The sequence below is a fragment of the Pipistrellus hanaki genome (genome assembly GCF_964339955.1).
Source record: "Pipistrellus hanaki genome assembly, chromosome: 8".
NCBI classification, from domain to species: domain Eukaryota; kingdom Metazoa; phylum Chordata; class Mammalia; order Chiroptera; family Vespertilionidae; genus Pipistrellus; species Pipistrellus hanaki.
This window is the reverse complement of record NC_140510.1, coordinates 59,304,993-59,439,973: the sequence shown is the minus strand read 5'-3', so window position 1 is coordinate 59,439,973 and position 134,981 is coordinate 59,304,993. Positions and strand designations below refer to the sequence as shown.

At 47.0% G+C, this 134,981-nt stretch overlaps 4 protein-coding genes, 1 long non-coding RNA gene and 1 pseudogene across 18 annotated transcripts; 2 read left to right on the top strand and 4 right to left on the bottom strand.

Moving 5' to 3' along the window:
• Positions 1-26,088: 26,088 nt before the first annotated feature.
• Positions 26,089-30,446, bottom strand: LOC311626469 (large ribosomal subunit protein eL28-like; annotated as a pseudogene). Its single transcript, XR_014797065.1, has 2 exons — positions 30,033-30,446; positions 26,089-28,284 (listed from the first exon to the last, which is right to left on the bottom strand). The product of XR_014797065.1 is annotated as a large ribosomal subunit protein eL28-like (transcript).
• LOC311626472 lies at positions 28,280-29,638 on the top strand. Its single transcript, XR_014795688.1, has 2 exons — positions 28,280-29,358; positions 29,399-29,638. It is a non-coding gene; the product is annotated as an uncharacterized lncRNA (long non-coding RNA).
• LOC311626416 (protein FAM200C-like) lies at positions 30,015-42,622 on the bottom strand (the record flags this gene model as incomplete). 3 transcript variants are annotated; one of them, XM_084891770.1, is made up of 9 exons in its annotated part: positions 42,398-42,622; positions 41,203-41,313; positions 36,005-36,368; positions 35,504-35,620; positions 35,310-35,396; positions 34,975-35,116; positions 34,274-34,398; positions 32,598-33,179; positions 30,015-30,490 (listed from the first exon to the last, which is right to left on the bottom strand). In XM_084891770.1, exons 1-9 carry the CDS (start codon positions 42,413-42,415, stop codon positions 30,483-30,485), a joined length of 1,554 nt encoding a protein of 517 aa, XP_084747896.1. In that variant the 5' UTR covers positions 42,416-42,622. The 3 variants fall into 3 exon arrangements, with proteins under 3 accessions (XP_084747896.1, XP_084747895.1, XP_084747894.1); XM_084891769.1 differs by having other exon boundaries at positions 35,504-35,632; positions 42,398-42,564; XM_084891768.1 differs by lacking the exon at positions 30,015-30,490 and having other exon boundaries at positions 31,282-33,179; positions 35,504-35,632; positions 42,398-42,571.
• Positions 42,623-57,048: 14,426 nt separating this feature from the next.
• Positions 57,049-77,524, bottom strand: LOC311626415 (general transcription factor II-I repeat domain-containing protein 2B-like). 11 transcript variants are annotated; one of them, XM_084891760.1, is made up of 10 exons: positions 77,194-77,522; positions 75,836-75,945; positions 73,131-73,434; positions 72,573-72,761; positions 70,039-70,125; positions 69,116-69,254; positions 67,598-67,722; positions 66,822-66,945; positions 59,951-60,108; positions 57,049-58,949 (listed from the first exon to the last, which is right to left on the bottom strand). In XM_084891760.1, the coding sequence occupies exons 2-10, from the start codon at positions 75,917-75,919 to the stop codon at positions 57,277-57,279; spliced, it is 2,883 nt and encodes a 960-aa protein (XP_084747886.1). In that variant the 5' UTR covers positions 75,920-75,945; positions 77,194-77,522; the 3' UTR covers positions 57,049-57,276. The 11 variants fall into 11 exon arrangements, with proteins under 11 accessions (XP_084747886.1, XP_084747883.1, XP_084747889.1 ...); XM_084891757.1 differs by having other exon boundaries at positions 77,210-77,521; XM_084891763.1 differs by having other exon boundaries at positions 72,573-72,740; positions 77,210-77,521.
• A 2,732-nt stretch (positions 77,525-80,256) lies between these two features.
• NMUR1 (neuromedin U receptor 1) lies at positions 80,257-115,835 on the bottom strand (the record flags this gene model as incomplete). Its single annotated transcript, XM_084893122.1, has 4 exons — positions 80,257-81,430; positions 84,077-84,941; positions 104,005-104,126; positions 115,823-115,835. The coding sequence occupies 4 exons, from the start codon at positions 115,833-115,835 to the stop codon at positions 80,907-80,909; spliced, it is 1,524 nt and encodes a 507-aa protein (XP_084749248.1). The 3' UTR covers positions 80,257-80,906.
• Positions 96,107-96,450, top strand: LOC311626310 (ATP synthase membrane subunit K, mitochondrial-like). Its single transcript, XM_084891410.1, has one exon. The coding sequence runs from the start codon at positions 96,153-96,155 to the stop codon at positions 96,327-96,329; it is 177 nt and encodes a 58-aa protein (XP_084747536.1). The 5' UTR covers positions 96,107-96,152; the 3' UTR covers positions 96,330-96,450.
• Positions 115,836-134,981: the final 19,146 nt, after the last annotated feature.

Here is a 134,981-nt window from a genome sequence, read left to right as displayed (position 1 = left end):
TGCCCTCATAATGTGGGTGGGCCTTATCCAATCAGGTGAAGGCTTTAAGAGCAAAACCTGAGTTCCTTCCAGAGCAGAACTTCTGCTCAAGACACATCATCAACTCCTACCTGAGTCCAGCCTGCCAGCCTGCCCTATAGATTTCAGATTTGCCAGCCTCTACAAACACAGATTCCTTAACATAAAATATAGATGTATTTATAGGTAGATAAATAAGATAGAGATAGAGAGATCGAGATAGAGATAGAGATAGAGATATTGATTTATCTATTGATTCAGTTTTTCTGGAGAGCCTTGACGGATGGACCTACCCTCAGTGGAAGGCAGGCCTAAGAAGTGCTGAGTAGCACGAGTGTCCCTCTCAGGGAAGACATTCCTCGAAGTCACAGAGAAACATGTGGGATAATTGCCATGGATCCTGCTGTTGGTTCAACTGAAATGGCCAGACATCCAAGAATAACCTTCATAAAGCTATCCCAATGCTGTAAACAGAAAATTGCAGAAACCGCTCAAAGGACTCATGAAGCACAGTTCTCATAGTCAGCTCCCATATAAATCAGACCAGGTCATGCCACTGCCCTGCCAAACCACCCCCCCCCCCAAGGCTCTTGGAATAATCCCAATTTTGTTTCAAATTTAAATTCTTTATTGTTCAAAGTATTACATGAGTCTCCTTTCCCCCCCATTGATTTCTTCCTGGGGTTGCGCCTCAAGAAGAATGTGCCACTGAACTAAGGGAACTGACCTGAGCCCTGAAGGACGGAGAAAGAGGATTCCAGGGGCAGGAACAGCAAGGGGAAGGCCTGGAAGGGGGGGGAGGGCATCTCCAGGAACTGGTTAGAAGCCAGAGCACCTCCCTCTATGAGCCAGGAGGAGGGTGGCATGAGCTGAGGGCAGAAAGGGGGACAGGGCCCAAGAGCAGACTCTGAGATCCATGGAAGGGTCTTCAGCTGGGAAATGACAGGGTCTGGTTCATACACTGAAAATTCAGAGATTGTTTCTGGCTGAGGAAGTGGGGAGCAGGCACAGTGGGGAGGCTTATTTTTTACTGTAGAATCAGCTACACTGCTAGCATTTTTTTTTAAAAAAAATTATGTACATGTATTGCCTTACAATTTATTTTTTTAATATATTTTACTGATTTTTCACAGAGAGGAAAGGAGAGGGACAGAGAGCTAGAAACATCGATGAGAAAGAAACCTCTACCAGCTGCCTCCTGCACACTCCCTATGTGCCCGTAACCAAGGCACATGCCCTTGACAGGAATCGAACCTGGGAACCCTGAGTCCGCAGACCGATGCTCTATCCTCCGAGCCAAACCGGTTTCAGCTGTTGCCTTAAAATTTAAACAAGTAATCCTCTGGATGCTGAGCAGAGCCTGGACTATAAGAGACTGGAGGGAATTTCGGTTGGTTCCCAGGACAGAGACTGCAGGCTGAGCACCTACCCTGTTTCTCCGAAAAATAAGACAGTGTCTTATATTAATTTTTGCTCCCAAAGAAGTGCTAGGTCTTATTTTCAGGGGATGTCATTTTTCCATGAAGAAGAATACGGTACACATTTATTGGAAATTTATTACCTGTATACGGTAAGGTAAATTAATTTTCATTCTGAGACAGAGCCTGGGGGGGGCCTTATTTTCAGGGGGATGCCTTATATTTCACTCAGAAGGAAACCTGTAAGTAGGTCTTATTTTCGGAGGATGTCTTATTTTTGGGAAAACATGGTAGTGACCATTCTCCTCTCTCCCTTTTTCCTCACTGACAGATCCTAGTTTCTGTGTTATCCCAAGTGACCATTTATACAGCACGTACCCAGCCAAATGGTGTTTCCCAACCTGGGGGTGCTGTTGAGTAGAAGATGTTGAGGGGAGTTATGAGAAAATTCTTGAAAAGAGAAACAGAGAACTGACAAGGGCCATTTTTACCCTCTTCTCAGCCTCTCCCGCCCATTTCCTTTCTGGGATACAGCTGTGAGGTCTGGAGCTCCAGCAGCCATCATGAACCCTGAAGTAAACTATAAGCTGCAAGTCACCACATATGAAGAGCAGAGCTGAAAGGCAGAGGAAGGGTAAGTCTCTAGTGATGTTATGGAACTTCTAGACCAGCCCTGCACACAACTGAAGTTCATTACTCTCTCAGTTTACATTTTTTGTCACAGGTTTCTATAGAGCGGTAAGAGGAGTCTTCTCACGAGTCATTCATGGACTGATGCTGATGGAGTAACCATCTTCTTAACCATCACTCTGTCAGAGTTCTGGAGAGCATCTGGCAATTATTTTTTTTTTCCTTAAAATTGATATAAATGCCGTAGAACCAGTGAGAGTTCTTGTTGATGAAAAGACATTGCATCCTAATACAGCCTAAGGGCCAGGCTCTCTTTCCCTTTCTTGAGCATATATTTTAGCACTGGCAGCTCAGAACTTGCCCTGCAAGGGATTTTTTCAAATCAAGAGGTTATGTTGAAGTGACAAGTCTAAGTGTATAGGCCTTTTAAGTCCCCTTTGAGTTTCATAGTGGTGGCATCTGGCAATTAAATATTTAGCCTAGAGGTCACTCAAAATCACTCTACTCATTGGCTAAAACTAGTCACATGGCCCCATCAAGTCAGTTATAAGGAGGCCAGGAAATGGGATTCTGCCAAGTGCCCAGAAGGCAGGGAGCCAGAAACAGATAGAGGAATCATCCCTAAGATATCAGATAGAGGTCAAGATTTGGAGGACATGTGTGTGCATGGTGACAGCTGGGTGGGGAGGACTGTGGAAGGCAGGGGGAGGGGGGGGGGCGGGAGAGAGTCATAATTCTGGCTCCACAGGAATGGCTTTAAAAGGCAGCCATGAGAACAAAATGAAATGAGTGAGGATACTCTACAGAGATAGACACTGCTGCCAAATGGGACGGCATGACCTGAACAAACAGCTGAAGTCTAGGTTGGATGAAGTCTGGACCATCACCCTCAGGCTCTGCCATCCTGATTTTGCCCTCCTCCCCTGCCCCCGAGTAACCCAGTCCCTCCATAGCTTCCCTGGGCCCCCATGTTGGAGGGGCCTTGACTTCCAGCAAGCAGGGCCTTCATCGTCTCCAGGGAACACAGACCCAACAGGGGCCTCCAGCAGACATCCGAGCCCCCACGTACAGGTGTCCAGGAGCACCTACCTGGCTTCGGGCGGGGACGAGTAGGGAAGTCACCCACCTGCTGTGTTTCCAGGATATTGCACTGTCCTGGGTGTCCCACCTGCAGAGAAGATGTGTTGCCAGGCAGATTTGCCAACACAACTGTTTACCCCGAAGCAAAGAGGAAGGCTGGAAGCAAGCAGGAACGTCAGCCCTTGGCAGGGAGCTTGTAGAACCCTCTGCCACGATAACAGCAATGCTCACTCACACTCGCACTCAGCCACCGGCCAGGCCCTGCTCCACGCACATGACTCATTAACGCCCGTAATCCTCACAACAGCCCAGTGCAGTAGGTGCTGTCATTGTCACTTTACAGATGAGGAAACTGAGGCACGGGGATAAAAGTAACACAGCTAGTTCGAGGCAGAGCCAGGATTCAAGGTGGCCTGGGCCCCGCGGCCATACTCCGTACAACTCTCCCAGCTTTCACACATGTCCTGCAGGATCCCCCAACTCTCGGCTGACCCTGGCTCCAGAGGAGGCGTGAGGCCCGGCTGGGTATCCCGTTCCCCTGGCCTCAGGGCTTGGTTCGGGAGAGAGCATGGGAGCCAAGCCCGGCCCTGTGGACCTCCCCCAGGACTCTCCTGCCAGGCCAGTGGGAACAAGGGCCTCTCTTTCCAAGAAGGTGGCTGAGCCCCTGAGAATGGAGCCGGCGCACACTGGGGAGGGGCTGGAGCTGGAAAGATAGAACCCTGAGGACAAGGCTGAACCCTGGGCCTGGCCACACCCACACTTGGCAGTTGTGCTGGTCAGCTAATCCCTTCACCTGGTCAGGGCTGGTTTCTGTCCCTTCTGAACTGTTGGTTACTTTGAAGTTCAGTGTCTAGTAGTAGCTGGCACTCAGTGGCATTTACCTGGTTCAGAGTTTTTTATGACAGCCTCTGGGTCTATGCTGGCAGCTTTATCACCCATTCTCTGCTCTGGCTCAGCCCAGGTTGAACTGCTGAACTACCCTCCCCACCAAGTACCCATCACATCCGCATCAGCTTTCCTCCCTTTGGCCTCTGCCGGGGACCCCACCTCTCCTCTCTTTCTAGGTCTCATTCAATTGCTTGTCCAAGGGGCCTTGATCACTGGGAGCTGAACTGACAGCCTCCTTCCTCTGAACCTTTGCTTTCACTGCATGGAGACAGTTCGCGGCTCACCTTCAGCAAGTGGCAGCTGCTCGAGGAAAAAGGTAGACACACCTGCTTCACCTGGTGCCCCTCCCCTTGGGGCTTGGTATTGGGTTTCCTCGAGAGCCTTCTGCAGGGTAGGGGAGGCAAATACGCACCTCTGGGGGCCGGCAGGTGACACTAGTCACTGATGCAGGCCAGGTAGGTCTCTCTTAAAGCAGCAGCTCAACTGCCAGTTGCTCTGAAGTAATAAGGCCCTAGGTTTTTTACGAGAAGCAGAAATTTACATGTTTATATAAGCATTCTGGGTTTTTTAATGTCAGCAGTTAATTCACTATTTGAGAGACACTGTGTAGGGCAAACACATTTGGAGATGCTGCTAGAAGTGAGGAGGGAAGGACCACGTCCAGGGCTGCAGCATGAGCGTGTGTGGGTGTGACCTGCGTAAGGCACCGGGCAAGGGCAGGAGTGGGGCTCATTGCCAGAAGGAGCTTCATTCACCAAGTCACGTGACCAGTGTGATACTGTATCCAGCCAGAGGACTGGTGTATTTCCAAACCATATGCAGTGCCCAAGGCAGGCACATTTGGGGGGACTGTGCTTCAGCACCTGGGGCAGGTGGGTCTAAGTCTTGCTCCCTGTCTGGGACACCCGCTGTTTGTTGAGTCTCTTCCTTCACCAGGGAGTCGCTTTGGGAAATCTGAAGACTCCGGATCCTTCTCGAATCTCGCACCGGCCCAGCCCACACTAGGTTCTGGAGACTCAGGGATGTTTGCAGGGCATCCGGGGCCGGGGGCCAGCTGGGCCGTGGCCTCCTTGGGCTCCTGCCTGTGCCCTGCATCAGCTTCATCTTCACGCTGGTTCTCCTGCCCACAAGCTGCGTGGCCTAGGAGGCGGCTGGGTGATGGGGGCCGGATCCACATCCTGCTGTTGAGGGGATGCTGCACTGCCAGCCGCTGGGCCACCTGCAGGAGGAAGACCTGACTTTGGGATCCACTGCAGGGCTGTGTGAAGACCTGCTGTCACTATGCGTGGGGGTGCCGGCCTCTCCCCAGGGGACAGTGGCCATCCAGGCCCTCTGTTACTTGTGCTGCTGAGGGAGTAGTGATGGCCCTGCTGGGTGAGCTGTCCAGGTGGTGAGGTCACGGGGACTGTGAGCCTCCGGCGATATCACACCCACCAGCAGAGCAAAGGTAGATGCTTTTAGTGGGCTCAGGCCCAGGACTGTTTATAGCCAAATCTGCCAGTGCATAGGAGAGAAAGACAAATACATTAGAAGAAGGTGGAGGTGTGTATGCGGTGCTGGTGCCACAAGGAATGAAGAGGGCTGTGACTCTGATGAAAGAGAATGGGATGCAGTTGCTCACTTATAATAAACTAGAGGCCGAGCAGGCGATTGAAATCGCGCGAGGAGGCACCCCGAGGGGGACTGGGACGCACACCTGACTCATCCAGCACTGGCTGCTACAGGAGTCAGGCCAGATCGGCACGGGGTGGGGGTGAGGGACAGACTGGTGCCACAGGGGGCCAGGTGCCACACCTGACTGAAGTGTGCCCTGGCCCCCCTGCCTGTGTCTGCTCCGGGGCCATGGGAGCCACCAGCTGGCGTGGGCCGGCCCCCTGACTCTGTCTCTGCTCCAGGCCTCCCCTGGGTGCACAACCTCTGGTAATGACCTTTATGGAGTCCAGGCCTAATTTGCATACTACCTCCTTATAATGTAGATCTTATAAGGGACCACTCCCAGCATCTGCCCAAGAAGATGTAGTCCTCTGCTCCTGTAACGGTCACATCTTGTTGGACCTCTAGTTTTTTGTTTTGTTTTTTTGTTTTTTGTTTTTTTTAATATATTTTATTGATTTTTTTACAGAGAGGAAGAGAGACGGATAGAGAGTTAGAAACATCTATCAGCTGCCTCCTGCACACCCCCCACCGGGGATGTGCCCGCAACCACAGTACATGCCCTTGACAGGAATCAAACCCAGGACCTTTCGAAAGTCTGCAGGCCTATGCTCTATCCACTGAGCCAAACCGGTTTCGGCTTGTTGGGCCTCTTGTGACCAGAAGGGACCTGGCCTGAGGAAAAGCCCCACGTAGAGGATGGTGGAGCCAGGGGGATTGCACAAAAGTAGGGCAAAGCCTTGATCAAACTGCACCTGCGGCCCCCAGCCCCCGGGCCCCAGACTTCCTGTGGTGGCAGGAGATTTACTTCCAAATTGCTTTAGCACGTTGAGCCAGGGCTGTTGTGACTAGCAGTCACAGGCAGCTTAAGGGACAACATCTAAAGTCATCCAGGGAACCTGAGTAGGGAGACCCCACCGTCCTGTCTCCCTGAACACCCTGCTCCTCTGGCCACGAGGGTGGTTGCTCTCCTGTCCCTCTCTCCTGCCTTGGCTTCAGACCTCTCCCCCAGGACCTCTGTCCACACTGGTCCAGAGATCCCCCCACAGAGTCCCTCCCACCCCCTTCCTTGGATTGGTCCTCGGCACTGGCGCTCAGCTAACGCAGCTGAAGCTGTCTCCGCAGACTGAGCACTCAGGGCTCACCACTGAAGCAGCAAAGATTGTCATCCCCCCCCCCCCCCCCCCAGTCTACACTAATGAGCAGAGCTACAAACCAATCTAGTCAATTGGCCCCTGGGCTCCCCAGTCTTTGGCTGGCTGCTCCTCAGGATGCTCCATCTCTGCTCTGGGCTCCCAGGGCAGCCTCTCTGCATATCAGCTCTGTAAGAGGGTCTGCAGGGTCTCCATCTTCCCAGAACCCCGCTTCCTGCATGTTCAAGGCACAAGGAGAGAGAGTAACTGGGTGCCATTAGCAGATGGTATGAGAATTCCACCCAGAGCATCACTGGGTTTGTTTGCCAGAAACAGGATAATCAGCCCCAGGGGGTGGGGCTGAGACCCCAAAGGCATTCTCAAGTGACAAGGAAGTTGCTACCCAGCTTTCTAAGGAGGAGGATGCCATTAGCCCGAGGGCCTTTGTGCGGAAAGAGCTGGGTTTGGGCCAGGGGCTGGGGAGGGGCAGGGTTCTGGGAGATGAAGGCCCGGTTAGAGGGGAGCAGCAGGGCAGCTGTGCTGAGAGGGAGGGCCAGGCTTCCCTGGGGATGCAGCAGGGGAGGCTTGGGGAGGATAGAAATATCAGAGGGAATTTTTAAGTTGTTTGTGTTGAGGTCTCCAGGGTACACCCCTTACCTTCTCCGCACATCGGAAATCATACCTTGTTTGCTAGTGCTTTTGGGTAAGTGGACAACAGGGTGTGTGTGTGTGTGTGTGTGTGTGTGTGTATCTCCTAGACACTGGCTTGGAGCAGACGACTGTCTTTGGGGACACAGATACAGAGACAGTGGAGAGCTGAGTTACAAAATGGTGCTGGGACAATTGGTTAAGTATTTGGAAAAACACTAAGTTAATTTCTAACTTTTACTTTCAGTTTTTAAAGAGGTAAATGCAGAGAAAGGATCAAAGGCAAAATGGGGGGGCGGGGATTTTGATTTTGTGAAGAAGTGCTTTCTAAGCTTTAAAGCCAGTTAAAAAATTCTGAAGGGGAAAATAGAAATAAAAAAAATGCTCTAAAAATTTTAAGAGCAAACCACAAACTGGGAAAAATATATTTGCTACAAATATGACTGAGTTAATACTACATACATACCGAAAGGTTTGCGACGCAGAAGCAAGACAGAGTCCAGGCGATTAAAGAGGGGGTAGGTTTTAATCTTGCACTCCAGGGGGAAACTCGCTAGTCTGAGGGTGGGCCAGGGAAGTTCGTGCCAAAAGGGGGCATAGGTACTTATTTTATACAGCTGTTTAGGGAGGGGAGGGTGGAGGGCATGAGAGGGGTGGAATTCCTGCCTGGGGCCAGGGGTCTAGGAAGGCATCAGCTATCTTTGTCACCATCCACCTTGCAGATGCCTGCATCAGCTCTGGGCTTCCCCCCACCCCCGCTTGGCCCCTCCCACCAGGGCCCCTGGGCTCCTGTCTGCCAGCAGCCCTGCTCCTGCTCCCACCTCTGCTGCTCTCACGTGCTGTGGAGCCAGCCCCACTTACATCTGCTGATGGTGTGAAGTGATTGGGGCACCAGCAGTGGGTGAGAGCAGGGCCAGCACTGGCAGTGGGCGTGAGCAGTGGCTCTAGTGCTGGCAGTGGGTATGAGTGCTGGTTGGGACCATAGCACACAGGAGCAAAGAGTTTTCATTAACCACCAGAGGCTCACCCCCATGACAGCGACTGGCACCCTGCCTTGGTCTGGTGCCCCCGCTTATCTGCTCCACCATCCTGCTGCAGCCAATGCCCAACATGTTCTGCACACGCCCCCTGGTGGTCTTCACACATCATAGTGACCGGTTATTCCTTTGTTCCACTGTTTGGGTCTATTTGCATATTAATATATATATTTTCCCCAAGAAGATGGACCAGACACCATTAGATACCCAGTAACAAACACAATATGCAAAAGATGAGAAAAGACCATTCATCCAAGACATCTAAATAACTAATAAACAAAGGAAAATATTCAAATGTATTAGCAATCAAAGAAATATATGATTAAAAAATAAACTATCTGTAGGTCGTGGTATTATAAGTGACTTAAAATTGTTCTCTTCGGCAAACTGCATTTTCTAGTTAACTGTTTTACAGTAACATTTATTGCTTGCATTAAGAGAAGATCCTAAAAGGTAAAAGCACAGGATGCCATTACATAACGAGCAGCCAAAGTCAGAGGTTTCTAGTTGTGGTGGATCACGGGCAAGTTTTTTCTTTCAACTATGAGTAAGTATTACTTTAAGAATTAGAACTAATTTGCAAGTTAAAATAAATTCCTTCCTTCTAACCTCCCAGAAGCCTGTGCTCTGCATGCAAATAGGATTCCTGGGGCCATCCAAACGCCCACTCCACAGTGGGAAGGCAATTGAACTGAGAGACCACCCCTCCCACATCCCCTCCTAAAACAAAGGGTGCTTCAGCCCTCCCCACACCATACACACACCCAAGGCGGCCCAGCCCTTGGACATCCCCATCTCCAGGGCCACCTAGTTTCTCTTGCCCTTAGGTTTGGCTTGCCAACTTCCAGAGGGGACTCAGGGCCAGAGTGGGACTGCCTGAAGGCCCAGGAGGACGGGCGGGCCACCCCAGGCCCCTGGGAGGCCTGGCTGGTGGCTGTGCAGTGGCCTGAGGGGCTCTGAGGGGCTCTGGTGCCCACCAGCCTCCAGAGGGCGGAAGTCAAACCATGATCCCTCTGCCTGCAGCATGTCCCTCCACCCATCCTTCTCATTTCCTCCTGGCGTCTGAAGTGTGTCCCCTTAAAAGGCACGTGTGGGAGTCCTAATCCCCAGTATCTCAGAATGTGACGGATTTGGAGATTGGGCCTTTAAATTCTAATGGAGTTAGAATGAGGCCATTGGTGTGGGCCCCCATGCAGTGTGACTGGGGTCCTTTTAAGAAGAGGCAGTTTGGACACAAACACACATAAATGTCTGTGAGCCGAGGGGAGAGGCCAGGAACAGCTCCTTCGCTCACAGCCCTCAGAAGGAACGAACCCCTCCAACGCCGTGATTTCTGCCTCCTGCCTCCGGAACTGTGGGAAGATACAGTTCTGTGTTTCAGCCCTCAGTCTGGGGTACTTGTAATGGCAACCCTGGCAGACGGATGCAGTGCTCCTGAGCTGGATTGGGCCTCAAATAGAATTTTAAAGAAGTTAAAGATAGGTATCTGCTGGGGGGAAAAATTTATTATCCAATTTGAGAGACAGGTCCTCCCTCAGTCTGCTGTGACAACACAGCCCAGTGGGGCAGATGCACAATCCCAGCAGTGTGCAGGGCAAGATCCAGGATGCTGCTACACTTACCCATAGGGCCAGCCGGGAGCCAAGCCACGGGTACCGGGAGCTCACAGGGTTTTGCCTCAGGCTCCCCAGCTCGCTCCCTGGGCTCTGCTGGTCACCTACAGGGGGCAGTGGGGTGGGTGGGGTGCTGTGACTGCATGGAGCCAGCCTTGTCCCATCCCTGGGCATCCTGTGGACGGTGACTGAAATGCCTGTGCCTCCCAGGATTGGGGCCTCAGCTCAGAAGGAGTGGGAAGAGGGGTTCCCTGGGGTTCCTGCTCTAAGGGAGAGTTACTCACTGAGCCATGGTCCTAAACTAGTGGCTTCAGCCTCTGTAAGTCAGGAAGAACCGTTTGGAGAGGATGAAGGATATGACCCCTCCCCAGAAAAAGTGCACACACACGCACTCCCTGAGCCCCACCTCTAAGGTCGGAGCCATCTCTGGTTATTTGCATTCCAGGGACCTGCAGATCCCTGACACCCACCTGCCGGGTGGCTTGTAGGCAAGCAGAGTGCGGAGCGGTGGTAGGGGTGGGTGAGCAGGGATGCAGTCAGGTGGAAGACACCAGAGAAGCAAGAAGTGCCAATAGTTCCTAGCTGGTTTGCTCAATGGATAGAGCATTGGCCTGCAAACTGAAGGGCCCCAGGTTCATTTCTGGTCAAGGGCACATGCCAGGGTTGTGGGCTCCATCCCCATTAGGGGGCATGAAGGAGGCAGCTGATCAATGATTCTCTATTATCATTGATGTTTTTATTTCTCCCTCTCCTTTCCTCTCTGAAATCAATAAAAAGACATATTTTTTTAAAAAGTGCCAACAGCATATAAGTACAACCAATGGACACAAAACTCTGGGAAGGGAGGGTATGTATGGGAGGGGGGAGGGCAATGGTAAGATATGTACACAGATAATAATTTAATTTAAAAAAAAAAGTGCCAACAGTAAGAACACTCAGGCTGGTCCTGGAGGGCTGACCCTGCAGGGGGGAGGTCTCACTTCCTCCTGGGGGCTGAGAGGGTGGGGCAGTGTTCTGGGCAGGAGAGAGGCCCGAGGAAGGAGGAAGCAGAGCTTCGAGAAGACTTGGGGAGGAAGCCTCTAGAAGCACAGCCCTGTAAGAGCCTTCCTACCCCGTTGCTACAATGGCTGAGCATCAGTTTTTATTACTGTTTCCAGGAATTCAGGCCTTATCTTCCAGGACAGAGCAGAAAGAACAGTTCAGGTTTTGAATGAGTAGCACAGTAAGTCCTGACCTGCTCCAAACAGGGATGTGATCCTGGGGGCTGGTCAGCAGGGAGTTCAGGAAGGGAGGGTTTGTGGATCCAGCATTGCTGACAGGAGAGTGCTCTTCCGAGTGTGTCCCTTGGAGGGGATGGGCCCTGAGCTTGCACACACCTAGAGGAGTCCCACTCACCCTGCTCTGTGTCCACACTCAGTCAGCCCCTGGGTGTCCTTTGGCTTCTGTAGTGAATGCAGTCATGGTCCCCAAAGACATGTCAACCTGCAACCTTAGGACGTGACCTATTTGGAACAAGGGTCTTTGCAGGTGTCATAGAGTTAAGGATGTCAGATGAGATCAGCTTGTAGGGTGGGCCTTGAATCTGATGACTGGGGTCCTAATAAGAGAAAGAGGAGGGGGTTGAGAATGAGACACGAAAGGGAAGGTCCTGTGAAGATGGAGGCAGAGGTGGGAATCAGTGATGCATCCACAAGCCCAGGACACCATGGGTTGTCGGCAACCACCAGAGGAGAGGAAGGAGGCACGGAGGTCCTCCCTCAGAGCTCCAGAGGAGCCAATCCGGCCACCATCCTGGTTTCTGACGTCTGGTCTCCAGACTGTGAGACAATAAGGCCATCAGTTTGGCTTTTTCTTACATCAGGACTAGAAATGAGAAGAGCTTCTGATGGTGATCAGAGGTGCTGGCAAAGGACCTCATATTGGAATAAAATTGGGAAACACTGTGTTAAACTATAGGTTTCTTTGTTCAAGAACTTTTCAGAGTCTTTTTTTTATCCTCACCTGAGGGTATATTTTTTTTTTCTTTTTGTGTGTGTGTGTGTGTGTGTGTGTGTTTATTTTGAGGATATTTCCCCATTGATTTTTCAGAGAGAGTGGAATGGAGAGGCAGAGACAGAGAGAGAAACATCGATGTTGTGTGGCTCCTGCATGCACCCCGATCAGGGCTGGGAGCCTGCAATCGAGGTACGTGCCCTTCACCGGAATTGAACCTGGGACCCTTCAGTCCACAGGCTGACGCTCTATACACTGAGCCAAACCTGCTATGGCTCTCAGAGTCTTTAATAGGCCACAGAGTTTTATGAATTTCCAAGGGTGGAGGATCAGCATTGAACATGCATTTCCCGAACTTCTTTAACCAAGAATCCCTTTTGTATTAGTCAGCCTGGGCTGCCATGATAGAATATCACAGACTGAGTGGTACAACAGACATTTCCCACAGTTCTAGGGGCTGCAAGGCTGGGATCAGGTATTGGCAGGATTGATGTCTGGTGAGACTTCTTTTACTGGCTGCAGATACCCACCTTCTCATTGTGTTTTCACATGGCCTTTACTCTGTGCATAGCTGGAGGGGGGGTGATGGGAGGGAACTATGCAACTCTGATATCTCTTCATCTTCTTATAAGATTATGGATTTTGCCAAAACCGGTTTGGCTCAGTGGATAGAGTGTAGGCCTGCGGACTCAAGGGACACAGGTTTGATTCCGGTCAAGGGCATGTACTCTGGTTGCGAGCACATCCCTGGTAGGGGGTGTGCAAAAGGCGGCTGATCCATGTTTCTCTCTCATCGATGTTTCTGACTTTCTATCCCTCTCCTTTCCTCTCTGTAAAAAATCAGTAAAATATATATTTTTAAAAAAGATTATGGATTTTATTGGATTAGGGTCCTATAAATCTGGCTTCATTTAATCTGATTGTCTCCTTAAAAGCCTATCTCAAGCCCTGACTGGTTTGGCTTAGTGGATAGAGCATCGGCCTGCGGACTAAAGGGTCCTAGGTTTGATTCCTATTCAGAGCATGTGCCTTGGTTGCAGGTACATCCCCAGTAGGAGGTGTGCAGGAGGCAGCTGATCGATGTTTCTCTCTCATCGATGTTTCTAACTCCCTCTCCCTTCCTCTCTGTAAAAAATCAATAAAAAAATATATAAAATAAAATAATCAATAGCTGATGGCAATGTGGAAGGCTAGGAGCCCTGGGAAGGCAGCAGGGTTCAGGGACCCAGTAAGTCCTTGTGGGGGATGGTCTCCTTATACCAGGCATCCCAGACACAGGCATAAACCTAGCAGCTAAGGTTCTAAGAGGATATCTGTGACTTAAAAAAAATATATGTTAATTGGCTTCAAATATAAGAATTAAAGTATAATTCCTGAGTTAATAAATGTTAATAAAAGTTAAGAATTGTTGCTCTAGATCAGGGGTCTTCAAACTACGGCCCGCGGGCCACATGTGGCCCGCAGAGGAGTCTGATCCGGCCCGCCAGGTTTTTTGGGCAGTGAGCGCAGCCGAGGTGTTACAGTAGGAATTAGTAGTTCATATAGTCCGGCCCTCCAGCTCTCTGAGGGACCGTGATCTGGCCCCCACTTTAAAAAGTTTGAGGACCCCTGCTAGATGGTTTGGCTGGGAGGGTATGTGTAGCTTTTGTGGGGAGGGGCTGGGATCACAAACCTCCTCTCCTTGTGACATAGGGTCTGGGTTAGACCCAGACCCTGGGAGGGATCAGATGTCTACAGAGCCAGGAGGCTGGAGGAAGGGTGGCACCCTTCTGCAATTCCAAAGAATCAGCACTGGGGGGCAGCAGAGAGCTAGGTCAGGCTGGGAGGGCACGTGGGAGCTGACTCCACATCCACTGCTCTTCACCCAAACCCCATCTCTGAGGACCCTTATCCCCAAGACAATCACTTCAGCTTGGTTTTCAGAAGATGGTGCCATTTCTCAAAAGGAAATTTCTTTGCAAGTAAAACCTAAGTGTTCACCACGTCCTTCCCATGAACTATTCAAGATAGCTCAGTTTTTACATGTTTAACACGTTCTATCATTTTAAATGTGTTTTCAATTTCAGTCTATGGCTGACTTCAGGGACTGGCTTAATAAAGCTCACATCCTATATTCACCATGCTGATGTCTTTAAGAGGACAGAAAACTTTAGTAGCAAGACTGGTGGCAAAGATCGCTTCTTCATAGAAGTGAGGTTACCAGTACCTTTGGTACAGACAAAGACACTCTGAGAAAACTATTCTGTATAAATCAGTGATAGTCACAGATCTCTTCTGAAATGCCTTAGCTACTATTGAACAAAACACCTCAAAACTTGATAGTTTAGCTGAAACCGGTTTGGCTCAGTGGATAGAGTGTCGGCCTGCGGACTGAAAGGTCCCGGGTTCGATTCCGGTCAAGGGCATGTACCTTGGTTGCGGGCACATCCCCAGTAGGGGGTGTGCAAGAGCAGCTGATCAATGATTCTCTCTCATCGATGTTTCTAACTCTCTATCCCTCTTTCTTCTTCTCTGTAAAAAAATCAATAAAATATATATTTTTAAAAACTTGATAGTTTAAATAAATTATTATTATTATTATTATTATTATTATTCGGGCTGGGCTCAGCTGGTTGATTATTTCCAGTTGTTCTGTCTGCGGACTGAAGGGTCCAGGGTTCGATTCCGGTCAGGGGCATGTACCTTGGTTGTGCAAGAGGCAGCTGACCGATGATTCTCTCTCATCAATGTTTCTAACTTCCTCTCCCTTCCTCAAAATATATTAATTGGCTTCAAATATATATATATATATATATATATAATTGATTTTTTACAGAGAGGAAGAGAGAGGAATAGATAGTTAGAAACATTGATGAGAGAGAATCATTGATTAGCTGCCTCTTGCATATCCCCTACTGGGGATGTGCCCGCAACCAAGGTACATGCCCTTGACCGGAATCGAACCTGGTACCTTTCAGTCCGCAGGCCGACGCTCTATCCACTGAGCCAAAGCGGTTTCAGCCAAACCTCAGTTTCTCCATCTATAAAGTAGGTCTCCCATTTCCCTTACAGGGATGCTGTGATCAATAATGCATGCTAAAAAGAAACAAACAACATTTAACAGTTGGCATGTCACAAGTGACAGGTATGCTTTTATCTTTTCTTCCTTGGGGTGTTCTGCATTGTGGAAATATCATGTTTAGAACCGACAGAAACACAACATGAAGTAACTTACTTAGGCACTAATGGGTGGATGGGCGGGGCAGAGAAGGGCTAGGAAGAGCCTGGCTTTGGAGATGCCCGATGTCAGGGACTCCAAGCTGTAAGGACTGTCTCCACTGCTTGTGCCCACTGCCTACCATGGCAACTCTGCCTCTTGAGACATAGAGCGAAGGAATATAATGGAGTCACCATAGTCAAGTTGCTCAATTACTAAAATCAAGACTGTTGAAGCCTGAGGAAATGATTCTATCTTGCTTTAACTAGCCTGGGACAATGCCTCGATATACATCAGACCTCCAGATAACCCTCCGATTACCCCTGAAGGACTGAGGAAGAATGTTCAGGTATCCAGACTCCCTGACATCCGGGATGCAATCGGTCATCTAAAGAATTATCATCTCCAACCAACCCAGAGGAGAAGAATGTGGGACTAATTCATCTCTGGAATGTGCTTTTTACTGTAAGAGCCCTCAGCTTTTCTTTCTTCTTTGAAACACTGGGTATTGTCCATTGTTTCTGGTATGCAAACTCGAAGACCTTTGAATAAACCTTCATCATTTATTTCTAGCTGAAGCCTCCAGAGCCTTTCTGGGTTTGTCAGCATTCTCCTCCAGTTTCTGCTCCAGCGGGGAACATGGCTCCTGGCGGCTCCCGGCCCTCACGCTGAGTTCCAGGACTAAGAAGAAAAACCTGTTTCCCTGCTCCAGTCTGGTAAATGCCAAGTGTAAGGATGTGGTTGGCCCGGACTGGGTCGCTTTCCTTTAACCATGTGCTTTAGAAAGGTCTGAGGCATTCTTAGGTGTCCTCCCACAACTCTGCGGATTAAAAATTCCTCTGCATCTCTGATTTTTAAGTATTAACCAATGACTCACCTAAAATTTAGGATTTACCTAAAACACCTGGTTTCATTTCTGACCACCTGTGTTTTATTAGCACTTGTTAAAATGGAGTGTTTGATGAAGAAAATCACCTCCCACAGATGGCCTTCACCACAGTGAACTTGAACAAGACAAGCAGGGTCCTCTTAGCAAGAGGAGGTGGTCATTGCTACCCTGGTCAAAGTTGGGTAGGTTGAGGTAGAGCAGGGCACAATGGCAGATTACTGCTGGCCCCTGCATGAAATTCTGGGCCTTGTCTACCAGCCTGGGCTTTGGGACTCAGCAATGGTGAGAAACAGCTGTGCAGGAGAAGGACTAATAACTCCAGAAACCTGGGCGGTGGTCAGGCAGGCCCCTCCCTCTCCACTCCCAGGACCTGGCTCCCAAGACTGTTAGGGGCAGAAACAAAATATTGGGGAGTGTTAACGTAAAAACACCATTGAAAACTGTGAAGAATTTTTGTGAGTTTGAGTCAAACTGTTGACATATCCCGGAAGCAGAACCTCAACGAATTGAGATAATGCTCCGGAGAATGGCGGGTTACATTTGTATTTATATGTTGCAATCAAAGGAGGGACATAGGTTAGTTACATGGAATTCATTGGTGATAAATTAAGGAAGTGGGATAAAGCAAAGACCACAACCCTGGGAGGTGGTGTCACCGCACAGACGCCAGGGGAAGGCACGGGAGTGACAAGGGCTCCAGGGATGGGGGCCGAGGGGCATGAGCAGAGCCCGGCGTCCCCGCCTCCAAGAAAGGTGTCCAAGGGCAGATTTCCTAGGCGGCTGAGCGGGAGGAAAGCGCCCGTGCGGCCTCTGCTCCTTGCTGCTGGAGCAGGAGGCCAGGTTGGGGCTGGCGAGCAGCTAGCCTGGGACGGAGAGCAGGGAGACGGCGAACAGGCCTCTCCGGGAGGGAAATCCCGGCCTGGCCGCACGGGGCCCACCTCGGGCGCTGGCCCACCGCCCAGGCCCGGCGGCGCCGGCTCCTCCGCTGGGGTTTCCTTCCGTCGCGGGGGAGCCCCGCTGGGGTCCGGGGCGGCTCCAGCGCGGGACCAGGGTGCTGGAGGGGAGGCGGGTGCAGAGTCTGTGCCGGTTGCTACGCAACGGCCCGGTGACGTCAGGCAATTGAGTTTGGTTCCCAAGGTAACTGGAGGGCGGCCGGGCCGGGAACTATTTGCGTCCCTCCCCAGAGGGGCCGGCCCGGGGCTGGCGCCGCGGAGGGAACGCGTTCCGGCCGCGGGCAGCGGAGAAGAAACAGAGGCCCCTTCAGCCCCGAGGCCGCGGCCCGGCGGGGCGGTCTGAGCTCGACCCACAGCGCCCTCCCCGCCCCTCCCCGCTGTCAGCCGCCGCGGTTTCTCCCCGATCCTGGGGAGGCCCTGGAGGGCCAGGCTTTGTGCTGCGTATAAGCCTCTCCTGGGTTAACCCCTTGAAAAGCGGGCGTCTATTTGCAGCAACCCGCCCCAACCCTCGCCGGCACATAGTAGGTACTCAGCCCGGCCTTCCCCTTGGCTGTCCTTTCGGTATTGCCATGTGACTCCAGCGCTGAGAACCCCTTGACAGATTCTGATCTTCAGCACCTTCGTACCTGTCCTTCGTGCCCTGGTCAGCAGGTCAGCTCCATAATTTGGGGAGCGCAATGCAAAAACAAAACGAGAGGCTCCTGGTTCGGAAATGACCCAGGGAGAGGCAGGGAGGATGAGCCGAGACCTGCCCCTGTGCCCACTGCAGCCTAGAGGGGGTAAGAAATGACAGAGGGACAATGTAGGAAGCAGGCCCAGCCCTGCCCACTGAGGGTGAACTGCAGGAGTGAAAGTGACAAGTACTTGGGTAAACCGAGGCAAGTGGCAGCAGTCACAGAAAGAGGATAAGGCTCAAACCCAGAGTGGAAGAAGGTGAGGGACAAGACACAACAGGACTAGAAAGGCAATCAGGTATGCAAAGGCAGAGCAATGACCTAAATTAGGGCCTGAGAGCTGGCCCAGCCCCACCTGGGCGTCCCTCAGGACTCAGGGTGCTGTAACTGGGTCCTCCCACCTGTAGCAGCAACCGAGCAACATCCAAGCCTCTCACAACCTGTTTCGGAGGAGCTGCCACCACTTCCAGTCCAGTGGCCGGGCAGGCTGGACTCAAGAGACACAGAGATCTGGGCCCAGGCCTCAGAGAACCAGCCCAGCATTGGCATCCAGACCAGCTAGGTGCCGGCCCAGAAGCTCTGCCTATCCTGCCTCAGGGAGGCATCTGCCCCAACCCTGTAAAACCCAGCATCTCTTGTCAACAGTCTGACAGGCGACCCTGGGCTGAGGGCAGGAGACATGTGGCCTCTTTGAAAGAGAGGCTAGAGCTGGCTTTCTCCTGGCAGTGCAGCTCCTTAGCCTGATGCACAGTTGGAAAAACCTCCATCCCTCTGAGTGAAGCAGACTCTGTGATCCCTGTTTCTCATGCAGAACCTGTTTGAGAGTGCACTAAGGTTCCCCAGTCTCTCCTCAACGATCCTGGGGAACTAGCCCTGGGCCCGGAACCAGAGCTGGTGAGCAGAACCAGCTACCTAATTTGCCGGACCAGTGCAAAGTGAAAATATAAGGTCCCTTGCTCAAAATGTATTAAGAATATTAAGAAAATGACAGCAAAGCATTAATCATGGGGCTCTAGGCCACTGCCTAGGTTGCATGCATGACGCCAACCCAGCTGGTGAATCCTATCACTAAGCACGCCTCCTTCCTGGGCACGGTCCACCTGTCCCCTCTCTCAGGGTCCATCTGTTGGTCTCTCCCGCCACTGCTGCTGGCTAGTTCCTAACCATTCAACACTATCTGGGGATGGGGGGGGGGGGAGGGTGTCCTCAGAGAGGCCCACCAGACACCGTTGCTTGGCCATCAAGGGATCAAAGTCACAGAACCCTTCCAGAAAAGCTCATTCTGCAAATGTTGGATATTTGGTTCTCTATTCCGAACACTTGCTCTTGAATAAAACATGTGAAGGCTGTCTACATAAGAGGAAATATGAAGCACAGCAGCTGATTGATGGGAATTTGGCACTGACCAACACTGAAACATATAACAACCAAGTCAAGCCCTGACCAGTGTGGTTCATGCCCTCAAACCGAAAGGTTGTGATTCAATTCCTGGTCCAACATAACTGGTTTGCAGGTTCAATCCCTGACTGGGGCTGAGCAAATTCAGGAAGCAACCAATGGATGTATGCCTCTCACGTCATGTTTCTCTCTCTCTCTCCTCCTCTCCCCCTCTCCCTTCCTCCCTCCTTTCCACCTCTAAGAATCAATGGGAAAAATATCCTGGGACACACACACACACACACACACACACACACACACTTGAGGCCCAGTGCACAAATCCGTGCACCTTGAAAGGAACTGTGGGCCTCTAGGCTGCAGTGGGCACAGGGGCAGGTCTCAGCTCATCCTCCCTGCCTCTCCCGCCGAAGCCCTCAGTTCCCTGTCTGCTGGCAGCTCTGCTCCCACAGTCACAGCTCCCACATGCTACTGGCAGTGGCCCCACTGATGGCACAGAGTGATTGGGGCCAGTGCCAGCAGCAGGTGTGAGCAAAGAATTTTCAGTAACCACCAGAGACTCACCCCGATGACAGCAACCAGTGCTCTGCCTTGGTCTGGCACCTCCGCACACCTTCTCCACCATCCCACCACAGCTGATACCTGCCATCTCAGTGCTCTGCTGCCTGCTGTCGACACCTGCCGTGTTCTGTGCCTGCCCCCTGGTGGTCAAAACATGTCACAGTCATGAGTTGTTTGTACTATCGTGGCTATTTGTAAATTAGGGTTTATATATATATATATATATATATATATATATATATATATATATAATTTTAAAATATATTTTTATTGATTTCAGAGAGGAAGGGAGAGAACGAAATATCAATTATGAGAGAGAATCATTGATCGCCTGCCTCCTGCTCACCCCCCATGGGGGATAGAGCTCTCAACAGGGCATGTGCCTTTGGCTGGAATTAAACCTGGGACCCTTCAATCCACAGGCTGATGTCTAGTCACTGAGCCAAATCAGCTAGGGCTATTTTTAAAAAAATACACCAGCCCAGGCTGGCAAGAGGTCTCTGATCAGGGCACATGCCTGGGTTTCAGGCCTCATTCCAGTAGGGAGCATGCAGAAGGCAGCCACTCATTGTTTCTACTGTATCTCTCCCTCTCCCTTCTTCTCCCTAAAATCAATGAAAACATATATATTTTCAAAAAGCAACCAACAACCCTAGCTTGTTTGGCTCAGTGGATAACACATCAGTCTGCAGAGTGAAGGGTCCCGGGTTCGATCCCTGCCAAGAGAGGGAGAGAGAAGCAGAGGGAGAGATAGAAACATTAAGGGTTGAGGGCTTGATCTCCAGTAGAGGGCATGCAGGATATAGTCAATCAATTCTTTTTTTTTCTCCTCTCTCTTCAATAATTGTGTCTTATCATTGATGTTTTTATCCCTCTCACCCTCTTCTTTCCTCTCTGAAGTCAATAAAAAAATATTTTAGGGATAATGGGGGAATAAGGACACATATGTAACACCTTAACAATAAAGAAATTTACATTAAATAAATAAAAACACACTTTAACCTAAAAAAAAAAATTTTTTTTAAAGCAACCAACAATATAATGCCATAACATTGAACTTAGAGTTTCTTTTTAGTATATGTGCTGCCAAAGAGAGCACTAGAATTTCTTTAAAAAACAAAACAAAAAACAAACAAACACTGATACAATGGAGAGTATCTGACCTTGACTGGGGCAGCTACTTTAGACTGTATTTCCTTTAGGTCAATGAAGGTCTTTCTGGGAAGCAATTAGAGGCTGAATAAGAGGCCCGGTGCTTACCAGTTTGAAGGACAAGCACTAACCAGGCAAATTCAAAGGATCTCAGGAAGAAGTGGGGTATTGGGTTCAAGGGAACAAAAGCTGAGTCTAGAATGAAGCTGAGTGACGGGAGATGAGGTCAGAAGCAAGACAAGATGATTCAGGGCCTGAAGAATCCAGGAGACTTCGCCTTTTATTCTGAGTGAGATGGGAGCCACTGGACAGCTGTTAGCAGCGCAGCTGTGAAATCTTCACTTGTTTAGAGCACCACTCTGGCTAATGGGCAGAGAATGGATCCAGCACCTACTATCTGGCACATGTTTGCCCGTTGGCCTAATTTTATTTTAACCTTGTTTGTGCAATAATCCTGCTGCTTGAGGTTGGAAGCCATCCTTCAGACTGTTTTGATCCTTGCACTGAGTCAGTCCTCAATAAATGTTTACAGGTCAATTATCTGACAATTGTGTTTCTGCAATACTCTTTGGGACTCTTGCTTCGCAGACCAGCATCAGCACCACCTGGGAGCTTGTAGGAAGTGTAGAATCCCAGGCCCCGCTCAGACCTAACTCAATAGGAATGAAATTTAACAAGATTGCCCAAAAACTCAGACGAATGGTAAAGTCTGAGCAGTTCTGGAGAGCAGAACAAATGGAGGGCCAGACAAGCAGGAGTGGCAGGCAGGAGCTGAGCCAGGAGGTGAGCACAAGTGCACACAGTGGACTTACTGGGGGAGTCTCCCTTAACAGTAGCAATCACCCGGAGTCACTGAGTTTGAGAGGACACAGGACAGGTAATAAAGCTAACTTCTTGGGTGTTTGTTATGGTTTCTCAACCTTTCGATACATGCATTAGCTAATTTAGTCTTCACCTCAGCCCTAAAAAGCAGTACTATTACAGTCACCGTGCCCAAATTGCAGATGGAGAAACTGAGGCCCAGTGAGGTTGGGGTTATTCCAGAATATTCCATAGCTACACGAGCATTTACCCCCCCCCCACACACACACACACATCCCCCCGCCTTCCTGGTGTTTGTGGCAGGGTCTGTACCGATTGGTCGCTGCCAGTCCTCTGGTTATTCAGTGTTTTGAATGTCGTCCTGGTTACAAGCTGGAGGGAGGGAGCAGGATCCAAACTGTGCTGGAGACAAGCTATGAACCACGATCTCTATCCATCTAGCGCCATCACCACCCAGAAACAGTACACCTCAGGGACAAGTAATGTGTCAACGTGCTTGTAAGCTATAAAGCACAGTATAAATGCCACAAATGCCAAGTGCGTGTATTCCTCCAGGGCCGAATTGAGAGAAACCTTTTAAAGCTGGAGCAGCTGGGTTGTGAGAGGAGAGGCTGCTATGGGGAAGCAGCATGCTCTCTCCTTGTTCGAGGGGATAACTGAGTCAGAAGGGAAGGTCTCCCTGAATGGAGGCTCCAACTTGTCAGATGCCATAAGGCACTAACCAGGTTAGCCCATGCCAGTCTTCCCCAATTGACCCGGCCCTCCTGATACCCACCACAAGGGGGCGCTGCTCCCCAGCCTTCATCCCACTGGACCCCACCCGTTCACAGGAAACGGACTTGAAAGGAACCCTAGTGACCAAGGACTTTGAGAAGAGAAGGCGGGATAGAAGGGGACATATCCATTTTCAATCCCCAAAACACCCCTGTGGAGGAGGAGCTCTTGTGTCCATTTTACAGATGAGGAACTTGAGGCCCAAAGGTTCCCCCAAACCAGGAAGCTAAGAGAGGCAGGGCTAGGTCATGTGATGACAACCTCAGTTCCCCAAGGGACCACAAGCTGATGTCAGCTCATTTGACCCTGTGGTCTCACTGGTGTCCCTATTATGTTGATTCTGTATTCTTACTGGTGGCCAGAACCTCAACCACAACTGTATTCTCACAACTCCAACAGCCAGGCCCCATAAAGGTGGTGCCTTCTTGAACCTGAACCTTTTTGAAGTCATGGGTTCCTGCTTCAATGCCCTCTGGCCTTCAGGAACCCCTACCTGCCACCCCAACTCAGAGAGCCTGGGGTCTCTGCTCCCGGGGGCTGGCTCTCGAACCCCAGAGTCTGTCCTATTTTACATCCCTTCTCCACCCCGGGGGCCCCACGGGTTCACACCCCACAGCCGGCGGCAGCACACACAAACAAAGGGACGTGAACCAGGAAGAGCCTGTGGCTGAGTTCAAACCAGGCACCGGAGGCTTTTTCTCTTCTCCCCCAACTCCTTTTATGGTCTCTGGGTCCGGTTCTTTCCTCCTAAGTCAGAACGGGAAAGGCCTCAGGAGTCACTGGCTCCACTGCGCCCAAACTTTCCTTTTCTGCAGAATAAAACACCGCGCGCTGCTTTCGCATCTCCAGGCAGGTTCCCGAGACCAGGACGGGGCGGGCAGTGTCTTGCAAGGGACCGTAACTCCGGCCCCGGGGCGGGACCCGGGCACATCGGCCTTAGGAGGCCAATCCCCACACCTGTCACATGGGGCCCCGCCATAAGCTTCTGAGCTTCTGAAGAAGGCCCTAGCGAGTGTCTATTTCGGCCCCACTCGGCGGGACCCTTCCCTTCTCTGCCTGGGAGCTGCGGGCACGTGCGTGTGAGCGCCTGTTTGTGCGGGACAGGGCGCCCGGCACACACCTCCGCGCCGTTGCTGGGCCTGTGCGCGCCCCCTACTGGCCGGCCACCACCGGCTGCCGCAGCGGCCAAGGGGCCGTGTTCACGCCGCGTGTGTCTCAACTGTCCCGTGTGTATGCCCCCATCCCACCCCCATGGGCGGAGGACAGGGGTGCACGGCGGGCAGGCTGGCCTCAGCACGCGGAGCATGGGGGCTCTGGCTCTCGGTCCCCAGCCAGTCCCCCCACTCCCCCCAGGCAAATTCTGTTTCCAGAGCCTCCCGAGATTGCATCGGGCCGCCTTTGTTTCCTTGGTCCCCGGCAGCGGCCCGCCTCTCCCCCCGCTGGGGTTTTTCCAGGCTCAACTGGAGCATGGCGGCGCCGCCTCCGTCCCTTCCCGACCCAGACCCCGGCCTCCTGCGCCCGGGCTCGGGCAGGGACCCCGAGATCACCCGCGGGGAGCTGTGCCCCCTCCAAGACGCGCCGCTCGCTCCGTCCCTCCGAGCCTCTAAGCCCACGGGTGCGCGCGAAGTTGACCGGATCCTGGCCCGCTCGCCCCGCGCTTCGTGAGGCGCTCTTGGCGCCCCGAGCCCGGAGCCCTGAGCCCCGAGCCCCGAGCCCCTCCCGGGCTGCAAGTTGGGGGACAGGGGTGAGGCGGGTGCGGAGCCGGGCCGCCTCTGCCTCCAGGTTGTGGAAGGGCCTCACGTTTTCCCCAAGGGATTGGGGGTGCAGTCCTGGCGGTAGGAGGTTCGGTGGCCCCCATGGAGGGGAACCCAGGAGCGCGCACACGGCCCGGCACAGCGGGGAGAGCATCCCGCCCCACCGCGCACCGGCCGCTCCCGGGGTCACCGCGCCGCCCCCACAGGAAACGGGCACACTCAGGGCAGTAAGCCCCAGCGCACCGAGAACCCCTCCCAGCATCAGGAAGAAAAGGAGATAGGCAGGCAGAAAGGGGCGATGGGGAGATAGATGCAAGGGCGCTGGAATGTGCCAGGGCGTGAGGGCAGGAGTGGGGACTGTGACCGCGGCAAGCTGGATCCTGTGGGTGCAGAGGTGCGTTGAGTTTGTGGGTGTCTCAGCCACCAGCGAAGTCTCCCACCTGTTACCCAGCCATGTTGGCGGGAAAAGTGTAGGAAACGCTGTTTGCTTGAGTGAGCTTGTTAAGCCCTTCCAGAGAAGCCAGGCGGGCAGGGTGGCCTTCAGCTGAGGTCCAGGGGTGAGGGGACGAATGTGCAGAGGAAGGGGCGCTGGGTTAAGAGGATGTCTGGTTCTGTGGGGTTTGGAATATCCTCAGACAGAGGAGATAGAAGGTGCGTATGGGAGGAAAATGCAGAGTAAGGGACACCCATATCCAGAGAGGCTCAGCTCTGTCTCCCTGCCTGCACCTTCCCCCCTCCCGGGTACATTCTCCTTTCCTAAGCTGTAATGGGGAGCCTGACTTCTCTGAAAGGGCTCCTCCTCCATTTGCATCTCTGTCAGCTCTATTTGCTTTCTCCCCGTGTTAAGCCCCCTCTCTCACAAGCCATCAGAGCATGAGGAAGCCTTGGTTCCACCCAGCTGGGCTTCTTGCTCACAGGCTAACTCAGGCCCTTTGCCCTTGTGAAGTTGGTGGGAAGTTGCAGAAGCTGAAACAGCCTGTGGCTGGGCACCAGCCCCTGGAATAGAGGGACTTTCACTGAGGTGAGGCTAGCTTTAAGCAAAGTGCAATTCAGTTTCCCAGATGATGGCATTCTGGCTTTTTGTCCTCGTACCCTGCACAGGGGTGCAAATCATGTTTAAGATCTTAGTACACGAGGTCCAAATGGTAAACCACAGTTTTGACTTGTCCTCCCTGGCAGGGACAGCAGTGGGGACAATAGTTGGAATCTGCTGGCACTAGCATCCTGCTTGCTGTTCCTTTGTCCAAGGTTGTCTTGTCCACCACTTGCCCTTCATTCTCCCTGTTCTTGCTCAGGCTAAGAATATTAAACTGGGCCTTAACTATTATCCCCGTTTTCTCACCTATAAAATGGGGATACTAATGGTGCCTATATTTTAATTTATCTGAATTTAATATACATTAAGAGCTTACAGATGGCGCGTAGTAAACATTGGCTAACATTATGGGAAGTTAGGTAATTTTTCCGAAGTCACATAGTATGCGAAGCTTGATGTCAGCCCAGGCCACCCGGCTCTGTAGCCCATGCACTTACCCTGTGCTAGTGCACTAGCACAATTGGGAAAAGGTATTCATGTACATAGCTCATCTGTAAAGTGGGGGAAACAGTAGCTGCTAGGGCAGTGGTTCTCAATCTTCCTACGGCCATGAGCCTTTAATACAGTTCCTCCTGTTGTGGTGACCCCCAACCATAAAATTTTTGTTGATACTTCATAACTGTAATTTTGCTACTATAATCATAATGTAAGTATCTGATATGCAGAATGTTATTTTCATTGTGACAAATTGAACATAATTAAAGCATAGTGATTAATCACAAAAACAGTATGTAATTATATTTATAAATATTGTGAAATATTTCTAGTTACAAATAAATGAAATTGTCTTGAAGCATGGTCCGTATGAGTAACAGTCTTAATATAACAACAGTAAACTACATTGCTACATTTTGCGACAGTATACATACGTAAAAAGCCAACATTAGTGGGAAGGTTGAGATTGCTTCTTTCTCACCAGATCAGAAATTCTTGGGGCAGTCTTTGCAAGAGCACAAAGAAGATCATCTTCCACAACCAGTCTACTTCTATATTTAGACTTGATAACAAGCTGGAAAACCCTGTTTCAAAGATATGTTGTTGGAAATGGAAAAAGGCGGCGCAATCCAGTCTCAGACAGAGACAGATATGACTGCGAACACTTGATCTAGAATTTTATAACTGGCATTGTAGAGAAATCAGTTCTCCCTGCATCACTGTTAATAAGTTCAATGAGCCAAAACCAGTTTGGCTCAGTGGACAGAGCATCGGCCTGCAGACTGAAGGGTCCTGGGTTTGATTCTGATCAAGGGCATGTACCTTGGTTGCGGGCACATCCCCAGTGGGGGGTATGCAGGAGGCAGCTGATCGATGTCTCTCTCTCATCGATGTTTCTAACTTTCTATCTCTCTCCCTTCCTTTCTGTAAAAATCCAATAAAATATATTAAAAATATATAAGTTCAATGAACTCTTGTGTTGTCTCAGGAACATCTTCAACTTTGATTGTGAATGGGCTTCTGGAAAGTGCAAATGGGGTGTCAGGTAGATTTGCAAAGTACAATGACATTTCGTCTACAAGCATGTGCAAGTGTTCTTTCACAGAAATTATCATTGTACTCCTTTTGTCTGGTTCAATGTTATTTTCCTCAAAGAAAGCAGATAAGGTAGGCAACATGTAAATTTTATTTTCATCCAACTTTTCTTGCCAAAGCTGAAGTTTCATTTGTAATGATCAGATCTTTACAGACAAATCGAGGTATGTTGCATTTGGTCCTTGCAGTGAGAAATTTAACTCACTCAAGACGGCAACCAAGCAAGCTATTTTCTGCGGTTCACTTTTGTTGCTGAAAAGTGCTTCGAACTGCAGTTTTGCTTTCTGATAAAAAAACGTTTTGAGTTCATCATGAAGCTCAAAAACACGTTTTGAAACTTCCTCTTGACAACCATCTCACTTCAGTGTGAAATAGCAGAACACTGTTCAGCTCATCCAACTTATTGCACAGCTACAAAAAATAGTCGACTGTTTAAAGTGCTCGCCTTTACAAAATTGACAGAAATTATGCTTTTCATTATTTCTTGTAACTCTTAAGGCAGCGTCTTCGCTGCTAATATTTGCCCATGAATCATACAGTGAGTTCCGATGACTTTTGGTGACTCATTCAGTACCAAACATTGAAATCCAGATCGATATCCTAGCATAGCTGGAGCACCATCTGTGCAAACACCACAAACCTTTTTTTAAGAGATCTTATGCTCTTTCAGAAATAAACCGTGTCAAATACATCATGTGCAGTATTTGTCATTTCAAGAGGTTTGCTAAAAAGAAATTTATCTTTAAAGTCGCCATCATTAATATATCTTGCAAACAATGTTCACGTAAACCAGTAACTGTGAACAGTTTGCAATGTCTGTAGATTCAAAATGCTGGATACTAAATATTGGAAGTGGAGCAGATTTAATTTCCTGGATTACCTGACCAAGAATATCAGCAGATATATCATCTATTCTTCTATGGACAGTGTCTTTAGATAAGGAAATTGCACTCACTTTCATAACAAATTCTTCTCTGATCATATCTCAAACAATGTCTTTGGCTGCTGGCAATAGTAAATCCTCAGCAATGGTGAGGTTTCATAGCTCTGGTGATTCTGAGTGCCACCAAATATGAACCTTCAATGGCTGCTAAGTTTTATTTGTGATACTTGTCACCAGTGTCAAGTCTAGCTTTCTTGAGTCCATCAGCTTTGCTTCTGAAATAGTTGATATCCTTGCCAGCAAAGCTTGGATGTTTTCTATAAAAAATGGCGTCTTAGTTTGTTCGGCTTCATAGGTTCGGCTGATAGAACTTCACAACACATTGCGGTTTTTCAATTTCTGCTGTAATTACTGAGGTAAAACCATACTGTAAAAAAAATCCTATTTTTTCTTAATGTTCTTCTCTACATGATCCATCATTCATGGGATGGTTTGCTAATGAAAAAATATACAATAGCTTTAATAATACAAAAGATGATAGATGGCATAGTGAAGTCAATACAGTTCATTCAAGTTTCCTATGATTTACCATTCTGTGTTGTTTTTATTACATACCTGTTACTATCACGAGGGGGCAGTATTCACATCAACCATAGTTGAATATAAAAAGACCAATCAGCATCCAGATTAATTTCCCATGGTACAGATATTCTTTTTTTGCAGTTGATTTTACAGTACATGATTTTACATTTACCCAGTAATTATAATTCATGAAATGTCGTTTTACCTCCAATACTGCTGCTTTCAACACAGTAGCTGTTTTTAACAGAGTACTAGTTGCTTTTTACAGTACTGTAGCTGCTCTCTACATGTGTGACTGGTCAGCGTAAGTACATTATGGCAACCAACCCTATCACATATACCTGCATTTGTATTGGGTGTATATGATGGGGTTGGCTTAATGATGTCATCACGCCAGGTACTTGTATGTGGCGTATCTGCACGTGGGTGGACCCACCTGGAGACGGATAAAGTGGTGGTGTCTGGGTTCCTAAGACCATCAGAAGTATGTTTTCTAATGGTCTTAGGGAACCCGTGAAAGGGTCGTTTGACCTTCAAAAGGGGTTGAGAACCGCTGATTTAGGAAATAATTCGGGGTCCTATAAATATACAAGAAAGACACTAACAGTATGGCAATACAGCAGTAGCAAAACAAAAGCTCCTGCCAAAACCGGTTTGGCTCAGTAGATAGAGCATCAGCCTTCGGAATGAAAGATCCCAGGTTTGATTCCAGTCAAGGGCATGTACCTTGGTTGCAGGCACATCCCCAGTATGGGGTGTGCAAGAGGCAGTTGATTTATGTTTCTCTCTCATCAATGTTTCTAACTCTCTCTCCCTCTCCCTTCCTCTGTAAAAAGTCAATAAAATATATTTTTAAAAGAGTAAGGCATAAGCTCCTGTCATAATTGACATCAAATTATGTGCTGGATACTTAGAACTCAACCTACCCTGTTTCCCCGAAAATAGGACAGTGTCTTATATTAATTTTTTCTCCCAAAGTTGCGCTAGGTCTTATTTTCAGGGGATGTCTTATCTTTCCATGCGCTAGGTCTTATTTTCGGAGGATGTCTTATTTTCAGGGAAACACAGTGATACTTAGCAATTTCAAAAATGTATTTTTACCCTAGCTGGTTTGGCTTTGCAGATAGCACCTATGGACTGAAGGGTCCTGGATTTGATTCCAGACAAGGACACATGCTGGGTTGCAGGCTTGATCCCCAGTGGGGGGCTTGCAAAAGTAGCAAATTCATCATTCTCTCTCATCACTGATCAAAATATATACATATTTTTTTTTAATTTTTTATTTATTTCAGAGAGGAAGGCAGAGGGAGAGAGATGAAAACATCAATAGTGAAAGAATCATGGATTAGCTGCCTCCTGTACAGGGTATCGAACTGTGACTTCCAGGCTTATAGGTCAATGCTCAGCCATTGAGCAACACCAGTGGGCGGTTTTTAATTTAAAGTAATGAGCAGCCCTGGCCAATGTAGCTGTTGGCTGGGTGAAGGCACAAGCCTGGGTTGTGGATTTCATCCCCAGTGGCCGATTGATGGATCTCTCTCTCCATCTTCCTCTTACAAAAAAAAAAAAAAAAAAAAATATATATACACACACACACACACACACACACACACACACACACACACACATATATATATATATTTAGGAGAGCTGGCTGATACCTTTATTGTTTAGGGGCAGGGTGCTCAAGAGCTCTTGGTAGGGTGAGCCTGCTTCCTCTTCACTATCACGGGCTTCTGGCTGCACAGGAGGGAGCTGGCCATGCGTAGATCTGGGTGGTACTTGTTCTAGACTCTAGAATCTAGAGGATCATGTACCGGATGTTGCTTAGGGTGGGTGCTCACGTAGGAAGTGGCTGGCTCTCACTGGCTGGATCTTTGCTTTATGATGAGCACTACCCCTTTGTCATCGGGCACCAGCTCCATGCCCACCGTCCTGCGGTGAATCAGCCCGTTGTAGCGAAAGGAGTTGTGGGCCTTCAGGTTACTGGGTTCGGTGCTGTACGTCTGCTTGTTCCTCTTGATCAGAAAGCTGGAGCAGTTCCACACGATCATTCATTGCAGGTGGGCAGACATGACAGCAGCTCCTCACGCTGCAGCCTCAAAATTAATTTAAACATCTTAAAGAAGTCGTGAACACACATGAAAGATGACAGTACATGAAGGATACAAAAAGAATAGTCAGAGATTTGATATAATTCCAGTGAGGAAAGATCTCCCTATATTAGGGTATTTCTGTACATCTAAAAAATTACATATTTTTAAAATACATTTTTATTGTTTTTAGAGAGGTAGATTAGAAACATCAATGATGAGAATCATTGATCAGCTGCCTCCCCCACGCCCCACATTGGGGTTCAAGTCTGCAACCTGGGCATATATATGCCCCGACCAGAAATGGAACCCTGACCACCTGATTCATAGGTCACTGCTCAATGACTGAGCCACAATGGCTAGGCCAGTGGTTGGCAAACTCATTAGTCAACAGAGCCAAATATCAACATAAAATTATTTGAAATTTCTTTTGGGAGCCTAATTATTTAAACTTAAAACTATATAGGTAGGTACATTGTTATTAACTTAATTAGGGTACTCCTAAGCTGGCCTTTGCTAAAAATGTCCTCAATCTCTCCCATCCACATCCATCTTGTATACTTGTTTCGTCTATCTCCTTTCGTTCCTCCTCTCTGTATGTCCAAACCATCTCAACGTATCTTTCTCAATCCTGGACATTACATCTTCTTTCACTCCACAACGTTCCCTAAAATTAACTTAATAAACTTTACTTACAGCTTTAAGTCTTAAACTATAGGTATGTTGAATAAAACTTGATATCATACTTAATAACATTATTTAATAAAAATAAATTCCTTACGATGTCCATAAAATTAAATCATGACAATGACTAACGCTAATGTGAACAATGGCCTTGCATTTCCTTGGAAAGTTTGAGTAAGTCAGATTTGTATGTTGTATTTTTTAATTTTAGGCACGATTCCAGATATGATTGTTCACACAAATATGTAGACCCGAATAAGGAAAGAACAGCAAATGCTAGTTTTTTCAGTTGATTATATGAGTCAGGAATACTATTCCAGGTGTTAAAAATCAACATATCTTCCTTCTCCAGGTCTTTCAAAGCAGACCACTTGTGCTGTGAACTAAGTTCACATTTGTTTTTCTCCAATATTTCTATATCAGCACAAAGACGTTCAAATTTTGAGCTCCACAATTCTTTGTTTTTTATATCCAGCAATTGCATTTCAAAGTTGCCAATGTCAATATTAAAGGGAGAAAAATTTAATTCTGTTACAGTAGCTTTCAGAGGTTTTTTAACAAAGGCTAACGTCGCTTTGCTGTTTCTGATATCCTGAAACCTGTTGAGAAAAGCTTCCCTCATATTTAAAAGTGTTGTCTGGAAATACCAAATGTCAATGTAAGAATTATTTTCTTGGCAATGTTTCAACAGGCTTGGAAAGTGAAACAAAGTTTCTCTTTCAAAATCTTGAGCCAAAAGAGATAATTTGTTTTCAAATGAAATAACTTCTTCTAACATTGAAAAAATTGTGTTTCCTTTCCCCTGTAGTTTACGATTAAGCTCATTTAGATGAGATGTAACATCTACCATGAAATAAAATTTTTGGATCCACTGATCGTTCCATAGTTCTGGATAGTGAACACCCTTCTCAAGGAGAAATGCTTTAATTTCTGTTAATAAGGAAGCAAAACGTTTCAAAACGTTTCCTCTTGATAACCAACGTACCTTGTTATGCAGCAGCAGATCTGCATACTCACTCTCAATTTCAACTAAAAATTCTTTAAATTGGCGATGATTAAAACCTTTAGCTATAATGGAGTTGATAATGTTAATCACCAATTCCATAACTTTGCAAATTTCTTCTGGAAATGTCTGCGCACAAAGTGCTTCTTGATGAATGATGCAATGGTAAGTAAGTATCTCGTGATTAATTTTTTCTTTCAAAATGGCAACAAACCCATTTCTTACACTGGTCATACTTTTAGACCCATCTGTTGAAATTGAGACAATTTTATCAAATGGAATATGATGTTTTTCAATGCACTCAATTACAGCATTTGCTATATCCTCTCCACATGTTTGACCTTTGAGTGGCAATAATCCTAAAAGTTCTTCTTTAGGACCTGTAGATGAAATAAATCGTACAAAAAGTGAAACTTGCACTGTATCATTTATGTCACAAGACTCACCAACTGCTATTGATAAAGCTGAAACCAATTTAAGATCTTCGACTCGCTGGTCAGTTAAATTCGAAGACATTTTGACTCTTCCATCTCTCACTGTTTTAGCAGACAATGGTAACTCTTTAATTTTTTTTAGAATATCTGCTTTATTCTTAAAATCCCGAAATAGCTCTTCAGATGCATTTATAAAACAACTTTTTATGTATTCGCCGTCTGTATATGGTTTTCCTCTCTTAGCAATCTCTTGACTAACCACAAAACTTGCAATATCAACATTGTTGGAAGATTGCATCCAGTAATTAAATACAGAACTTGAGTTTTCTTGACTCTTCTGAAGTTCCTCAACTGCTTTCTTCCTTGCATCACCAACAGGATATTTAGTACTAAATGACTCGTGTTTAGTTATAAAGTGTCTCTCCAAATTTGATTTCTTGTTATGTGCCAATTTTTCCTGACAAATAAGACAGGTCGGAAGGCCATTTAAGTTTTGAATAAACGCAAAAGTCTCGGTCCATTCAACTTTAAATACACGGTTTTCGTCTTCCGTTTTTCTTTGCTTCTTCTTTGTAGTCATGTCAAACAGGGCACCTAAAAAAAAGTTTTATTTTATAATAATAAAGCCACCAACACAAAATAATCACAATTCTTAAATTGATGACAAAATATCTGGAGGATTTGCCGATGGTTGGAAAAATACAGGTAACTTGCCCTAGCTGGCTTGGCTCGGTGGATAGAACATCAGCCTGCGGACTGAAGAGTCCCAGGTTTGATTCCAGCCAAGGGCACATACCTGGGTTTCGGGCTCAATTCCCAGCGGGGGGCGTTCAGGAGACAGCTGATCAATGATTCTCTCTCATCATTGATGTTTCTATCTCTCCTTCTCCCTTCCTCTACATCAATAATTAAAAAGAAAAGAAAAATATAGGTAACTTTATGCTTTGAGTAGGTACTTTTGTCACTAGTGCGTGATTTGCAGACTAGCACTAAACCACTGCACAATGAGACTGCTGACAGGTTCACTCAACTCCTGCTGAGCCTGCCTGCACCACGTCTCCCATTGCCCAACCTATGGACACCCACTTCTTCTAACGCCACTTCTTCAAAATAGACTCGCCCAAGCCAAAAACCAACTTATGTGCATGGGCCAAGAAGTTTCAATAGCACTGTACGTACTTACCCACCCGTGGTATTTTGTGGAAGAACTACACTCAAGGGGCCAAAGAGCTGCCATGTGGCTGGCGAGCAACAGTTTGCCGACCACTCAGCTAGGCTATATTTCTTTTGAAGATTTTTAAAATTTAGGAAAAGAGGCATCAATTGGCTGGCTCTTGCATACCCCCTACTTGGGGATCAAGCTCCGCAACCTGGGCATGTGTCCTGACTGGGAATTTGAACAGGCAACCTTTCAGTGAACGAGCTGATGTTTACCAACTCAGTCACACCCGCCAGAGCTAAACAGTTATTTTTTGTAAGTTCGTTATTGCTTGCTGACTCAGGAATTTCTAGCACCAGCAAACACTGCCAGGCACTACTGTAAGCATTTAACATTCTAATTTATTTAATCTTCACAACACTGGGAGACTGGGGAGGGAAGAGTAATTATTTAACCTGCCAATTAGACTAGAAATATAACAATTAAGGAATTACCTATCAGTATCACAATTATCTAAAGCAGTACATACCTTTTTTACTGTCTTTTCCTTTTGGTTTCTCTAGTTTAATTTCATTGCCAAAGACTTTTAAACCAGTGAGTTCTAAGGCTTTTTCCAGATCCTCAGCAGATTCAAAATCCACATAGCCAAACTTCCTTTAAGGTGATAAGGCAAAGGATAAAAAGTACAGGTTTAAAAAAAGCAAAAGCAAGAGCCCCATTTACATGTATACTAGACAAGCAGCAACACTAATGCAATGGGGCAAGCAATGATTTAAGTTAAAAAGCAGCATACTCTATTAACAAAACTAAGACACTGAAAGCTCAGGATACAGAGTGAGGTTTAAATATCAAGCAAGACCTGATGCAGGTCCACCGCTGAGTTTATCTTTATTAACTACACTGCTCATAACAGCTAACAAAAGAACTTGTTAAAGCATCAAGGAAGGAGAATCCTGTCTGGTTATTTGGATCTAATAGTTTTACATATTTTTAAGAATAAAAGCTCATAGCTTATTAAAAATTATTTTGTGCTTTATCAAAAGTTAAGGGAGATTATGGAAACTTCAATTGGGGAAGGTTGTACAATTTAATAAAATAAGTAATAGTTCATTAATGTCTGAACTTTGAAGACACACTCATGCTGAAGGGGAAAGTACTAATGTTCTAAAAAGGGAGGGAAAAAGCATTAGCAGACCCAGCAATACGGCTGGCTTAACTCCCCTTACCTACCTGGACACACCAATTCTGACATCCACAACAGCAAGATCGTTTTTAGCAAAAACTTCACTGATACCCGTTTTTAATTCAGGAGCAGACTTGCTAAAGTTCAGGTTTCCAACAAAGAGACTGAAACCCGTAGTTGGTTCTGTGGCTGCACAAAAAATTAACTCAAATTAATCTGATTTATAAAGTATGGGATGAATTTGATTTCCAGCATAAATTTCTATACACAGCACATCAGCATACTGCAATGTAACATCAGGTTTCAGTATTAAGTCCCTTTGTTGTTCATCACTTGTGCTATTAGGTACAAATCCCTCCCTCTCTCCATTCTGACAAGTTACCTTCCACTTTCTGTTTCTTGGCTTCAGGAGCAGCTTTCTGTTTGGCCATTTTCTTCTTTCCTTTTCCAGGTGCTTCTTTGACAGGTTCTGGACAAGATTTCAAACACTCTGTGTTATCCATAAGTAGCCACACATATTCAGTACCTTCTTTAAATAAATCTCACACCAAACCATTTAGAATCTAGCTCAATTACCTTCCTCCTCTTCTGCATTTTCATTCTCAGCTGTGCTCTTAGCCTTCACGGAAACAGCTTTTATGGGAGCTATCTTGCCTTCGGCTGGTGCAATCTCCATAGGTTCTTCTTCAGAGACTGAAAGAGAAGCTACGTAATCAAAAACTCAAGAGAATTATCTCAAATCAACATTAGTTCCAGATAAATATAAAGGAAAAAAATATAACACAGTACTGTGCTTAGTAGTTACATCAAAAATTAACAGATTACTTGGAAGTGAAACCCTATATTATGAAGACTATTCATAGAATGTGCTGTGCTAAACATTTTATCAGGGACAGGCAATCATTCACAGCTACTACCCTAGTACACAACCAGCACAGAGAATCCCTGGGAGGATTTTTATCTACCCCCATGGTGACATGGAAAGAGTATGTTTGCATGTTGCCCAGCCATCCCACAACCTCACCCCTAATGTACCTTGCAAACAAGAGCCCAAGGACTACCCATAGAACACCTTACCATCCTTTTCGTCATCATCCTCATCATCCAAGAAAGGGGCAGCAGCATTAGCTGTCATCACTGCTGGCTGAAATCCCTCCTCCTCCTCCTCCTCTTCATTGTTGTCATCATCACTATCTTCCTTCTTGATGTTCTCTGCTCCTTTGACTGGGGTGGCCGCTCCCATCTTACCAGGTGTGGCTAATGCTTTGGCTGGTGTAACTGCTGCCTTTTTGCCAGGGGTTGGCACAGCCACTGCCTTTTCGCCAGGGGTGACAACTGCTTTCTTGCCTGGTGTGGCAACTGCAATCTTTTTTGTTGGAAAAACCATCAGCTTTGTTCCTAGAGTTGTAGCCTTCTTGACTTTTTTCTGAGGAGTGATAACCTGGAAATTAAATAAACATGAGTTTATTTTTAAACTCAAGAGTGACCACTGGTTCCCACATAAGTGAGTGCTAAATTCTGGCACTACCTCTGGTTCAAGACCACATGGGTTAGATATATACTAACATGCTGAACTACAGCATCATGTTACATGTCCTTCTCTGTACCTATGAAATCACAGTCCTCATTTTCAGGTAAAATATCCAATCATAATGAACCCGTTAACACTTCAAATTCCTCTGGACCCAGACTTTTAAATTTCTGTATCTCATCCTCTAGTAATTGCTTTCAGCTTTGGCGAAGCTCTTCACCTCACCAAAAAGTATCCAAATGCAATCTGAAAATAGACTGTGTGGATTTCATCTGCTACTGTGTGGCCCAAAGAAAGATTTTTACAGCCTCAACTTTTTTTCTCTTCTAACAATGAGAACCAATGTTATATGTTGTTTTAAGGATTAAGCTCAAACTGTTAAGTGTTATTAAATCATTTGGGGAGGTGGTTTGAAGTTCACTGAAAACTCAGTATTAGGACCAGAGATAAAATGAGTTATCAAATAGGCTAGACAGTCCTTACAAAATTAATACAAAGAGTGAGCAGTTAGCTTGATAAAAACATTATCTACATTCAAGTCACACTCAAAGCTTTTTGTTGACCATCATTTCATCAAGTTATGTGTTAAAATAAAACTTGTAGTTGCCCTGACCGGTTTGGCTCAGTGGATTGAGCAACAGCCTTCAAACTCAAGGGTCCCAGGTTCGATTCCAGTCAAGGGCATGTACCTTGGTTGCGGGCACATACCCAGTAGGGAGTGGGCAGGAGGCAACTGATTGATGTTTCTCATCAGTGTTTCTAACTCTCTACCCCTCTCCCTTCCTCTCTGTAAGAAAATCAATAAAATATATTAAAAAAACAAACAAACAAAAACTTGTAGTTGTCTTTACTGTGTTTAGCCAGCATAGCCAAGGGTTCAGCAAGCCTGAGGGAGGGCCATCAAAGGATGAAAAGACAAAGAGAATAAGCTGGGTCTAGGTGGATCTTCTGTGCATTACTGAGACAACAGAACAGAGTCAGACTGCAAGGTGATGCTTTATTTTATAGTCAGAGTTAAACAAGGTAATTTACAATATTCTTATAAGTTTTACTTGTTTTGGCAGCACTTGCCAAATTAGCTACCCAGGAAAGATCTAGATAGCAGTCACAAGATCAAGCTTAATTATGCTAAGAGGGCTGTTGCCCTCTAAGCTGGGACATCTTTGCAGCTTTGCCAGCAGGTCAGTCCGAAGCTTAACCCTATAACCACTCCCTACATCTCACCCTTTTTTTAATTTTAAGCTACTAATAATGGATGTAAAATTTAAACATTAAGAACAAAGTTCTGACTATTAAAATAGTAACAAAACAATGCCAATGTAAAACCCAGACATGGTTATTAATAAAACAATGCTAATGTAACACTACAATAATGGAGAAATCAAATTATAGTAACATTTTTCTACTAAATTAAAGTTTCTTTTGCTGATTTATTCAAGAGTCCTCGGACTCGGCTATGCAAGTTTGCAGAAAACTGGCAGCTAACCAATGCTAGCATGGCCAGAAACATGAATGAGGGAGTAGCTTCCACTTCTTGCTTTTCTGCCATCTGCTGGGCCTTAGTTTTAACTTCTTCAGCTGACCCCATTTTGGCACCTTAGCCTTTTATATAGCCTTTGTCATCTTCCTTTTCTGCTTTGCTATCATCGGGGCAACTCTATCTTTTGAACAATGGGACAAGGAGCTTCTCTGGGTCCACTGTGGTGACATACGTAACGCTCTGGCACCCAAATTGGCTGTGCTGCTCCTACTGGAAAGATACAAACACAACCTCTTCCCAACATCATTACTGGATCTGGTCCAAACCATTATCCAGTTTGTGCATCCTTCCGGGCTAACCTCTCGGAGGCTATTGTATAGGAGGCCCAATGCCTTTCAACTGCTGTATGACCCTCTGCATTGAAATTCAAAAAACTTAAAGTATAAAGAACATGACTGAGTTTGTTTTGAGGTGACACATAACATCGGTCTCCCCATTTCTGTGTTAGTAATTGCATTTTAAGAGTACAATTTGCTCTTTCCACTATTGCTCCACCTTGAGGGTTGTAAGGGATACCAGTTTTTTGACAAATTTGATATTGTTAACAAAAATGTTGAAAAGCAGAACTAGATGATGCGGGTCCATTGTTTGTCTTTAGCTCTAAGGGAGGACCTAGTACCATAAAGGCAGCTAGGCAATGATTAATTACATGCTTGGTATACTCCCCCATTTAGGGAGTCGCAAAGATAAAGTGGGAACAGGCATCTACATTAACATGTACCCATCTATGCTTACCAAATTCCTTTATGTGGGTGACATTCACTTGCCAAATTTGATTAGGTTTAAGACCCCTAGGATTAACTCCCAAACAATTGTACAGGGCAATGAATTACTCACTGAGAGCACTACTTAACAATTTGACAGGCTTGCTCCCTAGAAATACCGAATTGTTTGCGTAAGGCAGCATCATTTTGATGATGCAAAAGCATGGGAGGACTGGGCAAGAGAAAATGAGGTAGCCTCTTGCATTACAGCAAGGAGGCGATCAATAGAATGACCCCAGTAAGGGAAGGGAGTAACCAATCTAGCAAGTTGTGCTGAACTTTATGTAAGGTTGTCTTGCTTCCTCTGTCAAGCAGCGTGGGGATGACAGAGATGAATCTCCCCTTAATATATGAAATAAAGGGCTTAAGTCAGCAGTGGTTAATTTTAAAGCAGGTCAAACCCAAATAATATCTCCTAATAATTTTTGGAAGTCATTTAATGTAAGTAAAGTGCAAGTCCGAATTTGAATTTTCTGAGTTTTTATTGGTTTTCCCTCAATAATGCTGCCAAGATAAGAAAAAAGAAATGTCCTCTGAACTTTTTCAGGTGCTATGCAAAATCCAGCACAATTCAGGGAATCCTGAAAATCTATATAGATATTATTTATATGTGTTTCATTTTTATGAGCTAAGAGAATGTCATCCATATAATGAATAAGCCTCCAGACATTTTTTCCTTATAGGATGTATGGTTGGAGCCACAAAATCCTGACATAAGGTAGGACTATTGGCTATGCCCTGAGGCAATACTTTAGCATAACTTCACCCCCATCATCCCAAATCCACTGGAGCTGTTCCCTTGCTTTCTTGCTCATAGCCCCAGGGACTGGAGAGGGCAGCGCCCCTGATGGTGGAGTTCGAAGCCTTTGGCAACCTTCCCCCATCTGTCTTGATTCCCCTGCCACATTCCTCCACTCCCTTTTTGGAGTGGGCTCTAGTCAGTCCCGAATCTAGGGACACAGACTGAAAGTACAGGCAGGCATTTCCTCTGGACATTCAGCTATATAATGATCGAGAAATTGTTTTCCTACCTTCTCCCATACCTCTATATTTACTTTTTCTTCCTCAGAAAACCATGAGCAGGTTTTACTCACAAAATCCAAAATCCATACCTCACAGAACAGCCCCTTGCTTGGAGTATAGTCTTAAGCATGGATATGCATACATTCTTTCTCTGTGATTCTGAATTTCCAATGTTTTACACCTAGCTAGTACTACTACACCCCTACCCTACTTACTGCGTACGCCCGCCTTGGGGCCTCCTTTCACCTGACAATTGCAGTTCCCTCACACTCAGGTCCGCATTGAGTGCCACTTGGGCCACACCAGCACAGCCAAGGGTTTGGTGAGCCTGAGAGAAGGCCAGCGAAGGATGAAGAAAAGACAAAGAGAATAAGCTGGGTCTAGGTGGATCTTCTGAGCGTGACTGAGACGACAGAATAGATCCAGACTGCAAGTTGATGCTTTACTTTATAATCAGAGTTAAACAAGGTAATTTACAATATTCTTATAAGTTTCACTTGTTTTGGCAGCACTTGCTGCTCCTCCCATAGCCCATTAGCTACCCAGGAAAGATCTAGGGAGCAGGCTGTGCCCTCTAAGCTGGGACTTCTGGGCGGCTTTGCCAGCAGGTCAGTCCGAGACTCTACCCTATAACTGCTCCCTACTTTACAGTAAGCAACAGTAGCCAGGAGTACCTGAGTATCATTATCAGCACAAAGGGAGGTGGCATTCCTCACTCCACAACATTATAAAATGTGACTAGTATTACAAAACTCATTCAAAAAACAAACAAAAAAAGAGCCCTGCTTGGCAGCTAGGAAAGGAATCTGGTAAGGCTAATCTCAGACCTGAATATAATACTCAGCACTGCCACACAAAAGACAGCTAAATGTCCAGGCTGTTTCCTCCCCTAGCATGTGGGGCTAGTATGCTGAAATTGGAAATGATTTAATACATCATCAAACATCATCAAACTAAGCCCCGTAGAGGGCACATGAGGAAGAGGCTCCAGATATTTTCTCTCAAACTCATCCAAATACTTACCCTTATGGTATTTTTAATATATATATATATATATATATATATATATATATATATATATATATATATATATATATATATATATATTATTGATTTTGAACAGAGAGGAAAAGAGAGAGTCAGAAACATCGATGAGAGAGAATCATCAATCAGCCACCTCCTGCACACCCCCCACTGGGGAATGTGCCCGCAACCAAGGTACATGCCCTTGACTGGAATTGAACCTGGGACCCTTCAGTCCGCAGGCCGACGCTCTATCCACTGAGCCAAATCGGTTTCAGCCCCTTATGGTATTTTTGACACTCAACCATTACAACAGGGCATATATGAATACAATCTTCCCTTTGCCAGTATTTTCAGACTATATAAAACTCTGCATTAAATTGTACATAATTACCTCTTCATTGCTTTCATCTTCTTCATCTGGCATTTCCTCATCTTCACTATCTTCTTCTACCTCCTCTGGAGGACAAGTCATTTTCTTGGAGTCACCTTGATTTTTATCAGCCTAAAACAGACATTATTAGCACATTACACCTCCCACATTTCAGGCCACTACCATTTTGCTTACATTCCTCACAGTACAATGGTCATCTCCCTTTTTCAGAACCCACTTTTCATTCTGTTAAATATTACAAATAACATAATCCAACTTTATGTAAAAAAGACAATTTCAATGAAATCATCTCCCTCTTCCTGTTTGCTTAAGCTCATCTGTTTTAAAGTTTATACTTCCAAAATCTACTCTTATATCAGGCACAATTTCTTAATACTCACTAGCCTACAATGGGACCGTTTTAATGGCCAATAACTCAAAACCTCACCTGGGGAAAACTACCTTAGAAAACCCTATGATGGTGGTGGGAGAGGGGGGTCCTAATTTATGGTGACAGATTTGACTGAGTAGTGATCACATGGTGCAGTACACAGATCTTATAATATAGAAACCCACACCTGAAACCTATATGTTTGACCAATGTCACCCCAATAGTTTAAGGGGGGGAAAAAAGCCTTCAGTAAATTCTGTCACCTTATCCCACTACTCTTCTGAAATTAAATTAGGGCAACATTAAAGAGAAATCAAGTCTTAAGCTAATTTAAGACCATTGGTCCTATAATTTTCCTTTCCCAGGAAAACCCCGCGCCAGGGCCACAGGGCCGTCTCCACCAGGTGCGCGCAGCCCTTCCTTCCGGGGCCCACCTCCTATTTAGGATCCTATAGGCCGCTCCCACCTCACGGAGCGGTCCCCTCCGGAGATGCCGGGCCCAGGCGGCACCGCCCGCCCGCCGAGGCACGTGCGTCAGGAGGCGGTGTCCCGCTCGCACCAGTCCCAGGAGTTTGGCCTCATCCCTCTACCGAGGGGCAACGCCCCCTCAGTCGCGAAGTCTTTCCACGCGGAATCAGCAACACCTGCAAAAGCTTTCCACCTCGCCAAAAAGTACCCAAAAAACGCGAGACCTCCGCACTAATCACGCGAGACTTTCCACAGCACAGCCCCCTCGAATGCGCCTGGGACAGCGCGCAGTTCTTCCTCACGACGCCTCAGAAAATAGGCCACGGCGTCCGTGGTTGTGCGAGGAAGGCCTCTTACCTTTGCGAGCTTCACCATGACGGCGGCTTATGACGGTGGAGTGTGTGGCGGGGGAATGGCGCAGATGTGCCCAAAGGACGGCCGCTGGGAATGAAGAACCGGAGATCGTACAACTCGCCAGGAGCTAAGCTCCAGCCTGAGGCGACAGACAGCCTGCCCAGTAATCCCCTCTAGAAAGGCGACCACTGTGTGCCCCTGTGACTCCACTTCAACCAACCAGAGTTTGCGCTCCTCCCATAAGCCAATCGGCGGAGACCGGGCAGGAGTGGGCGGGCCAAGGCCGCCGGAGGAAAGGGTGGAGATTCCGTTTCTGCGGCCTGAGGGGCGGTTCGCTTTGTGCGAGGCCGACGTTGATTGGGTGGCGGGCGCGCGGTTCCTGAAGTGCCCTCCGCGGAGCCTGCGCCTTGGGACGGACATTTTTTGGCGACGCGTGTACGGATTTCGTGGGATGTGGTACTGGCCCTTTCCTGCTCCCGATCTGTCGACTAGGGCAGAGTGTTGTTGTTTTTTTTTTAATTTTTATTGATTTTTTTTTTTTACAGAGAGGAAAGGACAGGGATAGAGAGTTAGAAACATCGATGAGAGAGAATCGTCAATCAGCTGCCTCTTGCACACCCCCTTGGCCGGAATTGAACCTGGGACCTTCAGTCCACAGGCTGACGCTCTATCCACTGAGCCAAACCGGTTTTGGCATGGGCAGAGTTTTTTGATATCCCGGTCCTGCACTCCATGCTCAGACGAAAAGGCTGCCACGGAGAAAGGAATTCGCCCATATTGTCTTGATGAGCCCGAGAAGACCTAGGTTCACAACGCCAGAGTGGGAGGCCCACCTTAATCCCGGTCAGAAAATCCCCTGGTCGGGCTGAAGCCGGTTTGGCTCAGTGGTAGAGCGTTGGTCTGCGGACTGAAAGGTCCTGGGTTCGATTCTGGTCAAGGGCATGTACCTTGGTTGCGGGTGCGACCCCAGTAGGGGGTGTGCAAGAGGCAGCTGGTTGATGTTTCTCATCCACGTTTCTAGCTCTCTAGCTCTCTCCCCTCCTCTCTGTAAAAAATCAATAAAATATATTTTAAAAAAAAATCATCGTTTGCAGCAACCTGGATGGAATTGGAGAACATCATGCTGAGTGAAACAAGCCAGTCAATGAAAGAGACACCACATGACCTCACTTATTTATGGATGATAAAGAACATTATAAACTAAAGAACCAAAAGATAGATACTGTATAGAAACAGTAAAGCAACAAGCAGACTGTCAAATTACAGCGGGGAGGCTGGGGAGATCTGGGGGAGATAAGAGATCAACTGAAGGACTTGTATACATGCATATAAATACAACCAATGGACACAAAACTCTGGGGAGGGAGGGTATGTACGAGAGGGGGGGGCATTGGTATATGTACAAAAATAATAACTTAATTAAAAAAAACATTAAAAAAAAAGAAAGAAAAGAAAATCCCCTGGTCGGTCTGCAAGGGATTCCTTCCTGGGCCACGTGCCTAAAAAGGTAGTCGGGACTGGTGTGGGAGGCAACCAATCGGTGTGTCTCTTGCATTGATCTTTCTCTCCATCCTCTCCCTCCCAAGTCCCTGAAAAAATGGAAAAAATACCTCCAGGTGAGGATTAAAAATAAAGAGTACAAGCAGGGAAACAGAGGATCCCTTTCCTGGGACGAGGAAACCTGGCCTCAGGCGCCAGAGGGAAAGGACCTGGCCTTCCTCCCCTGGAGGCAGCCTGAGAATGTCACCTGCCAGCTCAGAGACTCAGGGCTCAGCCCTCAGCTCTCAATGATGAGAGAAAATCATTGATGGGCTGCATCCCACATGCTCCCTACTGGGGATCCAGCCTGCAACCCAGGCATGTGCCCTGACCAGAATTGAACCAGGGACCTCAGGGTGGATGGCACCATACTTAACCAACTGAGCCATACTGGCCAGGGCAGGCCCACAACTTTTTAGTAAAAGGTTTATCTTGGTCTTAAGCCCTGTCCATTGTTTCTGTGCATCTAAGATAACATACTTTTGAAGTAACCACCCTCAAGAGCACATAATTATTACATAATCATCCTATAATCAAATCCCTGCCTTGCTTTCCCAACTCCATGTAATTTCCCTGATTTTGCCCTCCTTAATTTCAAGTGCATACAAAAAGCTGCTAAACTGTTATTTTCTGGAGCCTTTGAGATCTTGTTCTCTAGTATGTCATCAGTTTGGCTCAAATAAACTCACAAAACTTCTCCACAGATTCAAACGTGTTTTTTACCTTGATACTTTAAAAGGGTAACTAAAAAAATAGCCGGGACCGGTTTGGCTCAGTGGATAGAGCGTCGGCTTGGGGACTGAAGGGACCCGGGTTCGATTCCGGTCGGGGGCATGTGCCTTGGTTGCGGGCGCATCCCCAGTGGGGGGTGTGCAGGAGGCAGCTGATCGATGGCTCTCTCTCATCGATGTTTCTAGCTCTCTATCTCTCTCCCTTCCTCTCTGTACAAAATCAATAAAATATATATTAAAAAAAACAAACAAACAAATAAAAGGGTAACTAAAAAAATAAAAATTAAGAAGAATAGTTTGGCTCTGTGGATAGAGCTTAGGTCTGCAGATAAAAGGGTTCTGGTTTTGATTCTGATCAAGGGCACATAACTTGGTTGCAGGCTCCTCCCCAGCCCAGGCCCTGGTCAGAGGTTTGTGCAGGAGGCAACCAATCTATGTGTTTCTCTCACACTGATGTTTCTCTCTGTCTTTCTATCTCTCTTCTACTCTCTCTAAAAAAATCAATGGAAAAATAGCCTCAGGTGAGGATCTTTAAAAAAAGTGACTATTATGGCATATGTTATCACAATAACAAATTCTATATAAAAATATATGAATTTCAAGGAGAAATACGTGAACCATGACCATTATTTGGAGACCTGCAGTGGAAGCTGAATCAGAGGTAGTTTGGCAAACATGGAAGGCCAATAAACTACCTTCACAACATATCCAGAATCCCAACCCTCCTCAGCATCGCCACACTGCCAAGACAGTGAGTGAGATCTATTCCCAAATTCCCTCCTCTGCTTTCCAGCATCATGGCTTTCTTTGACATCCCCAGGTACACTCTCACTTCCAATCCAGGTCTCATTTCTCTCATCTGAGGACAAGAGTGTGGCCATCTGATTCCGCTTGCCTCCCATGAGATCAGCAGCTGCTCCAGAGCTCCACATGGGGAGCTGGGCCTCGCCTGCTGCCTGGGAGAGCAGGAGCTCAGCAGATGTTTCTGGAGTGACCTGGAGTCAGGAAGAGACTTATCAAGGAAGAAGATCCACAGCAGAGGGAGCTAGAGATGCAGATAGAGATTTGAAAGACATACATGAGACACCTTTTAATGCAGCTGCTCAAACTGTTTACATACTCAAGGGGATTCACTGGCTCCCAGTACTGCAACGTGCTGGGCATCCTGACTCAGCACATCAAGGCTGGCTTGATCCAGCAGCTCAAAGATATCATCCTGGACTCTATTTTGTGTCTTTCTTCCCTCACTTCTCCATGTCAGCTTCATGCTCAAACCAGCTTTCATCATTGTGGCAAAATGCTTCTTGTTGCAGTTTAAGCAATAAACCTCATGTGTATATATCTTAGAGTCAGGAGAGAGCTAGAAATATCCTTCCCAGCTACCCCAGCTAAAAAGAAAATCTAGTCCACTGCCCTTGGTTATAGGCTGATCCTGAAGCCCGGTAATGGGACTGTGCTGATAAGTGTGGACCTGAGCCACCATCCTGCCCCCAAACTCAACTGTATCCGCATTTGGGACAGTGGGTATCCAAGAATAATCAGGGGAATGGCTAGACAACAGAGAAGGGTCATGTGAGATAACCACAGTAGTCAAAATGCTCAATTTTTTTTCTAATAAATCTTTATTGTTCAGATTATTACAGTTGTTCCTCTTTTCCCCCCCATAGCTCCCCTCCACCTGGTTCCCACCCCACCCTCTGCCCTTACCCCCCACCCCACTGTCCTCATTCATAGGTGTACTATTTTTGTCCAGTCTCTACCCACACTCCCACACCCTTTTCTCCCCAAGGATTATCAATCCACTCCCTTTCTATGCCCTTGATCCTATTATTGATATATTCACCAGTTTATTCTGTTCATCAGACTTTTTATTCACTCCATTTTTAGATTCACTTGTTGATAGATATGTATTTGTTGTCACTTTGTTGTTCATAAATTTTGTCTTTACCTTTTTCTTCTTCTTCCTCTTCTTAAAGAATACCCTTCAGCATTTCATATAATACTGGTTTGATGGTGATGAACTCCTTTAGCTTTTTCTTGTCTGTGAAGCTCTTTATCTGACCTTCAATTCTGAATGATATTTAGCTTTGCTGGGTAGAGTAAACTTGGTTGTAGGTTCTTGCTGTTCATCATTTTGAATATTTTTTGCCACTCCCTTCTGGCCTGTATAGTTTCTGTTGAGAAATCAGCTGACAGTCGTATGGGTGCTCCCTTGTAGGTAACTGTTTTTCTCTTGCTGCTTTTAATATTCTCTCTTTGTCTTTTGCCCTTGGCATTTTAATTATGATGTGTCTTGGTGTAGTCCTCTTTGGATTCCTTTTGTTTGGGGTTCTGTGTACTTCCTGGACTTGTAAGTCTATTTCTTTCACCAGGTAGGGGAAGTCATTCTATCTTCAAATAGGTTTTCAGTATCTTGCTCTCTCTCTTCTTCTGGCACCCCCATAATTCTGATGTTGGTATGTTTGGAGTTGTCCCAGAGGCTCCTTACACTTTCTTCATATTTTTGGATTCTTTTTGCTTTTTGCTTTTCTGATGGGTGTATTTTGCGTTTTTGTATTTCATATTTTTTAAAATATATTTTATTGATTTTTTACAGAAAGGAGGGGAGGATAGTTAGAAACATTGATGAGAAATATCAATTAATTGCCCCCTGCACGTCCCCCACTGGGGAAGTGCTTGCAACCAAGGTACATGGCCTTGACTGGAATTGAACCTGGGACCCCTCGGTCCTCAGGCTGATACTCTATCCACTGAGCCAAACCAGTCAGGCTGTATTTCATATCTTTGACTTGATTCTTGCGATCCTCTAGTCTACTGTTGGATCTCTATATTATTTATTTCAGCCAGTGTATGCTTAATTTCTAGTTGGTCCTTTTTCATATCCTTGAGGGTCTCACTAAATTTATCAGCCTTTTCTAGAAAATTCTTGAAAAACCTGATAACCATGGTTTTCAACTCTATATCCAGAGAGAAACATTGATCAGTTTCCTCCTGAACGCCCCTACTGGGGATATGCTCACAATCAAGGTACATGCCCCTGACCAGGATTAAACCTGGGACCCTTGAGTCCACAGACTGATGCTCTATCCACTGAGCCAAGCCAGCTAGGGCCAATTTGTACTTCTTAATCTCACCTTTTTCTCCCAAACCTTTACCCTTCCTCTCTGGTAACCTTCAGTCTGTCCTCTGCATTTATGAGTCTGTTTCTTTGCCCATTTTTAATTGGGCTGTTTGGGTTTCTGTTGCTGAGTTAGAGGAGTTAGGGTTTTATTACAAATGATGTAGGGAATCATTGGAGAATGTTAAGCAGGGAAGTGATGTGACCTAATTTGGGTTTGTTCTGTTTTATTATTTGGTCACTTGGACTGTTGGGTGGAGAATGTTTTGAAGGAGAAGCAATTATAGATGGAGAGACTAGAGGCAGGCTGTAAATGGAAAAATAACAGGACTTAGAAGGCGATGCAGATTGACAGAAAGGCTTGTTTGGATTCTTTGGAAAACACAGCAGCATGAACAGGACACTAGCACCATCAGAGACCCACCAGCTGCTCATCCCACCTGTTCCTCCTCCAGGATGTGGAGCTGAGTACATTCCCAGGCTCCCTTGAGACTCGAGTTGTGGTCATTGACCAAGTTCTAATTAAAAGTGGCCCTTCAAAAGTCCAGGCCCTTCTAAAGTCTGAACATTGGATCCCAGTTGTTCTTTCCTGTCCACTTTCTGCATGAGGAGATTGTCAATGACCCAGAAGAGGATAGAGGCACAAAATGGAGGGAGCCTGGGTCCCTACATGATCACATGGACGGCCATCTGACTGGCAACACTGATAGTAGGGAAGGTCATATAGCTGGTTTGGCACAGTTGGTGGAGCATCAGCCTGTGGTCTGAAGAGGCTCGGTTCTATTCCAGTGAAGGGCATATGCCCAGGTTGCAGGCTCAATCCTCAGTAGGAGGCACGCAAGAGGCAGCCGATCAATGATTCTCTCTCATCATTGATGTTTCTATCCCTCTTTCCCTCTTCCTTCCTCTCTCTGAAATCAATAAAAGTATATTTAAAAAATAGAACCAGAGTTGTTTAATAATCATTCTCCTTATTATCAATAGAAAGTTTTCTTAAAGACCCTGGGAAACTAGAGGATGAAACAATGGGTCTCAATGGGCCCATTACTCTGAAAAGAAATACACTTTGAGAACAGATCAAGGACAGGACATGCTTTGATTTGGTCACTGTGCCTGGACCCTGACCCCCTCTGGACGTTTGCCTCAGAAATGCTAACCATTTCCTGGTCCCAGGAATGGGCTGAGCTGTTTGTAACATCATAGAAGATTAGCCACCTTATTATCGGACTTTGAGCTCCTGAAGCCTGGACTGCAGGCACTACCCTCTCCGTTCCATGTTACACTTATAGCTTGAAACTGCATGTAGTTATCTCCCTCATTCGTATATAATCAGCCCACTGATGAGGGGGATCAGAGCAGAATTTCCAGGGTGACCGACTGCTCTTCCCATACTGTCAGCAATATTGATTTGTCATTTTTCTTGCCAGTAATATTGAAATAAACACTCACAAATGATTCAACCCTGTCTCCTGCTCAATTTGGCTCAAGTAGTGACAGGCAATCTTGGAACCACTGTGTCTGGTTTCAACACTGCTCTGAACTATGGCAAGAATGAGAAATACATTTTTACTCTGTTGAGCCACTACGACTATGGGTCCATCTGTCCAAGGAGCTAGTTAACTTGAGATATTGGTGAAATAATTTTTTTGTATAGTCTACATCACTACAGCTGTAAGACTAAGGAAGCAGCTCTTTGTTATTCATATAGAATGATCTCCAAGATAGCTTTAAATGAAAAAAAGCAAAGAACAGGGAAATGTGTATAACCTGTTAGTTTTTTGTGTAAAAAAAAAAAATAGGTGGGAAAAATAACGTAAACATAATTCCTTGTTCATGCATAACAGTGGAGAGATAAAAGAAACCAGTATAGCTCTAACTGGTTTGGCTCAGTGGATAGAGCGTCAGCCTGTGGACTGAAAGGTTCGATTCCAGTCAAGGGCATGTACAATACCTTGGTTGCGGGCACATCCCCTGTAGGATGTGAGCAGGAGGCAGCTGATTGATGTTTCTCTCCCACCGATGTTTCTAATTATCCCTCTCCCTTTCTCTCTATAGAAAATCAAGAAAACATATTAAAAAAAGAAAGAAACCAGTATACTGGTTACTTCCATTCAGGGGCCTGGCCAGGGGAGGGGTAGGAGACCTATCAATATGTACCTGCTGAATCTTTTAAAAATCTATATTTTATTGATTTTTTACAGAGAGGAAGAGAGAGGGATAAAGAGTTAGAAACATTGATGAGAGAGAATCATCGATCAGCTGCCTCCTGAACACCCCCTACTGGGGATGTGCCCACAACCAATGTACATGCCCTTGACCGGAATCAAACCTGGGACCTTTCAGTTCGCAGGCCTATGCTCTATCCACTGAGCCAAACCGGTTTCGGCTATACCTGCTGAATTTTGAATGTGAATGTGTTTCCTAACTTAAAATTTTTGTTTTAATTAGGAAATGAAAAGGAGTATGCCAGAGATGTGGGCATGTTCAGATATTGGTGGAAGGAGCCAGTACAAAAATCCCTAAAGTACAGGGAGATCGAGGATAGAGGAAAGCCCTGAAGAGCCGTGAAGAGCAGGGGTAGAGATGAGCACGGGACAGGGACCTGCCAAGCGCAGAAAGAAGGTACATTAGGACAGGAAGGGAGGAGGTAGGAGGCGTGCAACCCCAGATAAGTGTATAAATGCCAACAGGAAGGGAGGGTGAAGGGGTTCTTTTAAAACAGCTTTTTTTTTTTTTTTTTTTTTAATATATTTTATTGATTTTTTACAGAGAGGAGGAGAGAGGGATAGAGAGCTAGAAACGTCAATGAGAGAGAAACATCGACCAGCTGCCTCTTGCACACCCCCTACTGGGGATGTGCCCGAAACCAAGGTACATGCCCTTGCGAACCCGGGACCTTTCAGTCCGCAGACCAACGCTCCACCACTGAGCCAAACCGGTTTCGGCTTAAAACAGCTTTTATTTAGATTAAGGTGAAGTTACCGAATGAGAATGAGAGGAATGGTAGATTTAACTTACAGGGGAGAGAAAGGGATCATGTGGACAAGGGTACAGGGAAATGAAGACTTCCAGGGAGCAGTGAGGGCTGGGCCAGGAGGAGGCATGTATTTAGAATCAGACCCCTCATAGCACCAGTCCCTCCCTCTCCCCTGCTCCCCATCTTTCTCTTTGCTCAGTGGGGCTGATCCAGCAGAGCTTCTTCATGCTCATTAGTGATTCCAGGACCTCTTGCTGGGAGGCTGTCATCAGATATGATCTGTCTCTCCTTCCTGGGACAGCAGGGTTTCCCTGGCCTTTTCAGAACCTGGCAGGATGAAAGGGGGATCTCACCCCTGGAAATCAACCCTGTGGCTCATGTGAAGCCAAGAGAACTCACCCTGACTGGCAGAATCAAATAAATTCAGCCTTTGAAGTAAGTCACTCAAAGACAAAATGCCAGATGATTTCAGTCATGTGGAATCTAGAAAATGAAATTAACAAGCAGAACAGAAACAGACTCATAGTTACATTTTGACAGTTGCCAGAGGGAAGGGGTTTCAGGGGATAGGTGAAAAAGGTGAAAGGATTAAGAAGTTTAAATTTTAAAAATAATAAATAGTATAAATTGGCAGCTACAGAATTGTCAGAGATTGAAAGTATAGCGCAGGGTTCTGGTGGATGTGGCTCAGTTGGTTGGAGTGTCATCCCGTACACTGAAAGGTGGGTTCGATACTTGGTCTGGGCGTGTGTGTGTGGGAGGCAATCAATTGATGTTTCTTCTCTCTCTCCTTTCCTTTCTCTAAATATTATTATTTTTTAAATCTTTGAAGTACAGCATACGGGATATAGCCAATAATCCTATATAATAAAAAGGTAATAAGCAAATCAAATGGCAGAATGACTGGAAGGTATGACACACACTGACCACCAGGGGGCAGATGCTCAACGCAGGAGCTGACCCTGGTGGTCCCTGTGCTGGGGGGGAGGGGGAGTGATGCTCAGCCAGAAGTTGGGCTGACAGCTGGCGAGTGCAACTGTAGTGGTGGAATGTTTGACTTCTGGCTTAGGCCCTCTTCCCACAACCCACTCCCTAAGCCATCAATCGGACATCCCCCAAGGGCTCCTGAACTGCACTGCAATAAAGGGCACAGGCTGGGCTGAGGGACCGCATCCCCTTCCCCCAGTGCACAAATGTCGTGCACAGGGCCTCTAGTATTGTAATAAATATGTATGATTTCAGATGGATAATAGATTAGGGTGACTGTGAATTAGTTATGGAAATGTCTAATCACTGGGTTGCACACCTGAAAGTAACATAATGTTGTAATCAACTATAATTGAAAAATAAGAAATTTTAGAGAGAAAGAGAAAAGCATCGACCTATTGCTTTACCCATCCATGCATTCACTGGCTGATTCTTGCATGTGCCCAACCCCAGTCCAAACCTGCAACTCTGGTGCATCAGGATGACACTCCAACCAACTAACTGAGCTAACAGGTCAGGGCTAAAAAATTATTTTTTATGAAGCAGTTTTGAGTTTACTGGTGTGTGCGTGTTTAAATTGAATTTTTATTTATTTTTTATTTTTTAAATTAAATTATCTGTGTACATATCTTACCATTGCCCCCTCTCATACATACCCTCCCTCCCCAGAATTTTGTGTCCATTAGTTGTGCTTATATGCATGTATACAAGTCCTTCGGTTGATCTCTTATCTCCCCCAGATCTCCCTACCCTCCCCACTGTAATTTGACAGTCTGCTTATTGCTTTACTCTCTCTATATCTATCTTTTGGTTCATCAGTTTATAATGTTATTATCCATAAATGAGTGAGGTCATGTGGTGTTTCTCTTTCATTGATTGGCTTATTTCACTCAGCATGATGTTCTCCAATTCCATCCAGGTTGCTGCAAATGATGAGAATTCCTACTTTTTTATGGCAGCATAGTATTCCATTGTGTAGATGTACTATAGTTTTTGGATCCAATCATCTGCTGACGGGCACCTAGGCTGTTTCCAAATTCTAGCTATTGTAGATTGTGCTGCTATGAACATAGGGGTGCATATATCCTTTCTGATTGGTATTTCTAGTTTCTTGGGATATAATCCTAGGAGTGGGATTACTGGGTCAAATGGGAGTTCCATGTTCAATTTTTTTGAGGAAACTCCATACTGTTCTCCACAGTGGTTGCACCAGTCTGCATTCCCACCAGCAGTGCACGAGGGTTCCTTTTTCTCCGCAACCTCGCCAACACTTGTCGTTTGTTGATTTGTTGATGTTGGCTATTCTGACAGGTGTGAGATGGTACCGCATTGTTGTTTTGATTTGCGTTTCTCGGATAATTAGTGACTTTGAGCATGTTTTCATGTGCCTTTTGGCCTTCCTTCTGTCTTCTTTTGAAAATATTCTATTTAGGTCCATTGCCCATTTTTAATTGGATTATTCATCTTCCTTTTATTTAGTTGTATAAGCTGTCTGTAGATGTTGGCGATAAATTGAATTTTTAGAAAGGGACAAATGCAGGGATAGAAACATCAATGTGAGAGACACAAATCGATTGGCTGCTTCCTGTATATGCCCTGACCCGGAATCAAACTGGCAACCTTCCAGCGCAGACAACACTCCAAACAGTTAAGCCATACTGGCCAGTGGTTAAAATTTTTAAATTTTTTTTTTTTTTTTTTTTTAATATTACAGACTTTTGTAAAAAAAACAACTGTCTTGAGCTTAGATGACTGGCAGATGTTTAGGATTTACTGTTATGTGGGGGAATGGGCGAGAGGGCAATTGAATTCAAAATGGCCCATACATAATACAATCAGAGCTCAGTTCCTGAACATCTCTCATCTTAAACAATACAAACATCTCTCATCATAAACAATACGGTTCTTGACTAAGTTGTTTACAAAAAAAAAATGTCTAAATTGTAGACCAAAACTTCAGTTTTGACCTTTCCTGCTGATACCTCAGCATGACAAAAAGCATCTGTCAGGCAACAAACAAAGGAGAAAATGCTTTTGTTTAGCACAATTTTAAAACATAGAGACTATCAAGAGTGCTAATGTTGCTAAAAGGTGTGAAAGTGATCATAAAACAACAATCACAGGTAATGGAATAGGCAGGAAAACTGTTGCTGATTGGAAAAAGGAAAAGCAGTTAGCTGGTGGTAGCATTTCTAAGGCAGTAATATATGAAAAATTCATTTAAGGCTAGTAGGGGTTGGTCCCATAAGTTTAAGAAAAGTATTTATTTATAGATTAAACAGTGCACTATGTGTGTACCATATATAAGAAAGGTTTGGCTCAGTGGATAGGGCATAGGCCTGTAGACTGAAGGGTATGGTTTTATTCCAGTCAACGGCACGCAACTCAGTGGCAGGCTACATCCCTGGCCCTTGTTGGAAGCTTGTTTGGGAGGCAGCCAATCAATGTGACTCTGACATTGATGTTTCTCTCTCTCTCCCCCTCTTCCATTCTCTCTAAAAATCAATGGGGGGGGGGGCGCTGCCCCTGAGGCGTTGGGGGCGGGCTGTCGTGCCCGCCGGCGTCAGGGGGGCGGAGAGCACGGGGGGGGGGGGGGGGGCTGCCTACGCCCAGCGCGGGCCCGGGTGGTTGTCGGCCTGACACTGGGCGCTGCTCCCGCCGCTGGGGGGGGGCGCGGGGGGGGATCGGTCCGGTAACTAAGGGCCCCTCCGTCCCCCAGGTCCGGGGGGCATGCGGGAGGCAGGAGCCGGCGCAGGACCCAGGCGGGAAGCTGGGGGCTCAGTGTTGGGGCAGCTGGACAAGATGGAGCCACTCGCTCACGGCGAGGACCCCTCCCCCCCCCCCCCCCCCCCCCCCCCCCGTTCCAGTCTGACGGGGCTGCTGCTGGCCCGACCGGCCACCGGCCTCGGGTCCGGAGCGCGGGGCCCGCGGGACAGACGGCCCAGCTCACCGCACGGCGGGGGCACCTGTGCTGCCTGCTTCGGGTCCGGAGCCCGGGGCCCACAGGACAGACGGCCCGGCTCACCGCACGGCGGGGGCACCCATGCTGCTGCCCGCGGCGTCTGCACAGCTCACAGAGGCTCAGAGGTGGCAGCAGGAGGCTCAGAGGCGGCTGCGAGAGGCTCGGAGGCGGCGCAGGCCCCGGAGCCCGGAGGCCCCCATGCCCATTGGACACGTGGGTGAAAGGTGGCAAGGGCTGCTGTTGGCAGTGTCTTGGCGAAGGTGGCGCTGTGCTGGGTGACTCCGCCTCCAATAAAGGAAACACGCCCGTTCACAGGGATGGTCCCGTGAGCGGAGGAGCCTGGGGGTGATTGTTCTCTCGTTTTGGGGGACGTCCCGTGTTTGAGCTGCCCTGTGTGAGGGTCTCCGTGTGAGAGGGCCTCTGGCCAGTTTCAGTGAAGTGTCACGGTGCCTGTGGAAGGACAGGCTGCCGGTTGGGATGGCGGGGACAGCCATTGGCCCTCGCCGAACGTGGCACCAGACAAGCTTGCTGGTGAGGCGGGTTCCCTCGGGTGGTGGGTCCTGGAGGGCAGCTGGGCTTCACAGAGAAGCCTGGCCGCTCCCCCCTCCGTGCCCTGTGCCTTGTGGGTCCAGAGAGGCCAGTCGGCAGCCATACCACTCTCCACTCATAGGTTCTGGGTGGCCAGGGCACTGCAGTCTGACCCTCAGGCCAGGTCCTTCCGGACTGAAGGCACCACAGCATCGCTGGGGCTGCCCTGAGAAGGTTCTAGTCTGCACAGCCCACTGGGCGTCCTGCTCAAAGCCCGTCTCCTGCCCAGTCCTGTTCCGCTTCCTGGCCTGACCCTGTCCGGTCCCACGTTTGATTCCGGTCGGGCATATACTTTGGCTGCAGGCACATCCCCGTCGGGGTCGTACAGGAGGCAGCTGGTTGATGTTTCTCATTGATGTTTCTGGCTCTGTCCCTCTCCCTTCCTCTCTGTAAAAAAATCAAATATATTTTTTAAAAAATTGGAAAATCAAAATTTCTAATAGTCTATTGATGGAAATGCACATCTAGCCCAGCCAGCATGGCTCAGTGGTTGATGTCAATCTGTGATCCTGGAGGCCACAGTTAGATTCCCAGTCAGGTTGCAGGTTTGATCCCCTGTGTGTGGGGAGGGGAGGGGGGAATCAATGATTCTCATTGACATATTTCTGAAATAAACATTTTTAAAAATTCAAAAAAAAAAAAATCAATGGGGGGAAAAAATGTCCTCAGGTGAGGAATAACAAAACATCCAGGGAATCATTTGGGAACCTGAAACAATTAATTCAATTTACATTATTCCTAGTGGGGGGGAAATGATTTGGTTTTAGAATAAATCACTTCTCAAACAGCCTTCCAGAAAGAATTAAGTTCAAGAAACGAGGTTCCACTATATACTCAACCATATAAAATAATGCATAGAAAACATGCCTAAATATTTATAGGGCTTACCTCTGGTTGTTGAAATTGTAGGGTTTTCCCCTTTATTCCCTTATATTCTCCAAATGTAAATAATATATACATACACATATGTATATACATATAACTGCTATAATTAAACTGGTTAAGTAGTTTCTGCAGCAATGAGCAGTCAAGTCCCAATTGCAGTCATGGGCTTTCTCCCTGGAAAAATGCTCATAAGCTCTTACACACATCAACATCCATTCTGCATCCCTTCAGGGTGGCCCCAATGCAAGGGCATGTCCATCTTTGCCTGTAGGAGGCAGATGACTCCTGGGCCAGCCATGTCTATAAGCTGACCAATAATATTGAAATTTTAGCATAAATGCACAAATCCAAAATGGAAGCATCAATTAAAAAGCCCATGCTCTAGCCGGTTTGGCTCAATGGATAGAGTGTCGGCCTGCAGACTGAAGGGTCCTGGGTTCAATTTCGGGCAGGGGCATGTAACTTGGTTGTGGGATGAGCAGAAGGCAGCTAATCAATGTTTTTCTCTCATCAATGTTTTTAACTTCTCTCTCATCAATGTTTCTCTCTATCCTTCTCCCTTCCTCTCTGTAAAAAATTCAATAAATATATTTTTTAAAAAGAGCCCATTGGCTATACCACACCAGCTTGATCTGTGAAAGCAGGGTACTCTGGCCTGAGCCCCACAATTGTAGCTGCAGGTCTGTGGTCCTTGGGGATAGAAATGCTCTAGGCATCTGAACATTCATTCTATCCAGCTGACTCTCTGGTTCACATCCTTGGCTCATGAGTGCCTTTAGGAAAATATGTGGCTACTTTTAGGGCAGAGGTTTATATACTTGTTTAATACTAGGGACCAGAAAGGCAAAGCATAGGAGAAATAAACTGTCAGGGTATAATCAAACTTTATTTTATGTTATAAGGTACAAACAAATGATGCCAGAGATTGTGCTTTGACATTAGAAAAATGTAACTTGGAAATAGAAGTAATTATTCAATTTTTTAAATTTGTTACTCCTTAGGTATGAAATCTAAATTCCACTGATGCCCATCAGTCAATGTCAGGTTGGGGACTTCTTGTAACAATATGCAGGAGCAAATTCATCTCTGAATCTTTTAACTGGGAACAATAGTTTGATTTTGTGTCATATCAGAAAATAGTTGCTCACAAATATATATACTTCCAAACATGGACAGAATCTTTGCACAATGGTTTTTATATTTAGGGTAACTATTCCCAAGATATTTGAAGAATTCTGGGATTCCAACATCATCATATTTAGTCTTCAATATAGTGTTGTGCTGCAATTCAATAACCTCCATTTGTAGCTCTTCATTCACATTATTAATATTAATTGAGAAAGGTGAGCTGAACAGTATAAGCTCGTTTTCATAAAGTGTGAAATCAGAGAACCTTTTCTGAAATTCAGTCTTCAACTCTTTAATTTGGGGAATGTAGTTCAGTCCATCACTTTCATTCTCAGAAACCAGTCTCAGCGTCGGGAAGTGGGCCAGATTGTTTCTTGCCAGATGAGTTTCCCAAAGACACAATTTTGCTAGGAAAGAGCGAACTGCATGGTACATTTGTGTAACCATCTGCGAATGCCCTTGCAGAGCAACATCCAACATGTTTACATAAGTCATAATGTCTACCAAAAAGGCTAGGTCTTTGACCCAATCTTTGTTACGAAGCTGAGGCACAGATTTTCCTTTAGAAGACATGAAAAAGTCAATTTCTTCCAAGAGTTCAAAAAACTGCCTTAGCACCATACCACGGCTCAGCCACTTCAGTTCCAGGTAGGGCAGGTTTCCATACTGTGTGTCTAACTCACTGAACAAAGCACTGAACTTTCTGTGGGTCGAGCCATGGGAATGCAGCCAGCTTATAGTGTAAATTACTATGTCCATGACATGATCCATTTGTAACTTTTTAGCACAAAGGGATTCTTGGAGAAAGAGGCCATGCACAGATTTAAGTTCTATGTCTTTGCAAAGCCCTGACACTTTACACTTAAGTTTTGTAACAAGTTGCTTCACACCAACCGTTGCAGAATTACCATCCGTGCTAACACTTACTAATTTTGACCAGTTTACGTCAAATTTTCTAAGACTTTTCTCAACACATAAAAATAAGTCATTTCCTGATGTTGTGCCCGTCAGGGGTACCATGTCCAAAAGTTCCTCAGTCACATCAAAAGTTTCATCAACACCACGAATAAATACAGCTAATTGGGGGGTGTTATTAATATAAGTGCTTTCATGAGCTGCAATAGAGAAAGCCACAAATGATTTAGCTTTTTCTTGCAAGGTGCCATGTAAGCTCTCAGTCACATTGGGAACATGTTGCTCAGCAATATTACCAGTGAGATTTATGTTGGCAAATACTTGTCTCTGTTCAGGGCACAAAATTTCTGCAGCACTCAGTAGACATTCCTTTATAAACGCACCATCTGTAAGGGGTTTTGATGCTCGAGCAATTTTCTCACGTAACACGTAACTACATTTCACAGCAGCATCAGTTATTTTATTCACATTCAAAAGCAAATCATGTTCAAGTTTCAACCTTTTTTTCAGTTCATTGAGTTTTTTATCACGCATCTTTTCTGTATATCCCACAAAGTTCCTACTGTGGTTTGTTTCATAATGGCATCTTAGGTTATATTCTTTTGACACAGACAGACTCTCTTTGCATATTAAACACATAGGAACATTCTTTACCTCCACAAAGAAATAAGCTCTCTCCCATTTTTCTTGAAATGTGTGGCTTTCTTGTTCTATCTTTTGTTTTCCTATTTTTTGAAAGAGACAAATGCATAAGAAATGTTAAAATGTCATCTTTACTAATAGGGAAAAAAGTACTACTTTGGAAGAAAAAGTATTTACTATTTTTTCAAAGTGTAAGTGTGCAGTTCACTTGTTCAGAGTTAGGGAGAACTTAGAGAACGGTGGGGGCTGCACAAACAGCAAATGCCAGTAAAGAGAAACGGCTGCTTCTCTCCAGGGGGCTGCAGACAGGAAGGACTTTGGACAGGTAGGGCTGAAGCCAGAGGATGGCCAGATTTCCTGATGTAGCAAAAGAAGCTGGGAATCCCAATTTTTATGTGTAATGTCTTAATTTTTAAAAAAACATCCATAACAAATTGTATTGCTTTTTCCTATAAATGCTGTATAAGCCATCACACTTACACCCATCAGATTAGGGACCCTGGTTTGGGGTCTCTGATTTAAACCTGACAGCTCTTCCTAAAAAGAATTAAATGTCTGAAGAGAACTAAATATCAAATTCTAAAACCACAAGTTTGAGAGGTTGTTCAAACAGAAGCCTAAGGGTACTCAAAAAGGGGAACCAAACTGATGTATCTAAAAGTGCCATTTCTTTTTAATATGTTTTTATTGAATTTTAATATGTTTTTAGGAATGGAGAGAGCGAGAGAAACATAGGTCAGCTGCCTCCTACATGCCTGCAATTGGAGATCGAGCCAGAAACCCAGGCATGTACCTTGACTGGGAATTGAACTGGGAACCTCTTGGTGCATCAGATGGTGCTCAACCAAAAGCCACACTGGCCAGGCTACAAAGTGCCATTTCTTTTACAGACATCAAGGTTGCCGTTAACTGGGACAATGCTCATTAGCTTGATATAATCATTAGGATGACTTACATATTTTTGATACAGGGAGAAATTGTATTTAAAATCGCCACGTGCCCCTAACCTAACACCAGCCCCTCCCTGGGCACCCCGGTGAAATCCCTTTGTAAATCTCCATCTACAGAGCTTTAGCATGCTCACCTCTCCAACGTTTGTTCTTCCTGGCCCTATCTTCTTGGCCTTGATCTTTCTCTCCAACATGCTCCAGAACTATGGCAAGCCCTCCAATTTCTGTTCCTTGCTTCTCTTCCAAGGTTCGCTCTGCATCAGCTTGTGACCTGAAGTCAATATAGGCAATCCTGCAGTTGTGGGGATGGGGTGGGGAGAGAGAACTGTCAACATTTAGTATTTGTGTTTATCTTTTTAACTGGTAATACACACACAAGATTCAAAATGCAAAAAGGTAGATACCGTGAAGTCTTTCTGCCACTCAATTTCTATCCTTAGAGATAATAACCTGTACAAATAAAAAGAAATATACACATACTCTATTTTTTAAAAATATTTTATTGATTTTTTTTTTTTACAGAGAGGAAGAGAGAGGGATAGAGAGTTAGAAACATCGATGAGAGAGAATCATTGATCAGTTGCCTCTTGCACACCCCCTACTGAGGATGTGCCCGCAACCAAAGTACATGTCCTTGACCGGAATCGAACCTGGGACTGTTCAGTCCACAGACCGACGCTCTATCCATTGAGCCAAACCAGTTTCAGCTATTTTTTTATTTTATATATATATATATATTTCTTTATTTTCTTTTTTATTTTTTTTATTGATTTCATAGAGGAAGGGAGAGGGAGAAGACAGAAATATCAATGAGAATCACTGATTGGCTGCTTCCTGCACGCCCCCTACTGGGGGTCAAGCCTGCAACCTAGAACCGGGAATCAAACCTTGACTCCTGATTCATAAGTCGACACTCAACCACTGAGCCACACCAGCAGGGCCACATATTCTACTTATTTCACCACTTAAAGTATGCAATGGTTTCTAGTATATTTAAAAAACTATATAATCGGAGCCAAACCGGTTCTGGGAAAATCCAAGATGGCTGCACAGGTAAACACCTAGCCGCAGCCGCACACAACAATTTCAATAAAATACAACTAAAATATAAAATGGACATTACCCAGAACTACAGGAAAGTCGACTGACGGGAAATTCTACAACAAGAAGCAAGGAGAAAACCAGAAGGAAGAGCGGAGGAGCTGTAAAAGCCTAAGGTACGGAGACACGAGGCGCGCGGAGAGGACGGAGCTGGAGAGGAGGGAGGCTGAGTGCCTGGCTGGCATTCCCTAGCGGGAAGGAGATAAAAGCTCCGACTGTGCTGGGCCCCAGTTCTGACTGCTCTGAACCCCAGTTCTAGGCCAGATTCCGGGGACCCAGGCTCAAACAGAGGGAGCTGGGCTGTAAGGCGGAACCCCGGGGGAGTGGCGAAAGGAGGTCCCGGCGGCTCGCACATTGCGTGCAGAGAAGGGATGGTTGGCTGTGCTGCGGGATTGCCCTGGCGGGAAGGAGACTGGGGCTCCAGACTGCTCTGAATGCCACCTCCAACAGAACTGAACTCCAATACCGGGCTCATTGGGGGAGAGCCTAGACTGTTTGGTAGCAGGCGAAAATCGAGGGTACCTTTCTCTCAGAGGCCTGAAGGACCCTGAGACTCAGAAGGCCGCATAGGGCGGGGCTCACGGAAGCCAAAGCTGCAGGCTCCACCCTGAAACCCCGCCCCATCATGGAAGCTGCGAAAATGCTGAGACGAAATAGATCACAAAGGAAAGAAATGGAGGACAAAAAGCGACTGGATATAGAGTTCAAATCTACGCTTATAAGGTTTTTCAAGAATTTCTTAGAAAAGATCAATAAGATCTATGAGGATATGAAAAGGGATCAACTAGAATTAATAAGGAATCAACAAGAAATGATAAGGGATCAACAAGAAATAAAAAATACATTGTCTGAAATAAAAAATATTATACAGAGTCCTAAAAACAGAATGGAAGATCGCAAGAATCAAGTCAAAGATTTGGAACATAAAGAGCCAGAAGACACTCCTCCACAGAAGCTAGAAGGCAAGACAATCCAGAAAATTGAAGATAATGTAAGAAATCTCTGGGACAACTTCAAGCGAACCAACATCAGAATTATGGGGGTCCCAGAAGATGAGAGAGAGCAAGATATCGAAAACATACGGAAAGAAATAGTGACAGAAAACTTCCCCCACCTGGTGAAAGAATTGGACTTACAAGTCCAGGAAGCGCACAGAACTCCAAACAAAAGGAATCCAAAGAGGACCACACCAAGACAAATCATAATTAAAATTCCAAGAGCAAAAGACAAAGAGAGAATATTAAAAGCAGCAAGAGCAAAGCAGGTAGTTACCTATAAAGGAGCACCTATACAATTGTCAGCTGATTTCTCAACAGAAACCATGCATGCCAGACGGGAATGGCAAGAAATATTCAAGGTGATGAATAGTAAGAACCTACAGCCAAAGATAATCTATCCAGCAAAGCTATCACTCAGAATGGAAGGTCAGATAAAGAGCTTCACTAATAAAAAAAAAGCTAAAGGAGTTCATCAACACCAAACCAGAATTATATGAATTGCTGAAGGGGGTTCTTTCAGAAGAGAAAGTAAATAAAGATAAAAATTATGAACAACAAATACGTAACTATCAACAAGTGAATCTAAAAACCAAGGAAATTAAAAAAAAAATCTGATGGCCAAGACCGGTTTGGCTCAATGGATAGAGCGTCGGCTTGGGGACTGAAGGGTCCCGGGTTCGATTCCGGTCAAGGGCATGTACCTTGGTTGCGGGCATATCCCCAGTAGGGGGTGTGCAAGAGGCAGCTGATCGATGTTCTCTCTCATCAATGTTTCTAACTCTCCATCTCTCTCCCTTCCTCTCTGTACAAAATCAATAACATATATTTTAAAAAATAAATAAAATTTAAAAATCTGATGAACAATATTAACTGTTGAATATAATAGAATCAGAGGTATGGAAGGGGAGTGAACTGACGATTCTTTGGGAAAAGGGGAGAGGGGGCTGTGGGAAGAGACTGAACATAAACTGTGCACCTATGGATGAGGACAATGGGGGGTGGGGAAAGGGCAGAGGGTGGGGTGGGAACCTGGTGGAGGAGAGCAATGGGGCGGGGGAGGAACATTTGAATAAAAATTTGTTTAAAATAATAATAAATAAATAAATAAATAACTATATAATCACCACCATAATTTAATTTTAGAACATTTCATCATCCCCAAAGTATCCCTCAGCAGTCATTCTTCATTCCCCCCACTCACTCCCATCCCCCAGCCACAGGCAACCACTACAATATTTTCCATAGATTTGCCTATTTTGGATATTTCATATAAATAGGATTATACAAACATGCAATCTTTTGTGTCTGGCTTCTTTCACTTAGCCTAATGTTTTTGAGTTTCATCCATGTTGTCATAGCATGTGTCAGTACTTCATCTCTTTTTATTACTGAATAATATTCCACTGTATGAAAGTACCACATTTTATTTATCTGTTCATCAGCTGTTGTACATTCTGGGTTGTTTACACCTTTTAGTTTGTATGGATAAATCTGATATGAACATTCATAGAAATGTGTAGTTACATGTTTTTATTTCTTTTGGGTAAATACCTAATAGTAGGATTGCCAAACCATATGACAACTGTATGTTTAACATTTTGAGAAACTGCAAAATTGTTTTCCAAAACAATTGCTCTATTTTGCATTTCCACCTGCAATGTATGAGGACTCCAATTTTTCCACATCCTTGCCTGAACTTGTTACTGTCTGCCTTTTTTATTATAGGCATTCCAGTGGGTGTGAAGTGGTGTCACATCATGGTTTTGATTTGCCTTTCCTTAGTGACTAATATTGAGCTTATTGGCCATTTGTGAATCTTACTTGAAGAAATGCCCATTCAAATCTTTTTTAATTGGTTTTTTTTTAATTGATTTTTACAGAGAGGGTTAGAAACTTTGATGAGAAACATCAATCAGCTGCCTCCTGCACACCCTCTATTTGGGATCAAGCCTGCAACCAAGGTACATGCCCTTGACCAGAATAGAACCCAGGACCCTTTAGTCCACCAGCTGATGTCTATCCACTGAGCCAAACTGGCTAGGGCTATGGTTGGCGAACTGCAGCTCACGAGCCACATGTGGCTCTTTGGCCCCTTGAGTGTGGCTCTTCCACAAAATACCCTGGTCTGGGCGGGTCTGTTTTGAAGAAGTGGCATTAGAAGAAGTTTAAGTTTAAAAAATTTGGCTCTCAAAAGAAATTTCAGTTGTTGTGCTGTTGATATTTGGCTCTGTTGACTAATGAACTTGTTGACCTCTGAGCTAGGGCAATTGGGTTGTCTTTTAATTTCTGAGTTGTACCAGTTCTATGTTCTGAATAGAGGTTTCTTATCAGATACATGATTTGCAATATTTTCTCCGTGTGTGGTTTCTTTTGACTTTTTCGATAGTTTCCTTTGAAGTACAAATATTTTTAATTTTGATAAAGCCTAACATCTCAATCTTCTGTTTTATTATTTGTGTAATAATATTTTAACCTAGTATCATAAAGATTTACTCTTGTGTGTTTTTTCTAAGTTTTAACTCTTAACTATAGATATTAGATTCATTTTTAATTACTTTTATGATGTGTCCCCATTATGCTTTTTCCTCCCTCTTTTTTCTCCTATTATTTTTTAAATGTTTTTATTGATTTTTAGAGAGATAAGAAGGGAAAAAGAGAGATAGAAACATCGATGAGAGAGAAACATCAATCAGCTGCCTTCTGCATACCCCCTACTGGAGATTGAGCCTGCAACCAGGGCATGTGCCCTGGCTGTGAACTGAGCTGGCGATCTTCCTGGTACATAGAGAACACTCAACCAACTGAGCCACACCAGACAGGGCAGTAAGAGTATTCTTGAAGAGAATGCACCACACTCATTTCTGACTTAGGCAATATGCTTTATTTCATATGGTCATGGATTTCTGGGCTTCTCTTAGCTCCCCTTTGTAAAAAATCTTCATATAGCCAAAACCAGTTTGGCTCAGTGGTAGAGCATCGGTCTGCGGACTAAGGGGTCCCAGGTTCGATTCCATTCAAGCCATGTACATTGGTTGCGGGCACATCCCCAGTAGGGGGTGTGCAAGAGGCAGCTGGTCAATGTTTCTCTCTCATCGACGTTTCTGGCTCTCTATCTCTCTCCCTTCCTCTCTGTAAAAAATCAATAAAATATTTTTAAAAAAATATTCATATAAAGGAATTATCCTAAACATTTACGTATATCTAACTACAACTTAATTAAATAAAGTTAGAGAATTAATACAGCTTTTGGCAGGAATTTGTTTTATTGTTGTTGACCACAAGCATGCAGAGAACCCACCAATCTCCTCACAGCAAATACTGTGAACAATTTGTGATTTCGGTTTTCAGACTTGTTTTCTAAATCTGCATGATTCTTTTATTATTTTTTAAAATATATATTTTATTGATATTTTACAGAGAGGAAGAGAGAAGGATAGAGCGTTAGAAACATCGATGAGAGAGAATCATCGATCAGCTGCCTCTTACACACCCCTTATTGGGGATATGCCTGCAACTAAGGTACATGCCCTTGACCGGAATCGAACCCGGGACCCTTTAGTCCGCAGGCTGAGGCTTTATTCACTGAGCCAAACCGGTTTCGGCTCTTCTTTTTTTATTATTGATTTTTTACAGAGAGGAAGGGAGAGGGAGAGTTAAAAACATTGATGAGAGAGAAACATCAGTCAGCTGCCTCCTGTATACGCCCCCTGGGGATGTGCCCACAACCAAGGAACATGCCCTTGACCAGAATTAAACCTGGGACCCTTGAGTTCACAGGCCGACACTCTATCCACTGAGCCAAACCGGTTAGGCCTAAATCTGCATGATTCTTTTCTAAAGATTATGTTAATCAGAATATACTGGCATAAATTGTTTTAGAGTATACCTACACCAACAAATTTAGCTCAAATGTGTCTGGAAACCTGATATTTAATTTTCATCTCACTGGAAATCCCTTCAAAGTACATTCTATTCCATCCATTCTAACTTCACCATATTCACCCTCTTACCCTATCAAAGCTTGGACACATGGTGATAATTTTCATTAACTCCTCATAATATAATTTTTTTTTAATCATCACCCAAGGATATTGTTCCCATTGATCTTTAGAAAGAGAATGGAAGGGAGAGAGAAGGGGGAGAGAAAGAGAAACATTGATGAGAGAGAGACACATGGACTAGCTGCCTCCCGCATGCACCCTGACCTGGGATCAAACCTGCAACCCAGGTACAAGCCCTTGACTGGGAATCAAACCTGCGACTATCCTTCTGAAGGCAACACTCTAATCACTGAGGCGAACTGGCCAGGGCTCACAATATAATTCTAACAGACCATTTTTTAAAATATATATTTTATTGATTTTTTACAGAGAGGAAGAGAGAGGGATAAAGAGTTAGAAACATCGAGGAGAGATAAACATCCATCAGCTGCCTCCTGCACACCCTCTACTAGGGACAAGCCTTCATCCAAGGTACATGCCCTTGACTGGAATCAAGCCTGGGACTCTTCAGTCCACAGGCGGAAGCTCTATCCACTGAGCCAAACCGGTTAGGGCCTAACAACAATTTAATATTCTGTTTTGGTTCCTGCCCAGCAAGTCACAAAGTGTGTTATTTTACTGGAGCTAGCCCTGAAGAGTAAAGATAACCTATGAATGAATTCTTCCAATCTTCAATCTTGTATTTGGTCGGTAAGTCTCCATTTCTCTACGATACTTCTCTATGATACCACCACAGTTTTCTACCAGGGTCTGGCTGTGCATCATATGCCTTCTAATAACAAGGCTACTTAACTACTCTTTCGTTCTCTAAAATCAGACATCAATGATTTGGGAGAATGGAATGAAATTGTCACGTTTCGATCCAGTAGACATGTGTTCTTTTCAGTACGAGGTACAAAACATACCTGTTACTTATCTCATCATTGCCCAGAAATCTGATTTGAAAAGCATCCTCAAACACTTCCTTTAGTTCATGCTCAGTGACCTTGCTAGGCAAGTTCTTGATCAAAAGTGTTTTGGCATTTCGATCTACATAAATAAAAAAGAATATTTTTAGCCTGTGCTTAGATCTCATAGGCATCAAAAGTTCTCTGAGAAAAAAAATATTTCACAAGAGTTGAAGAGAGGAAACAACGATGCCTACTCCTTCAAATATTTGAACTAAACAAATATTTGAACATATAGGTTGGGCGAGGGCCTATGCTTCATGCTGGCTGTGGAAATACAGGACTGTGGTCTTGTTGGGGAAAAACCAGTACATAAACAATCCCATAATTACAAATTGTGCTAAGGGCCAGGAAAGAAAAGTAAAAGGGGAGATGAGAACATTTAGTGGAGAAGACATAGCCTCTCCTGGGGTATGGGAAAGGATTCCGGATCTGAGGAAGTGACCTTTAAGCTGGATGGGCTACAGGTAGCCAGGGCATGAGTCCTGCAGTGAACATGTGACAGAGAAGATAAGGCAGAAAATGACAGACAGTAAGGTAAAGAACACTGTGACAGAGAAGGTGGGCCAGGCAGCTTGAGCACAGGGAATGAGAGCACGGCAGATCAAGTTGATGCTGTGGAAGTAGGAGACCTGTTGGTAACGGAGGAGCATGGAATAAGACAGAAGATGATATTCTTGCCTGATGCAGTCTTTTAGATAGGTATCTATAGACAAATTACCTTATTTGCATACCTTTCTTTGTTTCCTTTCCCTTTGGTTTCTTCAATTTAATTTCATACCCAAGGACCTTTGTCTCACTGAGTTCCAGGGCTTTTTCCTGATCGTCAACAGATTTAAAATTCACATAACCAAATCTCCTACAGAGAGAGAATAAGAAAGGAAAACACACACACACACACACACATACACACTGGTGAATTAGTATCAAGTAGAAATTAGTATCAAATAAAAAGCAGTTGCCGAATTTACAATTTCAAACCAGGGCTCCAACAACTGGCAATATCAGTGCCAGGGAGTCCCCAGAGAATAGTGGTTCTCACCAGCGAGTCTGGCAATATCTGGGGACATTTTTGGCTGTTATAACTGGGGGAGTGCTTCTATTATCTTGTAGGTAAAATCCAGGAAAGGGGCTAAACAGCTACAATGAACTTGACAGCCCACCACACAAAGGTCCACCATGCCAAGGTTGAGAAGCCCTGATCTAGAGCAAGGACTGATTTTCTGTTTAATAACTGACCAAATTTAACCAAAAGCTACAGAAAGCGAAGCTTAAAATGACAAGTTTTCGAACTTTTATTTTTAAGAAGCAGCCATCTGCATTTGTTTACTGGAACAAAAATATTATTCCTAATGTGGATTTGTTAACACTCAAGGGCTGTTACAGTAATAACTTTTTGTTAATACAAAAGGAATCCTTACTTACTGCAAATGCAACAATATTCCAAAATATAGCTAACAAAAACTGGAAGAAGAGCCAGGGACAGGCTCTGGAGCCAAAATGCTGGGCTCAAATCTTGGCTCTGCCCCTTTTTCGCAGTCATACTGGACATGCAGCATAACTTCTCTGAGCCTTAATCACCTCTTCTACAAAATGGGGATATGACAATAATCACCACAGAGGACTATCTTATGGAGTAAGTTACATAAATAAGAAACTAAGAGCAACACCTGGGACAGTGAGCACCCAGCAAATGTTTACTAGTATGATTACCTTTCATTTCTATCTGAGAAATTCTGAGTTCTACAAAACACGCTTACACCTAAGATATATGCTTTTGATAAGAAAGAAGTGAGAGAAGATGAAATTCAACTCAGCAAAAAAGAAGAACTGATGCAACTATATTGACCACCAAAGCTGGCGGTTTTGTGATTAAATTTGTGACTTGGCTAAAATAATTCTAGGCAAATAACATTGCTCAGTTGGAAAATCATGAAAATATGTTTCTGTCAAGACTCGGAAGATCTTGGGATTATTTTAATGCTTTGGTTGGGAAAATTGGATAGCGAAGTTTAATCTTATAAATTTAACAAACGAGCCACTAAAGGGTTTTAGATACTCATTTTGAACTGCAAGAGACTGAGGTAAAATCCTACCAAAGGTCAAAGAGCAAGTAACAGAAAGCTGTGACAAAACAGAAGTCTAGTAACCCACCATGAAACAGAAAGCGACTGGGACTCCTAAATTCTCCAGGGACAGTACGTGCTAGGCTGATAAACTCTTAACAACATTCTTAATTTACCGGTATTTACCTGGATGAGCTGACTCTGACATCAACAACTGTGAGTTCATTTTTAGCAAAAAATTCCCTGAGACCAGTTTTTAGTTCAGCAGCAGTTTTGTTGAAATTCAGGTTTCCAACAAACAGTTTGAAAGTTACAGGTGGTTCAGCTGCCATACAAAAAGGTAAAACAACAACAACAACACACACAAGTCAAATAAGCAGATCAGAAAGAATGATGCTAAAAGAAAAGTCATTGAAGACTGGTGTATTATAACACCAAGCTGCAATTAAAATCCCTGCTCATCATTTAAGATTTGGTTTTCACCAAGATAAAACTTTCTATGTGTCCCTTATATTTTAAACACAGGAAAGAGCCTTGGCCGGTGTTCTCAGTGATTAGAGCAGCGTTTTTCAACCGCTGTTCCGCGGCACATGTTGCCTGGTGTGCCGTAGGTGCAGACAAGACAAGAATTTTATAATTTTTCACTATTTTGTTTACTTAATATTTCATAATAAAGTAATTATAAAATACTTTCTTTGTGTTTATTTGATTCCTATTCAAGAGAATTACTTTATATATAGTCAATATAGGCACAGAGTTAAATTTTTTAACATTTTCTAATGGTGTTGTGCCTCGTGATTTTTTTCATGAAACAAGTGTGCCTTTGCCCAAAAAAGGTTGAAAAACACTGGATTAGAGCATTGGCTTGCATACCTGAAGGTCTCAGGTTGGGTTCCCAGTCAAATGCATATACCTGGGTTGCAGATTCCATACCCACCCCTGGTCTCTTATGAGGGAGGCAATTAATCAGTGTGTGTCTCTCTCCCCCCCCCTCCCTCCCTCCCTCCTTCCCTCCCTCCCTCCCTTCCTTTCACTCTCTCTAAACAGCAATGGAAAAAATATCCTTGGGTGAGAATTAACAAAACAAAACAACACAGCAAAGGAGTTACCTTCTAATTTCTGTTTTTTGGTTTCAGGGGAAGCCTTCTGTTTGGCCATTTTCTTCTTCTGTTCATCAGGTGTTTTTTTAATATGATCTGTGGACAGAAGCCAAAATATTGTATTTTTACTGATCTGTCTGCGCCACTAGTAAGTAAACTGGAAGCTCTTACACTCTCCACAAATATATGTGTTATGCCTATTCTTTACAAGACACATGGATTAGGTCTGATCAAAATACTTCTAAAAGCATTTATAAATTAATTAGAAAGTTCTTCAAGTTCCTAACAGAAATCCAACAGTCCCTGCCCAAGGACTTCCCTTAGAACTAGAAATCGCTGATATTGGCCACCATTTAACATATAGTCAGTTTGGGTCATTCTGACCCTCCTCCTCCTCATAGCCTTTGTCATCACAGTGGTTGTCCTGCTCATCCTTCTCAACCCCTACAGGAAAGGCTTTTCTCCCTCTGGACCACGGAGAATTCACAGCTTCTTTTCAGAATCTAAATGAAAACCCACCCAATCAATTCCTAACACACATTCAAGTACCTCCTTTATTTTTTTTTTTAAATAAATTTTTATTGTTCATATTATTACAAATGTTCCTTTCCCCCTCCTTCTCACCCCACCCTCTGTCCTTTCCCCACCCCCCATTGTCCTCATCCATAGGTGCACAATTTATGTTCAGTCTCTTCCCACATCTCCCTCTCCCCTTTTCCCCAAGAATCATCAGTTCACTCCCCTTCCATACCTCTGATTCTATTATATTCAACAGTTAATATTGTTCATCAGATTTTTTTTTTAGTTTCCTTGGTTTTTAGATTCACTTGTTGATAGTTACGTATTTGTTGTTCATAATTTTTATCTTTATTTACTTTCTCTTCTGAAAGAACCCCCTTCAGCAATTCATATAATTCTGGTTTGGTGGTGATGAACTCCTTTAGCTTTTTTTTATTAGTGAAGCTCTTTATCTGACCTTCGATTCTGAGTGATAGCTTTGCTGGATAGATTATCTTTGGCTGTAGGTTCTTACTATTCATCACCTTGAATATTTCTTGCCATTCCCGTCTGGCATGCATGGTTTCTGTTGAGAAATCAGTTGACAATCGTATAGGTGTTCCTTTATAGGTAACTACCTGCTTAGCTCTTGCTGCTTTTAATATTCTCTCTTTGTCTTTTGCTCTTGGAATTTTAATTATGATTTGTCTTGGTGTGATCCTCTTTGGATTCCTTTTGTTTGGAGTTCTGTGTGCTTCCTGGACTTGTAAGTCCAATTCTTTCACCAGGTGGGGGGAAGTTTTCTGTCACTATTTCTTTCAGTATGTTTTCGATATCTTGCTCTCTTTCATCTTCTGGGACCCCCATAATTCTGATGTTGGATCGTTTGAAGTTGTCCCAGAGATTTCTTACATCATCTTCAATTTTCTGGATTCTCTTGCCTTCTAGCTTCTGTGGAGGAGTGTCTTCTGGCTCTTTATGTTCCAAATCTTTGACTTGATTCTTGCGATCTTCTATTCTGTTTTTAGGACTCTGTAAAATATTTTTTATTTCAGACAATGTATTCTTTATTTCTTGTTGATCCCTTATCATTTCTTGTTGATCCCTTTTCATATCCTCATAGGTCTCATTTATTTTATCGGCCTTTTCTAGGAGACTCTTGAAAAACCTTATAAGTGTGGTTTTGAACTCTATATCCAGTCGCTTTTTGTCCTCCATTTCTTTGTGATCTATTTGGTTTAGGCATTTTCCCAGGCAGCTTTCCTGATGGGGCGGGGTTTCAGGGTGGAGCCTACAGCCTTGGCTTCCGTCAGCCCCGCCCTATGCGACTCCTGAGACTCAGGGTCCTTCAGTACTTGTTGCAAGCGCCTCTGAGAGAAAGGTGCCCTCGATTTTCGCCTGCTGCCAAACTGTCTATGCTCTCCCCCAATGAGTCCAGTATTGGGGTTCAGTTCAGTTGGAAGTGGAGTTGGAGGTGGCGTTCAGAGCAGTCTGGAGCCCCTGTCTCCTTCCCGTCAGAGCAATCCCGCGGCACAGCCGGCCAGCCCTTCTCTGCGCGCACTGTGCGCGCCTCCGGGACCTCCTCTCGCCATTCCCTGGAGTTCCGCCTTACAGCCCAGCTCCCTCAGGATGAGCCTGGGTCCCCAGGGTCTGGCCTAGAATTGGGGTTCAGAGCAGTTGGAGCTGGGCCCAGCACAATCGGAGCTTTTCTCTGCTTCCCGCTTGGGAACGCCAGCCAGGCACTCGGCCTCCCTCCTCTCCGGCTCCGTCCTCTCCGCGCGCCGCGTGTCTCCGTACCTTAGGCTTTTACAGCTCCTCCGTGCTTCCTTCTGGTTTTCTCCTTGCTTCTTGTTGTAGGATTTCCAGTCAGTCAACTTTCCTGTAGTTCTGGGTAATGTCCATTTTATATTTTAGTTGTATTTTATTGAAATTGTTGTGTGCGGCTGCAGCTAGTTGCCTACCCGAGCAGCCATCTTGGATTCTCCCTCAAGTACCTCCTTTAAATAAAACTCATACCAATACACTTTAGAATCTATCTCAATTACCTTCCTCTTCCTCCAACTCCACCTCTACCTCCACCTCCACCTCAACTTCATCTTTATCCTCTTTGTCATCATTCTCTTTGTCTTCATTTTCTGTGCTCTTGGCCTTCACGGGAACAGCTTTTACAGGAGCTTTCTTGCCTTTGGCTGGTGCAATCTCCATAGGTTCTTCTTCAGAGTCTGAAAGAGATTCTACCTAGTCAAAAACTAAGAATTATTCCCAAACCAACACAGTTCCAGATAAATCTAAAGGAAAACATAAATAGTACAACATATGCTTAGTAGTTATAGCAAGAATTAACAGATTCCTTGGAAGTGAAACCCTATATTATGAAAACTACTCATAGAATGTGCTGTGCTAAACATTTTATCAGGGGCAGGCAATCATTCATGGCTACCATCCTAGTACATAACCAGCACAGAGAATCCCTGGGAGGATTTTTATCTACCCCCATGGTGTCATGGAAGGAGTATGTTTACATGTTGCCCACCCATCCCACAATCTCACCCCTAATGTACCTTGCAAACAAGAACCCAAGGACTACCCGTAGAACGCCTTACCATCTTCTTTGTCATCATCCTCATCATCCAAGAAAAGGGCAGCAGCAGCAGCTTTCATCACTGCTGGCTCAAATTCATCCTCATCTTCCTTATCACTATCTTCCTTCTTGGCATTCTTGGCATTCCTTGCTCCCTTGTCTGGGGTGGCTGCTTCCTTCTTACCAGGAGTTGCTATGGCTTTTGCTGGTGTAATTGCTGCCTCTTTGCCAGGAGTGACAACTGTAAGTTTTTCTGTTGGAGAAAACATCACCTTCTTTCCTGGAGTTGTAGTAGCCTTCTTTCCTTTTTTCTGAGGAATGATAACCTCAAAATTAAGTAAAAACAAACATGAGTCACTTAGCCGGTGTGGCTCAGTTGTTGAGCATCGACTTACAAACCAGGAGGTCACAGTTTGATTCCAGGTCAGGACATATGCCCGGGCTGTGGGCTCAATCCCCAGTGGGAGGCATGCAGGAAGAAGCCAATCAATGATTCTCTCTGATTATTTATGTTTCTATGTCACTCTCCTTCTCCCTTCCTCTCTGAAATCAGTAAAAATATATTTTAAAACAAATAAACAAACATGAGTCTATTTTCAAACTCAAAAAGGGAATACTGGTCCCTCATAAATGAGCACTAAATTCTGGCACTGCCTTCTGGTTCAAGACCACATGCATTAGATATATGTTAGCATGTTAAACTATAGCATCATGTTACATGTCCTTCTCTATACCTGTGAAGTCACAATCCTCATTTTTAGGAAAAATGTCTAATCATAATGAACCCTTCAAATACCCCTGGACCCACACCTGTTAGTTTCTATACCTCATACTCTAAGCACTTTAGCTTGGAAGCAGCACACCCTAAAGTATTCTGAAAATAGACTGTCTAAATCCCATCTGCTACTGTGTAGCTCTAGGAGAGTTTTTAAAAATATATTTTTATTGATTTCATAGAGGAAGGGAGAGAGAGAGGAAATATCAATGAGAGAGAATCATTGATCAGCAGACTCTTGCATGCCCCCTACTGGGGATCAAACCCACAACCTGGGCATGTGCCCTTGACCGGAACTGAAGTCTGCAAGCTGATGCTCTATCCACTAAGCCAAACCAGTTAGCAATAGGAGAGATTTTATTTATTTTTTAAAATATATTTTATTGATTTTTTACAGAGAGGGAGAGGGATAGAGAGCTAGAAACATTGATGAGAGAGAAACATCTATCAGCTGCCTCCTGCACACCCCTCACAGGGGATGTGCCCACAACAAAGGTACATGCCCTTGACCAGAATCAAACCTGGGACCCTTCAGTTTGCAGGTCGACCTCTATCCACTGAGCCAAACTGGTTTTGGCAGGAGAGATTTTTTTTTTTAAGCCTCACCTTTTTTTTCTCTTCTGAAAATGATAACCAACGTTACATGGTATTTTGAGGATTATGAATTAATTTCTGTAACTAAGAGCTCTGTTAAGTGTTATTAAATCATTTGGGGAGGTGGTATAAAGTGCATGAAAGCTCAGTCTTAGGACCAGAGATAAAATGAGTATCAAATAGGCTGGACAGTCCTTGCAAAATTAATATAAATTAGAGTGGGCAGTTAGCTTGATAAAAGCATTATCTACATTCATGTCACACTCAAAGCTACTTTTTGCTGACCACCAGTTTTATCAAGTTATGTGTTAAAACTTGTAGCCAGGAGTACCAAAGTGTCATTGTCAGCACAAAGGGAGATGGTGTTCCTCACTACACAATGACTAGTGTTACAAAACTTGTACAAAGAACAGAGACCTGCCCAGCCGGTGTAGCTCTGTGGCCGAGTGTCACCCTATGAACCAGGTCACAATTCCATTTCCAGTCAGGGCACATGCTCCAATTGTGGACTTGATCCCCAGTAGGGGTACAGGAGACAGCCAATCAAAGATTCTGTCATTGATGTTTCTATCTCTGCCCCTCTCCTTTCCTCTCTGAAAATAAATAAATAAATAAATATATATATATATATATATATATATATATATATATACACACACACACACATACATACATATATATATATAGAGAGAGAGAGAGAGAGAGTATATGTTAAAAAACAAAACAAAAACAGAGACCTGCTTGGCAGCTAGGAAAGGAATCTGGTAAGGCTAACCTCAGACCTGAATATAATGCTCAGCACTGCCACATACAAGACAGCTAACTGTCCAGGCTGTTTCCTCATCTAGCATGTGGGGCTACCATGTTGAAATTGAAAAAATGTTGTTTTGTTTTTTAAATATATTTTATTGATTTTTTACAGAGAGGAAGGGAGAGAGACGGAGAGCTAGAAACGTCGATGAGAGAGAAACATCGACCAGCTGCCTCTTGCACACCCCCTACCGGGGATGTGCCCGCAACCAACGTACATGCCCTTGACCGGAATCGAACCTGGGACCTTTCAGGCCACAGACCGACGCTCTACTGCTGAGCCAAATCGGTTTAGGCTGGAAAAATGTTTTAATACATCATCACACTAAGCCCTGTAGAAGGCACGAAAGGAGGCGGCTCCAGATCTTTTCTCTAAATCTCATCCAAATACCTACCCTTATGGTATTTAGACAGGTCAACGAAGAGCTTGCAAAACACTCAACCATTACAAAAGGGCATACATGAAGGAATACAATCTTCCCTTTGCCAGTATTTTCTGACATACATCATGATTGTATAGGACTCTGCATTAAATTGTACATAATTACCTCTTCTCCACTGCTTTCATCTCCTCCATCTGACATTTCCTCATCTTCACTACCTTCTTCTACCTTCTTTGGAGAAGAAGCCATTTTCTTGGGATCACCTTTTTACTAGCCTAAGATGACAATTATTAGCACATGACACCTCTCACATTTCAAGCCACCCACATTTTGCCTGCAGTCATCTTCCTTTCTCAGAATCCACTTTTCATTCTGTTAAACATTACAAATAAGATAAACCAATCTTATGTAAAAATATAATTTTAGCCCTTGCTTGTTTGGCTCAGTGGCTAGAACATTGGCCTGGGGATTGAAGGGTCCCAGGTTCAATTTTGGTCAAGGGCACATATCTCGGTTGCAGGCCCTGGACCTTGGTTTGGAGCCATGCAGGAGGCAACCAATGGCTGTGTTTCTCTCACATTGATATTTCTGGCTTTCCCTCTCTTTAAAAATTAATGGAGCCGAAACCAGTTTGGCTCAATGGATAGAGCATTGGCTTGGGGACTGAAAGGTCCTGGGTTCGATTCCGGTCAAGGGCATGTACCTTGGTTGCGGGCATATCCCCAGTACGGGGTGTGCAAGAGGCAGCTGATCGATGACTCGCTCTCATCGATGTTTCTAACTTTCTATCTCTCTCCCCTCCTCTCTGTATAAAATCAATAAAATATATTTTTAAAAAATAAAAAATAAATTAAAATTAAAATTAATGGAAAAATATCCTTGTTTGAGGACTAAAAATAAAATAAACAATTTCAAATAAATGATCTCCCTCCTCCTATTGCCTTCATTTAGCACAGCTGTTTTAAAAATTATACTTCCACCTTAGGTGGTTTGGCTCAGTGGATAGAGCCTCGGATCCTCGATGGGATTCCCAGTCAGGGCACATGCCTGGGTTACAACCTCCCATCCCCAGTGGGGCCGTGCAGGAGGCACCTGACCAGTGTTTCTCTCTCATCATTGATGTTTCTCTCTCTTTTCCTCTCTGAAATCAATTTTAAAAAAAGAAAAAGAAAACCTTAAAAAAGTCTTCAGTAAATTCTGGCACCTTATCCCACCCCTCTCCTCTGAATTTAAATTAGGGCAATTTTAAAGAGCAATCATGTCTTAACTAGACTTCAAAAATGAAGAAATGAGGCTAGTCCCCACCTCGTGGAACGACCTGCGTGGCCCGGCCCACGTGACGGGCCACCCAAGGCACGTGCCCCGCTCCCGCCTGTTCCAGGGGTTTGGCCTCATCCATGCACCCCAAGGCCCAGCGCCTCCTACCCACGCCCAGCCCCGAAGTCTTCCCCCGCTGCATCAACCACCCGCAACACCTGCCGAAGCTCTTCACCTCGCTACCAAGTACCCAAAATACCAAGTACCCAAAAAGCGCAAGACCTCCGCGCTAATCACGCGAGACTTTCCGCAGCATGACGCCAGGGATGGCGCGCAGACCCTCCTCCTCGCGGCGCCCTGCGCGCGTTCCTCGGGAAACGGGCCTCGACGTTCGAGGAAGGCCTCTTATCTTTGTGGGTAACAACGGAGGAGTGTGTGGCGCGTGAGGGGCAGACGAGCCTAGAAGAACCGAACAACGTCAAGGGGGCCGCTGGTACGGAAGCCTCTGGCGCGTACGTTTCGCGGTCAGCTCCAGTTCGAGCCTGAGGCGAAAGATCATCTTTGGAAAGTCGACGTCTGTGCCTTCGTCACTCCATTTCAACCAACCGGAGTTTGCGCTCATTCCATGGGCCAATCGCGGGCGTCGTGGGGCGGGGCCTGGAGTGGGCTGGCCACGGCCGCCGGAAGAGAGGCTGGAGATTCCGTTTCTGGGTCGGGCGGGGGTGCGGGCGGAGGAATAGGGGTGGCGAGCAGGGACCCTCTTTGCGCCAAGCCGGCGCAGACTGGGGGGTGGGCGCGCGGATACCGAAGGGCCCATCCGAGGCCTGTGCTCACGGAGCCTGCGCCTTGGGATGGACGTTTTGGGCGCCGCGTGTGCCGATCTTGGGGGCTGTGGATGTTGGCCCTCCTTTTCCTGTTCCCGCTTGTGTCGGATCCTGTCGACTGGGGCAGAGAGCCTCGACATCCCCGTCCCTCACTCCACGCCCAGCCTCCCCGCTGCTGCTATGGAGAAAGGAATTCGCCCACGTTTCCCTGCTGATTAGCCCAAGAGACCTAAGTTCACAACGCCAGCGTGGGAGGCCCACCTTAGAAAACCCCCGGTCTTCAGGTGCTGAGAGCTGTTAATATAGGCAGTCACGTTGATGGAGAAATATGTGAATCTTTATTGCAAACTTAAAAAACATTTTATTGTGAATATTTTCAAATATACATTAAGTAGAGAAAATTAAAAATGAATCTTCTATTACCCATCACCCAGCTTCAAAACTTCAATCTTTTTAAAAATATATCTTTATTGATTTCAGAGAAGGGAGAAACATCGATTATGAAAATCATTGATTGGCTGCCTCCTGCACGCCCCCTACTGGGGACTGAGTGTGCAACCTAGGTCCACAGGCTGACACGTTATCCACTGAGCCAAACCAACTTGGGCAAAACTTCAATATTTTTGCCATTCTTTTCTCAACTATTCCCTGCCCCACTTTTACCTTCTCACCCCTTTCCTTTCCCACTCCCCCTTCTCCTTTTTCGCTTGAGTATTTTAATGTGAATCCCAAGCATCCTATCATTTTGCCTGTAAATACTTCATAGTGTACCTCTACAGCAGTGGTTCTCAACCTTCCTAATGCCTCGACCCTTTAATACAGTTCCTCATGTTGTGGTGACCCCCAACCATAAAATTATTTTCGTTGCGACTTCATTACTAATTTTGCTACTGCTATGAGTCGTAATGTAAATATCTGATATGCAGGATGTCGCGACCCACAGGTTGAGAACCGCTGCTCTACAGGATATTGGCTTTGACATCTGTTCCTAAACAGCCCCAATTGTCCTGCTCTGCCCTGTGCAGGAACTTGAAAGAATGAGGCCTGTGCTGAAGAGGTTTAGACTGTCAGAAGAATGTAAATGTTCCTAGGATCAAAATGCCTTAAATCTGGTCTCATCTTTCTCACTTCTTAAGAAAAAAAAAAAGAGTTTTAAAAACAGTGAGAGAAATAATTCGAATGATTACTAAGTATTACAGACTCTTGTGTGGGGCTTTAAAAAAATAAATGAAAATATCTGCTTATCTTAGATTTTTTAAAACTGTGGTATAATAAATACACAGCAAAATTTTTTTTTAAGGTGTGAATTTTTTTTTTACATATTTTTTTGATTTTTTTTGCCCCCCTCCCTCCCTCCCACACATCCCCTCCCTCCCCAGAGTTTTATGTCCATTGGTTGTACTTATATGCATGTATACAAGTCCTTCGGTTGATCTATTATCTCCCCCAGATCCTCCTCCCCTCCCCACTGTAATTTGACAGTCTGCCTGTTGCTTTACTTTCTCTATATCTGTCTCTTGGTTCATCAGTTTATAATGATCTTCATCATCCACCAATGAGTGAGGTCATGTGGTGTTTCTCCTTCATTGATTGGCTTATTTCACTCAGCATGATGCTCTCCAATTCCATCCAGGTTGCTGCAAATGATGAGAATTCCTTCTTTTTTATGGCAGCATAGTATTCCATTGTGTAGATGTACCATAGTTTTTGGATCCAATCATCTGCTGACGGGCACCTAGGCTGTTTCCAAATTCTGGCTATTGTAGATTGTGCTGCTATGAACATAGGGGTGCAAATATCCTTTCTGATTGGTGTTTCTAGTTTCTTGGGATATATTCCTAGAAGTGGGATTACTGGGTCAAATGGGAGTTCCATGTTCAGTTTTTTGAGGAAACTCCATACTGTTCTCCACAGTGGTTGCACCAGTCTGCATTCCCACCAGCAGTGCACGAGGGTTCCTTTTTCTCCACAACCTCACCAACACTTGTCGTTTGTTGATTTGTTGATGTTGGCTATTCTGACAGGTGTGAGATGGTACCGCATTGTTGTTTTGATTTGCACCTCTTGGACAATTAGTGACTGAGCATGTTTTCATGTGCCTTTTGGCCTTCTGTCTTCTTTTGAAAATATTCTATTTAGGTCCATTGCCCATTTTTTAATTGGATCATTCATCTTCCTTTTATTTATTTGTATAAGCTGTCTGTAAACGTTGGAGATTAAACCTTTATCAGTGGTATTATTTGCAAATATGTTCTCCCACACCGTGGGCTTTCTTGTTGTTTTGTTGATGGTTTCTTTTGCTGTAAAAAAGCTTTTTATTTTGAAGTAGTCCCATTTGTTTATTTTCTCTTTAGCTTCCATTGCTCTAGGGGCAGTATCAGTGAAGAAGTTCTTTTGGCATACGTCTGAGATTTTGCTGCCTGTGGATGCTTCTAGTATTTTTATGGTTTCCCGTCTGATGTTTAAGTCCTGTATCCATTTTGAGTTTATTACACAGCAAAATTTATCTTAACCATTTAATCATACAGTTGAATATTGTTTGAGCATGTTCACATTGTTGTGCAACCAGAAGGGGGCATGGGAGGTGGTGCGTAGGGAGATCAGGGAGGCAGAGGGGTGGGGTGGTGAGGGTGTACTGGAGACTGTAATTTCCGCCTTGGTAATCTGAGGGTGTCAGTGGGTTTCACTACAGCAGTGACTTACGCACACTCGCAGAAAATGCAGCTGAAGAGGCAGAGGGTGGCACTTAGAACATCGGGGCCCCTTTCATTTTGCAGGCAGGGGATCAAGGCCTGGAAAGGTGAGGTGATATGCTTGATGCCACATAGCAAAGGTGGCGACAGGGCCAAGGCTGGAAGCAGGTCGCCTGGATTCCTGCCACCCTACAGTGCCACTAGTGGAGATCCCAGAGCAGAATAAGCTGACTGGGCCAGGGAGGGGTCAGGTAGGAGGAGGGTCCCAGCGCAGGCCATGAGCGAGAAAGGGACAGAAAATGGGAGGAAAGGTAGAGCCTTGGGGAAACATTTTGGAAACTGGCAGGAGGGTGGCTGTCCCCAAATGAAGGTGTGCTGTGCCAGTTCACTGACTGTGATGTTCCTGCAGGGAAGGACTTTACGTGGAGGCCTCGGGGCCTAGAGGGTAATCTTATACCCCTTCTAGGACATGGTGGGGGCAGAAGTCACTGAGGTGCCTGCAGCGGGGACTGGGCATGAAGACATCGCCGAAGAGGAGGGCAGGTGTGACTGCAGGTGGCCCTCTGGTGCCTCCAGGTGAAGCTGCTCTGAGGCCCCGCTATAGAGGGAGGGGTCAGTCTCTTGCTGTCCCTCAGGGCCATAGTTCTCAGCCAGAGGGTGAGCCCTGCTGCCTAGATAGCCCATGTCACACAGGGTGCTGCCCGTGGTCACCCTGCTGAGGCTGCGGGAGCTGTGACGTCGTCGGTGGCCACGGCACCGGCTTCCCAAGCACAGGGCCTCCCGGAAGGTGTCCTGGAAGCGGCTGGACATGAGGCTGTAGAGCACGGGGTTGACAGCTGAGCTGAGGTAGAAGAAGACGCCGGAGATGACGTATACGTATGCATAGGCCTGCTTCAGGTAGTCGGTCCAGTCCGACACGAAGCTCCACATGAGACGGTCAATATGGAACGGGGCCCAGCAGATGCCAAACACCAGGACCAGCACAACTGTGGGGGCAGAGAAGGGAGTCTGGGTCTGCTCATTCTCCCCTCCCCTCCTATTCCACAGGCTACCCATGCCACTGTCCATCTGGAAGTTTGCCTGCCCTGGCCACACCCCTATCAGAGAGGCTGCTCTCACTACTGTCACTGAGTGGGCAGAGGGTATGTGCCCTGCCCCTGGGCACAGGCCACTGGGCCAGGCATGGACACTTGAGTCTGGCTCAGCCTGACTATCTCACCATGGAGCTTGGAACGAGGTGACTATAAGCTCTGGACACAAAGCCCCAGCGTGATGCAGAGTGTGCGGCTAAGGCCCATCCTGGACAATGCTTACTAATGAGGAAGCAGAGAGAAGCAGAAGAATGGGGCTCATGCTCAGACAGCAATAGATGGAGGTGAAAGGCAAGATAAACACAAACACCTCTCTTGTCTGCCTTGCCCCAGAGCCTTCCCAGCCCCAGCCACCAGCTCTCCAAGGCCCAGCTGTATATCCTGCCCTGTACTAACTGCCGTTACTTGAGGTCCCATCCCCCACCATCCAGCAAAACACAGGACAAGTGGACCAAGTCTTCACTCTTTCTCCCCAGCTTCCTTCCAGCCCTAGTCTTAACCAGCCATGATCTTCTTGGGTCTCTGTCCCCTGGTCTGCCTTGATTTTTTTTTTTAAATATTTTTTTAAATTAATTTCAGAGAAGAAGGAAATGGGGGAGAGAGAGAGAAAGAAACATAAATGATAAGAGATAGTCATTGATTGGCTGCCTCCTGCACGCCCCCTACTGGGGATCAAGCCCACAACCGGGCCATGTGCCCTTGACCAGAATTGAACCCCAGACCCTTCAGTCCACAAGCCGATGCTGCGGACACTCTATCCACTGAGCAAAACCAGCTAGGGCTGCCTTGATTTTTTATTCTTATTTCTTGTGTTTGTTTAGCTGACTATCTTTCCCCTGTAGTGTCAGCCCAGTGTGGTTTTGCTTGTAATCTCAGATTTCACTGTCCCCAGCACACAGCCTGCTGTTTAGTAGGCCTTCAGAAAGTGAAGGTGGAGAAGGGAGGGATGGAAGGAGAGAAGAAAGCCAGAATCCCAGGCCAGCAACCAAGGTGGCTTTAAGAAAACATCTTCCCACCCTCCTGCCCAGGGTGAAAACCATCCCAGCTGAGCAGACTCAGACCTGGACCCTGTGATCTGGAGGAAACTGAGGCAGGAGTGGGGGTGAAGGGTGGGCAGGGGCCAGTTGGTCTGTAGTACAGGCTTCACAGTGCAGAGCTGGGAAGCAAGCAAGGAACTCCAGGGGATGGCAAGTGGCACCACACTCTGGAACACCACACCCAGGGCGGGGGGAGAGGGGCTTCTCTCTGGGAACGGGGCAGTCCTCAGCTGTGATCCCATGGCTTTGACCAGCTTGTGCTACCCTAGCTCACCCCACCTGCGTGATTCAGGCCCTGCAAGGTGGGATGAGATGGGCTGGAAATCAATGACTGTCTTAGTATCAGTTTGTTTTGCTTCCCCAAGGCCACTGTTTTTTGCAAAAGAACCAAGTCTAGAGTAACATCTAGAATCTCAACCCAGCTGCATGCCTTGGCTGGCCCCAGTCCACACTTCTGCCCTGATTCTCCTATGCTCTGACTCTCACAAATACCCATCCTGACAATCCTCTTTTAGACAATGATCACCCGTGTGGTCCCCAGGGAACTGCAAACATAGATGGAAGAAATTCATCATCTTGCATATGCAGATCTTCCCAGATCCCGCCATATGGTTCTGTGGGGGTAGTCACTTCAGCAGCCCATCATTCTGGCCTGAGGATGGGCCAATCCTTCCCTGGAACTTTTCAATAGCCACTAAGGAAAGAGAACAGTTCCTCAGGAAAGCCTATGGCCATGCTTTCCAGTGACGTAGGAAAGGACAGAGCCAAGATGTGTTTAGGAGCCAAGATGAGAGACCTGGATGGTCCAGATGACATGAACAACTCTGTTATCCTGGAGCCCAGCCATGTTGCCTGCCCTGTCTGTGGCTTGGGCCCAAGATCCAGGGCTGGCTTCATGTGTGTGCCACCTGTGCATTTGCACAGGGCCTGAGTTTAAAATGATTTAATGCTCTACTGTTGCTGTCCTGACCATCTTACTTTTTTAACAAGAAACCTGAATTTTGCCGAAACCGGTTTGGCTCAATGGATAGAGCGTCGGCTTGGGGACTGAAAGGTCCCGGGTTCGATTCCGGTCAAGGGCATGTACCTTGGTTGCGGGCATATCCCCAGTAGGGGGTGTGCAAGAGGCAGCTGATCGATGACTCTCTCTCATCGATGTTTCTAACTCTCTAACTCTCTCCCTTCCTCTCTGTACAAAATCAATAAAATATATTTTAAAAAAAAAAAAAGAAGAAACCTGAATTTTCATTTTGTACCACGCCCTGCAAATGATGTAGCTGATCCTGCCAGAAACCATTAGCATTTGCCTTTGGTGTTAGTTTCTAAAACAGTAAGCATGCATGCACTTGTGTATGTGCACCTGTGCGTACACGCACTCAGAGGGGTATGTGATTCCAAGCCTTACCCTCATAAACTCAGATGCAGCCCCTCCTTCCAGGCCCTGGAAGCCCCAGACTCATACCCACCATCTCCATCCGCCCCCGTTCCCAGCAGCAACACTTACACAGCATCTTGGTCACCTGCATCCGACCCTTATCCTGTAGTTGCCGGACCCTGCTCTTGCTCCCCTGCCTGAGCAGCAGCAGCTTCTCACTCCGCAGCTGCAGCCCGATGAGCAGGTAGAGCACGCTGATGATGGCCATGGGCAGGCAGAAGAAGAGCAGAGCTGTGATCAGCATGAGTAGGTTGTAGGAGGCCGTTGAGCTGACCACCTTACACATAGCTGAGTCGGGCACTATACCCCGGCAGGGCACATCCAGCTGCTCGATGCCATGCAGGCTGGTGTTGGGCAGAGAGCAGAGCACAGCAAGGCTCCAGATAGCCCCGAGCACCCGGCGAACATGGGCTTGGGTCATCACAGACCTGGCCTGCAGTGGGTGCACCACGGCCATGTAGCGCTCCACACTCAGGGCGGTGACATTGAGCACAGAGGCCAGGCAGACTGTCTCAAAGAGCAGTGTGCGGAAGTAGCAGCCACCAGTGCCCAGCACGAAGGGGTAGTTACTCCATTTCTCATAGAGCTCCAGGGGCATGCCTAGGAGCAGCACCAGCAGGTCCGATATGGCCAGGCTGAAGAGGTAGTAGTGGGTGGGCGTGCGCATAGCCTTGTAGCAAAGGATGACCATGCAGGTTAGCCCGTTGCCCACGGTGCCCACCACAAAGATCAACAGGTACGTGACACAAATGGGTAGTAACAGATCCGTCGTCTGGGGCCCCAGATACTTGAGTCTCAGCTCCTGATCAGTCAGGTTCAAATCCTCAGGTTCAAAGGGCTTCCCCGCCCCACTGCCATTGCAGGGCACCGGGCTCCTTGCACCCCTGGGGGACACGTCTCCAGGGAAGATGGAACAATTGAGGCAGAAAGGAACCTGTGGGACAGAATACAGAGACACTCAGAAAAGTCACTTAGGGAACCCTGGCTCTGTTGTAATTCATTAAACCAAAGATGCCATCATTTATGTACTGCTGAGAAAGAAGTCTGTCTTCCATTGTAAGATGCATTACAACTTCAGAGATGTAAAAATGTACATCTTACCCTAGCCGGTTTGGCTCAGCAGTTAGAGCATCACCCACGGACTGAAAGGTCTCAGGTTCAATTCCGGTCAAGGGCACGTATCTCTGTTGCAGACTCGATCCCCGAGGCAAGCAATTGATGTGTCTCTCTCACATCAATGTTTCTCTCTGTGTCTCTCCCCCTTTCTTCCACTCTCTCTCTTAAAAAATAAAAAATAAGTAAATAAAAAATAAATAAATAAATGGAAAAAATAACCTTGGGTGAGGATTAATAAAAATCAAATAAATAAAAGTACATCTTCAAAATGATAAAGCCCTAGCTGGTGTGGCTCAGTTGGTTGAGAGTTGTTCCATGCCCCGCCGGTTTGATTCCCAATCACAGGGCACATACCCAGGTTGTGGATTTGATTCCTGTTGGGATGTGTACGGAAGGCAACTGGTTGATGTTCCTCTCTTTCTAAAATCAATAAACATATTTTTACAAAAGATAAAAAGTGGACTTCAATTTGAAATGTCTCAATCTATTGAAACCTTGACTAAATGATGAATCCTTTTGAGCATGGGCTTTGCCATCGGCAATTTTCCCTTGAATCTCTCCCCTTTCAAGCCACAGACTATGAGACAGGTACTCAGTTTGGGCATCTGTAAAATGGGCAATGTGCGGGTATCACATGGTCTTGAAGAACAAGGACTCAGTAGGCAACTGCTTGGGTTCAAATCCAGCCTCCCCAGTCCCGGGCTGTGTGACCAATTTTCTGGTAACCTCTCTGCAGCTGTTTCCTTATTAGGAGGATTGAGAGAGTTTAATCCATGAAAAAGGCCTGCCTGACACATGGACGGGTCAGGTTTATCAGCATCTGACTGAGGGGACTGAGTGACAGAGGGCACTAAGTCACTGAGAGGACTCAGGGCTAACAGATGGCAATGCTGATCCAAAAGTTAGTTCTTTATTGTAATCCTCACTGAAGGAGTGAGGATATTTTTCCCATTGATTTTTAGAGAGAGTGAAAGGGAGAGGGGAGAGAGAGAGAGTGAGAGAGAGATTGGTTGCCTCCCACACCTGACTGGGGTGGGAGTGGGTGGTGGGGATCAAACCTGCAACCTAGGTACCTGCTCTTGACTGAAAATCGAATCTGAGACCCTCCAGTGAATAGGCTGACATTCTAACCACTGAGCAATGCTGGCCATAGCCAAAAGTTCATTCTTATTTCTGTTTTCCATCACCTAAACGATTAGAAGTTGACATATTTGACACTCTTAGCACTGCCAGTTCTAGGGTTCCCTCTCCTCTCTGGGACTGCCCATCTCTGCCAGTCCACCATATACAGTGATTAAGAACCAAGGCCATGGTGTTAGACAACTGTCCTGGGATCAAATGTTACCTCCCCTTACTGTGCCTTAGTGTCCTCATCTGTGAAATGGGGATGTCATTAGAGCCTACCTTATAGTTTCTGTGAAGATTAAATGAGTCTACACAAAGTTCTCAGGAGTGCACCTGGTACATTCTGGGTGCTCTGTTTCAGTGCCCAGTAACATGACCCTGCTCCCCACATGGAAAGGGAAGGCAGTCCCCCAGACTGTCCTCCGGAGCCTGCTCTCCAAGCCCACCCCACCATCAACCCTCCCCGCCAGCAACTGGATTTTCAGGCTGGTTCCCGGACCTTCTCCCTATTCCTTCAGCCCCATTCCTCTCTTCAGTCCTGGGCTTGGGGCCTCAGGTAGCCCACATACCCACGCAACCACCTTTCAACTGCTTCCTTTTCCAGGTGGTTTGCTCTCCCAGACCCAAGCATCCTTCTTCCTTCCTCTCCTCTCTTCTCCCCTTTTCCTCTCCCTCTCCTCTCCCTCTCCTCTCCTTTCCTTTCCTTTCTCTGTTCTCTTCTTCTTCTTTTTTATTTATTTATTTATTTTTACTCCAGTGAGGTAGTAAACTGGGTCATAGGGTCCCCCAGACACTCTTAATCAGAGTATCTTCCTCCTCCCCAAATAAAATCCCCCAGCCTCCCTACCCCTCCCACACATAATCCCCGCATCTTGGGATCCTGGCGCGTTTTCATCCAACTCAAGCGCAGCCTCTGCCTCGGCTACCCGGCTGGGCGGGAGGCGGGGGATGAGCTGGACCAGCGCAGCGCAGACCCAGCATCCAGGGAGGCTCCCTGCACCCTGGGGAGGGTCGCCCCGTGGCGCGGCGCGGCCTCAACAAGACAAATCACCCTCGAGTCCCTCGGAAATGGGGCGCCCCAACCGGACCCTCAGACCTCTACCACCGGGAGGACTCAGTCCGCGCCCCTCCCGCCTCTTCTTGCCCACGCCCCACGCCAGTCCATCCACAGCGCTCTTGCCCGCCCCGGCATCCCGCTCACCTACCATGCCGTCGGCGGCCGTGAGCTCCAGCGGCGGGAGCGCACCAGACCAGCAGCTGCGGCGCCAGGAGAGAGCGGACTGGCAGAATGGACAACCGTGGGCGGCCGGCCCCACAGCCCGCCCCGCCGCCCCGCCTGGCGGTGGCCGGGGTGCCCGGTCCAGGACCGCCACCAGAGGGCAGGGCCGCCCCCCTCCTCTCCCCGCAGCCCGCCCGCCCCTCCTCTGATTCCAGACACCCTTTTCTGGGGCCACCCACACACCCACCTTAACCACATCATTGTGTTCCCAAGCGTTTGACAGGGGCTTCCAGGAGCACCTTTATCTCTCCGAACCTCACAACAACCCGCTTTTCAGAGAGACGAAGTCTGGGTGATGTGGGTCTCACACGTTGTCCGCTGCCCTACAACAAAACGTGCTGACTTTTAGCGTAATTCCTTACTCGGGTGTCCCTCCAGCCCACCGCCTCCTACCCCACATTTCAGAGGAGCCTCCAAGGACATCCCACTGGCCCCTCGGGAGTCAATGAGACTCCAAGGGTTCCCTCCTGCCTCCCAGGCTTCACACCAGCCTCTTTTCTCTTCCTCCATCCCCGGCCCCAGGACAGCAGTCTCCATCCTTCTCCCTTGCGGTCCTCCAGCCGGAGTCCAGGTCCTCGGTCCTCCCAGAATTACTGCAGGAGCTCCCTTCTCCCTCCAGTCTGCTCCCACAGCCCAGTTTTCCTGAATCCCCAACGCAGCCATTCTGCTCGAAACCTTCTGTAGGTCCTTCCTTCTGAAAAAGAACACAAGTCTAACCTGATGTTGGACCTCCCTGGCTCCCACTTGCCTTCCTGGGCCCCTCACTAAATCCTGTCACCCTCAATTCCCTCCCACTCAGAGGTCCCCCAGGCCCCTCTCATCTGATTGCAGGATGTCCACAGGGAAGGAGGGAACTGTCGGCAGGGAGGAACCATGAATGCCGGGACCCCAGCCTCCTCCTGCTCCCACAAACTGGACACGTGTAAACCCAGCAGGGAGCACCTTCCCTGCTCGCTCCCTCCTCTGACCAGCTCCTGAGCTGGCAGTTATTTCAGCTAAAAAGTGTAACATCAGGAACTTGCGAGGGGGCCTAGAAATGTGGGCCTCACAGGCTAACACGCTAGCTCCTGATTCACTTGGTCTGGGCGAGGTCAGGGATGCCTTCCTGAGAGCCCCAAGCCCCAGAATCACACACTTTGAGAAGCACTGGGAGGGGTTAAGGACAAAGCTCCGGGCCCAGAAAGGGTGCCGTTGAGCTGTGGGAACGGAAGGAAACTCAGCCCTCTGTTCCGTAGAATGTACTAACCACTGTTATCACTACTGTGAGCATGCAGTGAGATGGAGTGTGAAGATTATTAGCACGGGGCTGGCATGTGGTCAGCACTCAAGAAAGTTGGGTGGGATTATCTCCATTTAGTGACAACTGGAAACAAAGACCTCTTCCCCCAGATTTTCTCTGGCCTGCCCCCCAGCCCCATGAGACTGGCCTTGGAAACTGGGAGTTAGGCCCTCTCAGAGCCTCCGTCAGCCTGCCTTCCCAGGAACTGCACATATAAACATAGCTCTAGGCACAGGGAGGTTTCAGGCATGTCAGGGCAGATGGTCTCCAATTCCTGGGAGTAAAGGATTCTGGGGTTTACCAGAGAGTTAACTACCAAGCCCCAGATGAGGGAGTCCAGTGTACCCTTTAAGACCAGGGCTGCAAAAAATTTATAACAATAAAAGCATAACATGCTAATTAGACCAGACAGCCAAATGACCTTCCAAATGACATCATTCCAGAGTCCTTCTGGATGAAGCTGCTGCGGCGGGGGCCAAGGCAGAGGTAGTTAGGGGAGATCAGGCAGGCAGGCAGAGAAGTTAGGGGAGATCAGGCAGGCAGGCAGAGAAGTTAGGGGAGATCAGGCAGGCAGGCAAAGTGGTTAGGGGCGATCAGGTAGGCAGGCGAGCAGTTAGAAGCCAGCAGTCCCAGATTGTGAGAGGGTGCAGGCTGGGCTGAGGGATCCCCCCACTGTCCTTCCTCCTGCCCCCTGTGTGCACGGATTTCATACACCCGGTCTCTAGTGAGTAAGTAAAATAAAATAAGTCTAGGGCTGCTATCCTATCAAATGAGCAATGAGGGGCAAGGCAGCATGGCCGGGAAACATGGGGTCACAGACAACACTTAGCATGTGATTAGTGTTGTCGACCCCGCCCCCATCACTGGAGCACACACACCCACACTCACACACCACTTTGACTACTTTGCACTAACTCTGAGTGTCCTGAAACTCATTGTAGACCCTTTGGAAGTGCTCAGAGCCCAGGAAATGATGGAGACGGCCCTCTTCTCTACCTCACAGAAGCAGAAGGGCTCCCACTGGTCGGGAATTCCTACAGCTGGCTGCATCCCTCACAGCATCAGCAGCCATCAAAGACCACGTGGAGCTAAAGGGGGCCCCCTAAAGGAGAAGCCCCGGGGCCATTCATGGTTGTAGCACTGTCCAGAGGGCCCTGTGTGCTCTGGCCTCTGGGCCCGAGCTCAAGACCACCATAGCAGCATGTCCCATCAGAACCTGCTGACACCTGCTGCCTCCCTACTCTGTCCTCAGGTGGCTTCCCCAAGGCCACACCCATGGGGGTGGGGGGGAAACACTCACAGGGCAGGGGCCTGGAGTAAACACATCCCAGGTTTTCTGGGTGTATACCTCAATCTCCTGGGCTGGTGGGCCAGCTCCCCATGCAGCAAATCTGCCACGGGAGGGCTGCTGGGACCTCCCGGAGCAGTTTGGGGTACCTCCCAGGTGCCAGAGCAGACTGCACTAGCCCGACAGCTTCTCCTCACCCTGCTGACTCCTGTGCTCCCCAGGGAGCAGTGTTGGTACCCAATTTGCGCTGGAATATTTGGCAAAAGAGTTTCCTAGTTGGGGCTTCGTGCCCTTCAAGGGATCACAGTGTGGGGGTGCAGCTGAGATGAGTTCCCAGAGACCAAAGTTTTATTATTTTCATTCTTGGGAGACAGAGACATTGATTTGATCTTCCACTTATTTATGAATTCATCGGTTGTGTTTTACATGTGCCCTGACCAGATTAAGCCCTTAACCTTCACGTATTGGGATGACACTCTAACTGATCCACCCGGCCCAGGCTGGATAGTTCTCATATAAACGAGAATAGGTGCAAGTCTCAGAAACTTGGTACATTTCTGAACAAAAGGAAGTGATTGTTAATCTTTTTCTTCAAGGCAGTGAGACAAAAATAACCTAAAGGTTTCTCTATCTCCTGGGAAGAGGGGGTTTAGAGAGAGAATCTGAAGGCTATGATTGGTGGTCAGGCCCATTTGTATACAGATGCCGGCAGTCCTTGTCCTCCCGTGGGTGATCTCATTAGGTTCATGCCTTCCGGCAACTCCTGTTCCCAGAAAGCTTCCTTCACATGACGTGCCACTATACTTCACATTTATACTTTGGTATACAACTCTTTCATAAATGACTTGCTCTTTCATAAATGACATGTAAATAGTTTTCCACTCCCCTCCCTCTCCAGTGCCTATGGGTTCTCTCTCTCTCATTTTTTGGTCCAGTACATTTTGTTTCTGTATATGACTCTGTTTTTTGAATCCACATCTCTCCTCCGTAGTACTTTTTAAATAAATGTTTACATTAGAAAAAAACAAAACTCTCGAGTCTGTTTGGGTGGAGGCGTCATAAACAACATTGGGATGAGCAGCTTGAACTGAGCAGGCCTTTATTAGGCCAAGACTGTTCTGTCAGACCTCAAAGGGCCCCACCCTGCTCCGGGCCGCTCTTTCTTCCGAGCAGGGAGGGACCAAAGGCCTCCTCTGGTGAGGGGGAGCGTCTGCAGCCAGTGAGGATAGGTAGTGTGACTGTCCCCTCTCCCACCTCAGCTTCCTCATCTGTAGCACCAGGTCCTGTATCCTCCTCGCAGCCTCGATAAGAGGGGAACCAGCTGAGGTTGGTCCGGCGGTGGGCCCTGGATCAGTGTGTAGCCCTCGGCCCAGCCTCTCTAGGGGCGTCAGATTCTGATGTTGACAGCGGTTTTCCCTCGTGGGTAGACTAGAGTGGGGAGAGGGAAGGTAAATGCTTTTTGTTTTCAGTTAAAATTATTTCAACAGTCAACATTTGTTCCTTCTGTAATAATTAGACGTGTAAGTTCATAGTTTCTTCATTTTAAAAGGCAGTTTCTTGTTTAATTCCGGTGGCTTGTCCCTGGACAGCCCTTTCTTCAGATCATCCACACGGTCAGGCTTTGTCTGGGCAGAACCCTTCCGAGGGAGGCGTGGGAAAACTTGGACACAGAGGTTTGTCACTGTCACCTCCAGCCAGCCACATGCCCTTGTGCACCCAAGGCCCCTCCATATGGCTGCCATTTTTTTTTTTTTTTTCAGCTCCAACATCTAGGAAACCTGATTTTAAAAAAATATATATACTTTATTGATTTTTCTCAGAGAGGAAGGGAGAGAAAGAGAGTTAGAAACATCGGTGAGAGAGAAACATCGATCAGCTGCCTCCTGCACACACACACACACACACACACACACACACACCCTCACTGGGGATGTGCCTGCAACCAAGGTACATGCCCTTGACTGGAATCGAACCTGGGACCCCTCAGTCCACAGGCCAACGGTCTATTAACTGAGCCAAACCGGTTTTGGCATGGCTGCAGTTTTTGTTACCTGATTATTATACTCTGTGCTGTGTCACCCCTATCACACACCTAGGACCCCCAGGCCCAGTGTGAGGAGGGAAGGGCTGCACAAAACCCACTTCCCTCCCAGATCCTGGCTGCCAGGCCCAGCATGGGTACTTCCTGGTTGAGACTTCTGGCCAGGAAGTTGGGGCCAGATTACGTTCCCTGTGTGACCCCTATGTGGGGGCAGTACCCCAACCCCAACAGTGCGGGTCTGTGGGCACTAACCAGACCTCAATATTGTTTCAGTTCACCCCAAGGAGGGCATCCTCCTCCCATTTCTCAGAGAAGGGAGGGCAGCTGGCACCCACTCCCCCTGCAAAGCCCTGCTCTTGGCCTACTGACTGACCACACACCCATGAATGGCCTAAGACAGCACAGCCCTGGCTGCATCCCCCTCTGCCCCAACTGCCTGTGGGAGCTGCGGGGCCTCATTTCTCTCACCCATCAAGTGTGGGTAGCCATCTTTTGCCTGTTGGTATGAGGATAAAATTAGATAATTCTTATTTTTTTATATATATTTATTGATTTTTTATAGAGAGGAAGGGAGAGGGATAGAGAGCTAGAAACATCGATGAGAGAGAAACACCGACCAGCTGTCTCTTGCACACCCCCCACTGAGGATGTGCCCGCAACCAAGGTACATGCCCTTGATCGGAATCGAACCTGGGACCTTCCAGTCCGCAGACCGACGCTCTATCCACTGAGCCAAACCAGTTTTGACAACATTAGATAATTCTTATAGGCTCCCGGGAACCTGTGGAGTTTTTAATGACAAAACACACTCCAGAAAAATTCTGTAAAAATAGTACCAAGGACTTCCTGTCCTGAACCATTTGAGAGTAAGTTGCTGACCTGAAGCCCAGGCTCCCTGAATACTTCTGCCTTTCCTGCAAGTGGGGATCCTCTCCTCTGTCACCACAGGCAGACATCGACATGGGAGGCATCACTGCCCGCTAATCTGCAGGCCCTTTCAAGTTCCGCCAGTTGTCCCCATCTGGAACAGTTCCCCGGTCTGCCCTTGACTTTCATGACCTTGAAATTATTTAAGATTATAGGCCAATTATTTTATAGGTAACCCCTTCAAGCTAGCTCCTGCATTTCCACGTTGGCCATGGGACAGTGGCTCTATTGTTGAGCAGAACTAGGGAATGTATATGTGTATGTTCCCAACCTCCCAGAGAGAGGGAAACAGGCTCCCTCACTGTGGATGGGAAATACATTTCTGAAACACAAGTTTAACAGTAACTACCAAAATATAGAAGTTTATCCCTTTGACCCTGCAACTTTACCTCTAGAAATTTATGGAAAATAGTAACTCCAATGCAGAGCTGAGTGTAAGAAGACTCATCTTTGTAATAATGAATAATTGGAGACAACCTCAACCGAAATATTTTGTCTTAACTCCTCAAAGCAGTGTCCCGCACGCTGCCGGAACCATCTGTCTGAAGGACCAAGTAATTGACTGCTAATTGGCTTCCTCCAGGGCCGTTAGCTCCCCAGCACTTGGAGGATGTGTCTGTACAAGAGTCCAGAGAATGTCCTTCCACAAAGCGAGAGATGACAGGCATGAGCCTGAGTTGGGACCCTTCCTCCCCAGCTGCAGGTGAAATCAGAGTCAGGGCAAGGAGAGGAGACATGGGCCACAAAGGATCCTGCTAACTCCGTGAAAAGGGACTCCATCAAAAGGAAATGAGCAACATAAATGATGAGACACACACACTAAGAAGTACTGGGCATGAGAGGGGGAGGCTGACCCACACATGCTGTCCTGGAAAGGCATATAAGCAAGATGAGTTGCCAAGAGAAACCTGTAAGGAACAGCAACAGGGAGGGTTGGCTCCCAAAGTATGTAAATTACTGGGTGGGTTTATGCATGAAAATGGTTGTAGAACACTTGTCAAATGGGCAACAGTGGTTGATCCTAGAGTCTTTCACTCTCTAAAAAATAAAATGTTGGCCCAGCCAGCAAGGCTCAGTGGTTGAGTATCGACCCATGAACCAGAGCTATGAACCAGAAGATCACAGTATTATTCCCAGTCAGGACACATGCCCGATCCCTAGTAGGAGGCATGCAGGAAGCATTGATGTTTCTATCCCTCTTTCCCTCTCCCTTCCTCTCTCTAAAATCAATAAAAACATCTTTTAAAAAATAAATGTTTGTGTTGTTTGCATTTTCAACAAGCAATATTTATTGGTTTGTTAATCTGAAAGCAAAAAATAAAAAAAAATAAAAATCAACTGAGTAAGTAAATAAGAAGACCTGGGAAATCTGCTGAAACCACTGTTGATCAACTAAGCGGGGAGCAGATAAGAACTAGAGCAAAGTCCCACAGGACATGACAGAGACCCAAGGGCATGTTCAACAGGAGAGAGGATGGAGATTGGAGTCACGACAAGTGTTAGGGGGTGGTGGGTCTTTCAGCAAGGAAGGGGATGCCGGACAGGTTTGATCACTGTAGCAGGCAAGGTCTGGCCATGTCTCCTGTGGACATCTGCAAATATGGCTCATACGGGCTGACAGCTTCCTCTCTCTCTCTCTCTCTCTCTCTCTCTCTCTCTCTCTCTCTGCCTGCAGATATTCTTTAGCATGATAGGACCTTCAGTATTTTCTAGTTTAGGCCAAAAGTACCAAGGACTTAACACCCCAGGAGCTACCCTCCTACTGAGAGATGGGAATGGTTGGATAAGTATCCCATATGGTAGGCAGCTTCCAAGATGGCCCTTGGAAGCTAGCCACCTTGGAAACGGATCCTCCAGCCCAGCCAAGTCTTCAGATTATTTGAGCCTTATGAGAGATCCTGAGCCAGAACCACCAGGTCCAGCTGCTTCTGGGTTCTTGACCCTCAAAAACAATATAATGTAATAAATGTTTACTGTTTTAAGCTGCTAGGTTTTGGAGTATTTTGTTATGAAACAACAGCTAAGTAACAGTCTCATATGTTCCTGATAGGGATGTAAAATGATGTAGCCACTTAGGAAAAACAGTTTGGTAGTTGCTCAAATGATTAAATATAGAGTGACTATATGACCCAGCAATTATATACTGAAGATACCTACCTAAGAAAAATGAAAACTTATCTTCACATAAAAACTTGTATACATGACGTGGAAGGGTGGCTCAGTTGGTTGGAGCCTTGTGCCGAACACCAAAGGATTTCGGGTTCGATTCCCAATCAAGACATATAATGAGGTTGCAGGTTCAATCCCTGGTCAGGCGCTTATGGGAGGCAACTAATTGATGTTTCTCTCACATCAATGTTTCTCTCTCTCTTCCTCTCTTTCCCTTCCTTTCTCTAAAATTAAATAAAAATATATCCTCGGGTGAAGATTTTAAAACAAAAACAAAAAACACTTGCATGCAAATGTTTAATAATAGTATTTTTAAATATAATAGTCAAAAGATAGAAACAACCCAAATGTTCATTAAGGGACAAATGGAGAAACAAAATGCAGTCACTCATACAATGGAACCATCCTATATAATAAAGAGCTAATATGCTAATTAGACCTGACAATGAAATAACCTTTCTCTGGAACGACCTTCCAGAATGACCAATGGGCCGAGCCCCTTGCACAATTTCATGCATCAGGCCTATAGTTTTATACAAGGGACTTGAATATCCGTGGATTTTGGTATATCCACAGCAGTCCTGGAACCAATCCCCCATGATATCGAGGAACAAATGTAGTTAAGTTTTAGGAAGTCAAAAGCTATGCTTGAATTTTCAACTGTATGGGGGATCGGTGCTCATAACCCCCACATTGTTTAAGGGTCAACTGTAGATTCGTGATTGCTTAGGCTGAGGTGGGGTGTGGTGGATAAGAGTGATAGTTAAAAGCTGTGGGATTTGTTTTTTTAGAGGTGATGAAAATCTTCTAAAATTGACCAATGAGATAATAGCACATATCTGTGAATATATTAAAAACCACTGAATTGGGTACGTTGAAGGACACAGCCTGCAGAGTTCGTGCTTTTGAGAGAGTGAAATCATGGCAGGTCCAGAAGCTGATGCCCAATTCCAGTTCACTGGTATCAAAAAATATTTCAACTCTTACACTATCACAGGTAGAATGAATTGTGTAATAGCCACATATGGAAGCATTGCTTTGCTGGTTATGTACTTCAAGTTACAGTCCAAAAAAACTCCAGCTGTGAAAGCAACATGAAAAGATTATCAACTGTACCTCATTTATTAATTTCCCATGCCTGGAGAAGCTAATGTCAACTCATCATGTGATACTCAATTTGTACAATAAATTATGAACCTGGAAAAAAAACAAAACAAAACACTGAATTGTACACTTTTAGTGGGTAATTTGTATGGTATGTGAATTATCTATCTATCTATCTATCTATCTATATATATATAGGCTAATATGCTAAGTGTATGACCATCCGACCAATCGCTATGATGTGTACTGACCACCAGGGGGCAGACACTCAACACAGGAGCTGCCATGATACACACTGGCTGGCACCATGGACCTGGCACCAACAAACCAACACTTGGCTTTCCCCAAGTGGCACATAGGCCCAGCCACCACCCCAGAATTGCAGCCAATGCTGCCACCAAATTGCAGCCAATGGTGCCAAGACCCCATGGTGCAAAAATGCGGACCACAGCCCAGCCCAGAAACGGTAACTGTGGGAACCAGATGTAGCAACGCCCAGCTTCCTCTCCCTAGTGACTAGCCTCCTTGGCATTTCTTCAGCCCAGAAACTTGACTTACTTTATAGCCAGATGCAAACATTTTACACTTTAACCAAATGTTTGTGAAGTGTTTTCCCATGCCTCATCTCATTTGATCCTCACAGAAGTCCTGGAGTAGGTAGATAGGAGATTTGATAGAATACTATTTTCACTAGCTGGAAAACGAAGATTTAGGAAGTTTAGAAACTTGACACAACTAAAAAGAAGTAAGAAATTGTGGACCTTGAAAATGACTTCAGTTTTTCTCACTGTGCAGAATATAAACACTGCTGCAGTTAAATATTTTACCCTTTGTTCTCCCTGTGTGATCTACAATAATAACTTGCTTTGTGTTGATATTTACTGCTGAGTTGCTGACAATTACCTGAAAGAGAAGTTGGGGTGCTTCACTAGGCTGGAAAAAGTTTAGCTAAATCAGAAAGCAGGTCTAATTAAGCAAGTTTATATATATATATATATATATATATATATATATATATATATATATATATATAGGCTAGGTTGACTCATACATGTGAAATACATATAAAGCTCTCACTGGTGCCAATCACACACATGTGTTTTGATCTGTCATTGTTGATAATGAATTTGGTTGACACTTCTATTATAGAGAAAGGGGGAATAGCAATATTAAAATATTTCTTCTAATTAATTTCCTTTCAATGTGCACAAATCCATGCATCAGGCCTCTAGTATCTCAATAAAACTGTTTTAAGCACAGATACATCACAGCTTCCTTTCCCCTAGGTGGTAACTCTGAGGCATGTTTTATTCTCTCAGAAGGTCCCAGAGGGACTAAACCCATTTCCCAAGGTCAAAGCTTGCCCATTAATATGAACTTCCTCTCCTTTCCTGTCTGCTTTGTCTCTTTTCTCCACTCTATGCTTTCTGGGATCACATCTCAAATAAACAACTGCACCCAATTCTTGTCTCGAGGTTTATTTTTAAGAAACCCAAACTAAAGCAGTTATCTTCTTTGGGTTGGGAGTCAAGTTCACCTGGCATGGGGCTGATTCTAAGTCCTATCAGTAGAGAACCCCTCTGGGGAGACTGTGTTCACCAGCCAGAGTGAAAGCTTGAACCAAAGTTCAGAATATCATGGAGTTGGCCTCAGTCTGCCAGCATGCCTAGCATGTGACTGGGGTAGTTTGCATATATGCTAACCACCACCCCCCCACCCCCCCCACACACACACACACTTTCAGGCCTGGGAACTGTGGTAGGGACCATTGAACAGTCCAGGCCTGTCACTGCCCTTTACCCTACAGTCAGGCTGTATGGGACGTGTTCATTTCCCCTTTGTCTTATTTTGCCTGTCTCCTGTGTTTGGGTTTCATTTGACCACACAAACCACCAAGACAGAGAAGCAGGAGGTTATAGAGAGCTATGAGAGTAGAGTTCAGCAGACTCCCTGGGAAGGGTCAGACCCGTTGACTGTGAACTTGACATATCTGATTAACGGAAGGCAAAGATTACACAGCCAAGACTTGAAGTGACTGAGCCAGGAAGACCCTTTGAGGCCTGTCAGGGAAGGGGATCAGCGGGAGAGGCATCCTGCCCAGCGAGGCCCAGGTCACTTAGGCCATGAACCTCACCGTCAGAGGGGAGAAGTTTGGGCTGGACCCAGTTTCCACAGCACCTCTGGACCCGGATTGAGAAATGGATGCTCAGAACTTGATTTTTCAACAATTTCAGGCTGCTCAGCCTCAGCCAAAAGCCTTCATTTTCAAGTAAAGGATAGTTGGTGGATGTTAATGCCCACAACACTTATGCCTAGGTTTGCCCAGAGCAACAGAACAAAATTGCCTAGGTTGGCTCAAAGATTTCATAAGTTGACCTAGAATAAAAACTTTTTATTTTTCCTATATTTTACTGTGATAGTTTTATGTGTCAACTCAGTGGAAGGCAGGCCTGAGAGGTACAAAGCTAGGCTACAGTGCCCAGATACTTATTCAAATACTAACATAAATGCTGTCATGAGCCCGAACTGTTTTTCTCAGTGGTTAGAGCATCAGCCAAAGGACAAAGGGTCTTGGGTTCGATTCTGGTCAAGGGCACATACCTCAGTTGCGGGCTCCATCCCTAGCCCTGGTCAGAGTGCAAGTGGGAGACAACCAATTGATGTGTGTCTCTCACATTTATGTTTCTCTCTGTCTCTCCCCGCTCCCTTCACTCTATCTAAAAAATCAATGGAAAGAATATCCTCAGGTGACAATTAATGAAAACAAACAAGCAAAAAAACCAGAAAGATAAATGCTGCTGTGAAGGTATTTTACACAAGTGGTTTTCATCCACAAGGAGTTTATTGCCCTCATAATGTGGGTGGGCCTTATCCAATCAGGTGAAGGCTTTAAGAGCAAAACCTGAGTTCCTTCCAGAGCAGAACTTCTGCTCAAGACACATCATCAACTCCTACCTGAGTTCAGCCTGCCAGCCTGCCCTATAGATTTCAGATTTGCCAGCCTCTACAAACACAGATTCCTTAACATAAAATATAGATCTACACTAATAAAAGAGAAATATGCAAGCTGACTGTCACTTTGCTATGCCCACCGGCCAATCAGGAGTGAGTATGCAAATTAACCCAACAAAGATGGTGGTGGCACTGCTCCCCAGCTGCTCCGGGCCTCTGAGCAGCACACATTCAGGCACGGAGTGGCTGGGTGGGGCGGGATGCCTGCTATGAGGGGGAGAGGAGGGTGGAAGTGGGTGCGGAAGGAGCTACAGGAGTGGTGCTCCACTCGGAGCAAAGGCTGAAGGTGGCAGCCAGAGGGAAGACCTGGGTTCGGCATGCCGGAGGAAAACCAGCACCGGTAGCCAGAGGAAGGCAGACCTATTGCATGAATCTCTACATGCAACAACAGGCCTCTAGTGTAATTATAGGTATAGATAGATGATAGAGATAGAGATAGAGATAGAGATAGAGATAGAGATAGAGATAGAGATATTGATTTATCTATTGATTCAGTTTTTCTGGAGAGCCTTGACGGATGGACCTACCCTCAGTGGAAGGCAGGCCTAAGAAGTGCTGAGTAGCACAAGTGTCCCTCTCAGGGGAGACATTCCTCGAAGTCACAGAGAAACATGTGGGACAATTGCCATGGATCCTGCTGTTGGTTCAACTGAAATGGCCAGACATCCAAGAATAACCTTCATAAAGCTATCCCAATGCTGTAAACAGAAAATTGCAGAAACCACTCAAAGGACTCATGAAGCACAGTTCTCATAGTCAGCTCCCATATAAATCAGACCAGGTCACGCCACTGCCCTGCCAACCCCCCCCCCCCCCCCCCCCCCGCCAAGGCTCTTGGAATAATCCCAATTTTGTTTTAAATTTAAATTCTTTACTGTTGAAAGTATTACATGAGTCGCCAAGACTGGTTTGGCTCAATGGATAGAGCGTCGGCTTGGGGACTGAAGGGTCCCGGGTTCGATTCCGGTCAAGGGCATGTACCTTGGTTGCAGGCATATCCCCGGTAGGGGGTGTGCAAGAGGCAGCTGATCGATGACTCTCTCTCATCAATGTTTCTAGCTCTCTAGCTCTCTCCCTTCTTCTCTGTACAAAATCAATAAAAATATATTAAAAAAAAAAAAAAAAGAAAGTATTACATGAGTCTCCTTTTCCCCCCATTGACTTCTCCCTGGCCACCCACACCGCCGAGCACATCCTCTTACCCCCCTACTGTCTGTGTCCATTGGTTATGCTCATAATAATCCCAAATTTATTTTTATTTTTTTAAAAATATATTTTATTGATTTTGTACAAAGAGGAAGGGAGAGAGATAGAGAGTTAGAAACATCGATGAGAGAGAGTCATCAATCAGCTGCCTCTTGCACACCCCCTACTGGGGATATGCCTGCAACCAAGGTACATGCCCTTGACCAGAATTGAACCCAGGACCTTTCAGTCCCCAAGCCGACACTCTATCCACTGAGCCAGACTGGTCTCGGCAATAATGCCAAATTTAATTCAGCCTGTAGCCCAGCCCTGCCCACCTCTGCTCAGCTTCCCCTTCCCTGAGCACCACCAGCCCACTCTGCCACCTCGGGGCCTTTGCACCTGCTGTTTGCTCTGCTGGGAATCCCTTTCCCTGCTTCTTTGCCTGCACCTTCTCATACTTCAGGGTTCTAGGATAGTTTCTGACCACACATTCTGACACCACCACTCCCCTCACTGAAATCTTATACTAAATCCCATTTATCACAGTCTGGAATGATTTTACCTGTTTGTTTTGTTAACTCTTCGTCTCCCTGTTCTGGTCTGGAAGTTCCAGGAAATGTGGCCCCTCTTGTTCTCTTGTGTGTCCAAGTACTGGGTCATAGGAGGCGCTATGACAAATCCTATATAATAAAACCCCAATATGCAAATCAACCAAACTGTGGACCTACACAGAGATGCTCCCCGCAACAGGCCCCAACCGGAAGTGGTAGGGGCGGGGCTGTCAAGTGGGCGGCACCAGGCCAGTTAAGGTTGGTGCCAGCAGGAGCTCCCTGATTGACCCGCCGGTTGCCCCACAGATTAACCCTGATCACCAGCCAGGCCTAGGAATCCTACCTGTGCATGAATTTCTTGCACTGGGCCTCTAGTATTAAATAAAAGAATGATTCCTCAGCTCCTAAGCTCATTCATATTTGGGCCAGCTCCCTCCCCCTTTCCCACAGTACCCTGGGCCTCCCCCATCATGTCCCTTGGTGATGGACAGTAGTAAAGCATGACATTCAGCCGTCCAGCGGTGTGGACCCCTGACTGGAGGGTGGAGGAAGGACTTGGCTACCTTGTATGGGGTTGCGCCTCAAGAAGAATGTGCCACTGAACTAAGGGAACTGACCTGAGCCCTGAAGGACGGAGAAAGAGGATTCCAGGGGTGAGAACAGCAAAGGCCTGGAATGGGGGATGGGGGGGGGGCATCTCCAGGAACTGGTTAGAAGCCAGAGCACCTCCCACTATGAGCCAGGAGGAGGGTGGCATGAGCTGAGGGCAGAAAGCGGGGCAGGGCCCAAGAGCAGACTCTGAGATCCATGGAAGGGTCTTCAGCTGGGAAATGACAGGGTCTGGTTCATACACTGAAAATTCAGAGATTGTTTTTGGCTGAGGAAGTAGGGAGCAGGCACAGTAGGGAGGCTTATTTTTTGCTGTAGAATCAGCTACACTGCTAGCTGATTTATTTTTTTTTTTTTTTGAAGAAAATATGTACATGTATTGCCTTAAAATTTAAACAAGTAATCCTCTGGATGCTAAGCAGAGCCTGGACTGTAAGGGACCAGAAGGGATTTTGGTTGGTTCCCAGGACAGAAACTGCAGGCTGACCACCTAGTGGCCATTCTCCTCTCTCCCTCTTTCCTCACTGACAGATCCTGGTTTCTGTGTTATCCCAAGTGACCATTTACACAGCACGTACCCAGCCAAATGGTGTTTCCAAACTAGGGGGTGCTATTGAGTAGAAGATGTTGAGGGGAGTTATGAGAAAATTAAAAGAGAAATAGAGAGCCCTGATTAGTTTGGCTCAGTGGATAGAGCGTTGGCTTGTGGACTAGAGGGTCCCAGGTTCAATTCCACTCAAGGGCATGTACCTTGGTTGCGGGCACATCTCCCAGTAGGAGATGTGCAAGAGGTAGCTGATCAATGTTTCTCTCCCATTGATGTTCCTAACTCTCTATCCCTCTCCCCTCTCTCTTCCTTTCTGTAAAAAATCAATTTTATATATATATATATATATATATATATATATATATATATATATATAATTTTTTAATTTAATTTAATTTAATTTTTTTAAAGAGTTAAACAGAGAACTGACAAGGGCCATTTTTACCCTCTTCTCAGCCTCTCCCGCCCATTTGCTTCCTGGGGTACAGCTGTGAGGTCTGGAGCTCCAGCAGCCATCATGGGCCCTGAAGTAAACTGTAAGCTGCAAGTCACCACATATGAAGAGCAGAGCTGAAAGGCAGAGGAAGGGTAAGTCTCTAGTGATGTTATGGAACTTCTAGACCAGCCCTGCACACAACTGAAGTTCATTACTCTCTCAGTTTACATTTTTGTCACAGGTTTCTATAGAGCGGTAAGAGGAGTCTTCTCACGAGTCATTCATGGACTGATGCTGATGGAGGGTATCTGGCAATTAAATATTTAGCCTAGAAGTCACTCAAATCACTCTACTCATTGGCTAAAACTAGTCACATGGCCCCATCAAATCAGTTATAAGGAGGCCAGGAAATGGGATTCTGCCAAGTGCCCAGAAGGCAGGAAGCCAGAAACAGATGGAGGAATCATCCCTGAGATATCAGATAGAGGTCAAGATTTGGAGGACATGTGTGTGCATCGTGACAGCTGGGTGGGGAGGACTGTGGAAGGCGGGGGGAGAGGAGAGTCATAATTCTGGCTCCACAGGAATGGCTTTAAAAGGCAGCCATGAGAACAAAATGAAATAAGTGAGGATACTCTACAGATAGACACTGTTGCCAAATGGGACGGCATGACCTGAACAAACACCTGATGTCTAGGTTGGATGAAGTCTGGACCATCACCCTCAGGCTCTGCCATCCTGATTTTGCCCTCCTTTGTGACCCCTCTTCCCTGCCCCCGAGTAACCCAGTCCCTCCATAGCTTCCCTGGGTCCCCATGTTGGAGGACCCAGCAAGCAGGGCCTTCATCGTCTCCAGGGAACACAGACCCAACAGGGGCCTCCAGCAGACATCCGAGCCCCCACGTACAGGTGTCCAGGAGCACCTGGCTTCGGGCGGGGAGGAGTAGGGAAGTCACCCGCTGCTGTGTTTCCAGGATATTGCACTGGGTGGGGGGTGCAAACGGCTCTCCCAGAAACTTCCCTGGGAGGGGCAGGTGCTCCTTTCTCCCCATAACCGGGGATCCTTTCCCTCAACCTTGGACCCCAGATCTTCCCCTTCTCGCGTAGAAGCCCTCTGACTCGCATTCTTCCTCATTCTGACCCCACATTCTCCAAGGTGCACATCTCTCCATCTCCCCGTCTGTGGACCAGGGATCCGCCACGAACCAAGGATCCGAGGGGCTCCACGACCACTGACCTGAGCCTGGCAGTGGTGGCCGCAGTGGCCGCGGGTAGGTGGGCCCCTGAAGCTGGAGAAGCAGGGGTAGTGTCTCCATGAGCGCTCACCGGTGTCCAGCAGGTAGTCACTGAAGCCGGTGGGAGAGGCACGGGGCACAGGCAGCTTCCTGCCTCCCGGAGGAGGGAGTGAGGCCGGCTGATGGATCCAGTTGTCAATCTTCTGGTGAGGACTGCCCTTTGAGAACGATGGTGCAGAAGTTCCGGTCCTGGTTTCTAGCATCCAGTATCCTGATGCCAATCGCAAATCTGCCCCCTGCTGGCCAAAGAAATCGCTTCTTCAACTTCAATTTCTTCTATACTACTACCCTGTTTCCCCGAAAATAAGACAGTGTCTTATATTAATTTTTGCTCCCAAAGATGCGCTAAGTCTTATTTTCAGGGGATGTCTTATTTTTCCATGAAGAAGAATACGGTACACATTTATTGTTAAATGAAAATAAAGGAAATTGATTACCTATATACAGTACAGTATTACGGTAGTTGTCAACACAAACCAGACAAACTGAATCCTACAGTATCAAGAATTTACTCATTTATTCAATGACAATCATGTCGTCATCTTCTGGAACATCATCATAACAATCCAATTCCTGAATTTCCTGGTGAATTTCTTGTGATTCTATTTCTTTCAGAATCAGTGGACCAAATCTCTCATGTTTAGCCTAAGGGGGCCTTATTTTCGGGGGATGCCTTATATTTCACTCAGAAGGAAACCTGTAAGTAGGTCTTATTTTCGGAGAATGTCTTATTTTTGGGGAAACATGGTAATATACTAGTATTTACCTACTAAGGTGTTTGTGGCGATTAAATGAAGACACTTTGGGTAAATTCTATAGCACAATTCCTGGCACATATTAAGAATTGGGAAAGTTCTCTTCCAAGTGGTTGAGGTGTAGAAATTTGGCTGGAAGGCTGCTACTGTTTCGAGGGTAGAAAGGTTATATACCTTAAAGAATTATTTGACTTTAAAAAGCACGTACCTATCCAACTGGGGTTGAAATTATATTTTAGTCAAAAAATTACGTAAGATTTGGTATCATTCAAAAAGAGAAATTAAAAGTAGTTTAATAGTCTAAACCTGAAAACACCTGGAGACAATTGTGTTCTAGTTCCCAATTGTTTGCTCTCTCTTCCTGGATGGAGATTATACAACCCCGCTCACCTGCGCTGCCTCCGGGGGCACTATTTCCTGCCCCACTGGCTTTGCCCTTGACCTCCTGACTGCCTTTGCCAATGGCTTGTGTATGAACATGATTTGTGGCACCTCAAGCTGAAACATTCTTTTTCTTTCTTTTTTTAAAATATATTTTTGTTGATTTTTTACAGAGAGTAGAAGAGAGAGGAAAAGACAGAAACTTCAATGTGAGAGAAACACAATAATTGGTTGCCTCCTGCATGAGCCCTGACCAGGACCTGGGCTGGCCGGGGCTGGCACTGCAATCAGTGCCCTTGACCAGAATTGAACCTGAGACCCTATGGTCTGCAGGCTGATGCCCTATCTACTGAGCCAAAGCAGCTAGGGCTCAAGTTGAAACTTTAAGAGATCTTGCTTATTTCCACCTGCTCACTTGCTCTTAACCTCTGCCACAAGATTGATGTGTCTCCAGTGGGGGCTGTTTCTTTGACTTGTATTGTAGAAGGAAGAAGTATAGACACAGGTGATCCACAGACAGAAGGAGCTAAGCCACAAGAAACCTGTGACAGAAATATAGGGTGTCCCCCCAAAACGTATACACACACTTTGAGTAACTATAAAGGCAGTGTTTATTAACATGCATTTCATTTTCAAAATTGAGCTAACAGCTTTTAAAGTGTGTGTAAATTTGGGGAGACACCTATTTAAGACGGGCAAGAAATGAGCCTTTAAGGTTGTGAGCTGCTGAGATGTTGAGATATGTTATTACTGCAGCTACTCCCAGTGAACACAGACTAAAAAATACCCTATAATAGGTGACTGGCCATATACTGTACCTTTAAGGTGGGAATGCAGCTATCAAATTTAAAGTTATGTTTTAAATTATATTAAATTTATACTTAAATGTATGCACCTATTAAACTTCTGTTTAAGGACATAGGAAATTGCTCAAAAATATGTGTGTTTCAACATATTTTTATTAATTTCAGAGAGAAAAGGAGAGGAAGAGAAAGATAGAAACATCAATGATGAGAGAGAATCACTGATTGGCTGCCGCCTGCTTGCCCCTATTGGGGATCAAGCCTACAACCCTGGCATAAGCCCTTGACTGAAACTGAACCCAGAACCCTTCAGTCCACAGGCTGATGCTCTACCCACTGAGCAAAACTGGCTAGGGAGCTCAAAATATTTTATTTTTTAAAATATATTTTATTGTTTTTTTACAGAGAGGAAGAGAGAGGGACAGAGAGTCAGAAACATCAATGAGAGAGAAACATTGATTAGCTGCCTCTTGCACACTCCCTACTGGGGATGTGCCCGCAACCAAGGTACATGCCCTTGACCGGAATCGAACCTGGGACCCTTCAGTCCACAGACCGACGCTCTATCCACTGAGCCAAACCTGTTTTGGCAAAATATTTTAAATAAGTGAATAAAAGTTTAAAACTGAAAGTACAGTGGGATCCCAATTTTTCAAATTAAAATATACCTTGTAAATATTGATTGAGGTAAGTTGGGTGGTAATTTTACCTTTAAAAAAAATGGATTGGGAAAGACCCTTAAATGTTAACTGGTTATCTCAAAGTGGTAAAATTAGGGAGGGTAGTTATTCTCTTTTATACTCATCTATAATTTCCAACTTGTCTAAAATAACCATATCATGATTTTGTAACTTAGCAAAATGGTTATACAAGCATGTTTAAAATAATCATAGCTGGTGAAACTGGTTTGGCTCAGTGGATAGGGCATCAGCCTGCGGACTGAAAGATCCCAGGTTCGATTCTGGTCTAGAGCATGTACCTTGGTTGCGGGCACATCCCCAGTAGGAGGTGTGCAGGAGGCAGCTGATCGATGTTTCTCTCTCATTGATGTTTCTAACTCTTTCTCCCTCTCCCTTCCTCTCTGTAAAAAATCAATTAGAATATATAAAAAATTAAAATAATCAATAGCTGATGGCAATGTGGAAGGCTGGGAGCCCTTGGAAGGCAGCAGGGTTCAGGGTCCCAGTAGGTCCTGGTGGGGGATGGTCTCCTTATACCAAGTATCCCAGGTACAGGCATAAACCTAGCAGCTAGGGTCCTAAGAGGATATGTGTAACTTAAAAAAAAAGAAAAGAAAAGATTAATTGGTTTCAAATATAAGAATTAAAGTATAATTCCTGGGTTAATAAATGTTAGTAAAAGTTAAGAATTGTTGCCCTATGGTTTGGCTTGGAGGATATGTGTAGCTTTGTGGGTGGGAGGGAGGTATGGATCACAAACCTCCTCTTCTCCCTGTGACATGGGGTCTGGGTCTAAGCCCAGACCCTGAGAGGGATCAGATGTCTTCAGAGCCAGGAGGCTGAATGAAGGGTGGCACTCTCCTGCAATTCCGAAATCAGCACTGGGGGGCAGCAGAGAGCTAGGTCAGGCTGGGAGGGCATGTGGGAGCTGACTCCACATCCACAGCTCTTCCCCCAAACCCTATCTCTGACGACCCTTACCCCCAAGACAATCACTTCAGCTTGGTTTTCAGAAGATGGTGCCATTTCTCAAAAGGAAATTGCTTTGCAAGTAAAACCTAAGTGTTCACCACGTCCTTCCCATGGACTATTCAAGATAGCTCAGTTTTTACATGTTTAACACGTTCTATCATATTAAATGTGTTTTCAATTTCAGTCTATGGCTTAATAAAGCTCACATCCTATATTCATCCTGCTGATGTCGTTAAGTCTTAAAGTTTAAGAGAATAGGAAACTTTAGTAGCAAGACTGGTGGCAAAGATTACCTCTTCATAGAACTGAGGTTACCAGCACCTTTGGTACAGAAAAAGGCACCCTGAGAAAAATATTCTGTATAAATCAGTGATAATCACAAGTCTCTTCTGAAATGCCTTAACTACTATTAAACAAAACACCTCAAAACTTGATAGTTTAAAGAAACTATTATTATTATTATTATTATTATTATTATTATTTGGGTTGGGCTCAGCTGTTTGATTCTTCTGCTAGTCTAAGTGGCTGCAGTAGGGGGACTGGATGGTCCAGGACTCTGATAGCCCCACTCACATGCCTGGCTTTTGGCTAGGGTGGTGAGGGCAACTGGGCCACATTGATCTCATTACCCAGCAGGCCAGACTTTGTCGCTTGGCAGCTGAGTCCCAAAAGGAACAAGAGGAGCCAAGCCCCCGTGCACAAACACTTTTTAGGTCTCTGTTTGAGTCATATTTCCTACTGTCCCTTGACCAAAGCAAGTCACATGGCCAAGCCCTGACTCCGGGGGGTAGAGAACATAGATTCCATCTTTTGACAGGAAGGGCTTTAAGAAATAACTTAACACATGCTCTTTTTCTCCTATCCTTCTGTTACTGAGAACATCCTTACATAGGACATCCTTATACTACCCATACCCTATTCTCCTGAGATTAAAGTCTACATTTTCCCAGGTGTGTCTGGGGGAAAATCAATCCCTCAGAAAATCAATATGCAGTAAGGGGCTAAATTGTGTTCAACAAAATTCACATGTTGAAATGCTAACCCCAATATGACTATATTTTGAGAGAGGCTTTTAATGAGACAATCAGATTAGATGAGGCCACATTCATAGGACCATAATCCAATAAAATCCATATTCTTATAAGAAGATGAAGAGATATCAGAGTTCCAGAGTTCCCGCCCCCCTCACCCCCCAGCTATGCACAGAGAAAAGGCCATGTGAGAACACAATGAGAAGGTGGGTATCTGCAAGCCAGTAAAAGAAGTCTCACCAGACATCAATCCTGCCAATACCTGATCCCAGCCTTGCAGCCCCTAGAACTGTGGGAAATGTCTGTTGTACCACTCAGTCTGTGATATTCTATCATGGCAGCCCAGGCTGACTAATACAAAAGGGATTCTTGGTTAAAGAAGTTCGGGAAATGCATGTTCAATACTGATCCTCCACCCTTGGAAATTCATAAAGCTCTGTGGCCTATTAAAGACTCTGAGAGCCATAGCAGGTTTGGCTCAGTGTATAGAGCGTCAGCCTGTGGACTGAAGGGTCCTGGGTTCGATTCCAGTGAAGGGCATTGCAGGCTCCTGGCCTTGGTCAGGGTGCATTCAGGAGCCACACAACATCGATATTTCTCTCTCTGTCTCTGCCTCTCCATTCCACTCTCTCTGAAAAATCAATGGGGAAATATCCTCAAAATAAACACACACAAAAAAAGAAAAAAATATATACCCTCAGGTGAGGATAAAAAAAAGACTCTGAAAAGTTCTTGAACAAAGAAACCTATAGTTTAACACAGTGTTTCCCAATTTTATTCCAATATGAGGCCCTTTGCCAGCACCTCTGATCACCATCAGAAGCTCTTCTCATTTCTAGTGCTGATGTAACAAACAAGCCAAACTGATGGCCTTATTCTCTCACAGTCTGGAGACCAGACGTCAGAAACCAGGATGGTGGCCGGATTGGCTCCTCTGGAGCTCTGAGGGAGGACCTCCGTGCCTCCTTCCTCTCCTCTGGTGGTTGCCGACAACCCATGGTGTCCTGGGCTTGTGGATGCATCACTGATTCCCACCTCTGCCTCTATCTTCACAGGACCTTCCCTTTCGTGTCTCATTCTCAACCCCCTCCTCTTTCTCTTATTAGGACCCCAGTCATCAGATTTAGGGCCCACCCTACAAGATGATCTCATCTGGCATCCTTAACTCTATGACACCTGCAAAGACCCTTGTTCCAAATAGGTCACGTCCTAAGGTTGCAGGTTGACATGTCTTTGGGGACCATGACTGCATTCACTACAGAAGCCAAAGGACACCCAGGGGCTGGCTGAGTGTGGACACAGAGCAGGGTGAGTGGGACTCCTCTAGGTGTGTGCAAGCTCAGGGCCCATCCCCTCCAAGGGACACACTCGGAAGAGCACTCTCCTGTCAGCAATGCTGGATCCACAAACCCTCCCTTCCTGAACTCCCTGCTGACCAGCCCCCAGGATCACATTCCTGTTTGGGGCAGGTCAGGACTTACTGTGCTACTCATTCAAAACCTGAACTGTTCTTTCTGCTCTGTCCTGGAAGATAAGGCCTGAATTCCTGGAAACAGTAATAAAAACTGATGCTCAGCCATTGTAGCAACGGGGTAGGAAGGCTCTTAAAGGGCTGTGCTTCTAGAGGCTTCCTCCCCAAGTCTTCTCAAAGCTCTGCTTCCTCCTTCCTCGGGCCTCTCTCCTGCCCAGAACACTGCCCCACCCTCTCAGCCCCCAGGAGGAAGTGAGACCTCCCCCCTGCAGGGTCAGCCCTCCAGGACCAGCCTGAGTGTTCTTACTGTTGGCACTTTTTTTTTTTAATTAAATTATTATCTGTGTACATATCTTACCATTGCCCTCCCCCCTCCCATACATACCCTCCCTTCCCAGAGTTTTGTGTCCATTGGTTGTACTTATATGCTGTTGGCACTTTTTAAAAAAATATGTCTTTTTATTGATTTCAGAGAGGAAAGGAGAGGGAGAAATAAAAACATCAATGATAATAGAGAATCATTGATCAGCTGCCTCCTTCATGCCCCCTAATGGGGATGGAGCCCACAACCCTGGCATGTGCCCTTGACCAGAAATGAACCTGGGGCCCTTCAGTTTGCAGGCCAATGCTCTATCCATTGAGCAAACCAGCTAGGAACTATTGGCACTTCTTGCTTCTCTGTTGTCTTCCACCTGACTGCATCCCTGCTCACCCACCCCTACCACCGCTCCGCACTCTGCTTGCCTACAAGCCACCCGGCAGGTGGGTGTCAGGGATCTGCAGGTCCCTGGAATGCAAATAACCAGAGATGGCTCCGACCTTAGAGGTGGGGCTCAGGGAGTGCGTGTGTGTGCACTTTTTCTGGGGAGGGGTCATATCCTTCATCCTCTCCAAACGGTTCTTCCTGACTTACAGAGGCTGAAGCCACTAGTTTAGGACCATGGCTCAGTGAGTAACTCTCCCTTAGAGCAGGAACCCCAGGGAACCCCTCTTCCCACTCCTTCTGAGCTGAGGCCCCAATCCTGGGAGGCACAGGCATTTCAGTCACCGTCCACAGGATGCCCAGGGATGGGACAAGGCTGGCTCCATGCAGTCACAGCACCCCCCCACCCCACTGCCCCCTGTAGGCGACCAGCAGAGCCCAGGGAGCGAGCTGGGGAGCCTGAGGCAAAACCCTGTGAGCTCCCGGTACCCGTGGCTTGGCTCCCGGCTGGCCCTATGGGTAAGTGTAGCAGCATCCTGGATCTTGCCCTGCACACTGCTGGGATTGTGCATCTGCCCCACTGGGCTGTGTTGTCACAGCAGACTGAGGGAGGACCTGTCTCTCAAATTGGATAATAAATTTTTTCCCCCAGCAGAAACCTATCTTTAACTTCTTTAAAATTCTATTTGAGGCCCAATCCGGCTCAGGAGCACTGCATCCGTCTGCCAGGGTTGCCATTACAAGTACCCCAGACAGGGGGCTGAAACACAGAACTGTATCTTCCCACAGTTCCGGAGGCAGGAGGCAGAAATCACGGCGTTGGAGGGGTTCGTTCCTTCTGAGGGCTGTGAGCGAAGGAGCTGTTCCTGGCCTCTCCCCTCGGCTCACAGACATTTATGTGTGTTTGTGTCCAAACTGCCTCTTCTTAAAAGGACCCCAGTCACACTGCATGGGGGCCCACACCAATGGCCTCATTCTAACTCCATTAGAATTTAAAGGCCCAATCTCCAAATCCGTCACATTCTGAGATACTGGGGATTAGGACTCCCACACGTGCCTTTTAAGGGGACACACTTCAGACGCCAGGAGGAAATGAGAAGGATGGGTGGAGGGACATGCTGCAGGCAGAGGGATCATGGTTTGACTTCCGCCCTCTGGAGGCTGGTGGGCACCAGAGCCCCTCAGAGCCCCTCAGGCCACTGCACAGCCACCAGCCAGGCCTCCCAGGGGCCTGGGGTGGCCCGCCCGTCCTCCTGGGCCTTCAGGCAGTCCCACTCTGGCCCTGAGTCCCCTCTGGAAGTTGGCAAGCCAAACCTAAGGGCCAGGAGAAACTAGGTGGCCCTGGAGATGGGGATGTCCAAGGGCTGGGCCGCCTTGGGTGTGTGTATGGTGTGGGGAGGGCTGAAGCACCCTTTGTTTTAGGGGGGGATGTGGGAGGGGTGGTCTCTCAGTTCAATTGCCTTCCCACTGTGGAGTGGGCGTTTGGATGGCCCCAGGAATCCTATTTGCATGCAGAGCACAGGCTTCTGGGAGGTTAGAAAGAAGGAATTTATTTTAACTTGCAAATTAGTTCTAAATTCTTAAAGTAATACTTACTCATGGTTGAAAGAAAAAACTTGCCCGTGATCCACCACAACTAGAAATCTCTGACTTTGGCTGCTCGTTATTTAATGGCATCCTGTGCTTTTACCTTTTAGGACAGGGGTCCTCAAACTTTTTAAAGTGGGGGCCAGATCACGGTCCCTCAGAGAGCTGGAGGGCCGGACTATATGAACTACTAATTCCTACTGTAACACCTCGGCTGCGCTCACTGCCCAAAAAACCTGGCGGGCAGGATCAGACTCCTCTGCGGGCCGCATGTGGCCCGCGAGCCATAGTTTGAAGACCCCTGTTTTAGGATCTTCTCTTAATGCAAGCAATAAATGTTACTGTAAAACAGTTAATTAGAAAATGCAGTTTGCCGAAGAGAACAATTTTAAGTCACTGCGGCATTATAATACCACGACCTACAGATAGTTTATTTTTTAATCATGTATTTCTTTGACTGCTAATACATTTGAATATTTTCCTTTGTTTATTAGTTATTTAGATGTCTTGGATGAATGGTCTGTTCTCATCTCTTGCATATTGTTACTGGGTATCTAATGGTGTCTAGTCCATCTTCTTGGAATATATATATATATATATATATATATATATATATATATATATATATTATACTAATATGCAAATAGACCGAACAGTGGAACAAAGAAATAACTGGTCACTATGATGTGTACAGACTACCAGGGGGCTTGTGCGGAACATGACGGGCATTGGCTGCAGCGGGATGGTGGAGCAGGTGAGCGGGGGCACCAGACCAAGGTGGGGTGCCAGTCGCTGTCATGGGGGCGAGCCTCTGGTGGTTAATGAAAACTCTTTGCTCCTGTGCGCTGAGGTCCCAACCAGCGCTCATACCCACTGCCAGCACCAGAGCCACTGCTCACGCCCACTGCCAGTGCTGGCCCTGCTCGCACCCGCTGCTGGTGCCCCAATCACTTCACACCATCAGCAGATGCAAGTGGGGCCGGCTCCACAGCATATGGGAGCAGCAGAAGTGGGAGCAGGAGCAGGGCTGCTGGCAGACAGGAGCCCAGGGTCCCTGGTGGGAGGGGCCAAGCAGGATAGGGGGAGGGGAAAGGTGGGCCTCTGTGCCCAGCGCAGCTTCTTGGCCCACAGTTCCTTTCAAGGTGCATGAATTCGTGCACTGGGCCCCTAGTATGCATATATTATTAACTCAGTCATATTTGTAGCAAATATATTTTTCCCAGTTTGTGGTTTGCTCTTAAAATATTTAGAGCATTTTTTTTAATCTCTATTTTCCCCTTCAGAATTTTTTCACTGGCTTTAAAGCTTAGGAAGTACTTCTTCACAAAATCAAATAATTTTTTTCCAGTTTGCTTTTGATTCTCTCTCTGAATTTATCTCTTTAAAACCTGAAAGTAAAAGTTAGAAATTAACTTAGTGTTTTTCCAAATACTTAACCAATTGTCCCAGCACCATTTTGTAACTCAGCTCTCCACTCTCTCTGTATCTGTGTCCCCAAAGACAGTCCTCTGCTCCAAGCCAGTATCTAGGAGACACACACACACACACACACACACACACACGCACACACACACCCTGTAGTCCCCTGGCTGCCAGCACTTACCCAAAAGCACTAGCAAACAAGGTATGATTTCTGATGTGCGGAGAAGGTAAGGGGTGTACCCTGGAGACCTCAACACAAACAACTTAAAAATTCCCTCTGATGTTTCTATCCTCCCCAAGCCTCCCCTGCTGCATCCCCAGGGAAGCCTGGCCCTCCCTCTCAGCACAGCTGCCCTGCTGCTCCCCTCTAACCGGGCCTTCATCTCCCAGAACCCTGCCCCTCCCCAGCCCCTGGCCCAAACCCAGCTCTTTCCGCACAAAGGCCCTCGGGCTAATGGCATCCTCCTCCTTAGAAAGCTGGGTAGCAACTTCCTTGTCACTTGAGAATGCCTTTGGGGTCTCAGCCCCACCCCCTGGGGCTGATTATCCTGTTTCTGGCAAACAAACCCAGTGATGCTCTGGGTGGAATTCTCATACCATCTGCTAATGGCACCCAGTTACTCTCTCTCCTTGTGCCTTGAACATGCAGGAAGCGGGGTTCTGGGAAGATGGAGACCCTGCAGACCCTCTTACAGAGCCGATATGCAGAGAGGCTGCCCTGGGAGCCCAGAGCAGAGATGGAGCATCCTGAGGAGCAGCCAGCCAAAGACTGGGGAGCCCAGGGGCCAATTGACTAGATTGGTTTGTAGCTCTGCTCATTAGTGTAGACTGGGGGGGGGATGACAATCTTTGCTGCTTCAGTGGTGAGCCCTGAGTGCTCAGTCTGCGGAGACAGCTTCAGCTGCGTTAGCTGAGCGCCAGTGCCGAGGACCAATCCAAGGAAGGGGGTGGGAGGGACTCTGTGGGGGGATCTCTGGACCAGTGTGGACAGAGGTCCTGGGGGAGAGGTCTGAAGCCAAGGCAGGAGAGAGGGACAGGAGAGCAGCCACCCTCGTGGCCAGAGGAGCAGGGTGTTCAGGGAGACAGGACGGTGGGGTCTCCCTACTCAGGTTCCCTGGATGACTTTAGATGTTGTCCCTTAAGCTGCCTGTGACTGCTAGTCACAACAGCCCTGGCTCAACGTGCTAAAGCAATTTGGAAGTAAATCTCCTGCCACCACAGGAAGTCTGGGGCCCGGGGGCTGGGGGCCGCAGGTGCAGTTTGATCAAGGCTTTGCCCTACTTTTGTGCAATCCCCCTGGCTCCACCATCCTCTACGCGGGGCTTTTCCTCAGGCCAGGTCCCTTGTGGTCACAAGAGGCCCAACAAGATGTGACCGTTACAGGAGCAGAGGACTGCATCTTCTTGGGGAGGTGCTGGGAGTGGTCCCTTGTAACATCTACATTATAAGGAGGTAGTATGCAGATTAGGCCGGGACTCCCTAACGGGTCACCACCAGGCAGGAGGAGCTTGTGCACCCAGGTGAGGCCTGGAGCAGAGACAGAGACAGGAGGCCTCCCGAGCCAGCTGGTGGCTCCCATGGCCCCGGAGCAGACACAGGCAGGGGGGCCGGGGCATGCTGTGTGAGTCAGGCATGGGACCTGGCCCCCTGTGGCACTGGTCTGGCCTCCCCTGGTGCCCATCTGGCATGACTCCTGCAGCAGCTGGTGCTGTGTGAGTCAGGTGCGGGTCCCAGCCCCCCTCGGGGCGCCTCCTCGCGTGATTTCAATCATGTGCTGGGCCTTTAGTTTAATATAAGTGAGCAACTGCATCCCATTCTCTTTCATCAGAGTCACAGCCATCATCATTCCTTGTGGCACCTGCACAGCATACACACCTCCACCTTCTTCTAATGTATTTGTCTTTCTCTCCTATCCACTGGCAGATTTGGCTATAAACAGTCCTGGGGCCTGGGCCCACTAAAAGTATCTACCTCTGCTCTGCTGGTGCCTGTGACATCGTCGGAGGCTCACAGTCCCCGTGACCTCACCACCTGGACAGCTCACCCAGCAGGGCCATCACTACTCCCTCAGCAGCACAAGTAACAGAGGGCCTGGATGGCCACTGTCCCCTGGGGAGAGGCCGGCACCCCCATGCGCAGTGACAGCAGGTCTTCACACAGCCCTGCAGTGGATCCCAAAGTCAGGTCTCCCTCCTACAGGTGGCCCAGCAGCTGGCGGTGCAGGTCAACTGAACAGCAGGATGTGGATCCGGCCCCCATCACCCAGCCGCCTCCTAGGCCACGCAGCTTGTGGGCAGGAGAACCAGCGTGAAGATGAAGCTGATGCAGGGCACAGGCAGGAGCCCAAGGAGGCCACGGCCCAGCTGGCCCCCGGCCCCGGATGCCCTGCAAACATCCCTGAGTCTCCAGAACCTAGTGTGGGCTGGGCCGGTGCGAGATTCGAGAAGGATCCGGAGTCTTCAGATTTCCCAAAGCGACTCCCTGGTGAAGGAAGAGACACCACAAGCAGCGGGTGTCCCAGACAGGGAGCAAGACTTAGACCCACCTGCCACAGGTGCTGAAGCACAGTCCCCCCAAATGTGCCAGCCTTGGGCACTGCAGATGCAGACAGCCAGCTTGACACCATTGAAGCTGCTGAGAAATCTGTGGGTCTGGAGGCCGTGAACCCTGACACTGAAGTTTTGCCATCGGCTGAGTCCCATGCAGTGACCGAGGGGGGGTTGATAGACTGCTCAAGAGACCTGCAGGCTCCGCTGGTCCCGCCCTCCCCAGGAAGCAGTGTGCCCCGCTTGCCTGGAGCCCCTATGGTGGCTCTGAGGAGAAGCATCCGGACTCCAGTCTACACAGCCTGTGAGGAGAACGCCTACATGCGCTCCGTGACCAGCTTGCTGGGAGGGGGCGAGGGGCCTGGTCTGGTCTGAGGCCACCAGGAGCATGGCCACCCCTCCTGGTGGCCCAATCCAATGACTTGTCTGTGAAGGAGTGTAAGGCCGACTGTCCTGGGCCAGCTTGGAACAACTCCAGTCCCAGCTCCAGAGCTCCTGGGGAGCTGATGGGAGTGATGTGGGGTCTGCATGGCAGTCTCTGTAACCCTCCACACACTCGGCTTTCTTCTGGCTGAGAGCCTGTGTTTAGGAAAAAACCACCTGTGACTAGAGACTGCTATTTCCCACCATCTGAGATGGGTATTGAGGAGTGGGATCCACAAATTCAAATGACCTTTAAAGTTGGAAAATTTTGCCCTAGCCAGGTAGTTTAGTTGGTTGGAGCATTGTCTCATGCACCAAAATGGTTTTAGGTTCAATTCCCAATCAGGGCACTTACTAGGTTTCAGGTTTAATCCCTGGTCAGGGCACGTATGGGAGGCAACTGATGGGTGTTTCTCTCTCTTGCCTTCCATTCCTCTCTTAACACATATCCTCTGGTGAGGATTAAAAAAAAAAAAAAAAAAAAGTTTGACCCCGCTGGTGTGGCTCAGTGGTTGAGCATCAGTTGATGAACCAGGACGTCATTGGTGGGATTCCCAGTCAGAGCACATGCCCAGGTTGCAGGCTCGACCCCTGGACTATGCAAGAGACAGCTGATTGATAATTCTCTCTCATCATTGATGTTTCTATCTCTCTTTCCCTCTCTCTTTCATTCTGAAATCAATGAAAAAAAATTTAAGTTGGGCCGAAGCCGGTTTGGCTCAGTGGTAGAGCGTCGGTCTGCGGACTGAAAGGTCCCGGGTTTGATTCCGATCAAGGGCATGTACATTGGTTGTGGGCACATCCCCGGTAGGGGGTGTGCAAGAGGCGGCTGGTCGATGTTTCTCTCTCATAGACGTTTCTAGCTCTCTATCTCTCTCCCTTCCTCTCTGTAAAATATCAATAAAATATATAAAAAAAATTTAAGTTGGAAGATTATTTTTAAAAAAGAATTTAAAAAAAAATTTTTTTTTGTAAGGTTAGAAATTTGAGGCCACTTTGAATATGGTAAGAAAAAAATAAAAATAAACCTGTCAGTGTTTTTACTTGTTTTGTAAGGACAATATTCTTGTTTAGTCTATGGCCACGAGGCTAATTGATTAGTCACCACATGACTACAGTCAAGTTTATAGGTTTGGCTGGTTGAGGCACAGGTTCTATCCCAGAAAGTGTCTCCTAAAGAAAGTGAGCATAGATAAGGACAGTCCCCAGGGGATGTGATAGTTTAATGCAAAACTGGACCCTCTCTGGGCTAAGAGAAAACCCTATTTCTTAGGCCTCCTGGATCTTGAGCTTTGAATCCCCTAAGGGAGCAGAGCACGCCCTCTGCTGGAGAGAAGGCATCACTAGCCTGCACCAAGGAGGACCCTAGACTATTTGAGGTTAATCTCCCAAGAGAAGTGAGTTCAATAAAAACTGTTTACTCACTCACAACACTTCCAACACTAAATGTGTGAGTTTTCCGCACCAAACAATTCTTCAGTTCTCTGTGGGTGTCTTACAATTCAATTGTGACACTAACCACCTCGGGTCAGTACAGACCCCACAGGTTAAGTCCCACAAGACTGCATCACTAAAGATGCCATCACTAAAGGTGGGTCCCCAGATTACCCATACTTCTGTCTGACTTGGCTACAAAATCAGGGATTCCCATGACTTCTCCTCAGGTTGTATAATTTGCTATAACAGCTCACAGAATTCAGGGAAACACATTACTCACTACTGCGAGTTTATTATAAAAGATATTATAAAGGAGATAAATGAACAGCCAAATGAAAAAGTACATCGGGCAAGGTCCAGAAGGGCCCAGAGTACAAGAGTTTCTGTCTTCATGGAGTTGGGGGGCCACAGCTTCCTGGTATGTGGATCCATTCAACAACCCAGGCGCAATCTAAACCTTGTGGTTGAGGGTTGTTATGGAAGTTTCATTATGCAGGCATGATTGATTAAAGCAAAGCACCGGCCATCAGTGATTAACTCAATCTGCGGCCTCCTCTCCCCAGTGGGGTGTGTGTGTGTGTGTGTGTGTGTGTGTGTGTGTATAGTGGGGAGGATGGGACTAAAAGTTTCAACTTTCAAATCTTATGGTTGGTTCCTCAGGCGAGCAGCCCCCATCTTCCAAGAGTCATTCCTATCACTCAGGAAATTACAAGGGTTTTAGAAACTGTGCCAGGAAGCAAGGGGGCAGAAACCAATATATTTGTTACATCACCAGGGTTCAGAATAAATCTGAGATGCCACCAGTTGAGCTGATTGACTCAGGTTGAAAATGTGTTCAGAATCTCTGAGGAACAAAAAGCAAGATGGAATCTACCTTAGAGGAGGATCCAAGATGGCTGCACAGGTAAACACCTAACCACAGCCGCACACAACAATTTCAGTAAAATGCAGCTAAAATATAAAATGGATATTACCCAGAACTACAGGAAAGTCGAATGACTGGAAATTCTACAACAAGAAGGAAAGAGAAAACCAGAAGGAAAATCAGAGGAGCTGTAAAAGCCTAAGGTACGGAGACACGCTGCGTGTGCGGAGAGGAGGGGGAGGCTGAGTGCTTGGCTGGCCCTCCCTAGCGGGAAGGAGATAAAGGCTCCGGATTGTGCTGAACCCCAGACCTGACAGCAATGAACCCCAGTTCTAGGCCAGACCCCGGGGACCCAGGCTCATACAGAGGGATCATGGGCTGTGAGGTGGAATCCCAGGGAAGCGGCGAAAGGCAGAGCCCCCGGAGGCACGCACATTGCGTGCAGAGAAAGGACAGTTGGCTGTGCCGCGGGATTGCCCTGGCGGGAAGGATAAAATCTCTGGACTGCTCTTAACCCCACTTCCAATCCCACTTCCAACTGAACTGAACCCCAATACTGGGATCATTGGGGGAGAGACTAGACTGTTTGGTGGCAGGTGAAACTCAAGGGCACCTCACTCTCAGAGGTGCTTGCAGCGAGTACCAAGAGACCCTGAGGAACACTGACACTCAGGAGCCACATAAGGTGTGGCTGACAAAAGCCAAGGCTGTAGGCTCCACCCTGAAACTCTGCCCCATCCAAGCAGAACACAGATACTTTAAAAAAAAAAAAAAAAAAAAAATATATATATATATATATATATATATATATATATATATTTTACTGATTTTTAACAGAGAGGAAGAGAGAGAGATAGAGAGCTAGAAACGTCGATGAGAGAGAAACATCAGCCAGCTGCCTCTTGCACACCCCTACCGGGGATGTGCCCGCAACCAATGTACATGCCCTTGACCGGAATCGAACCTTGGACCTTTCAGTCTGCAGACCGACACTCTACCACTGAGCCAAACGAGCTTCGGCAGAACACAGAGACTTTTAAGGCTACCAACTCAGGGAAGCTGCGAAAATGCCAAGACAAGGAAGTAGATCACAAGCAAGAGTACCGATTGGAGGAGAAACCAAGATGGCAGTGTGGATGAGCAACTGGTCTGCCGCTCCCACAACAATTTAAAATTTTAAACTAATATGAAGGACATCTATCATCCAAAACCACAGGAGGGAGGTGCTGGGTAGTTAATAGTCAACAATTGGCATGATAGTGGGAGCAATGAGGGACCGATGGGGATCTTAAAATGTGACCAGCTGGAGAAATGGAAGAATGGCAGGCCCGAAGCAGCCAGGCCCGGAGCAGCATGTTCCTGCTCATGCCAGCATCTGTTAGCTTCCAGTCTTCTGCAAAGTCTTTTGCAGCAAGTCCGAGGACTCTGAGTAAATCTACACCAGCAACAAAAGAGACTCATTTAGTAGCTAAAAATATTAATATGTCCATAATTCTGATTTCTCATTTTGTTTTTTTGCATCGGCATTGTTGTTATTATTTAATAGCCAGAGTTTTGCTCTTGACATTCAAGTTTTGAAAATAGCATGTATGTGGCTTAGTTTTTGCATTGGCATTGTTTACAATTGATGTTAATTTCAGAGCCCTATTATTGATGTTTAAATTTTATTTTAATTAGTAAAAAAGGGTGAGATGTAGAGAGCCGCCTGAGAAGGCACATGGACATTTTTTAAATTCTTATCAGCTGAGCCCGAGGGCACTGGCAGAATCCTTTTATTAGTGCTGATTTCTTAATCCATGTGCTTGGAATGAGGAACAAATAGGACCTTGACTCACCCAGGTCTCGATATGCTAAATCTTGAACCAAAAAATAGGGAGCTTACCCAGATTTTGATGAATGGGATCTGGGCACACCCGAAGCTCCTTTTGACTACCTTAAGCTCCCCTTCGGAAGCCAATTTTTTAAAAAAGGAGGGGGGATTAAAAAACCTGATGAACAATAGTAACTGTTGAATATAATAGAATCAGAGGTATGGAAGGGGAGTGGACTGGTAATTCTCAGGGAAAAGAGGAGTGGGGGGTGCAGGAACAGACTGAACATAAACTGTGCACCTATGGATGAGGACAATGGGGGTTGGGGAAAGGGTAGAGGGTGGGGTGGGAACCTGGTAGGGGGGGGGGGGAATGAGGAACTTTTGTAATAATATGAACAATAAAGGTTTATTAAAAAAAAAAAAAAAAAAAAAAAAAAGCCAGACGGGCAGAAGGGCACAGACTATCCAACTGGGCTTGCTGCCAGAGCCCAACACCATGGCATAGTTTGCATAACAGTGCTCCAAACTCAGACCACAGCAGGCTCAGGGGCCTCCAGGAAGGGCCTAGCCATGGCAAAGTCCTTACAAGGCAGGGCTTGGCTGAGGGGTCTCTGGACAGGCAGTATCCATTGAACCTCCACTGGCCCATCTGGTGGAGTCCTCAAGTGGACACTGTGGTCCTCGATGAGGGCCTTACTGTCTCCAAACCTCAGTTTCTTCATCTAAAAGTAGGTCTCCCATTTCCCTCACAGGGATGCTGTGATCAATAATGCATGCTAAAAAGAAACAAGCAACATTTAACAATTGGCATGTCACAAGTGACAGGTGTGCTTTTATCTTTTCTTCCTTGGGGTGTTCTGCATTGTGGAAATCTCTTAATTGGAACTGACAGAAACGCAACATGAAGTAACTTACTTACTAGGCACTAATGGATGGATGGGCGGGGCAGAGAAGGGCTAGGAACAGCCTGGCTTTGGAGATGCCCAATGTCAGGGACTCCAAGCTGTAAGGACTGTCTCCACTGCTTGTGCCCATGACCTACCATGGCAACTCTGCCTCTTGAGACATAGAGTGAAGGAATATAATGGAATCACCATAGTCAAGTTACTCAATTACTAAAATCAAGACTGTTGAAGCCTGAGGAAATGATTCTATTTTTGCTTTAACTAGCCTGGGACAATGCCTCGATATACATCAGACCTCAAGATAACCCTCCGATTACCCCTGAAGGGCTGAGGAAGAATGTTCAGGTATCCAGACTCCCTGACATCCAGGATGCAATCGGTCATCTAAAGAATTATCATCTCCAACCAACCCAGAGGAGAAGAATGCGGGACTAATTCTTCTCAGGAATGTGCTTTTTACTGTAAGAGCCCTCAGCTTTTCTTTCTTCTTTGAAACACTGGGTATTGTCCATTGTTTCTGGTATGCAAACCCTAAGACCTTTGAATAAACCTTCATCATTTATTTCTAGCTGAAGCCTCCAGAGCCTTTCTGGGTTTGTCAGCATTCTCCTCCAGTTTCTGTTCCAGCGGGGAACATGGCTCCTGGCGGCTCCCGGCCCTCACGCTCACAGTTCCAGGACTAAGAAGAAAAACCTGTTTCCCTGCTCCCGTCTGGTAAATGCCAAGTGTAAGGATGTGGTTGGCCCGGTCTGGGTCGCTTTCCTTTAACCATGTGCTTTAGAAAGGTCTGAGGCATTCTTAGGTGTCCTCCCACAACTCTGCGGGTTAAAAAATTCCTCTGCATCTCTGATTTTTAAGAATCATTGGTAATGAGGAAATAGGATTCACATAGAACACCTGGTTTCATTTCTGACCACCTGTGTTTTATTAGCACTTGTTAAAATGGAGTGTTTGATGAAGAAAATCACCTCCCACAGATGGCCTTCACCACAGTGAACTTGAACAAGACAAGCAGGGTCCTCTTAGCAAGCAAGAGGAGGTGGTCATTGTTACCCTGGTCAAAGTTGGGTAGGTTGAGGTAGAGCAGGGCACAATGGCAGATTACTGCTGGCCCCTACATGAAATTCTGGGCCTTGTCTCCCAGCCTGGGCTTTGGGACTCAGCAATGGTGAGAAACAGAGCTGGGCAGGAGAAGAAATAACTAATAACCAGGCCCACTCCAGAAACCTGGGCTGTGGTCAGGCAGGCCCCACCCTCTCCACTCCCAGGACCTGGCTCCCAAGACCTTTGGGGGCAGAAATAAAATATTGGGGACCAGCTTCGATTATAATAAGAAATATTGACCCTGCTCTGTTAACCATGATGGTTCCGTTCTGATAAGAGAAAGCGCATTCTAACCTGGCTGAGTCTTGTACGCCCTGGGCCATGGGAGCTAACATTGGAATGCAGTCCATCCTCCTGTTCTGAGAACCACCTATCATTATGGAAAGATTTACAAACTTGTGGCTGAAACAATCTAATCCAGGAGGCACCAACTCTTTACAACCCCCAGCCCCTACTGCCTGTAACCTGGTCCTCCTGCAATGCCCCCTTTCCTTCCCCCCGCCAGCCCGTATGACTTCTAACCTGTAATGGTTATCCCGTGCCTCCTCTCCCATGCCTGTAATTCCTACTTCCCCACGTAATCTTTGCCCTTCTACCCAATATAGTAAGCAGCTGCCTTATGGTGGGGTGCAGAGCATACTTTTATGGATGGCCATACTGCCAGCATTATTGGAATAAACACTCATCAATGATTCAACACTGTCTCTGCGTAATTGGCTCAAGTAGTGAGAGGCAGCCTGGACCCCTTGGTGGTCTGATTATAAGACCACAACCCTGGGATGTGGTGTCACCGCACAGACGCCAGGGGAAGGCACGGGAGTGACAAGGGCTCCAGGGATGGGGGCCGAGGGGCATGAGCAGAGCCCGGCGTCCCCGCCTCCAAGAAAGGTGTCCAAGGGCAGATTTCCTAGGCGGCTGAGCGGGAGGAAAGCGCCCGTGCGGCCTCTGCTCCTTGCTGCTGGAGCAGGAGGCCAGGTTGGGGCTGGCGAGCAGCTAGCCCGGGACGGAGAGCAGGGAGACGGCGAACAGGCCTCTCCGGGAGGGAAATCCCGGCCTGGCCGCACGGGGCCCACCTCGGGCGCTGGCCCACCGCCCAGGCCCGGCGGCGCCGGCTCCTCCGCTGGGGTTTCCTTCCGTCGCGGGGGAGCCCCGCTGGGGTCCGGGGCGGCTCCAGCGCGGGACCAGGGTGCTAGAGGGGAGGCGGGTGCAGAGTCTGTGCCGGTTGCTACGCAACGGCCCGGTGACGTCAGGCAATTGAGTTTGGTTCCCAAGGTAACTGGAGGGCGGCCGGGCCGGGAACTATTTGCGTCCCTCCCCAGAGGGGCCGGCCCGGGGCTGGCGCCGCGGAGGGAACGCGCTCCGGCTGCGGGCGGCGGCGGAGGAACAGAGGCCCCTTCAGCCCCGAGGCCAACAGCGCCCTCCCCGCCCCTCCCCGCTGCCTGCCCCCGCGGTTTCTCCCCGATCCTGGGGAGGCCCTGGAGGGCCAGGCTTTGTGCTGTATATAAGCCTCTCCCGGGTTAACCCCTTGAAAAGGGGGCGTCACTGGCACACAGTAGGTACTCAGCCCGGCCTTCCTCTCGGCCACCCTTTCAGAATTGCCATGTGACTCCAGCGCTGAGAACCCCTTGACAGATTCTGATCTTCAGCACCTTCGTACCTGTCCTTCGTGCCCTGGTCAGCAGGTCAGCTCCATAATTTGGGGAGCGCAATGCAAAAATAAAACGAGAGGCTCCTGGTTCGGAAATGACCCAGGGAGAGGCAGGGAGGATGAGCCGAGACCTGCCCCTGTGCCCACTGCAGCCTAGAGGGGGTAAGAAATGACAGAGGGACAATGTAGGAAGCAGGCCCAGCCCTGCCCACTGAGGGTGAACTGCAGGAGTGAAAGTGACAAGTACTTGGGTAAACCGAGGCAAGTGGCAGCAGTCACAGAAAGAGGATAAGGCTCAAACCCAGAGTGGAAGAAGGTGAGGGACAAGACACAACAGGACTAGAAAGGCAATCAGGTATGCAAAGGCAGAGCAATGACCTAAATTAGGGCCTGAGAGCTGGCCCAGCCCCACCTGGGCGTCCCTCAGGACTCAGGGTGCTGTAACTGGGTCCTCCCACCTAATGGCCCCTGTAGCAGCAACCGAGCAACATCCAAGCCTCTCACAACCTGTTTCGGAGGAGCTGCCACCACTTCCAGTCCAGTGGCCGGGCAGGCTGGACTCAAGAGACACAGAGATCTGGGCCCAGGCCTCAGAGAACCAGCCCAGCATTGGCATCCAGACCAGCTAGGTGCCGGCCCAGAAGCTCTGCCTATCCTGCCTCAGGGAGGCATCTGCCCCAACCCTGTAAACCCCAGCATCTCTTGTCAACAGTCTGACAGGCGACCCTGGGCTGAGGGCAGGAGACATGTGGCCTCTTTGAAAGAGGCTAGAGCTGGCTTTCTCCTGGCAGTGCAGCTCCTTAGCCTGACGCACAGTTGGAAAAACCTCCATCCCTCTGAGTGAAGCAGACTCTGTGATCCCTGTTTCTCATGCAGAACCTGTTTGAGGGTGCACCAAGGTCCCCCAATCTCTCCTAGACGATCCTGGGGAACTAGCCCTGGGCCCGGAACCAGAGCTGGTGAGCAGAACCAGCTACCTAATTTGCCGGACCCAGTGCAAAGTGAAAATATAAGGTCCCTTGCTCAAATGTATTAAGAATATCAAGAAAACCCAAACCGGTTTGGCTCAGTGGATAGAGAGTCGGCCTGCAGACTGAAAGGTCCCAGGTTCGATTCCAGTCAAGGCATGTACCTTGGTGCGGGTACATCCCCAATAGGGGGTGTGCAAGAGGCAGCTGATCAATGATTCTCTCTCATTGATGTTTCTAACTCTCTCTTCCTCTCTGTAAAAAATCAATAAAACATATTTAAAAAAAAAAAAAAAAAAGAATATCAAGAAAATGACAGCAAAGCATTAAGCCAATCATGGGGCCACAACCCAGTTGGTGAATCCTATCACTAAGCATGCCTCCTTCCTGGGCACGGTCCACCTGTCCCCTCTCTCAGGGTCCATCTGTTGGTCTCCCCTACCACTGCTGCTGGCTAGTTCCTAACCATTCAACACTATCCAGGGATGGGGGGGGGGGGGGTGTCCTCAGAGAGGCCCACCAGACATCACTGGGGGGATGTCCAGTGCTTGGCCATCAAAGGACCAAAGTCACAGAACCCTTCCGGAAATGCTCATTTCTGCAAATGTTGGATATTTGGTTCTCTATTCCGAACACTTGCTCTTGAATAAAACATGTGAAGGCTGTCTACATAAGAGGAGGAAATATGAAGCACAGCAGCTGATTGATGGGAATTTGGCACTGACCAACACTGAAACATATAACAACCAAGTCAAGCCCTGACCAGTGTGGTTCATGCCCTCAAACCGAAAGGTTGTGATTCAATTCCTGGTCCAACATAACTGGTTTGCAGGTTCAATCCCTGACTGGGGCTGAGCAAATTCAGGAAGCAACCAATGGATGTATGCCTCTCACGTCATGTTTCTCTCTCTCTCTCCCCCTCCTTTCCACCTCTCTCTAAGAATCGATGGAAAAAACATCCTGGGAGACACACACACACACACACACACACACACACGTGCCTCTTGGGCCTCTTGGCCAAAGTGGGCACAGGGGCAGGTCTCAGCTCATCCTCCCTGCCTCTCCCGCCGCCACAGCCCCTAGTCTCCTGACTGCTGGCAGCCCCACTCCCACTGTTGCTGCTTCCATGTGCTGCTGGCACAGGCCCCACTTGCACCTGCTGATGGCACAGAGCGATTGGGGCCAGTGCCATCAGCAGGTGAGAGTGGGGCCCGTGCCAACAGCTGGGCAGACTATGGTGCATGAGAGCAAAGAATTTTCAGTAACCACCAGAGGTTCACCTGATGACAGCGACTCACCCCCCTTACCTGCTCTACCATCTTGCCACTGCTGGCATCCACCATGTTCTGTGAGTGCCCCCTGGTGGTCAACGCACATCATAGCCACCAGTTGTTTGGATGTACTGCCATTCAGTCTATTTGCATATTAGAGTTTTAGATAGATAATTTAAAAATATTTTTTATTGATTTCAGAGAGAGAGGGAGAGAGAGAACTATCAATGATGAGAGAGAATCATTGATCGCCTGCCTCCTGCTCACACCCTCTTGGGTGTTGAGCCCTCAACAGGGCATGTGCCCTTGACTGGAATTGAACCTGGGACCCTTCAATCCACAGGCTAATGTCTAGCCACTGAGCCAAACCAGCTAGGGCTATTATTTATTTATTTATTTTTAAATATATATTTTATTGATTTTTTTTTTTAAGAGAGAAAAGGAGAAAGATAGAGTTAGAAACATTGACAAGCTACCTCTTGCACACACATCCCCCCCACTGGGGATGTGCCCGCAACCAAGGTACATGCCCTTGACTGGAATCGAATCTGGGACCCTTCAGTCCACAGGCCAATGCTCTTTCCACTGAGCCAAACCACCTTCAGAACTAGGGCTATTTTTATTTATTTATTTTTATTTTTGTTTTTTAAAGCTTCTTTTTTTTATATAATATATGATTTTTTACAGAGAGGAAGAGAGAGTTAGAAACATGGATGAAAGAGAAACATCGATCAGCTGCCTCTTGCACACCCCCTACTGGTGATGTGCCCGCAACCAAGGTACATGCCCTTGACCGGAATCGAACCCAGGGCCTTTCAGTCTGCGGGCCGATGCTCTATCCACTGAGCCAAACCAGTTTTGGCAACTAGGGTTATTTTTTTAAAAAATACACCAGCCCAGGCTGGCAAGAGGTCTCTGGGTCGGGGCACATGCCTGGTTTTCAGGCTTCATCCCAGTAGGGAGCATGCAAAAGGCAGCCACTCAGTGTTTCTATCTCTCCCTCTCCCTCCCTCTCTCTAAAATCAATGAAAACATGTATTTTTTAAAAAGCAACCAACAGGCCTAGCTTGTTTGGCCCAGTCGATAACACATCCCAGCCAAGGAAAGGGAGAGATAGATTGAGGGTTGTAGGCTCGATCCCCAGTAGGGGGCGTGCAGGATGCAGCCAATCAATGATTCTTTTTTTCTTCTCTTTCTTCAATGATTCTGTCTTATCATTGATGTTTCTATCGCTCTCTCCCTCTCCTTTCCTCTCTGAAATCAATCAATAAATATTTTTTAAAAAGCAACCAACAGCCGAAACCGGTTTGGCTCAGTGGTAGAGCGTCCGTCTGAGGACTGAAAGGTCCCAGGTTCGATTCCGGTCAAAGGCATGTACGTTGGTTGCGGGCACATCCCCGGTAGGGGGTGTGCAGGAGGCAGCTGGTTGATGTTTCTCTCTCATCGACGTTTCTATCTCTCTCTCTCTCTCTCCCTTCCTCTCTGTAAAAAATCAATAAAATATATATATATATATATATTTTTTAAATCAACCAACAATATAATGCCATAACATTGAATTTAGAATTTCTTTTTTTTTTAAAACACTGATACAATGGAGAGTATCTGACCTTGACTGGGGCAGCTACTTTAGACTGTATTTCCTTTAGGTCAATGAAGGTCTTTCTGGGAAGCAATTAGAGGCGGAATAAGAGGCCCAGTGCTTACCAGTTTGAAGGACAAGCATTAACCAGGCAAATTCAAAGGATCTCAGGAAGAAGTGGGGTATTGGGTTCAAGGGAACAAAAGCTGAGTCTAGAATGAAGCTGAGTGACGGGAGATGAGGTCAGAAGCAAGACAAGATGATTCAGGGCCTGAAGAATCCAGGAGACTTCGCCTTTTATTCTGAGTGAGATGGGAGCCATTGGACAGCTGTTAGCAGCGCAGCTGTGAAATCTTCACTTGTTTAGACCACCACTCTGGTTACTGGGCAGAGAATGGATCCAGCACCTACTATTTGGCACATGTTTGCCCGTTGGCCTGATTTTGTTTTAGCCTGTGTTTGTGCAATCATCCTGCTGCTTGAGGTTGGAAACCATCCTTCAGACAGTTTTGATCCTTGCACTGAGTCAGTCCTCAGTAAATGTTTACAGGTCAATTATCTGACAATTCTGTTTCTCAATACTCTTTGGGACTCTTGCTTCGCAGACCAGCATCAGCACCACCTGGGAGCTTGTAGGAAGTGTAGAATCCCAGGCCCCGCTCAGACCTAACTCAATAGGAATGAAGTTTAACAAGATTCCCCAAAGATTCAGACGAATGGTAAAGTCTGAGCAGTTCTAGAGAGCAGAACAAATGGAGGGCCAGACAGCAGGAGTGGCAGGAGCTGAGCCAGGAGGTGAGCACAAGTGCACACAGTGGACTTACTGGGGGAGTCTCCCTTAACAGTAGCAATCACCCGGAGTCACTGAGTTTGAGAGGACACAGGACAGGTAATAAAGCTAACTTCTTGGGTGTTTGTTATGGTTTCTCAACCTTTTACATGCATTAGCTAATTTAGTCTTCACCTCAGCCCTAAAAAGCAGTACTATTACAGTCACCGTGCCCAAATTGCAGATGGAGAAACTGAGGCCCGGTGAGGTTGGGGTTATTCCAGAATATTCCATAGCTACACGAGCATTTACCTCCCTCCCCCTCCTTCCTGGTGTTTGTGGCAGGGTCTGTACCAATTGGTCGATTGGTCGCTGCCAGTCCTCTGGTTATTCAGTGTTTTGAATGTCGTCCTGGTTACAAGCTGGAGGGAGGGAGCAGGATCCAAACTGTGCTGGAGACAAGCTATGAACCACGATCTCTATCCATCTAGCGCCATCACCACCCAGAAACAGTACACCTCAGGGACAAGTAATGTGTCAACGTGCTTGGAAGCTATAAAGCACAGTATAAATGCCAAAATGCCAAGTGCGTGGATTCCTCCGGGGGCCGGATTGAGAGAAATCTTTTAACGCTGGAGCAGCTGGGCTGTCAGAGGAGAAGCTGCTGTGGGAGCACGCTCTCTCCTTGTTCGAGGGGGTAACTGAGTCAGAAGGAAAGGTCTCCCTGAGTGAGCCCGACAACCAGCCCCTGGAGGCTCCAACTTGTCAGATGGCACAAGGCTCTAACCAGGTTAGCCCATGCCTGTCTTCCCAATTGACCCGGCCCTCCTGATACCCACCACAAGGGGGCGCTGCTCCCCAGCCTTCATCCCACTGGACCCCATCTGCTCACAGGAAACAGACTTGAAAGGAACCCTAGTGACAAGGGACTTTGAGAAGAGAAGGCGGGATAGAAGGGCGACTTACATCCATTTTCAACCCCCAAAACACCCCTGTGGAGGAGGAGCTCTTGTGTCCATTTTACAGATGAGGAACTTGAGGCCCACAGGTTCCCCCAAACCAGGAAGCTAAGAGAGGCAGGGCTAGGTCATGTGATGACAACCTCAGTTCCCCAAGGGACCGCAAGCTGATGTCAGCTCATTTGACCCTGTGGTCTCACTGGTGTCCCTATTATGTTGATTCTGTATTCTTACTGGTGGCCAGAACCTCAACCACAACTGTATTCTCACAACTCCAACAGCCAGGCCCCATAAAGGTGGTGCCTTCTTGAACCTGAACCTTTTTGAAGTCATGGGTTCCTGCTTCAATGCCCTCTGGCCTTCAGGAACCCCTACCCACCACCCCAACTCAGAGAGCCTGGGGTCTCTGCTCCCGGGGGCTGGCTCTCAGCCCCCAGAGTCTGTCCTATTTTACATCCCTTCTCCACCCCGGGGGCCCCACGGGTTTACACCCAACAGCCGGCGGCAGCACACACAAACAAAGGGACATGAACCAGGAAGAGCCTGTTCAAACCAGGCACCGGAGGCTTTTTCTCTTCTCCCCCAACTCCTTTTATGGTCTCTGGGTCCGGTTCTTTCCTCCTAAGTCAGAACGGGAAAGGCCTCAGGAGTCACTGGCTCCACTGCTCCCAAACTTTCCTTTTCTGCAGAATAAAACACCGCGCGCTGCTTTCGCATCTCCAGGCAGGTTTCCGAGACCAGGACGGGGCGGGCAGCGTCTTGCAAGGGACCGTAACTCCGGCCCCGGGGCGGGACCCGGGCACATCGGCCTTAGGATAAGTGACCAGACGTCCCGATTTTTAACTATTTGTCCCGCGGCGTCTTAAAAAAGTCTTTCCAAAAATCGGGGAAAATTGCTTGAAATCGGGACTCTCCCGCCAAAAGCGGGACGTCTGGTCACCTTACCTTAGGCCAATCCCCACACCTGTAACATGGGCCCCCCCCCCGTAGCTTCCGAGGAAGGCCCTAGCGAGTGTCTATTTCGGCCCCACTCGGCGGGACCCTTCCCTTCTCTGCCTGGGAGCTGCGGGCACGTGCGTGTGAGCGCCTGTGTGTGCGGGACAGGGCGCCCGGCACACACCTCCGCGCCGTTACTGGGCCTGTGCGCGCCCCCTACTGGCCGGCCACCACCGGCTGCCGAAGCGGCCAAGGGGCCGTGTTCACGCCGCGTGTGTCCCGACTGTCCCGTGTGTGTGTGCCCCCATCCCCACCCCCATGGGCGGAGGACAGGGGTGCACGGCGGGCAGGCTGGCCTCAGCATGAGGAACATGGGGGCTCTGGCTCTCGGTTCCCAGTCCAGCCCTTCCCGCCGACATATTCTGCTTCCCGAGCCTCCCGCCCCGCCCCAGGAGCGCTCCGGGGCAGGCCCGAGAGCCGCCCCGCCCGGGCGGTTGGTCAGCGCGGCCCGGCTGCCGGGCGCCCGCCCCGTCCCCGGCCGCCCCCGCCCGGCGCCCCGCTGGGTTTTTCCATGACTGCATCCGGCCGCGGCCGCCTTTGTTCCCTCTCCCCCGCGCGCTGGGGTTTTTCCAGGCTCAACTGGAGCATGGCGGCGCCGCCTCCCTCACTCCCCGACTCAGACCCCGGCCTCCTGCGCCCGGGCTCGGGCACGGACCCCGAGATCACATGCGGGGAGCTGTGCCCCCTCCAGACGCGCCGCTCGCTCCGTCCCTCCGGGCCTCTGAGCCCACGGGTGCGCGCGAAGTTGACCGGATCCTGGCCCGCTCGCCCCGCGCTTCGTGAGGCGCTCTTGGCGCCCCGAGCCCGGAGCCCTGAGCCCCGAGCCCCGAGCCCCGAGCCCCGAACCCCTCCCGGGCTGCAAGTTGGCGGACGGGGGTGAGGCGGGTGCGGAGCCGGGCCGCCTCTGCCTCCAGGTTGTGGAAGGGCCTCACGTTTTCCCCAAGGGATTGGGGGTGCAGTCCTGGCGGTAGGAGGTTCTGTGGCCCCCATGGAGGGGAACCCAGGAGCGCGCACACGGCCCGGCACAGCGGGGAGAGCATCGCGCACCGGCCGCTCCCGGGGTCACCGCGCCGCCCCCACAGGAAACGGGCACACTCAGGGCAGTAAGCCCCAGCGCACCGAGAACCCCTCCCAGCATCAGGAAGAAAAGGAAATAGGCAGGCAGAAAGGGGCGATGGGGAGATAGATGCAAGGGCGCTGGAATGTGCCAGGGCGTGAGGGCAGGAGTGGGGACTGTGACCGCGGCAAGCTGGATCCTGTGGGTGCAGAGGTGCGTTGAGTTTGTGGGTGTCTCAGCCACCAGCGAAGCCTCCCACCTGTTACCCAGCCATGTTGGCGGGAAAAGTGTAGGAAACGCTGTTTGCTTGAGTGAGCTTGCTAAGCCCTCCCAGAGAAGCCAGGCGGGCAGGGTGGCCTTCAGCTGAGGTCCAGGGGTGAGGAGACGAATGTGCAGAGGAAGGGGCGCTGGGTTAAGAGGATGTCTGGTTCTGTGGAGCTTGGAATATCCTCAGACAGAGGAGATAGAAGGTGCGTGTGGGAGGAAAATGCAGAGTAAGGGACACCCAGATCCAGGGAGGCTCAGCGCTGTCTCCCTGCCTGCACCTTCTCCCCTCCCGGGTGCATTCTCCTTTCCTAAGCTGTAATGGGGAGCCTGACTTCTCTGAAAGGGCTCCTCCTCCATTTGCATCTCTGTCAGCTCTATCTGCTTCCTCCCTGTGTTAAGGCCCCCTTCCTCTCAAGCCATCAGAGCATGAGGAAGCCTTGGTTCCACCCAGCTGGGCTTCTTGCTCACAGGCTAACTCAGGCCCTTTGCCCTTGTGAAGTTGGTGGGAAGTTGCAGAAGCTGAAACAGCCTGTGGCTGGGCACCAGCCCCCTGAATAGAGGGACTTTCACTGAGGTGAGGCTAGCTTTAAGCAAAGTGCAATTCAGTTTCCCAGATGATGGCATTCTGGCTTTTTGTCCTCGTACCCTGCACAGGGGTGCAAGTCATGTTTAAGATCTTAGTACACGAGGTCCAAATGGTAAACCACAGTTTTGACTTGTCCTCCCTGGCAGGGACAGCAGTGGGGACAACAGTTGGAATCTGCTGGCACTAGCATCCTGCTTGCTGTTCCTTTGTCCACGGTTGTCTTGTCCACCACTTGCCCTTCATTCTCCCTGTTCTTGCTCAGGCTAATATTAAACTGGGCCTTAACTATTATCCCCGTTTTCTCACCTATAAAATGGGGATACTAATGGTGCCTACCTCCCAGGGTGGTTATTTGAGCTAATTAATTTGAATTTAATATACATTAAGAGCTTACAGATGGCGCGTAGTAAACATTGGCTAACATTATGGGAAGTTAGGTAATTTGTCCAAAGTCACATAGTATGTGAAGCTTGATGTCAGCCCAGGCCACCCGGCTCTGTAGCCCATGCACTTACCCTGTGCTAGTGCACTAGCACAATTGGGAAAAGGTATTCATGTACATAGCTCATCTGTAAAGTGGGGGAAACAGTAGCTGCTAGGGGCTAGGAGACATTTTTCTAGGAAAGAGCCCATTCATAATGGTGATGTCTGAACTTGTTCTCACTTTGTGGCTATTATAATTGTTTTATGGGGTTTTTTTAATTGCATATGTCAATCAAGAAATTTATGACAATCAGATAATCACTCTGATGGTAGAAAACTCCAGGTCCTTCCAGCAGTGATAAGAATCCTAAAACTTTTCTTTGTTCCGTATTTATTACCTGTTCAATTATGCCCGGCACTGTAGTAGATGCGGGCGGGGGTGGTGGGCATTCTTAGCAGGGAAACAGTTCACTTTCTTCCTCAGGAGATGATATGTGTGTCTGTGGAAGTGGTACTTTCAGTTGCCAAAAGGAGTAGTTCACTTACCGGTTAATGTCTGACAGAGACTTGTGGCAACAGACTCTGAGATGGTCCATGATCCTTCTTTCCGGTCTTCATGCCCTGTGTAACCCTCACCCCTGAGTGTGGGTAGGATCTGTGTGGGTGAGACTTATTATAGGGCAAAAATGTTGGGATGGATGTGATTATGTTACATAAAATTGGAACCACCTTCTTTACAGAAGCAAGCTGCCTACAGAGGGAGCAAGAAATTGAGGCCTCTCCCTGATGCCCCCAAGAAACTGAATTCTGCCAACCACCTCATGAGCTTGCAAGCAGATTCCATCCCAGTCAAGCCTCAGATGAGACCTCAGCCCTAGCCAACACCTTGATGGCAGCCCTGCAGAAGTCCCAGTCCAAGATGTCTAGACTTCTGTGAGAAACTATGGTAAAATAAATGTGTACTGCTTTAAGCAGCTATTTTTTTTTTTTAATTTGATTTCAGAGAGGAAGGGAGAGGGAGAGATAGAAACATCAATGAGAGAGAATCATTGATCAGCTGCCTCCAGCACCCCCACCCCCTATTGGGGACTGAGCCCACAACCCAGGCATGTGTCCTTGACCAAAACTGAACCAGGGACTCTTCAGTCTGCAGGCCAACACTCTATCCACTGGGCCAAACTGGCTAGGGCTAAGTGGCAACTTTTGTTGTTATATTGTTTTATAGCAACACAGAACTAAAATAAGATCTAGTACGCGAAAAGGCCTACATAGGACTGTTAAGAGATACAAAAAATTACAAGGAGCCCAGTACTTCAGGAGCTTCCCAGCAGTCAAGGTGAGAAAGGAAACAGCATGGTTTTACTATTTGACAAAAAAGGAAAATAATCTTCTAAAAAGGCAACTTGGCTCCAGTTCTAAGAAGAATTTGTCATCTGGATAGTAGAATCTATGAACAAAGCCTGGCATCTGTAACCTGCAGTTCAAGATCCTTCTTCATCCTTCCTTCCTTCCTGCCTGACCTCTTTGCCACATCATGCCCTCCTGTTTGCTGCCCTCCTCCTGGACTGCTTTGTCGACTCCTAC

What these genes read in the sequence shown, in the direction of transcription:
- LOC311626310 (XM_084891410.1), top strand. Translation starts at nt 96,153, where the DNA reads ATGGCAGGTCCAGAAGCTGATGCCCAATTCCAGTTCACTGGTATCAAA.
- LOC311626415 (XM_084891760.1), bottom strand. Translation starts at nt 75,919, where the DNA reads ATGGCTTCTTCTCCAAAGAAGGTAGAAGAAGGTAGTGAAGATGAGGAA. An exon ending in GTCAGAGTCAGCTCATCCAG is followed by an intron (nt 67,723 to 69,115) that starts GTAAATACCGGT and finishes CTCTCTCTGTAG; the next exon opens with GAGATTTGGTTATGTGAATT. An exon ending in GAAGAACAAACGTTGGAGAG is followed by an intron (nt 58,950 to 59,950) that starts GTGAGCATGCTA and finishes TTCAAAAAATAG; the next exon opens with GAAAACAAAAGATAGAACAA.